Source organism: Erythrolamprus reginae, chromosome 2 (assembly GCF_031021105.1).
Source record: "Erythrolamprus reginae isolate rEryReg1 chromosome 2, rEryReg1.hap1, whole genome shotgun sequence".
In the NCBI taxonomy this organism is placed as follows: domain Eukaryota; kingdom Metazoa; phylum Chordata; class Lepidosauria; order Squamata; family Dipsadidae; genus Erythrolamprus; species Erythrolamprus reginae.
The window spans coordinates 12,358,913-12,491,222 of NC_091951.1; the positions used below are offsets into that span (position 1 = coordinate 12,358,913).

Genomic DNA, 132,310 nt, shown 5'->3' on the forward strand with positions numbered 1-132,310 from the left:
CTCCCTCCTTTTCCCTCCCTCCCTTTCTCCCTCCCTCCTTTTCCCCCTCCCTTTCTCCCTCCCTCCTTTTCCCTCTCCCTCCCTTTCTCCCTCCCTCCTTTTCCCCCTCCCTTTCTCCCTCCCTCCTTTTCCCTCCCTCTCCCTTTCTCTCTCCCTCCTTTTCCCTCCCTCCCTTTCTCCCTCCCTCCTTTTCTCCCTCCTTTTCCCTCCCTCTCCCTTTCTCTCTCCCTCCTTTTCCCTCCCTCCCTTTCTCCCTCCCTCCTTTTCTCCCTCCCTCCTTTTCTCCCTCCCTCCTTTTCCCCCTCCCTTTCTCCCTCCCTCCTTTTCCCTCCCTCTCCCTTTCTCTCTCCCTCCTTTTCCCTCCCTCCCTTTCTCCCTCCCTCCTTTTCTCCCTCCCTCCTTTTCTCCCTCCCTCCTTTTCCCTCTCCCTCCCTTTCTCCCTCCCTCCTTTTCCCCCTCCCTTTCTCCCTCCCTCCTTTTCCCTCCCTCTCCCTTTCTCTCCCTCCTTTTCCCTCCCTCCCTCCCTTTCTCCCTCCCTCCTTTTCTCCCTCCCTCCTTTTCTCCCTCCCTCCTTTTCCCCCTCCCTTTCTCCCTCCCTCCTTTTCCCTCCCTCTCCCTTTCTCTCTCCCTCCTTTTCCCTCCCTCCCTTTCTCCCTCCCTCCTTTTCTCCCTCCCTCCTTTTCTCCCTCCCTCCTTTTCCCTCCCTCCCTTTCTCTCTCCCTCCCTTTCTCCCTCCCTCCTTTTCCCTCCCCCTCCTTTTCTCCCTCCCTCCTTTTCCCTCTCCCTCCCTTTCTCCCTCCCTCCTTTTCCCTCCCTCCCTTTCTCCCTCCCTTCTTTTCCCTCCCTCCCTTTCTCCCTCCCTCCTTTTCTCCCTCCCTCCTTTTCCCTCCCTCCCTTTCTCTCTCCCTCCCTTTCTCTTTCCCTCCTTTTCCCTCCCCCTCCCTTTCTCCCTCCCTCCTTTTCCCTCCCCCTCCTTTTCCTTCTCCCTCCCTTTCTCTCTCTCACACACAATCAAAGACTCACAAATACATGGAGAGAGTTTTGACCAAACTGCTTTGGCTAAAAGGCATCAGAAATAATTCTTAAAATTTGTATGTATATCACATAAAGCCAGAAGGCAGAACTGACCTAAAAGACACAGATGGATCCAAAGTTTCTTTTTCTAACCAGTTATTACTTAGGGAGGCTTTGTGATGGGAGACCAAGAGGAGATCCAGCTGGCATCCCCCAAGGCTCTTTTTCCCTCAATATGACCCCTTTTGAGGTCTAATTTTATGGAGCTTCTCACTCATTTGGCCAAGCCTTTCCCTTCTGCCTGCTTGGGAAACAGAGCATGTTCTCAGTCAGAGGGACCTTCCACCAGCTGGATCTTCTCACCTTCTTGAAGGTTCCTTCTCCCAGATGTTTCTCCTTGAGGACTCCACTCCCAAGAACAGCCTGGCTGTAAGGAAAAGGGGGCCCATCTTCCCCAGCCTGGTTCTTAGGAGGAAGAGGAAGATAGCACATACAAGCATACACACACACACACACACACACAGACCCTACAACCGATGGAGCCTTTGGTCCCTGCTCTAAGTTGGAGACTACACGGAAAGAGGACAAATCACTCACTTGCTGCTGCTCTGTAGCCATCCTGACGTCTCTCTGCAAGGACAAAAATCAGTGAGAGCTCGAAAGAATAAACCATATATGTACATAATATATATTATTATAATTATAACAACAACATGTTAGCAAGAGCACTTTTTGACAGAGCCGCCATATTGCCCCCACAATCCGGGTCCTCATTTTCCCCACCTGGGAAGGATGGACGCAGTGAAGGGCTACCAACGTTTTTACTACCACACTGTGGGCGTGGCTTATGCAGGACACCCGGCATTTTCTTTCTGCATCTTTGATTGCAAGTTGGGTGCTCTGCGGTGGAGCTCCAGTTTTGCTACCCCACTGTGTTCCCCCCCATCTGGGCAGTAGCCCACCCCTGCATGGAAGGCTCAGTCAACCTTCAGCCGGTGATGAGATTTGAACCACTGACCTGCAGATCTAACAGTCAGCTTTAGTGGCCTGCAGTACTGCACTCTACCCACTGTGACACCTTGGTTCTTCTACAGAGAGATCATCCAAACTCTCCCTCCGTAGATGGAAGAACCCCAGGAGATATTTCACAGTCACTTTGTCCCATCAATAAAGACAGAAAGATCTTCAAAATACAAATGTATCTCCTGATTTGCCCCAAGAGAGACCTGCTGCCTCCGAGATGGATGGAGGGGAATTGGGGGAAGCAGCTGGAAGGGGAGGGAGGTTCCCATGGAAATCCTTCTCTGCTGCTCTTTGATCAAAGCCTTTGAGGGGGACAAAGGAACTGGGAGGCCTCTTCCCAACTGAGAAGAACCTCAGACTGCCTGAATCTCAGACTCAGCTGAACCGAGACTGGAGTCCCAGCAAGAGGCTGAGATCTCAGATGCTCCCCAAGAGGGCTGGGACAACAGGACAGAAGGAGGCCCAGAAGGAGCTCCCCAAAGGGAAAGACTTGGGGGGAATCTCACCATCTTCCTTCCATCACCCCTCCCCCACCAAAAAATACTTACTGATGAATACCACGATCCCAGCAATACCAGCAAACACACCCACCACAACCAGAGCAGCGACAACACAGCCGATAATGATGAGCCCAAGGTTGGATTTTGAATCGGTGGGTTCTGAATTGGGATAAAGGGCAATGAAATTTGATTATTTCCTGTACCATGGTGACAATCATCAATAAAAATTGGATTTCAATTTGAGTTTTGGAACTTTGGGAATCTGGTGTATGTTTGGGACACTTCTGAGCATATGCAGAGTTCTTTGAGAGGGGGCTTTTTCCCTTGGGTTTTATGCTGAGCCTCAGAAATTCACATATCATAAAATAATGTGCAAGTTCTTTCTTAGAGCAGCTACACAGAGTGACATTTTGACCTTTATAGCAGGAAACCCTGTTAGTCTCTGATGGGAAAAAGCTCAGACTTGGGAGCCTTTTTTCTGACTCCTGATGTCCATCAGTCCAGCCAAAATCTGCCTTCAGAAAAGGGGCTACCAGACTCCTCCTGATTCTTCTACTTTAGGAATTGTAAACAAAAGCAAATCTATTTCTGGTGCTCAGCGTAATTGCTGCTTTTCTGCTGGGAGGAAGAACCAGGGGAGGCCTAAGAGAGGATCTAAGGGCATTTCATCAGGATCGGCCAAGTATTGTGATGGGATTCTGTAGTTTCCTTTCTATCCCCTGAAGTCAGTTCTATGATCTAGGTCCCTGCAGCTTCACCAACCTCAAACAATGGAAAAAACAATGTATTAAAGCTGAGGTATGTTCACATCTGGACACACCTGGGGCCATATTTCTCTCCCACCCCCCTCCAGGCTGCCCAAGAGCCCGGCCTTTCCCTCCCTGCAGCCTCTCACCCTTCAGCTCCAAGTCCAGACGATCCTGCAGGCCGTCATGCTCCACACGGCACCGATAGCGGCCCCTCTCTTTGGGATCGATCTGGATGCTGATCCAGTAGTGGTAGGTCCCATCCTTGTTGGGGGCCAGAAACCCATGGAAGGTGTCCTGCAGCCAGACCTCCCCATCCCTCGTCCAGGAGGCATCGATCTCCCTGGGGTAGAAGCCGTGGACCCGGCAGACGTGCGTCTCGATCCCATCCTCCACCTCCGTCCTGCTGCTCATCGTCACCACTGGAGGCTCTGCGGAAACACTGGAATTGACTCTGAGCCCCTCCAGAGACTGAAAGGTGGGTGAGAAAATCAGGGGCAGGAAACTCTCCCCCTATTTCCCCCTCCACACCTGAAGCATCTCAAGGGGTTTTGGGAAATGCTCCCAATCTGGAAAACGCTCAACCACAAGAACTCCTGATTTTGAGTCCTTCCCAGGGACTCAGCCTGAAAAACCTCCGGCAGCAAATTGAGGGTCCAAGGAAATTCCTCTCTGTCTGCTTTGACCTCTGGCTGATCTTGGGCTGCTCCCTTCAGGGGAGGGAGAGTGGAGATGGTCTCTTAGGTTCCCTCTCAAAACAGCCACAACACAGACGATTCTCTCTACTTTCTGCATCCTCTTCTGCTCCCCTGAATCTGAGGCTGCTCCAGGCCTCTTTCCAAGGGACACGACCCCAATTTTGAGGGGAAGAGAGATCAAAGGGAATCTCACACTGATCAATTTGGAAAAGAGATTTTGTCTCTGAAAAGGGGGGGGGCAGAGAGAGAATGATGTCAATGGGAAGAGAGAGGGGGTCCTCTTCCCCAAGCAGGGAGGGGCTGTTGGTGATAATCAGTGGGGGGGATTCCCCCATTGATCCTAATCTCATGCAGCTGATCCTGAAGGGATCAAGGACCCCAGCAGGGAAGGGGTAGACTGAGGGGGGAGGTGTGTTCTAGATAGTAAATTAATTTTAAAATTGTAGGAAAAAAATATAATGTGACCTCCCCTGTGGGGTGAGGGGTCCTTCGGAGTGTGGTGGCATACAAATCTAATAAATTATTATTATTATTATTATTATTATTATTATTATTATTATTATTATTATTCCTAAAGTGGGGAGGGGGTTGTTTTGAGAAAGGCTGACTGAGAATTGTGGGAACCTGTTTGAGGCTTAAGAGAAAAACAGAAACTTTGTTCCCCACTGAACCCCCTGGAAACAAAAGAACCCCCCATCCATGGCCCCCTTACCCCAGTTGGGACACGGATAATGCCTTCTTAATGGTAGAAGTGGAGCCCTCTAGTGGTGGGGGTGGGAAGTGCACCATCATGTGCAAGGCAGGGAGGGAGCCCCCTATGGGATGTGGGGAGAAGCAGAGTTAATTGGGGGGGGGGAATTAAGGGTGCCCACCACTCTCGACTACAGTTTGGCTAATGGGGGTTTCACTGAATGGCCCCAAATGGTTCCCTCCTTGTGGGCAGTGAACTGGACACCCTCAAGGGCTTATCCTGCCTGACCCACCCAGACACCTGCCAGGCAGAGGCTGCATTTATTTATTTATTTATTTATTTGTTGGACTTGTATGCCGCCCCTCTCCGAAGACTCGGGGCGGCTCACAACATGTAAAAACAGTCACAACAATCCAATTAATTAAAATTTAACGATTTAAGAAAAGAAACCCCATATGATAACAGACACACACACAAGCATACCATGCATAAATTGACGTGCCCAGGGGAGATGTTTAGTTTCCCCATGCCTGACGACAAAGGTGGGTTTTGAGGAGTTTTCGGAAGGCAGGAAGAGTAGGGGCAGTTCTAATCTCCGGGGGGAGCTGGTTCCAGAGAGCCGGTGCCGCCACAGAGAAGGCTCTTCCCCTGGGACCCGCCAACCGGCATTGTTTGGTTGACGGGACCCGGAGAAGGCCCACTCTGTGGGACCTAATCGGTCGCTGGGATTCGTGCGGCAGGAGGCGGTCTCGGAGATATTCTGGTCCGATGCCATGAAGGGCTTTAAAGGTCATAACCAACACTTTGAATTGTGACCGGAAATTGATCGGCAGCCAATGCAGACTGCGGAGTGTTGGTGAAACATGGGCGTACCTAGGTAAGCCCATGACTGCTCTCGCAGCTGCATTCTGCACGATCTGAAGTTTCCGAACACTTTTCAAAGGTAGCCCCATGTAGAGAGCATTACAGTAGTCGAACCTCGAGGTGATGAGGGCATGAGTGACTGTGAGCAATGAGTCCCGGTCCAGATAGGGCCGCAACTGGTGCACCAGGCGAACCTGGGCAAACGCCCCCCTCGCCACAGCTGAAAGATGGTTTTCTAATGTGAGCTGTGGATCGAGGAGGACGCCCAAGTTGCGGACCCTCTCTGAGGGGGTCAATAATTCCCCCCCCAGGGTGATGGACGGACAGATGGGATTGTCCTTGGGAGGCAGAACCCACAGCCACTCCGTCTTATCCGGGTTGAGTTTGAGTCTGTTGACACCCATCCAGGCCCCGACAGCCTCCAGGCACCGGCACATCACTTCCACCGCTTCGTTGACTGGGCATGGGGTGGAGATGTAAAGCTGGGTATCATCGGCATATTGATGATACCTCACCCCATGTCCTTGGATGATCTCTCCCAGCGGTTTCATGTAGATGTTAAATAGCAAGGGGGAGAGGACCGACCCCTGAGGCACTCCACAAGGGAGAGACCTCGGAGCCGACCTCTGACCCCCCACTAACACCGACTGCGACCGGCCAGAGAGGTAGGAGGAGAACCACTGAAGAACAGTGCCTCCCACCCCCAACCCCTCCAACCGGCGCAGAAGGATACCATGGTCGATGGTATCGAAAGCCGCTGAGAGATCGAGGAGCACCAGGACAGAGGATAAACCCCTGTCCCGGGCCCGCCAGAGATCATCCATCAACGCGACCAAAGCGGTTTCCGTGCTGTAACCGGGCCTGAAGCCTGACTGTCGGGGACCTAGATAATCAGCTTCTTCCAAGGACCGTTGGAGCTGGAGCGCTACCACCTTCTCGACAACCTTCCCCATAAAGGGAAGGTTGGAGACTGGACGATAGTTGTTAAGTACGGCTGGGTCCAGGGAGGGCTTCTTGAGGAGGGGGCGCACAAGCGCTTCTTTATAGAGTGGTGGAAAAACTCCCCTCCCCAAGGAAGCGTTGGTAATCTCCTGGGCCCAGCTCCGTGTCACCTCCCTGCTGGCCGAGACCAACCAGGAGGGACACGGATCCAGTAAGCAGGTGGCAGAACTCACAGCTCCGATGGCCTTGTCCACCTCATCAGGTGTCACCAGATCAAACTCTTCCCAGACAGGTGGACAAGTACGTGCCCCAGTCACCTCGACTGACTCGTTGTCAGTCGACTCTGTTTTACAATTGGAGTCGAGGTCGGCCCGGATCTGAGCGACTTTATCAGCGAAAAACGTGTTAAACTCCTCGGCACTACTCTGCAAGGGCTCCCCAACTCCCCCCTGATTAAGAAGGGAGCGGGTCACCCTAAACAGAGCAGCCGGGCGGGATTCCGCTGATGCAATCAAGGCGGCATGGTACGCGCATCTTGCCGCCTTGAGCGCCACTTTGTAAGTCTTAATAAAAGCTCTTACAAGTGTTCGATCGGATTCTGACCTACTCTTCCTCCATCGCTTCTCTAGACGTCTCTTTTGGCGTTTCAACACCCGGAGCTCCGCATTTCCTGGTCCACTGAATGGCTGCCTGGGAGTGAGAACCAATCAGGGCTTCCCGTGTCCTGGAGAGAGGCTGGAGGGGGGGAGGGGGGATTCCCACCAGGGCAAACAGGCTGTAGACCAGGGACTCAAAGGGGCTGAATGTGTCCAAGAGATCCGGCCATAAAGGAGGAAAGTCCAGTCTCCATTCAGATGCTCACCTGTCCTCAGCAGCGTCTCATTCCCATAGGACAGGTACTTCTTTATCCAGTCAAAACATTCCTTCTCCAGGTAGACCTTCAAATACTGATTCCATCCTGGATCAGCATCCCATTTCCTCTGGGTGATCTGGGCCTGGGGGTCGGGAGCCACCCAAGTGAGGGTCTCCTTGTCGAAGGTGATGAAGGTCCTCCCTTCATAGCCATCCTGATAAAACCCTCCTTTCTTTCCATCACTCCGGAGCTCACAGCCATACATCCTCTGCACTGTGTGCAGGCCTGAAAGACAAGAGAGGAGGATGGTTTCTGGAGTCCTGAAGATAGACAGAGCTGCCCCCCTTCCTGCAGGGACTTTGACAGAGGTAGAGACCCCCATTTCCCCTCTAGAGTCCAAGGGAAAGGAAGCCCCCATCACTAACCTCCCATCCCCCCTCCCTCCCCCTCCCTCCCTGCATTCCCCTCCCCCCAGGACGGAGTCCCTGAACCTTCCCAGGAAAAGGGAATCTGGAAAAGGCAGCAGAGGATCCCAAGGGAGACAAAGGAGGAGGGGGAAAAGAAACAGAGGGACGGAGATCCTTCCATCTTTCTCTCTGCTGTTCCTCTGGGGGGAAAGGAAGGGATCCCAGAGAGGGAACAGGAACCTGGATCTGGGGCTGCAAAGAGGGACTGAGAATCTGGTGGTCTCAAAAGCAACATGAGAAAATTTTATTTTACTGAAAGAGTAGTAGATCCTTGGAACAAACTTCTAGCAGACGTGGTTGATAAATCCACAGTAACTGAATTTAAACATGCCTGGGATAAACATATATCCATCCTAAGATAAAATACAGAAAATAGTATAAGGGCAGACTAGATGGATCATGAGGTCTTTTTCTGCCATCAGACTTCTATGTTTCTATGTTTCTATGTCTCAAAAAGGATCTGATTGATCTACATAAATGCTTGCAGGGATCCCTGTGATCATAAATCTTGGACTATGTTCACAAATAGCACCAAGTCACAAGGGCCGGTTCCCACTTTGGGCTAACCAGAAACAAACCATGGTTTAGTGCAATGTGGGGATGAAGCCTTGAAGGGCCACAAAGGAATATTTTCCTCAGCAACAGCAGCAAGTGGCCCAGTCTGATCTGGACACCTAAAGGGTTATTGACCTTTGAAATGAGCTTGAAGTCCACAGTCTTTGCAAGGCCCTGGAGAAGATATTTAGACAATGAAATGACCAGATTCTTGGATTTAAAAGAAAACTGAATCTTTGAAAAAACCAAAAGGAAATCCTGAAATGTTTCTAGTCCTGTTTGGGCTTGAGAGGGAGGAAGGACGCCAGGAACTCTCAAATCTAAGCAAAAATCACCTGGAAGGACAATTGAACTAAACTGACCAGTGTTTTCCCTCCCTTTCCCCACCCAGGAATGTCGGGGGAGGGGATCCTTTCTCTGCATCTTCTGCTCAGCCAGAGATCTTCCCTTTGGAGGAAGAGGAAGATCCTCGTGAGCTCCAGCCTGATCCTTCCCTCGAGAGGAGATTCCCTGTTCTCCCCAGGGCAAAAATGGACTTTTATTTATTTTTCTTTGATTAGTTTCCTTTTGCTCCTTTACTTTATGTTACCTTCTAGTTTTTATCTTTTGTTCAAAAGGTTTAATGCAAATTATATTTAAATGTTTAAAATGCAAACAAGATATCATTAAAATTGTATTGAGAACCCAAGAGAGGCTGATGTCCCAAAACCTTTACATGAATCAAGGCAGAGCAACCACATCTGGAATACTGGGAGCAGTTGTGGCCCAAAGACCCCCAAAAGGAGAGGAGGGGGCTGGAGAAGGTCCAGAGGAGGCGACTCAGGCGAGGGGAGGGTGGGAGCGGCCCCCCTTTGAGGAAAGGTTGGGACATTTGGGGCTCTTTAGCCTGGAAAGGAGGCTCCCACTAGACCCACAGGTGCTTTCAGCCCCTGCCCCCAAACAAGGTTCCTTGAAGGTGAATCTTGTCCCCCAAAGATGGCAGAAGGGGGGGGGCTGCTGAAGAAGGCCTCCCCCCCTCCAGGGCAGCCCCACCAAGAGGGCAGGGCAGGGGTTCAGCCTGAGGGACCAAGGATGGGAAGCCACGAAGGCTCTGAGAGACTCTGGAAGGGCCCCAAATGGAGGATCCTTTCTTCTCTGTCTTTCCCTCTCAGGATTGGGAGGATCCTGGCCCTGTGCCCCCCCCCAAGAGCCCCCACCCCATTTGGGTCTTCCTGGCCCCTCCTTCCAACTGGAGGATGAGCAGAAGCTCCTGGCATTTGGGGGGCCCTTGTCCCTCCAAATAGGGGGTGAAGGAAAGAGGGATCTGGTCATCCCGGGTGGATCTGCACTTGATCCCTTATTTCTCTGGGGTGGAAACAGAGAGAAGGATGAGGACCTGCTTGACCCAGACTTTAATTAGGATCCACTGACTTTTTTTGGAGGGGGGAGACCTGTGATTCCCTTCCTCCCCCACAGCAGGAGACCCACCAAGGTCAGAGGGAGGGAGGGGAGATTTCAGTCTCTTTTTACCTCAGTTTATATCAATATCAATATTCAGAAAGACAGATGGATAAATTTAAACTAGTTTTCCATTAAGTGCCATTGGCAGAACATGGCAGCTATGGAGGCAAGGACAATCTTATATGGACTTTTAAAAAAGAATAAATATATTAAAAATACTTTTTAAAAGGTGTGGAAGCAGCCTCTCCCTTTGAAGGGACCCCCCAATTCTCAACCCCCCTCTGTTTCCTGGGGAGGGGAATATGGGGCCGGAAGAGCCACCCGACCCCTCACTCACCTTCGCTCTGATTGTAGCGACTCCTCAGGATTGGGAGGATCCTGGCCCTGTGATCCCCCCCCCCAAGAGCCCCCTCCCCATTTGGGTCTTCCTGGCCCCTCCTTCTAACTGGAGGATGAACAGAAGCTCCTGGCATATGGGGCCCCTCATCCCTCCAAAAAGGGGGTGAAGGGATCTAGTCACTCCAGGTGGATCTGCACTTGATCCCTTATTTCTCTGAGGTGGAAACAGAGAGAAGGATGAGGACCTGCTTGCCCCAGAATTTAATTAGGATCCACTGCCTTTTTTTGGAGGGGGGGGAGACCTGTGATTCCCTCCCTCCCCCACAGCAGGAGATCCACCAAGGTCAGACCCTCCAACTTTCATGGGGGGGGGGAGATTTTGGTCTCTTTTTATCTCAGTTTATATCAATATCAACATTCAGAAAGACAGATGGATAAATTTAAACAAGTTTTCCATTAACTGCAATTGGCAGAAAATGTCAGCTATGGAGGCAAGGACAATCTTATATGGATTTTAGAAAAAGAATAAATATATTTAAAAAATACTTTTTAAAAGGTGTGGAAGCAGCCTTTCCCTTCGAAGGGACCCCCCCCCTTTCTCCCCCCTCTGGTTCCTGGGGAGGGGAATATGGGGCCGGAGGAGCCACCCGACCCATCACTCACCTTCGCTCTGATTGTAGCGATTCCTCAGAATCTCCAGGTTTCCTCTGAATATCTCCTCATTGGCACGAGCTCTCTGGGTTTGACTGTCCCAGTATTGGGGATCCTCCTTCCCCACCTTCTCCATCCAGGAGACTCGAGGCTTCGTCCTCCGGCTGTTGCTGTCATAGTGATCAATGGCCTGACCGTCCACAAACCCAACAATGACAAAGTGGGGCAGCCCCTGACTGGGCTCAGAGATGGAGGTGAAGAAATACTTCATGGAGTGGGAGGAGGCACCTAGAAGGGACCCAGAGGGGCAGAGTTAGGGGGCTTCAGTCAAGGACCCTGATGCTCTATGGGGCACAGAAGGCCCCATTCCCAGGTCTGGAAAGAAGGAGGAAGAAGAAGAGAACTGGGCGGGGGGTGTAGGGGGGCGGAGGAGGGAGAAGATAAGATGAAGGGGGAGGGGTGATGGGAGAGAGAAAGAAAATGGGATGGAAAGAGGGAATGACTGATAAACAAAGGAGCATCTTCTGGAGGGCTTGAGGGGTTGGGGGGGAGTGAGGGGAAAGGGAGGGAAAGCAGAGACAAAGAGAGAGCAGGACACCCAAACCTTTTGTGCTCCCCTCCAATTGTTACCCACTTCCATGAAGGCCTCCCTCAACCCCCTCCCCCTTCTGCGTTGCACAGTCTTTGCCCCAAGGAGGCTGCAGAGGCCCCACAGGAAGAAGGGGGGCTCCATCCCCAGAAGCTCAAAAACAGCAGGAAACCCGCTCTGGTCCCCCCAAGAGAAAAAAAACATTCTGACTTCACTGAGGCCCAACATGGATTGTGAATAGGTGCAGATTTTGGGGGCGAGGGTTATAAAATACGGAAGGGGAGGAGGGATTTCGGGTGAGACCAGAGGCCGTGGGATCCTTACAGGAAACCCAAACTGCTTGCCTGGGAATTATGGGGAAACAAAGTGGGGAGCAAAGGGATCAGTAATGATGCCATGTAGCCCCCCTAGATCTTCGTCCTCACCCACCCACCCTGATTGGGAAATTCCCCCTCCCGTCACAGAGTTCAGGCATCCAAACAGGAATTGTCTTTGAACCCAGGACTCAGTGGGTCTCAACCCCATACCTTCGGAACCATCTTCTGCCGCACGAATCCCAGCGGCTGATAAGGTCCCACAGAGTTGGCCTTCTCTGGGTCCCGTCGACTAAACAATGTCATCTGGTGGGTTGCAGGGAAAGAGCCTTCTCTGTCGCGGCCCCGACCCTCTGGAATCAACTCCCCCCAGAGATCAGAACTGCCCCCACCCTCCTTGTCTTTCGCAAATTACGTAAGACCCACCTGTATCGCCAGGCATTAGGGAATTGAGACATCTCCCCCAGGCTTTTATAGTTTTATGTATGGTATGCGTTTGTTGCATGGTTTTTAAATGATGGGGTTTTTAGATGCTTTTTAATATTAGATTTCTTTACATTGTCACACTGTTGTTGTTATTATTGTTGTGAGCCGCCCCGAATCTTCGGAGAGGGGCAGCATACAAATCTAATAAATTATTATTACTATTATTATTACTATTATTATTACTATTATTATTACTATTATTATTACTATTATTATTACTATTATTATTATTATTATTATTATTATTATTACCTTGAGCCATGGAGGCCCAGTGGTTAGAATGAAGCATTGCAGGCTAATTCTGCCCACAGCCAGGAGTTCAATCCTGACCTGCTCAAGGTCCATTCCTTCCTAGTTCGATAAAATGAGGACCCAGATTGTTAGGCTGAGATTTTCAACTGCTTCCAGTGGGCTTGAAAGCATTGTGAAGTGGTATACAGGTAGTCCTCCACTTGCAACAGTTCATTTAGTGACTGTTTGAAGTTACATCATCACTGAAAAAAGTAACTTATGACCATTTTTCACACTTACGACCATTGTAGTAGCCCCACGGTCCCATGATCAAAATTCAGACACTTAACAACTCGTTCATATTTATGACAGTTGTAGGGTCGTCCCGGGGATCATGTGATCCCCTTTTCCAACCTTCTGACAAGCAAACTCAATGAGGAAGCAGATTCACATAAAAACCATGTTACTAGTTAAACAACCGCAAGTGATTTGCTTAACAAATGTAGTAAGAAAAGTCATAAATTGAGGTAAAACACACACATTTCTCACTTAGCAACATAAATTCTGGGCTCAATTATAATTAGTTATGGTTGAAAGTTATTATGTTATACAGTCTGTATAAGTCTAAGTGCTATTGGTGTTGCTATGCCACAGAAAACCTGTGATTATCCCAAGAGAGAATTAAATAAAGAATTCCAGCCACCCACTTAGGGTCCGAAGCCATAATTCCCAGGTGCAAGAAAGGCACCAGATTTGTTCTGAATCTCACTTTCTCTGACACTTTTCCTCTTTTCAAGCTGATCCTGAACTTTGGGAGCACAAAGAAAGGCAGAAATGCCCCTCAGCTAACTTGGGAGGATGGTGAGAATAGGAATAAGAATAAAATAGAATATAGAATGGAATAGAATAGAATAGAATTCTTTATTGGCCAAGTGTGATTGGACGCACAAGGAATCTGTCTCCAATGCAGAAATTCCCTGTAATCTCGACTCTCAAGGCTTAACTCAGAATTTCTCTAACTCAGCCACTTGGACTTCAACTCCCAGAATTCCCATCATCCCACAAACCCCTGGGGCCTCTCCACCCTGCCCTTCTGCCCCCACTGAGGCTGCTGGGGAATTCCTGCTGAGACCCTCCATGTTGTATGTGGATGGGGGGCTCATCTGGGGTCTTAACTTATGCTCATTTTTCACACCTACGACCATTGTAGCCTCCCCATGTTCTTCACGTGATCAAAATTCAAACACTTACGACGACTGCAGTGTCCCGGGGTCATTTGATCTCGGTTTGCAAACCCCTGACAACCAAACTCAATGGGGAAGCAGATTCACTTAATAACCATGTCACTAGTTAACAAGTGCAAGTGATTTGCTTAACAAATGTGGCAAGGAAAGTGGCAAATTGAGGCAAAACTCACACTTTTCTCACCCATAAATTCTGAGCTCAATTGTGTTTGCAAGTCGAGGACTAGCAATATAAGTCTAAGCGCTGGTGCTATTGCTATGCCGCAGAAAATCTGTGACTATCCATCCCAAGAGAGAATAAAGGAATAATTTCAGCCACCCAATTAGGGTCTGAAAACCTAATTCCCAGGTGCTGCCCATTCCCTCCAGTATGGTCTCCCAGTCCTTCCCAGTTCAAAGCAAAGGCCTGGGCCTCCTCCTTCCTGCTCCCTCCCCACAATCCCAGGGGCTGCTCAGAGCTTTTGGGGATCCCCAGATCCACTTCCTGCTCTGGGGAGGTTTCAGAATCCAAATGGATCAGATCGGACCCTCCGTGATCCAGAACCCGCTTCTTCCCCTTGTGGGGCTGAGCAATGAGCAAGGCTGAAGTCTGCCTGAGAGGAGAAACGTGTGAATGTAACTCACAATCCTGAATCCTCCTCAAGTCAGAAATGACAGGTGGGACTGTAACACAGGTTTCCATTGGTTTGGCATCCTGACAATCGTGAATGTGTCTCCAGTCAGGAACGGCTGGTGAGTTTGGGCCTGTCTGTGTCCAAGCAAGCCGCTCATTTCATGGTCCCCACCCAGAGGTGATTCTCTCCTTTTACCTCCAAGCAGCTTATTTCATCCTTAAATTCCTGCCAAACTTTTTTAATGTCTTTTGAAAATTTGCTGTATTGATAATTTCTCAGAGCAAACAGCCAGGAACACCCCACGTTCCCCATTACTAAAGAATAAATAATACATTGTAAACATTTTTTGATTTTGCAAACTGTCCCATGTTGGGAGCTTCTGAAATGGGAGAAGGAAACTCTTGGGGGGCAAATCTCTGCCTGTCCCCCCCAAAAAAACTCTGGGGATATTGGGGTCCATTTTAGGACCAGGTGATGGGGGGGATCAGGAGAAAGTAACAATCAGGAAGGAGGAAGATTATTAAGAACCGCTTCTCTCCAGACTCTTATCCTGCTGTATTCACAGGACGACTTTAACCCGGATCGATCCACTACACCACCATCTGCCAAGACACGGATCCGATTACAGAAACCATCCGGGTCCCCAGCACCAGAAGCCCCAAAGCCCCTCCCAAGGCAGGAAAGGGGATCCAGGCAGAGGGGTTGGGCGAAGGCAGCCAGGAAGTTCGTCATCTGACCTGATCACCTGCAAACGCCGCTTTCCGACAACCTCCACTTTGGGGGAGGGAAAGAACTGCTCTCGGGGCGCCCAGATGGACTTGACTGACCTCTGGAGGGGCCACTTTGTCCGGTTCCCAGAGGGGTCTCCTGGGGGCGGGGGGGGGGCAGAGGCAACGGAATCCCCTCGAGGCTTCAATTCTTTGGGACCGAATCTCAAAGTGGCCAGAGGGGGGAGGGGGAGCGGACCAGAAAGAGGACCGAATCAGGATTCTATTTCTGGGAATCAACTTTTTTAGGAGAGGAAGAAAAAGGGGCCGGAACCCCCGAAGGCCCCAGAGGGACTCACCATCGCAGCTGTCCCGGAGGGCGACCGCCAGCAGCACCAGAAGCCGGAAGGGCGCAGAGCGCAAAGCCATCCTGCCACGATCCTCAACCGCCACTCCGCTCTCCAGAAAAGTCGCAGGCAAACAAAGACTCGCCCCGTGTGACCAGCAACGCAACAATCCAGGAAAAGGCGGTGATTGGGCAAGTTCAGCCAGTAAAAGAAATGTATCTCCATGTCGTCATTGTTGCTAGGCAGACGTCCAGGCGCAACCGGCCAGAGATGAAAGCGAAAGTTCTATCTGGAAATCCCCTTTCAGGGGTTCCGCCTCTAGGGGGGAGGGGCTGGGAAAAGCAAGCGGATTCTCTGGGCCTGTGGGGGGAGGGGCGCAGGCGAGGGGGAGGGGAGACCCAACAGTGGGGGATCAGGTGGAGCTGCCAAAAAGCAACGCAGTCTTGGTGTCAACAGAGGAGCAACAACATCAAAAGAAACAGAGAAAGGATCATCCTGGTTTCTCCTGCACTAGTGAGGCTCCTCTTTGCCTGCTGGTCCAGTTCTGGTCTCCACGATCCAAAAAAGATAATGAGACCCTGGAAAGAGTGCAGAGAGGAGCAACGAAGATGATGAAGGAAGGTTGAACGGGATGGAGAACCATTGAGAGAACTAGGGAGGCCCAGCTTGTCATATAGAAAAAATTGGGGTGGTGGGTGTATGTGTCATAATAACTGTCTCAAAGAGAGAATATGTCTTTCTATGGGACTATGTCAGTGGTATCAAGTACAGTGTATAAATTCCCTATTTCCTTTTACAGTATTTTCTAGTGTAATGAATCTTTTGGAAGCTTCAAACTCTTCTCTTTCCCACAATAAATAAGAGGGCTGCTCGCTCCTTTGCTAGTTCTTCTGGAGACTCCTTGGACAAAAAAATAATAAATTTATTTATTTATTGGACTTGTATGCTGCCCCTCTCCATGGACTCCCTCTTCCGATTATTATTATGATTACCAAATTCAGTAGATTTTACATTTCCTATGCAGTCACCTTTCCACAAAGCATGTACAGAGTGGAAACTAGGTCCTCTCTGTGGAGAAGAAGGGGGGAGTATAGCTTGATAGCTCGAGAATATAAAATATAGAACATAAAAGAATATAAATCTTTGAAAATCTTTCAAAAGGTGGGAGAGTCTCAACAAGGCCCTCAGAATTTCCGGAAACTCAGATGAGCTGGAGAATGGCGCCCCCTGCTGGTTTGCAGCTTTGCAGTTTCTCCTCTCACTTAGAATGCTGGAGGGAGGGGGTGTGGGGGAAGAGGAAAAACCATCCCACCAGTCTCAAATACTGTTGATGCACTGAGCCAATGATGGCTAACCTTTTTTTTTCTTGGGTGCCGAAAGAGCATGTGTGCACGCTATCGCACATGCATGAGTTCCCACACCCATAATTCAATGCCTGGGGAGGGCAAAAATAGCTTCCCCCGCCCCCTGTTGCTGATGCTGTTTTGGCCTTTAAAGCTTTTGGTGGAATGAGATCTCCTCTTCCGGATTCCATCCATCTCCCCATCAGCTCTAGCAGAAGAGGTATAGTGTGGCTACGTTAAGGACTCCCATGTAGTGAGATCCAGGAGATGGGCCTTTTCTAGCCACCTTTGATGTCCTCCCAGAAGTCCTTTAAAATATGGTTGTGTGGATGAACTTGCAATTGGACAATATTACAGTGTCAAATGGTTCCTTCTAGTTGATTAGTACTCACTCAGTCACTCATGCCCTCATCACCTCGAGGTTCGACTACTATAACGCTCTCTACATGGGGCTACTTTTGAAGAGTATTCGGAAACTTCAGATCGTGCAGAATGCAGCTGCGAGAGCAATCATGGGCTTCTCTAAGTATGCCCATGTTACTCCAACACTCCGCAGTCTGCATTGGTGGCCGATCAGTTTCCGGTCACAATTCAAAAGTGTTGGTTATGACCTATAAAGCCCTTCATGGCACCGGACTAGGTTATCTGCGAGACCGCCTTCTGCCGCACGAATCCCAGCGACCAGTTAGGTCCCACAGAGTTATTATTATTACTATTATTTATTAGATTTGTATGCCGCCCCTCTATGTAGACTAAGCAATGCCGTCTGGCGGGACCCAGGGGAAGAGCCTTCTCTGTGGCGGCTCTGACCCTCTGGAATCAGCTCCCCCCGGAGATTAGGACTGTCCCCACCCTCCTTGCCTTTCGTAAACTCCTCAAAACCCATCTCTGTCATCAAGCTTGGGGTAACTGAGACACTTTCCCCTTGCCTATGTAGTTTCTGTGCATAATATGACTGTATGTATGTTTTTATATATTGGGGTTAATTTTTTAGATTTTTATATGTATAATTGTTATCTTAGATTCTAATGATTAGATTTGTCACTATGTATTGTTTTTATCACTGTTGTGAGCCACCCCGAGTCTACGGAGAGGGGCGGCATACAAACCTAATTAATAATCATAATCATAATCATAGTAATAAAATGCTTTGTTCAAAATTGCACATTTTAAAAAATATTAAAATAAGGTTTATATTTTAATATAGAAGATTCTCAAAATAAATATAAAAATTAAACCAGAGTATTTTCTTTTAGGAGTACTGGAGAAAGAACTTGAAAACACAAACATAATTTCATTGTTATTATTGACAGTAGTGAGAGAAGCCAGATTAAATGCTTTAATCAAAGAAAATGATACATCCAACTTTATTTCCACTTGGAAACCACTTCCGGATTTTGTGCTGAAGCTAGAAAAATATGATGCATTAACTTTGAATTTGGTGATTAAAATATTTCTTGTTATTGAAACGGCTAATACATATTAAGTTTGCAAAAGTGAAAGATTGAGGCTGTCAGGTTATTATTTGTATTCCATATTGTTGAAAAGAACAGACAATATTATTCCTTGGGAGGTGATAGACAAGTGGCATTTGCTTTCGTAGCCAATAAGGGATATTATCTCCCAACCCACCTTTATTTTTTTCAGCCAAGAAGGCACCAAGTGCTGCCATCTTCCTTCCACCTTCCAAAGACACCACTGATGAAGAAGGGATGTAGTTGATTTTAATACTACATTTTTCCTTTTTCTGAGTTTTCACTTTGGAGGCAACGTAAATAGAGAACAATGGGAACACGACAGGACTCAACATGCTGGATGGTTTTTCTCCTTCCTTGAGCAGAGGAGCTGCTGAAGCTGCAGAATGTTTTCACAAATTGCTGAACACAGGCTGCAAATGCATGCATGACTTTGTGACACTCCTGGAGGCATTGAGGGACTGGCACTTTGTCAGCTTCAGATGGGCGGAGAGAACCATGGGCCACGTTGCCTTGGATCCCATTGGCAGTCAGCCATTTTGAGTTGACTGTAGGGAGCCTTCCGCCATTTTAGGGACTGCAGGCAGCATTTGTAACTCTGCACAGTCTGTCAACGAGAGATTCTTTAGGCAGGCCCTGCGGTTGCCTCCAAACTCAGGCACCCGGACTTTGGCCTGGAGCGGATAAGAAATTGGGCCCTGAATTTGAGAGAGATGCTTTTCCCTTCACAAAGGGGCTTCTTTGCCCACCTGAAAATTGGAGGCTCCAAGAAATTCATAGAAATCCAATCAATCAATCAATCAATCAATTAATTAATTCAAGCAAAGCAAAGAGGGCTGAGAGAGAGAGAGCAGTCCACCCAGAAAGTTGCTACCAGTTGTATTGTTTTTGCCCTGTCTGTTCAAGGCCTCTCCTCGGGCACATCACAACAACATTCCCTGTTAGACTGACAATGGGATCTAAGGCAACATGGCACATGGTTCTCTCCCCCCCATCTGAAGTTGTGGTGTGAAACAACTGAGGGTGTGTATTTTTGTGTGAAAGTAATGCAGTTAGAAGGGGATTTTTTTTCTCTAACATTACTTACAAGGAGTATTATAGGTAGGAGTAGCTGTGGAATAGCATGAGTAGTAACAGTATTGGGTGGGTGTGGGTGTATCTGTGTGTTGTCTAGGGAACTATGTTGTTAGCTTTTACAGAATAACAGCATTGGAAGAGAACGTGGAGGTCTTCTAGTCCAACACTTTGCTCAGGCAGGAAACCTTCTGCCATTTCTTATGCGTCTCCAGCCCACCAAACTGAGTAAATAGTTAAAAGAACCTGCAACAGGAGCCCAAATTTAAAAAAAACAATATTCAAACAACAATAAAATCTAAGTATTGCCCACAAGATCGTATGCTGCAATGTCCTGCCTGTCAGACTACTTCAGCTTCAACCACAACAACACAAGAGCACACAATAGATTCAAGCTTCATATTAACCACTCCAAACTTGACTGTGAAAAATATGACTTTAGTAATCGGGTTGTTGAAGCGTGGAACTGATTACTGGACTCTGTAGTACCATCCCCTAACCCCCAACATTTTACCCTTAGACTGTCCACGGTTGACCTCTCCAGATTCCTAAGAGGTCAGTAAGGGGCGTCCATAAGTGCACTAGAGTGCCTTCCGTCCCCTGTCCTATAGTCTCTCTTATATCTCGTATTTCTTCTCTACTATATCCTCCGTAACCTTCATTGTGTATTATTGTGTATTGGACAAAATAAATAAATAAAATAAAAATAAAATGGATTAAATGCAAAGCTTGAACAATACAGAACGATTCTAGATGGCAATACACCACTGCCAAACCATATGGTCTACGTATTCCCTTTTCCAGACGAATGTGTATCTTGCTTAATGCTTGCAAATGTATCCCAGGTCTTCCAGAAGACACTTTCTGTTGTGTAGCTGCTGAGAAAGAAAGTTCTCCCATAAAAAAAAAACAGCCTTGACTAAGGAGAGGAAAACACACTTCCTTAAATTTTTCTTCAAAGGAGACCCAGCCTCTCTTCTTAAAAACTCAAAATCCCCCTTTAAAATGCTGCTCATGAAGCCCAGAATCCCAGGCAGCCCCGACTGCACTTAAATTGAAGTCCTATAATATCAGATTTATTTTCTGGTCACAGAGTCAGCAATGTCCCCAAGAACATCAACCAAAATAAAACCTTGCCTTCAAAGTGTGTGTGCGTGTGTTTTTTAAAGAAGAGCACACAAAAGAGTTGTTTATTTGCCATAAAGCAGTCATGGGTTTCACTTTACCATTGGTTCGGAGGAGAGTCTCCTGCCACTGCCGGTTCACTCGGACCGAGGGGAAACGGTACCAACCCACCACCGGTCCAAGGTCGAAGAGCCAGTTCAAGGTTTTCAGCAGGTCCAAGAGTGAAACTCAGACACTCATGAGGTAAACTCTGTTTCCAGCAAAGAGAAGGAAGCCAGGCCAATCTCTTACACAGGCTGCAGCCAACTGTCAAATCACCAGAATGTTTACTCTGTTGCTAGGCAACAACCAATAGGACCTCTGTTCCGCCCTCCTTTTGACAGGACTTTATAGTTTCATTTGAGGCCAGGCTGTTTGGGGTCTCCTCTCTCCCTGGGGGGGGGTGTATCTGCCATTAGACTGGATAGGGGGACCCCTCCCCTCCTTGAAATAAGGCCATCTTCTCCGGCCTTGGAAGTGTCCCTCCAGCAGTTCCCCCTCCTCTCAGCCTTCCGGAAGGCCCTCAAAATATGGCTCTGTGCCCAGGCATTGAGTTCCATGTCACATGAATTTCTGGCTGAGAGATTTTTCCTTGGTGCTCATTCATCTTTTGTGTGTTGAATTTATGGTCTCCTGAAGTGAATCCAGACACAGGTAATTTAGAACGGTACTTTATTCAGCTCAGAGAGAGAGAAGTGACAGCTCAGCAAGGCAAGTGACTTTTGCGAGTACCGATCTGCTTTGCCTGGGAGAAACCGCTTCTTTTATACTTTTGCGGTTCCCGCCAAAGCAAGGGGCAGGCGCGTCTGAGCCAATCAGGAGCGACTTCCTGACTCAGGCTCAGACAGCGCTTTAAACAGGAAGAAACTATTTACAGTTGAAACAAGGTAGCCATTTCGGACACAACACCCCTCCCTCCTTAGTTTGGATACATCCATTAGGAAAGCCATGTGACAAAATCATCCAATCTGCTTGGTCTTCGCGAGGATCGCTCGGACCTGCGCAGTTCAGTTATGTCCTCACTCTCGACGGTGGATGTTGGCTCGCTGTTACTCTCCCGGCGCGGCTGTGGCCTTGCTTGTGCGCCGGTCTGTTGGCTGCTGATTTCGGAGGAGGACGATGGCTCGGCATCGCTGGAGGACTCCCCTCGTCCCGATAAGTCCAATTGCGTGTTAATTAATTCGGGTAGCGTGTTATCGTCTGTTGAGTTGGGAGAGGCCGTGTTAGCGGTTTGTTGTAGAGAATTTTCTGCGCGTTTACGTATGTGGTCAATGTGCCGCTTCCACATTCGACCATCCTCCATTTTCACAACATATGTCTTTGGAGCAGTTTGTTTGACAATAATTCCTTTTTTCCAGTTTACACCCCCATCAAAATTCTTAACAAATACATTTTGTCCCAAATACATTTCTCTTTCAGGTTTTACATACATTTGGTTATTTTCACAGAACCTTGGGTGTAACCTATCTAGTGGTGACCTTAATTTCCTACCCATTAGCAACTCAGCAGGGCTTATGTGCGTGTGCGAGTTTGGGGTGATGTGTTGGGTTAACAGAAATTGGTCCAGATTTTGTTGTACATCTCCAGGGCCTGACCTACGTAAGGCTTCCTTAGCCACTTGAACGTAACATTCTGCCAATTCATTAGCCCAGGGTGAGTAAACTGAGATGAGTGCATGTCTGACTCCTAGGTTGTCTAAGAACAATTCAAACTGTCTGGCTGTTAGTTGTGGCCCATTGTCAGACACTAGGATATCTGGGCAACCATGGGTAGCAAACAGTCTGCTCAATACCTTGATGGTGGCACACGTGGTTATGTTGCTCATTGCAATGATTTCTACCCATTTAGAAAATGCATCGACTACAATTAAGAAGTACTGTGACCCCACTGGCCCTGAAAAATCGATATGAATTCTGGACCATGGTCCTGCAGGTTGCTCCCACTCTGCTGGGGTTGTCTTGGGGGGGTTTGGCCGTGACTCTTGGCATGGGTCACATTTGGCTACCCAGTTCTCAATGTCTGCATCTAAACCTGGCCACCATAAATGTCCCCTGGCTAGGCCTTTCATCCTGACAATCCCAGGATGGCCCACATGTAACATTTTGAGTACCTTTACCCTTAGGGTTTTAGGGATGATCACTCTATCCCCCCACAACAAACAACCTTTTACATATGACAATTCTAAACATTTAGTCTTGAAATCACACAATTCAGGTTTCAACGAGTCATTTTGCCAACCTTTAAGTACACAATTTACTACTTGTTTTAGGAGGGGGTCTTGCTGTGTGTGTGTAGCCACCTCTTTTGCAGTAACTAGCGGTTTGTCATCTAGTTCTATCATCAATACATCTGCAGATGGGGCAGGGTCTACTACTAATTCTGCCATAGGACACCTACTGAGACCATCTGCGTGGTTGATGGTTTTACCCCCTTTATGGATGAGCTCGTATTGGTATTCTGAGAGGAAAAGGGCCCACCTTATTAGTCTTGGGGACATAAATGGGGGTGTAGGCTTGTCGGGGGCTAAAAGTCCCAGTAAGGGCTTGTGGTCTGTAACCAATTCAAAACTCCTCCCAAAAAGGTAGTTATGAAATTTCTTCACCCCTGCTACTAAAGCTAGAGCCTCCTTATCTAGCTGGCTATAGTTCCTTTCGGTATCTGTCATTGTTTTGGAGAAGAAAGCAATTGGAGCCTCTGTATTATTTGGCAAGATGTGAGCCAACACCCCTCCCATGCCGTACGGGGAGGCATCGCACGTAAGCCTGATGGGTAATGAGGTGCTATACTGGACTACCACGCTCTTAGAAGTCAACAGCTGTTTTATTTGGATAAAGGCTTCGTGTTCAGTTTTCCCCCATGTCCAAGGGGCTTCTTTCTGGAGCAAACGGTGTAGAGGCTCTGCTACTGTTGCCTTCTGTTTTAAGAAAACGGAATAGAAGTAAAGAAGGCCTAGGAAGGCTTGCAATTCTGTCTTATTTTGTGGCTCTGGGGCTTCCCTGATGGCTCTCAGTTTCTCGGTTGTGGGGTGGATACCTTCTCCATCAATTTTATACCCTAGGAATTCAACACTGTTTGTCCCCCACACACATTTGTCTGGTTTAATTCTTAGGCCTTTGTCCTGCAACCTCTTAAGTACTTCCCTTATCCTTTTGTTTAGCTGTTCCTGGTTTTCCCCTGCGATTAAGATATCATCAAAGTAGGGAATGGCCCCTTTTATGCCTGCTAATAGGCGTTCCATTATACTTTGAAATATGCCTGGGGCTATGCTCACTCCAAACTGCAGTCTGGTACATTTAAAGGCATCCCTGTGGGTTACAATTGTTTGCGCTTTTGCTGTTTGTTCATCGACTGTTAGCTGCTGGTAAGCCTGGGCGAGGTCAATCTTTGCAAACCTTTTCCCTTCCCCCAGGGAGTGCAGGAGTTGTTGTACAACTGGAATGGGGTGAGAGTGATGTTGGAGAGCCTTATTTAAAGTAGATTTGTAGTCAGCGCAGACTCTTAAGGAGCCATCTGGTTTTAAAGGCGTGACTATGGGTGTCTCCCAGGGACCCTGCTCCACTGGAACCAAAATGCCCTGGCTTATGAGCTTGTCTAGCTGCAGATCCAGTTTGGGAAGGAGCGGGAGGGGTACCCTGCGGGGTTTGAGTCGAATAGGCGGAATCTTTGGGTCAATAGAGAATGAGATGGGGGGCCCTTTGTAAGTCCCCAGAGTGGGGCTAAACACTTCGGGGAACTCTTGTAGGAAATCAGGCATGCTATTCGAGCTAATAGTACAAACTCCAGAAATTTCAATTCCTAAAGGTTCCATCCATGCTAAACCCAGGAGAGAATGCTTAGCCCCTGTAACAACAATCATAGGAAGGGTACACTTAACATCCTTAAACACAATTGGTACATTCAATTTGCCCAACACAGAGATTACCCCCCCTTGAAAATCTCTAATCACCAATGAGGTTTGCAACAGGTCCTCTTTAGATAGGTTAGGCATGTATAATTTGAGCTTCTCCCATGGCATGATGGTGTATTTAGACCCCGTGTCCAGTTCCATGGAGCATGGTTTGTTGTTAAGCAATAATGAAATTACAATTTTGCCCCCATTTTTCGTTGCCGTGTTATTCACGGAAAATCTAGAGTTACCTTTTGAGTAGTCGCGGTTAGCGGCTGAGTAGTTCCTTCGGTTTGAAAAACGGGAAGGTCGGTTTTCTCGCGGCTGGGGCGCCTGGTGTTGGCCTCGTTGATGGCGCGGTGTGGAGAAGGTTTCTTCTGGTGCCGATGCTCTGCAGGCTTCGGCGATGTGGCCTCGTCGGTTGCAGCGGTGGCAAATGGCATCCCGGAAGGGGCATCGTTGGCGCTGGTGGTTTCCCCGGCAGCCGGCACAAAGGGCTGTGTGGTGAGGAGCTCTGTGCTGTCTCGGCTGGTCTTGCAGCAGGAGGCAGTTGTCCTCGTTTTGGGCTGGTGGGCTGAGGTCGTCTGATCCCTCGGCGCGGTGAAAAGCGGAGTCGATCTTGGCGATGACTTCTCGCCGTTCGTTTTCCTTCAGCTCTTTGGCCGCGGCGTCGGCGACCTCTGCAGTTTGAGCTAATTTGATCATGGTTTGTAGCGTTGGTTCGTCTTCGGTGAGGAGTTTGTTCCTCACTGAGGCGTTTTTCATGCCGAAAACTAGGGCATCGGTGAGGCGAGCTTCCGGGTTGTCAAACTTGCATTTGGCAAGCACCGTTCGAAGCCGCGTTGCGAACTGGTTGATCGATTCCGTCTCCGTCTGGGCCATCCTCGAGAATTGGTGCCGGAAAACCATAGCTGGCTTCGTGGGCTTGAAATGGCCCGCGAGCTTGGCTTGTAGGACGTCCCAAGCGACTGTTCTTGCTGGCTGTGGGTCTGTGAGAGTCTGGGCGAGGTTCCGGATCTCTGGGCCGCAGTAGTTTAGAAAAATGGCCCTTCTTCGGTCGGCGTCGGCGTCCTGTATGCCCGCAGCTTCGAGGAAGATCTCGAAGTTGGCCACGTAGTCGTCCCAGGAAGTCTTCTCGGGATCGAAGAGTTCGGGAGCCCGGCCGATTTGTATGTTGCTCATGGTGCAAGCGTGGTTTCTTTCTTCCGTCGTCGCCAGTGAAGTGAATCCAGACACAGGTAATTTAGAACGGTACTTTATTCAGCTCAGAGAGAGAGAAGTGACAGCTCAGCAAGGCAAGTGACTTTTGCGAGTACCGATCTGCTTTGCCTGGGAGAAACCGCTTCTTTTATACTTTTGCGGTTCCCGCCAAAGCAAGGGACAGGCGCGTCTGACCCAATCAGGAGCGACTTCCTGACTCAGGCTCAGACAGCGCTTTAAACAGGAAGAAACTATTTACAGTTGAAACAAGGTAGCCATTTCGGACACAACATCTCCTGTTCTTCTTCTTCTTTTTAAAATATTTTTTATTAAGTTGCAAAGACAGACAAAACATACATTACCTGTAACATTTAGTGGAGCAATAATCGCTCCTCTCAAAGTAGCAGTCATCTTTATATTTATAATAAGGAAAAAAGGAAAAAAAAATAAACTAACTTTATCATTAATTATAAAATACTTGGATATATCAATTGTAAGACAATAAGTAAAAAACACATCTAAAACATTTAAAAATATATAGAAAATTTAAAATTAGGACTTGAAATGAACTATGAAGAAAGAAAAAACGAAGAAATGGTAGAAGAGGAAAGAAGGAGTTTATCTTTATATTGTTAATAATCACTGTCTAATACAATATAACTACTAGGTACAAATGTATTTAATATAGTGTAAAAATAAGGTTATCTCTATTTCTTTGTTTCCCACCAGATCTATACCTTTTGCCAAACCTCATAAAATTCTGATTCTTCTTCATTTTTTATGGTCTCCGGTTCTTCTACTGCTATTTTTATGGTGTGGGCCCAGAGCGCTTGTGTGAGCTGGCCAGTCAGAGGGGTCTAATCATTAAAACATGTCAAAATCTTGCCAATCAGTAGAAGACCCTCATTTTGAATTCTCACAAAATGCTTTAGAGCAGCCCTGTCCTATCTTTTGGCTTGCCTGGGAAGCACTGAATGGAAAGGAATAGTCTTGGATCCTGGACAAATTATATAACATAGTTAACTCATGTAAATAACACACTTGCTCATTATATATTTTTTATTATGTCAAAGGGATTACATTAAAAACTGTCCAGGGCTGAATTTGGCCTATGAGGTGCAGGATGGGCACATCAGAAGTCCATTTTTTACGCTCTCAAACGTGGCCACCTCTTGAAGGCATCTGGGAAGCCCAAAAGGAATTGGGGTGAAAGTCCCAATGCTTTTCACTTGCACAGAAAGAACCTCTATAATATGGGGAGAGCTTTCCCATCAATCTAGGGTCTCCACACTCTTGGGCCATGTTGGGTACCAGAAGACACAGGAACAAAATGGCTGCCTCCTTCCCAAGGGAGCTCACAGGAACAAAATGGCTGCCTCCTTCCCAAAGGAGCACACAGGAACAAAATGGCTGCCTCCTTCCGAAAGGAGCACACAGGAACAAAATGGCTGCCTCCTTCCCAAAGGAGCTCACAGGAACCCTCCCCAGTTCTTGCTCCTTCCAGGTTTTGCTCCTCTTCTTACCACTCAAAGGGAAACTGGCGTCTCTGATCAACAAGGGGGGTAAAATCCCTCCTATCTTCAAAACAGGCAGCAACTCAAGCAGGAGACAAACAAAAATATTTATTTTCAGCAAACAATTTTGGCAAACTTTACAATATATGTACAATACTTAAGGAGGTAGCAGCTTGGTTGTGCAATCCATCTCATGTTCCATTTCTCTATAGCGTGAAAATCCCCAAGTGATTTTCTAGAAAATTTTAGTGTTTGAAAGTTATACTTGGTACAGTATGTATTGATTATTTATCCAACTTTGGAGGATCAAATATATGGTCAAGTTTAATCTTTTAAAAAATTGAAATACATTAAGTACTTTAATGGCACAAATCTCAAAAACACACCCTTCTTTTTAAAAAGAAATAATTTTTTTGAAGATTCTATTGCACATTGTATAAGGGGTTTCAAACTCAATTGTGTCACAGGCCAGATCATGATCCATTGTGACATTTTTTGCATTTGCGGAGTTAGGGTGGGCGTGGCCTGCATGTTACGTATTGGACCAGTTTGATATGCCTGCTTTATACATGCCACCTATTATACAACTATATAGTTATATTTATTTATTTATTTTATTTATTTATTAAATTTGTATGCCGTCCCTCTCCGTAGACTCGGGGCGGCTCACAACAGTAATAGAAAAAACAATCTAATAATTAAAACGAAAAACCCATAATTTAAAAAACATGCATACAACATACCATACATAAACAATATAGGCCTGGGGAAGTTATCTCAGTTCCCCCATGCCTGACGACAGAGGTGGGTTTTAAGGAGTTTACAAAAGGCAAGGAAGGTGGGGGCAGTTCTAATCTCAGGGGGGAGCTGGTTCCAGTGGGTTGGGGCCGCCACAGAGAAGGCTCTTCTATATAATATATTGGGAGATGGGGAAATTCTCCTTTCAATCTGAGCAAATATAATGAAGATTAATAACTTCTCGATCTCTCTTAAAGTAAAAGCAGCAACTCTTCATCCTATTCCTCATCTCATTTAGCTACAAACATTTCTCTAAAATCTGTTAATCAGCAGGAGCTTATTAAACTTCACAAGAAAACAACATACAGTAGTACCTCATGATACGAACTTAATTGGTGCAAGGAGGAGGTTCGTAAGACGAAAGGTTCGTAAGACGAAACATTGTTTCCCATAGGAAACAATGTAAAGTCAATTAATCCGTGCAACCAAAACCCCCCCCGCAAAAAAAACGGCTTTCGGCGACTGCGGGGAAGCCGCGCGGCTGTTTTAAAAGGTGACAGCCGGCCTGGGAGGCTTCCCAGCACCCCCCCGAACCCGGGTTCAGGGTTCGGGGGGGTGCTGGGAAGCCCCCCAGCCCGGCTGTCACCTTTTAACAGAGCAGCGCCGCTTCCCAGCTGTCTCCCGAAGCCGAACGCGGAAGTTCGGCTTTGGCTTTCGGCTTCAGGAGACAGCTGGGAAGCGGCGCGGCTGTTTTAAAAGGTCGCAGCCGGCCTGGGGGGCTTCCCAGCACCCCCCCGAACCCGGGTTGTGGTGGGGACCTTTGGGTTTTTGTCTGGGAGGAAGGCGAAGCATTGGGGTGGGGGGCTGCTTCACCGCGAGGCATCAGGTCAGCAAGAGCGATCTTCTGCCGGCCATGGGCGAATCCCTGCCGCTCGCATTGGGGTGGGGGGGCTGTCAGGACACCCCCCCCACCCCAGCACTCCTCGCCGTTTGCCCATGGCCGGCAGAAGATCGCTCTTGCCTGGCTTCACCGCGAGGCATCAGGTCAGCAAGAGCGATCTTCTGCCGGCCATGGGCGAATCCCCGCCGCTCGCATTGGGGTGGAGGGGCTGTCAGGACACCTCCCCCACCCCAGCACTCCTCGCCGCTCGCCCATGGCCGGCAGAAGATCGCTCTTGCCTGGCTTCACCGCGAGGCATCAGGTCAGCAAGAGCGATCTTCTGCCGGCCATGGGCGAATCCCCGCCGCTCGCATTGGGGTGGAGGGGCTGTCAGGACACCTCCCCCACCCCAGCACTCCTCGCCGCTCGCCCATGGCCGGCAGAAGATCGCTCTTGCCTGGCTTCACCGCGAGGCATCAGGTCAGCAAGAGCGATCTTCTGCCGGCCATTGGCAAATCCCCGCTGCTCGCATTGGGGTGGGGGGGCTGTCAGGACACCCCCCCACCCCAGCACTCCTCGCCGCTCGCCCATGGCCGGCAGAAGATCGCTCTTGCCTGGCTTCACCGCGAGGCATCAGGTCAGCAAGAGCGATCTTCTGCCGGCCATGGGCGAATCCCCGCCGCTCGCATTGGGGTGGAGGGGCTGTCAGGACACCTCCCCCACCCCAGCACTCCTCGCCGCTCGCCCATGGCCGGCAGAAAATCGCTCTTACCTGGCTTCACCGCGAGGCATCAGGTCAGCAAGAGCGATCTTCTGCCGGCCATGGGCGAATCCCCGCCGCTCGCATTGGGATGGGGGGGCTGTCAGGACACCCCCCACCCCAGCACTCCTCGCCGCTTGCCCATGGCCGGCAGAAGATCGCTCTTGCCTGGCTTCACCACGAGGCATCAGGTCAGCAAGAGCGATCTTCTGCCGGCCATGGGCGAATCCCCGCCGCTTGCATTGGGGTGGGGTGGGGGCTGTCAGGACACCCCCACCCCACCCCAGCACTTTGCATCCCGCCGGCTAAGAGCAATCGGGCAGCAGCTTCTGCCGGACACAGGCAATGAGCGGGACAGAGAAGCGGGGAGAATCAGGAGGCTCCTTTGGCGGCTGGAGGCCGCCTGGCTTTGTTGTTTTGGCTGCAGCGGGTGCCAGGCAGCCTCCAGCCACCAAAGGAGCCTCCTGATTCTCCCCGCTTCTCTGTCCCGCTCATTGCCCGTGTCCAGCAGAAGCTGCTGCCCGATTGCTCTTAGCCGGCGGGATGCAAAGTGCTGGGATGGGGGGTGTCCTGACAGCCCCCCCACCCCAATGCTTCACCTCCCGCCGGGCAAGAGCGCTCGGGTTGCAGCTTCTGCTGGATACGGGCGATGGGTGGGACAGAGGGGCGGGGTTAAGCCCACATGGCTGGGCTCCGCGACAGAGACCGTCGGCCAGCTGATCGGGCCGGTGAGGAAACGGAGCCTCCAGGGCCGGGCTCCGCGGTGGCTGCCTGCTGGGCTGGTAAGAGGGGGAACGGAGCCCACATGGCTGGGCTCAGCAATGGAGACCGCCGGCCTTCCCAGGCTGCTGGGAAGCCCCCCGGCTGTTTTAAAAGGTGACAGCCGGGCTGCGGGGCTTCCCAGCAACACCCCAAACCCCAAACCCGGAAGTTCGGCAAAGGTTCGGGGTTCGGGAGGTTGCTGGGAAGCCCCCCAGCCTGGCGGTCACCTTTTAAAACAGCCGGGCGGCTTTCCAGCAGCCTCCCGAACGCCGAACCCGGAAGTTCGGGTTTGGCGTTCGTAACTCGAAAAAAGTTCATAAGAAGAGGCAAATTTTTTCTGAACCCCGAGTTCGTATCACGAGTTGTTCGTAAGACGAGGGGTTCGTATCTTGAGGTACCACTGTACTTGCTTCAAACTACCGTATTTTTCGGTGTATAAGACGCACCGATGTATAAGACGCACCTATATTTTAGAGGAGGAAAACAAGGGAAAAAGTATTGTGAACCAAATGGTGTAGTAATATATTGTTTAATAAAATACCAGTGTAGCAGAATACTTTTTACAAGTTTGTGGACTTCAACTCCCAGAATTCCTCCACCAGTCATGCTACTTTAGGAATCGGAGTTGAAGTCCACAAGCCTTAATCTTGCCAGGATTAAAGACCCTTGCACTTCTAACCCCTAACTCAGGGATCTTCAAAGTTGACAGTTTTAAGACCAGTGGACTTCAACTCCCAGAATTCCTCCACCAGTCATGGGAGAAGGGTCTTGGCTGGAGGATAACACTCCACACACACACACACTCCACACAAACACACACACACAACAGGCCTGTTGCTCTCCCTTGTGCAGTTTAACTGCTGCAATCCTGATCCGGTTGAGGAAAAAGTGAAAATTGTTTTCTACCCCCCCCCCCTCTCCCCTCCCTTCTCCTTCCCTCCGGCTTCCTCCAAAGCCTTTTTGAGCAGACCATCTAAAAGGCCTTGCCTGCTCAAAAGCTCCAGGGTCTGCCTTTCCTATCTCCCTCCCTCCCTTTCCTCTGTCCCCAGTTTGGGTGGCACAATGGGACACCGGGGTGCGGGGGGAGGGTCGCTCTCCAATGCAATCCCTTGGATGTGCAGAGCGCCGAGGGGACCTTCACCTGCTTCTCCTCAGCTGCCTTCATGCGTGCCCACCTCACCTGCCTTGCAGCAACCTCCCAAAGGCCCCCCCGAAGGCAGAAGATCCGGGTGGGGGCTGATGGAGCTGAGCCCGCTCGCGCCAGACGACCAAGGCAGCCCCACAGGCCTCCTCCACCAGCTGGATACACAGAGCGCCGAGGGGACGCCTGACCGCTTCTCCTCAGCTGCCGCTACGTGTCGTGCCTCACTTGTCCGGCGGTGGGTGTTTCTCACAGGGTTCCTGCCGGCACCACCCCCAATTTGGATGGGAGTGGCTAGTCGCCAAGGGCATCCGAAATGGCGGTGCCGGCAGGGACCCCACGAGAAACACCCCCCACCGGGCAAGTGATATGGGACGTGCGTCGGCAGCTGAGGAGAAGAGGGTTTGAGTCCCCTCGGCACTCTGTGTATCCAGCTGCTGGAGAAAGCCAACGGGGGCGGCCTTGATCGGGGCGAGTGGGTGCGGCTCCATCAGCCCCCTCCTCACTGTGTTGTTGGTTGGCCGGCTCAGCTGGGCGAGCGGCTGTGGTAGGGACCGGGACTGGCTAACTCTGGCGGCGCACCCGCCTTGTCCCTGCCTGTTGGAGGCCCAGGCAGCCGCCTGGAAAGAGAGGCTTTGCTGCTGGTTCTACGCCCGGCAACCTGTCGTCCACCCCCAGGGCTGAGCTGCCAGGCGGCCTCGGCAGCATTCGATGCATAAGATGCACCCAATTTTTAAAGGGCTTTTTTGCAGTAAAAAGGTGCATCTTATACACCAAAAAATACAGTATATTACAAGCTATAAGAGGCAGTTTGATCCAATGGTGAAGGCACCAAGTGAGAAAGCAACTGTGAGTTCAAGTCCTGCGTCAGCCATTAAAACCAGCTGGGTGGCCTTGGGCCAGTCACTCCCTCTCAGCAGAGCTCACCTCACAGGGTTGTTGTTGTGGGGAAAATAAGAGGAGGAAGATGTGTTGGAAATGTTCAATACGTTCAGGAGGGTGCAAATAAATAAGAAATATCTACTAAATTCATGTTGAATCCTTTCGACCCTACGATTATAAACACATAAGATTTTCCTCCTCCATTCCTAACTTAAAATAAAAACGGTTAATTATTCAATGATAAAAACAATCAGGAAAGACTCAGAATCCATCCTGGTTCCTGGATGCTGGAAGGCCCTGAAAAGTTCCTCCTGAGAGTCCGGCCTCACTCAGAAGAAGGTCGATCCCCTCTCCTCTTCTCTCTCCTCATGCTGTGACTCTCCACTCGGGCTGCCAAGAGGAGGGAAAAGGGTCAGTCTGAGAGGGATCCAAGAGGAAGGATCACAAGGGATCCGCAAAGATCAGCCCTGTGAAGGAGCAGAGGGAGCAGCCTCAAGAGAGGGATCAGCCGGGTGGGATCTCCAGAGTGAAAAGAGGGGGGAGGGGCTGGGACTGGCTCCTGAGGTGGGTGAGGGATTCCCAGATGGGATCAAGGAAGGGAGAGAAGCCCCCTCTCCACCCATGACTGCAGGGCCCTCAGGAAGACCCTCCCCTTGCAGTGGGCACCCTCCGATCTCCTCTTTGCAGGTCTCTGAGCCTCCTGACCCAAGAAAAGTCAGATCCTGAGAAGAGCCTGGCCCCAGTCTGGCCTTGCAGGAGAAGAGTTTGGGGGAAGGAAGACCCTCTCCCCCCAGAGCCCCACTGCCTCTCCCCCAACTCCCTTCCCTTGCAGAGTTTGAGATGAACAGGAGAGAGGAGGGGGATTTCCCAAACTATGTCTCCCCCTCCCCTCCCTCCCTCTCCCCCCATGCAGCCCCCACAGGGGGAAACTCACCTGGGAGGGGGCTGCTCAATGGCCTGGTTGCTTCCTGCATTGGAGAGAAAGACACAGAGTGAGTCTCTGCCTTGTCTGGATCCTCCGAGGAGAAGAAATCTCTCCCTTCGCCCTTCGACCTCTGCAGCTTCACAAACTTCTCACAGACTTTTCATTCATTCGTTATTCAACTCCTATGCCCCCCATCTCCCCCAGGGGACTCTAGGCAGCTCACAGTGAGATCAAATAAAATGCCATGTGGAACATTTAAAAGAATAAATCAAAACCAGATTCCCCCATCAGATCAGGTTGCCTTTGTCTGACAAGAAGATCACATCCAGTGTTCACGGACCACAAGATGGTCTGGGAGAGGCCCATGTCCACCATGGAGGCCATGAACCTCTGGGCTGCTTCTGAGGCCAAGACCAGGGACGGCAGATTGAGGTCTTCCAGGACCATAATCCTGGGCAACTCCAATAGCTGAGGTGCCCATTCAGCAGGGAGGCTGGTGCAGTAGCAACAACCCCAACTGATCCTCTGAGTCCAGAGCCAAAAACAGGGAGTCACAACCAGAAACATGGGGTGGGAGCATCCTGAGAGCCAAAAGGGATTCTCAGATGACCACTGCACCCCACGTCCCCTGCCCTGGGCTCTCAGTTGGGGCCAAACCCTAAACCCAGGTGGGGGCATCTCAGAGAGAGGGAAACAAACCTCCTTCCAGATTTAGCCATGATAGCAGAAGAGTCTGTAACCATTGAGGATCATGGTCTCACCAGTGGTTTCCCCATTTCCCCTCAAAGAAATGGGGGTCTTCCATCCAAAGACAGCCAGTTCATACTTAAGAGCCTTTGTGATGGGAGACCAAGAGGAGATCCAGCTGGCATCCCCCAAAGCTCCTTTTCCCTCAAAATGCCCCCCTTGGACCCCTAAGTTTATGGAGCTTCCGACTCTCTCTTGGCCAAGCCTTTTGTTTCTGCCTCCTTGGGAAACAGGGCATGTTCTCAGTCAGAGGGACCTTCCACCAGCTCACCTTCTGGAGAGTTCCCCATCCCAGATGTTTCTCCTTGGAGGACTCCACTTCCAAGAACAGCCTGGCTCTAATGACAAGGGGGCCCATCTTTCCCAGCCTGGCTCTTAGGGAGAAGAGGAAGGTAGCACACACACACACACTCTCTCTCTCTCCCCCCCTCTCTCTCACAAACAAACAAACACCCACCCACAAGATCATATGCTGCAACGTCCTGCCTGTCGGCGACTATTTCAGTTTCAACCACAACAACACAAGAGCACACAACAGATTTAAACTTAATATTAACCGCTCCAAACTTGACTGTAAAAAATATGACTTCAGTAACCGAGTTGTCGAAGTGTGGAACTCATTACTGGACTCCATAGTGTCATCCCCAAACCCCCAACACTTTACCCTTAGATTATCCACGGTTGACCTATCCAGATTCCTAAGAGGTCAGTAAGGGGTGAGTACAAGTGCACTAGAGGGCCTTCCGTCCCTGTCCTATTGCTCTCCTATATCTCCTCTACCTTTCTTCTATTCCTATATCTCTTCTTCTATTCTTTCATTGCCATGTTCTATTCCTATAACTTCTCTTCTATTCTTTCTTAGATATATTTTACTATGAGTATCTCCTCTATAACCTTCATCATGTATTTTACTATGTGTATATAGATATATATACCCTCTAAAACCCTCATTGTGTATTGGACAAAATAAATAAATAAAATAAAACACACAGAGCCCTCAAGTGATGGGGCTTCTGGTCCCTGATCTAAGTGGCAGATGAGCCCTGGTGGCGCAGTGGTTAGACTGCAAGCTGCTTCTGCTGACTGCAGTTCACCAGATCAAATCCCACCAGGCTCAAGGTTGACTCAGCCTTCCCTCCTTTCCAGGGGGGGTCAAATGAGGAGCCAGATTGTTGGGGGCAAGAGGCGGATTCTGTAAAGCGCTTAGAGAGGCTGTGAAGCACCGTAAAATAGTATATAAGTCTAAGTGCTGTTAAATGGACAGAGGACAATTCACTCACTTGATGCTGCTCTGTAGCCATCCTGACGTCTCTCTGCAAGGACAAAAATCAGTGAGAGCTCAAAAGGATCCACCAGAGATCATCCAAACTCTCCCTCCGTAGATGGAAGAACCCCAGGAGATATTTCACAGTCGCTTTGTCCCATCAATAAAGACAGAAAGATCTTCAAAATACAAATGTGTCTCCTGATTTGACCCAAGAGAGAGCTGCTGCCTCTGAGATGGATGGAGGGGAATTGGGGGAAGCAGCTGGGAGGGGAGGGAGGTTCCCATGGAAACCCTTCTCTGTTGCTCTTTGATCAAAGCCTTTGAGAGGGACAGAGGAGGTGGGAGGCCTCTTCCCCACTCAGAAGAACCTCAGACTGCCTGAATCTCAGACTCAGCTGAACCGAGACTGGAGTCCCAGCAAGAGGCTGAGATCTCTGATGCTCCCCAAGAGGGCTGGGACAACAGGACAGGAGGGACCCCAGAAGGAGCTCCCCAAAGGGAAAGACTTGGGGGGAAGCTCCCCACCTTCACCCCCAAAAAAGGATACTTACTGAAGAACACCACAATCCCAGCAATCACACACAGCAGGACCAGAGCAGCCACAACAAAGCCGATGATGAGCCAAAGGTTGGATTTTGAATCGGTGGGATCTGAATGGGGAGAAAGAGCAATTAAATTTGATTATTTCCTCTATCAAAGGTGACAATCATCAATTAAAAAATGAATTTCAATTTGAATTTTGAAACTTTGGAAATCTGGTGTACATTTGGGACACTTCTGAGCATCTGCAGAGTTCTTTGAGAGGGGGCTTTTTTCCTTGGGTTTTATGCTGAGCCTCAGGAATCCACATATCGTATCATAAAACAATGTGCAGCTTCTTTCTTAGAGCAGCAACAGTGACCTTTTGACCTTTATAGCAGGAGACCCTGTCACTCTCTGAGTCGGGAGCCTCTGTTCTGACTCCTGATGCATCAGTGTACAAACTCTCTGCATTCCCTGAAGTCAGCTGGAGTTCATCCATTTTAATCAAAATCTGCCTTCAGAAAAGGGGCTACAGACTCCTCCTGATTCTTCTACTTTGGAAATTGTAAACAAAAGCAAATCTGATTCTGATGCTCAGCGTAACTGCTGCTTTTCTGCTGGGAGGAAGAAACAGGGGAGACTTAAGAGAGGGTCTAAGGGCATTTCTTTTGAACCTCAAATCACTGAATAACTGGGATTCCCATAGAAATACCCAAAGCCAGCACACAACAGATTCAAGCTTCATATTAACTGCTCCAAACTTGACTGTAAAAAATATGACTTTAGTAATCGGGTTGTCGAAGCGTGGAACTCCTTACCGGACTCTATAGTATCATCCCCTAACCCCCAACATTTTACCCTTAGACTGTCCACGGTTGACCTCTCCAGATCCCTAAGAGGTCAGTTGAGTGCCTTCCGTCCCCTGTGCTATAGTCTCTCTTATATCTCGTATTTCTTCTCTACTATATCCTCTATAACCTTCAATGTGTGTTATTGTGTATTGGACAAAATAAATAAATAAAATAAAATAAATAAAGTCCATTCTCAGCCGAACCCAAAAATAAGGAAATAGCCTTAATTAACCTGGGATTCAACTGGTAACTGAAATACTTTCCTGGCACACTAAAAAACTCTGGAAGTTGTTTATTGTTTGCACAAGTTGTCCATTTATTTATTTATAGAAACATAGAAACATAGAAGACTGACGGCAGAAAAAGACCTCATGGTCCATCTAGTCTGCCCTTATACTATTTCCTGAATTTTATCTTAGGATGGATATATGTTTATCCCAGGCATGTTTAAATTCAGTTACTGTGGATTTACAAACCACGTCTGCTGGAAGTTTGTTCCAAGGATCTACTACTCTTTCAGTAAAATAATATTTTCTCATGTTGCTTTTGATCTTTCCCCCAACTAACTTCAGATTGTGTCTCCTTGTTCTTGTGTTCACAAAACACTTCCCTCTTGGACCTTATTTAACCCTTTAACATATTTAAATGTTTCAATCATGTCCCCCCTTTTCCTTCTGTCCTCCAGACTATACAGATTGAGTTCATGAAGTCTTTCCTGATACGTTTTATGCTTAAGACCTTCCACCATTCTTGTAGCCCGTCTTTGGACCCGTTCAATTTTGTCAATATCTTTTTGTAGGTGAGGTCTCCAGAACTGAACATTTATTTATTTATTTATTTATTTATTTACTTACTTACTTACTTACTTACTTACTTACTTATTTATGTATTTATTTATTTATTTACTTATTTATTTGTCAAGCAAGTATAGTATTATAGTAGATATTAACATAACATAACATAAGTAGAACTTAGTAATAGAAGGGATAATAAGACAGTAGGACAGGGACATTAGGCACAAAAGTGTACTTATGCACGCCCCTTACAGACCTCTAAGAAAAGGGGAGAGGTCGATTGTAGATAAGGTTGAAGATTTTGGGGTTGGGGGAAGCAACAACAGAGTCAGGTAATGAGTTCCAGGTGGTGATCACTCTATTGCTGAAATCGTATTTTCTGCAGTCAAGTTTGCATCAAAGGGGAAGCCTAAGTATTCAAGCATCCTCAAGCATAAACATCCCATTGCCTCTCCCACCAACCACTGAGTCATAAAGAAATAAAGCTCCACATCCCAGAGACCAGACATGCCAAGCAAAAAGAAACCTCAAGCAAGTGAACCTGAGAGCAACCCATGCTTTAAATGCAATGACCATGATGGTCTTATAAAATGCCAAACTTGCAACTTATCTGCACACCACAACTGCCTCAACGTTACAAAGCAGATAGTCACCCTTCGAAAAGAAAACTCCTCATTTCTTTATATGTGTTCATCCTGCACCCCTAAATTAAATATCCTCAGCAGCTTGTCTGGCGAGATTAACACCTTAAAAGAAACCACTAAAGCCCAACAAGCATTCATAGAAAGCACTGAACCACAACTTGCATCCATGGAAAAAAAATATCCAAGCACTGATTAATGCAAATCCACCCAACCAAATACCATTTACCACTTCACCACCACCTGTTTACGCTGCACCAGGACCACCTCGACCTCAACCACTACACATACGACCAAGACCTACTAAATCTACCACTGATATCCCCACCCTAGTCAAAGGTGCCTTGGAGCGTCAACAAAAAACCCAGAATGCTCTCCTCTTTGGTCTTGAAGAAAACCATGAATCCGACATAACAAAAATAAGAAACATCATCCGCCACCAGCATTCACATTCACAAACAATTGCCCCAGAAGACATTTTAGAAGTTACCAGAAATGGACCAGAGCACAGATATAACAATGGCTCAATAGCCCCCCTTTTCTGCAGAGTGGTATGCAAAAACGAACAAACAAAACAGCAATTCATCAGGGCCGTTAACCTCCTTGCCAGAAATAACATTACTTACAACAAACTCAGATGCAGACCAGATCTTTCTCTCTTTCTTGGAGTCTTGGTGGATAATCAACTAAACATGAGCCAGCAATGTGCAGCAGCGGCCAAAAAAGCCAACACCATCCTAAGCTGCATCAACAGAGGGATACACTCCAAGACCAGGGAAGTATTAATACCACTCTACTACGCGCTGGTCAGATCACATTTGGAGTACTGCACCCAGTTCTGGTCACCACACTTCAAAAGAGACATTGAAACTCTGGAGAAGGTGCAGAAAAGAGCAACCAAAATGATTAGGGGACTTGAAACCAAGACTTACGAAGAGAGATTGCGGGAACTGGGCATGGATAGCCTTGAGAAAAGGAGGGCCAGAGGGGACATGATAGCTGTATACAGGTATATGAGGGGTTGCCACAGAGAAGAGGTGGTCACTCTATTCTCCAGAGCACCAGAGGGCCGAATGAGGAACAACGGCTGGAAGCTGACCAAGGAGAGATTCAACCTAGAAGTAAGGAAGAACTTCCTGACGGTCAGAGCGATCAACCATTGGAACAACCTGCCTGCGGAGGTTGTGAACTCCCCAACTCTGGACACTTTCAAAAGGAGATTGGACTGCCACTTGGCTGGGGTGCTTTAGGATTCCTGCTTAGGCAGGGGGTTGAACTTGATGACCTGCATGGTCCTTTTCAACTCTAACAATAAATAAATAAATAAATAATAAATAAATAAATAAATAAACATATACCCTCTTGTGAACTATGGGTGGAGACACCTTGAACTTGGTGAAACAAACCTATACATAGATTACCACACTGAAAGCATCAAATCCAGAACCCATCCTCCTCCCTAGATTTTCCAAACTAACATCCAACATCAACCATCCTTCATCTTTCAACCTACCATCTCACATCAAACTGACATCTGCCAGACCCCCATCCCACAACAACAAATGGACATCCCTAGCACCTCAAAGAATAGAAAAGTGCGCCCCTTATTTCCTCTAATCACCACAAAACCCATCTCCAACACAAGACCAATCTCAAACGTAAACTATTAAATGCCAGAAGAGTAGTCAAGAAGATGTCTGAATTCCTCCTTCTATTAGAAACATCCAGTTTCGATATAATTTTTATCTGCAAAACATGGCTAAATGCTTCCTACCCAGACGCCATTATCACATTAAAAAACTACCATGTTTTCCGCTCAGACCGTGAATCCAGCAGAGGAGGCGGAGTAGCTATATTCTACAAAAAATCACTGAACCTAAAAAAGTCAAAGTTGCACAGGATCTACAGTGATCCCCCGGTTATTGCGTCCCCGACCATTGCAAACAGGGTAATTTGCGATTTTTGAACCCGGAAGTCAAAACACCATCTGCGCATGCGTGCCCTTTTTTCTATGGGCACGCATGCGTAGATGGCGCCCGGCAGATCAGCTGCTGGGCGGCTTCCCTGGGTCTTCCCCCTCTTGCTGGCGGGAGGGCGAAGCCCCCCCCAGCACCCGCTCGCCCGCCCTTCGCCCTTCGCCCGGGAAGTTCGCCAGGAGTCAGCGGAGAACGGCGCGCCTGTTTTAAAACGATCGGAGCTTTCCAATGAGTCCCGAAGACAAACGTCAAACTTCCGCGTTTGTCTTCGGGACTCATTGGAAAGCCGCGCGGGTGTTTTAAAACGTCGCCGCCGACATGGGGGGCTTGCTAGCACCCCCCCAAACCCGGGTTGGGGATTCGGGGGGGTGCTAGCGAGCCCCCCATGTCGGCGGCGACGTTTTAAAACACCCGCGCCGCCCCCAATCTTCGGCTCCTCGCTAGCGCTGCGGATGTTAAAAACACCATCTGCACATGCGCAGATGGTGTTTTTACTTCCGCAGCGCTACTTCGCGAAAACCCGCTCGTTGCGGAGGGTCCTGGAACGGAACCCTCGCAAACGAGCGGGGGATCACTGTATTGCTCCCTGAAACTATTGTCTGTGATCTATCCCTAAATACCACAATTCACTTCTTACTCTGCAACAGAGCTCCGGGCTGTCTGGGACTCCACCAACTCGTAACTACGGAGTCTACGGAGAGGAGCAGCATACAAATTTAATTAATAATGATAATAATAATAATAATAACAACAACAACAACAACAACAACAACAACAATCACAACAACAACTAAGAATACTAGACTAGATAACTGTCTGGATCTCCTGCAACAGCAAAAGTGCAATATATGGCTTACAAATAAAAGAAATGTAAAATAATGCACTTGGGGAAAAGGAATCCTCAATCTGACTATTGTATTGGCAGTTCTGTGTTAGCAAATACTTCAAAAGAAAAGGATTTAGGCGTAGTGATTTCTGACAGTCTCAAAATGGGTGAACAGTGCAGTCAGGCAGTAGGGAAAGCAAGTAGGATGCTTGGCTGCATAGCTAGAGGTATAACAAGCAGGAAAAGGGAGATTATGATCCCGCTATATAGAATGCTGGTGAGACCACATTTGGAATACTGTGTTCAGTTCTGGAGACCTCACCTACAAAAAGATATTGACAAAATTGAACGGGTCCAAAGACGGGCTACAAGAATGGTGGAAGGTCTTAAGTATAAAACGTATCAGGAAAGACTTAATGAACTCAATCTGTATAGTCTGGAGGACAGAAGGAAAAGGGGGGACATGATCGAAACATTTAAATATCTTAAAGGGTTAAATAAGGTCCAGGAAGGAAGTGTTTTTAATAGGAAAGTGAACACAAGAACAAGGGGACACAATCTGAGGTTAGTTGGGGGAAAGATCAAAAGCAACATGAGAAAATATTATTTTACTGAAAGAGTAGTAGATCCTTGGAACAAACTTCCAGCAGACGTGGTAGTTAAATCCACAGTAACTGAATTTAAACATGCCTGGGATAAACATATATCCATCCTAAGATAAAATACAGAAAATAGTATAAGGGCAGACTAGATGGACCATGGGGTCTTTTTCTGCCGTCAGACTTCTATGTTTCTATGTTTCTAAGAAGCATTTTCCAACAGTGACCACAGCATGATAAACTTCAGTTTCAACCTAAGCCACACTAAGATCCACCCAAATAATGCAACACCCAAATTCAATTACAAAAAAGCGAACTATGAACTCATTGAAGCCCATCTCTCAACATTAAACTGGCAAACTCTATTCTCTGATGCAACACTACTGATGACCTCTACAACACATTCTTGCTCGAAATGAAAATAATTATCAGACCATGTACCACTAACATCTACCACAAACAAGAAAAATAACCTTCCCATCTCGATAAGAAAATTACAAACAAGAAACAAATCTCTCTGGCGGAAAAACAAAAAAGGACAAGTAGCAAAATTCAAAAGCCGATATAAAAGCATATGCAATCAAATAAAAGCAGAATGTCTCAACTACCACAGCAAACAAGAGGAAAACCTCCTATGTAGCAAATCTAATCGAGCCTTCTACAACTTTGTCAACAACAACCGCAAGGACTCTAGTCCTATCCCACCTCTCAAAGGACCCAACAACGAAGAATAGCACGTTGACTCATCCAAAGCTAACTTCCTCAACTCTTTCTTTGGCTCTGTCTTTGTTAACAGCAATGGCTCATCCCCCAATTTCATCAATCGCACCTCAAACTCCCTCAACGACCTAACCCAAGTAGACTTCAGTGAAGACCATGTTGAAAAAGCATTATGTGACCTTAAACCTTCTCTATCAGTCAGACCAGACGATCTATGTGCATACTTCCTGAAAAAGCTCTCTTGTGCTATAGCTGAACCACTAAGCATAATTTTTGAAAAATCCTCCAGAACCAGCACACTTCCCAAGCTATGATCGAAAGCATTGGTCATCCCCATCTTCAAAAAAGGAGACCCCTGACTTGTTGATAACTGCAGACCAATATCACTATGCGGCATCCCTTGCAAAGTCATGGAATCAATTATAAACCAATCAATTACTCTCCACCTAGAAACTAATAATCTGCTCTCTAACAAACAATTTGGATTCATTAAAAATCTATCCTGCAACCTGCAGCTCCTCCACTGCAAAAATATATGGACAACTCATCTAGATTCAAACTTAATATTAACCGCTCCAACCTTGACTGTAAAAAATACGACTTTAGTAATCGAGTTGTCGAAGCATGGAACTCATTACCAGACTCCGCAGTGTCATCCCCTAACCCCCATTTCACCCCTAAACTATTCACTGTTGACCTCTCCAAATTCCTAAGAGGTCAGTAAGGGGCGTGCATAAGTGCACCAGAGTGCCTTCCGTCCCCTGTCCTATTGTCTCCCCTATATCTCATATATCTTTTCTTCTATTCCTATATCCTTTCTCTATTCTTTCATTGATATATTTTATTCCTATATCTTCTCTTCTATTCTTTCTCTGATATATTTTACAACAAGTATATCCTCTATAACCCTCATTGTGTATTGGACAAAATAAATAAATAAAATAAATAAAAATTTCATCAGGATCGGCTGAGTATTGTGATGGGATTCTATAGTTTCCTTTCTATCCCCTGAAGTCAGTTCTATGGTTTGGTCCCTGCAGCTTCACCAACCTCAAACAATGGAAAAACCAATGCATAAAAGCTCAGGTATGTTCACATCTGGACACACCTGGGGTCAGATTTCTCTCCCACCCTCCTCCAGGCTGCCAAAGAGCCCGGCCTTTCCCTCCCTGCAGCCTCTCACCCTTCAGCTCCAAGTCCAGAGGATCCTGCAGGCCGTCGTGCTCCACATGGCACCGATAGCGGCCCCTCTCTTTGGGGTCGATCTGGACGCTGATCCAGTAGTGGTAGGTCCCATCTGCGTTGGGGGCCAGAAACCCACGGAAGGTGTCCTGCAGCCAGACCTCCCATCCCTCGTCCAGGAGGTATCGATCTCCCTGGGGTAGAAGCCGTGGACCCGGCAGACGTGCGTCTCCATCCCATCCTCCACCTCCGTCCTGCTGCTCATCGTCACTACTGGAGGCTCTGCGGAAACACCGGAATTGACTCTGAGCCCCTCCAGAGACTGAAAGGTGGGTGAGAAAATCAGGGGCAGGAAACTCTCCCCCTATTTCCCCCTCCACACCTGAAGCATCTCAAGGGGTTTTGGGAAATGCTCCGAATCTGGAAAACGCTCAACCACAAGAACTCCTGATTTTGAGTCCTTCCCAGGGACTCAGCCTGAAAAACCTCCGGCAGCAAATTGAGGGTCCAAGGAAATTCCTCTCTGTCTGCTTTGAACTCTGGCTGATCTTGGGCTGCTCCCTTCAGGGGAGGGAGAGTGGAGATGGTCTCTTAGGTTCCCTCTCAAAACAGCCACAACACAGAAGATTCTCTCTACTTTCTGCATCCTCTTCTGCTCCCCTGAATCTGAGGCTGCTCCAGGCCTATTTCCAAGGGACACAACCCCAATTTTGAGGGGAAGAGAGATCAAAGGGAATCTCACACTGATCAATTTGGAAAAGAGATTTTGTCTCTGAAAAAAGGGGGGGGGGGGACAACAGAGAGAGATTGAGGCCAATGGAAGAGAGAGAGGGTCCTCCTCAGGCAGGGAGGCGCTGTTGGCAATCATCATCAGTGGATCCCCCATTGATCCTAATCTCATGGAGCTGATCCTGGAGGGATCAAGGGCCCCAGGGGGAAAAGGAGAGACCGAGGGGGGAGGGGTGTTCTAGATGGTAAATTAATAAAAAATCCTAGGGAAAGATTATAATGTGAGTCCCTTATGTGGGGGAAGGGGGTGTTCCTGAACATGGGGAGGGGGTTGTTTTGAGAAAGGCTGACTGAGAATTGTGGGAACCTGTTTGAGGCTTAAAAGAAAGATTGAGAGAAACTTTGCTCCACCCTGACCCCCCCCCCCCGAAAGAAATGAACCCCTCATCCATGGCCCTTTTGCCCAAGTGGGGACACTGATGATGTCTTCTAATGGTAGAAGTGGAGCCCTCTAGTGGTGGGAGTAGGAGGTACACTCGGGTTTAAGGCAGGGAGGGAGCCCCCTATGGGATGTGGGGAGAAGCAGAGTTAATGGGGGGAGAAATGAAGCCTGCCCACCACTCTCAACTACAGTTTGGAGAATGGAGGTTTCACTGAATGGCCCCAAATGGTTCCCTCCTTGTGGGCAGTGAACTGGACACCCTCAAGGGCTTTTCCTGCCTGACCCACCCAGACACCTGCCAGGCAGAGGCTGCATTTCCTGGTCCACTGAATGGCTGCCTGGTAGTGAGAACCAATCAGGGCTTCCCGTGTCCTGGAGAGAGGCTGGAGGGGGGGAGGGGGGATTCCCACCAGGGCAAACAGGCTGTAGACCAGGGACTCAAAGGGGCTGAATGTGTCCAAGAGATCCGGCCATAAAGGAGGAAAGTCCAGTCTCCATTCAGATGCTCACCTGTCCTCAGCAGCGTCTCCTTCCCATAGGACAGGTACTTCTTTATCCAGTCAAAACATTCCTCCTCCAGGTAGGCCTTCAAATACTGATTCAATCCTGGTAAACCATCCCATTTCCTCTGGGTGTTCTGAGCCTGGGGGTCGGGAGCCACCCAAGTGAGGGTCTCCTTGTCGAAGGTGAGGAAGGTCCTCCCGTCATAGCCATACTGCATAAGCCCTCCTTTGCTCCCGTCTCTCCGGAGCTCACAGCCTAACATCCGCTGCCATGTGTGCAGGCCTAAAGGACAGACAGGAGGATGGTTGAAGATAGACAGAGCTGCCCCCCTTCCTGCAGGGACTTTGACAGAGGCACTGACACCCCCATCACTAACCTCCCTTCCCCCCTCCCTCCCCCTCCCTCCCTGCATTCCCCTCCCCCCAGGACGGAGTCCCTGAACCTTCCCAGGAAAAGGGAATCTGGAAAAGGCAGCAGAGGATCCCAAGGGAGACGGAGAGAAGGAGGAGGGGAAAAAGAAACAGAGGGACGGAGATCCTTCCATCTTTCTTTCTGCTGTTCCTCTGGGGGGAAAGGAAGGGATCCCAGAGAGGGAACAGGAGCCTGGATCTGCAGCTGCAAAGAGGGACTGAGATGCTTGTGGTCTCAAAGAGGATCTGTCTGATCTACATAAAAGCTTGCAGGGATCCCTGTGACCATAAATCTTGGTCCATGTTCACAAATAGCAGCAAGTCACAAGGGCCAGTTCCCACTTTGGGCTAACCAGAAACAAACCATGGTTTAGTGCAATGTGGGAATGAAGCCTTGAAGGGCCAGTCTGATCTGGACACCCAAAAAGTAATTGGCCTTTGAAATGAGCTTGAAGTCCACAGTCTTTGCAAGGCCCTGGAGAAGATACTTAGACTTCAAGTGACCAGATTCTTGGATTTAAAACAAATTTGAACATATGAAAAAACCAAAAGGAAATCCTGAAATGTTTCCACTCCTGTTTGGGCTTGAGAGGGAGGAAGGACGCCAGGAACTCTCAACTCTAAGGGAAAAACCACATGGACATGAAGTTGAACTAAACTGACCAGTGTTTTCCCTCCCTTTCCCCACCCAGGAATGTCGGGTGAGGGGATCCTTTCTCTGCATCTTCTGCTCAGACAGAGATCTTCCCTTTGGAGGAAGAGGAAGATCCTCGTGAGCTCCAGCCTGATCCTTCCCTCGAGAGGAGATTCCCTGATCTCCCCCTGGGGAAAACGGACTTTTATTTATTTTTCTTTGATTAGTTTCCTTTTGCTCCTTTACTTTATGTTACCTTCTATTAATTTTTATCTTTTGTTCAAAAGGTTTAATGCAAATTATATTTAAAAGTTCAAAAGGCAAACAAGGTATCATTAAAATTGTATGGAGAATACATGAATCAAGGCAGAGCAACCACATCTGGAATACTGGGAGCAGTTGTGGCCCAAAGACCCCCAAAAGGAGAGGAGGGGGCTGGAGAAGGTCCAGAGGAGGCGACTCAGGCGAGGGGAGGGGGGAAGCAGCCCCCCTTTGAGGAAAGGTTGGGACCTTTGGGGCTCTTTGGCCTGGAAAGGAGGCTCCCACTAGACCCACAGGTGCTTTCAGCCCCTGCCCCCAAACAAGGTTCCTTGACGGTGAATCTTGTGCCCCAAAGATGGCAGAAGGGGGGGCTGCTGAAGAAGGCCTCCCCCCTCCAGGGCAGCCACACCAAGAGGGCAGGGCAGGAGTTCAGCCTGAGGGACCAAGGATGGGAAGCCACGAAGGCTCTGAGAGACTCTGGAAGGGCCCCAAATGGAGGATCCTTTCTTCTCTGTCTTTCCCTCTCAGGATTGGGAGGATCCTGGCCCTGTGCCCCCCCCAAGAGCCCCCACCCCGTGTGGGTCTTCCTGGCCCCTCCTTCCAACTGGAGGATGAACAGAAGCTCCTGGCATATGGGGGCCCCTCATCCCTCCAAAAAGGGGGTGAAGGGATCTAGTCACTCCAGGTGGATCTGCACTGGATCCCTTATTTCTCTGAGGTGGAAACAGAGAGAAGGATGAGGATCTGCTTGCTGTAGAATTTAATTAGGATCCACTGACATTTTTTATGGGGGGGACCTGTGATTCCCTTCGTCCCCCACAGCAGGAGATCCACCAAGGTCAGACCCTCCAACTTTCATGGGGGGGGGAGATTTTGGTCTCTTTATCTCAGTTTATATCAATATCAACATTCAGAAAGACAGATGGATAAATTTAAACATGTTTTTATTAACTGCAATTGGCAGAAAATGTCAGAGGTACCCAGGTGCTCGGTGAGGAATTCAGAGCTCTTTTGGACAGGCATTTAAACTAGGTAAAGGGGACAGAGATGTACCAGATGTGGAGGATTTCTGTCCCCGACCAATGAGGATACATCAGTTTCTGGAAGCTTATGAAAAGGGAGCTGAAAATAAAATAGATGTAGTTGTTGATGATAAGGGGCAAACTAATAATGAAAATAATGTTCTTCGGGTAATGTGCACGAATGCTCGAAGCTTGAGCAACAAGCTCTGTGAGTTAATGGCCATAATATCTAGAGATAATTTGGATCTGGTTGCCATAACTGAGACATGGTTTAAGGATTCCAATGAATGGGAAATATCCATACCAGGATATACACTGTATAGGAAGGATAGAATAGAGAGAAGGGGAGGTGGAGTAGCCATTTATGTTAAAGAAAGTCTAAAAACAATACTAATTCAAAATACATGTAAAGATCTGGAGACCCTCTGGATTTGCATGCAAAATAAAGATGGTTCTGTCATTAGAATTGGGGTGATCTATAGGCCTCCAGGGCAATCTGAGGAACATGACAACAAGATGGTGGATGAGATTACCCTAATGGCAGTAAAGGGAGATATTGTGGTTATGGGTGATTTCAACATGCCTGATGTTGACTGGAATATCCCCAGTGCCCTTACATGCAAAAGTAAGAATATAGTAGAGGCCTTTACAGGAGCAGCTATGGCACAGCTAGTTAAGACACCAACTAGAGGGGAGAATATTCTAGATTTAGTTTTTACAAATGGGAATCGGGTTTCAGAGGTCAAGGTGGGAGAAAATTTAGGTTGCAGCGACCATCTATGTTTGTGGTTTGATGTAAAAACTGATTGTGAGCAATCCTATACTGCAACCAAAGTATTGGATTTCAGAAAAACAAATTTTAATGCAATGGGGGAATATTTAAATAATGAATTAAAGGGGAGGGATAAAATGGCAGGAGCGAGCACCCAGTGGACTGTATTAAAAAAGGCCATCTTAAAAGCCACAAGACTTTATGTAAAGCAAGTAACTAAGGGTAAAAGGAAGAAGAAACCGCTATGGTTTAGCAATGATGTAAGGGCTATAGTCAATGAAAAAAAGGCTGCCTATAGGAGGTATAAAGAGTCTGGAAGTATAGCTGATAGAGAGGTGTATAAAATGAGACAGAAGGAGGCGAAACAGATAATATATGCTGCTAAAGCCTCAAAAGAGGAAGAAATAGCAAAATCTGTAAAGAAGGGGGATAAAACCTTCTTCAGATATATTAGTGATAGGAAGAAGAAAAACTGCAGCATCACAAAGCTTAGTACCGGGAATAATACATGCATTGATGGGAATAAGGAGATCGCTGACCATTTCAATAGCTACTTCTGTTCAGTTTTCTCAAAAGACACCTTACAAAATAATACTATAGAGGGATATAGCATTGCTTCCAGCTGTACGGATTCAGCTCCAGTGATCTTAGAAGCCGATGTCTTAGAAGAACTTGAAAGATTAAAGATAAATAAGGCAATGGGTCCAGATGGCATCCATCCCAGAGTTCTTAAAGAACTCAGATCTGTCATCGCTACCCCCCTGACTGATTTGTTTAACCAATCCCTGTTAACAGGAGATGTTCCTGAGGATTGGAGAATGGCCAGTGTTGTGCCTATCCACAAGAAGGGCAGTAGAGAAGAAGCTGGAAACTACAGGCCAGTTAGCTTGACATCAGTTGTAGTTAAAATGATGGAGACTCTACTCAAAAAGAGGATAAATCAGCATCTAAAAAACAATAACTTATTGGACCCAAATCAGCATGGCTTTACTGAAGGCAAATCGTGTCAGACTAATCTCATTGAGTTCTTTGACTATGTCACAAAGGTGTTGGATCAAGGTGGTGCCGTGGATATTGCCTATCTGGACTTCAGCAAAGCCTTTGATACGGTTCCACATAAAGAGCTGATAGATAAATTAGTGAAGATTGGACTTAATCCCTGGATAGTTCAGTGGATTTCAAGCTGGCTGAAGCATAGACATCAGAGAGTTATTGTTAATGGCGAGTATTCTGAGCAGAGACAGGTTACAAGCGGTGTGCCACAAGGGTCTGTTCTGGGTCCTATTCTTTTTAATATGTTTGTGAGTGACATAGGGGAAGGTTTGGTAGGGAAGGTTTGCCTATTTGCCGATGACTCTAAAGTGTGCAATAGGGTTGATATTCCTGGAGGGGTCTGTAATATGGTAAATGATTTAGCTTTACTAGATAAATGGTCAAAGCAATGGAAACTGCAGTTTAATGTTTCCAAGTGTAAAATAATGCACTTGGGGAAAAGGAATCCTCAATCTGAGTATTGTATTGGCAGTTCTGTGTTAGCAAAAACTTCAGAAGAGAAGGATTTAGGGGTAATGATTTCTGACAGTCTCAAAATGGGTGAACAGTGCAGTCAGGCGGTAGGGAAAGCAAGTAGGATGCTTGGCTGCATAGCTAGAGGTATAACAAGCAGGAAGAGGGAGATTGTGATCCCCTTATATAGAGCGCTTGTGAGACCACATTTGGAGTACTGTGTTCAGTTCTGGAGACCTCACCTACAAAAAGATATTGACAAAATTGAACGGGTCCAAAGACGGGCTACAAGAATGGTGGAAGGTCTGAAGTATAAAACGTATCAGGAAAGACTTAATGAACTCAATCTGTATAGTCTGGAAGACAGAAGGAAAAGGGGGGACATGATCGAAACATTTAAATATGTTAAAGGGTTAAATAGGGTTCAGGAGGGAAGTGTTTTTAACAGGAAAGTGAACACAAGAACAAGGGGACACAATCTGAAGTTAGTTGGGGGAAAGATCAAAGGCAACATGAGAAAGTATTATTTTACTGAAAGAGTAGTAGATCCTTGGAACAAACTTCCAGCAGACGTGGTTGGTAAATCCACAGTAACCGAATTTAAACATGCCTGGGATAAACATATATCCATTGTAAGATAAAATACAGGAAATAGTAAAAGGGCAGACTAGATGGACCATGGGGTCTTTTTCTGCCATCAGTCTTCTATGTTTCTATGTTTCTAACTATGGAGGAAAGGACAATTTATATGGATTTTTTAAAAAGAATAAACATATTTAAAAAGACTATTTTAAAGTTGTGGAAGCAGCCTCTCCCTTTGAAGGGACCCCCCCTTTCCTCCCCCTCTGGTTCCTGGGGAGGGGAATATGGGGCTGGAGGAGCCACCCAATCCATCACTCACCTTCGCTCTGATTGTAGTGACTCCTCAGAGTCTCCAGGTCTGCTCTGAACGTCTCCTCATTGGCACGAGCTCTCTGGGTGTTTCTGTCCCAGTATTGGGGATCCCCCTTCCCCACCTTCTCCATCCAGGGGACTCGAGGCTTCATCCTCCGGCTGTTGCTGTCGTAGTGATCAATGGCCTGACCGTCCACAAACCCCACAGTGACAAAGTAGGGTGGCCCCTGACTGGGCTCCGAGATGGAGGTGAAGAAATACTTCATGGAGTGGGAGGAGGCGCCTGGAAGGGACCCAGAGGGGCAGAGTTAGGGGGCTTCAGTCAAGGACCCTGATGCTCTATGGGGCACAGAAGGCTCGTTTCCAGGTCTGGAAAGAAGAAAGAAGAAGAAGAGAACTGGAGGCAGAGGAGGAAGAAGAGGAGATGAAGGGGGAGATGATGGGAGAGAGAAATAAAGCAGAGGGTGGAAAGAGGGAGTGACCGAGAGGCAAAGGAACATCTTCTGGAGGGTTGGGGGGAGAGAGAGGGGAAAGCAAAGGGAAGCAGAGACAAAGAGAGAGCAGGATCCCCTTTTTGTGATCCCCTCCAATTGTTCCCCGCATCCGGCAAGGCCTCCCTCCACCCCCTCCCTCTTCTGCATTGCTCAGTCTCTGCCCCAAGGAGGCTGCAGGGGGGCACAGGAAGAAGGGGGGCTCCATCTCCAGAAGCTCAAAACACAGCAGGAAACCCCATCTGCCCCCCCCAAGAGAAAAAAAAAACATTCTGACTTCACTGAGGCCCAACATGGATTGTTAGGTGCAGATTGAGGGGGGGATTTTATAAAATGAGGGAGGGGAGGGGGGAATTTGGGTGATACCAGAGGCCGTGGGATCCTTACAGGAAACCCAAACGGCTTGCTTGGGAGATAAGGGGAGGCAAAGGGGGGAGCGAAGGGGGGCAGCAATGATGCAATGTAGCCCCCCTGGATCTTCCCCCTCACCCCCCCTCCGACTGGGAAATTCCCCCTCCCATCCCAGAGTTCAGGCATCTGAACAGGACTTGGCTTTGAACCCAGGACTCAGTGTGGCTCAACCTTATACTTTGAGCCATGGAGGCCTAGTGGTTAGAAGGCAGCATTGCAGGCTAATTCTGCCCACAGCCAGGAGTTCAATCCTGACCTGCTCAAGGTCAATTCCTTCCGAGGTCAGATTGTTAGGCTGACATTTCCAACTGCTTCCATTGGACTTGAAAGCACTGTGAAGTGGTATATAGGTAGTCCTCCACTTCCAACAGTTTATTTAATGCCTATTTGAAGTTACATCATCACTGAAAAAAGTAACTTATGACTATTTTTCACACTTATGACCATTGTAGCATCCCCACGTTCTTCACATGATCAAAATTCAGACACTTGACAACTGGTTCATATTTATGACAGTTGCAGGATCGTCCCGGGGATCATGTGATCCCCTTTTGCAATGTTCTGTCAAGCAAACTCAATGGGGAAGCAGATTCACATAAAAACCATGTTATTACTGTAGTTTAACAACTGCAAGTGATTTGCTTAAAAAACGTGGCAGGGAAAGTCATAAATTGAGGCAAAATGCACAAATTTCTCACTTAGCAACATAAATTCTGGCGTCAGTTATGGTTGCAAGCAGTGTTCCCTCTAATTTTTTGGGGGGGAGGGCAGAAAAGTATAGTGTCTCAGTGGTAGTCCCCTTGGGACTGGGGGGGGCATAGAAGTATGTATGTGTATTGACAAAATTGAACGGATCCAAAGACAGGCTACAAGAATGGTGGAAGGTCTTAGCCATAAAACGTATCAGGAAAGACTTAATGAACTCAATCTGTATAGTCTGGAGGACAGAAGGAAAAGGGGGGACATGATCGAAACATTTAAATATGTTAAAGGGTTAAATAAGGTTCAGGAGGGAAGTGTTTTTAATAGGAAAGTGAACACAAGAACAAGGGGACACAATCTGAAGTTAGTTGGGGGAAAGATCAAAAGCAACATGAGAAAATATTATTTTACTGAATTTAAACATGCCTGGGATAAACATATATCCATTGTAAGATAAAATACAGGAAATAGTATAAGGGCAGACTAGATGGACCATGAGGTCTTTTTCTGCCATCAGTCTTCTATGTTTCTATGTTTCTATCAAATCCCCTCCTTCCTTGGAGGGGACTAAATTCACAAGACATAAACTATTGCAAATTTTACTAACAAGGACCAAAATCAAAATCACATTGTCACTGTTTAATTTCCATTGTCAAAATACAGACACGGAAGAGACTCTAAGGCTGCCCAATGAAGAGTTTTTAATTGGGTTAAAATAATAGATAATAATCTCCACTTTGGGGGAGGGAAAGAACTGCGCTTGGTGACGCCCTGGTAGACTTGATTGACGTCTGGAGAGTCCACCCACGTCCTGTTCCCAGAGGGGCTTTCCTGGAGGGAGGGAACTTTGGGGCCTAATCCCAGAGGGGGAGAAGGAGCGGACTAGAAAGAGGACCGAACCAGGATTCTCCTTTTGGGAAGATACTTTTTTTTTGGGGGGGGGGGGAGGAGAGAGATATTCCCTGGCAGATAAAAAGGGCGACCTCCCCCCCCCCCAAAGGGACTCACCGAAGCAGCTCTCTCGGAGGGCGACCGCCACCAACACCAGGAGCAACAAGGGCGCAGAGCGCAGAGCCATTCTGGCCTCGATCCTCAACCTGCGCCCCGCTCTCCTCAAGTCTCCGTGATCCCAACAGGGGCTCCAGGGGGGTCAACAGCGCAACAATCCGGAGCCCGTTGGCGATTGGGCGAACTCAACCAATAGAAAAAAAGCCACCCCAAGTTCGTCATTGTTGCTAGGCAGATCTCCAGGCGCAAACGGCAAGAGGGGCGGGGAAAGAAAAACGGAAGTTCCGTCGGGAAATCCCCTTCCTGGGAGTCCGCCTCTTGGGGGAGGGGAGGGGCTGCGGGGCGGGGAAAAGCGGGAGGAGCATCTGAGCCGGGGAAGGAAGGGAGACCCCGCACAGCCCCTCCCACCCGGGGATCAGGGGGAGCTGCCCCAAAAGCCCAGGCAGTCTTGGGCTGCATCAAGCGAGGGAGAACATCCAGATCACGAGAAGCCATAATATCGGTTTCTGTTGCATTTGGTGAAGCCACACTTGGAATGCTGGGTGCAACTCTGGTGACCACGATACGAAAAAGAGGCTGAGACCCTAGAAAGTCTGCAGAGAAGAGCAAGAAAGCGGAGAAGGCATCTGTTTGTTTGTTTGTTTGTTTGTTTGTTTGTTTATTTATTTATGTATTAATTAATTAATTAATTAAATAAATAATTAATTAATAGAGTTGAAAGGGACCGTTAGGTCATCGAGTCCAACCCCCTGCCTGAGCAGGAAACCCTACAGCACCCCAGCCAAATGGAAGTCCAATCTACTCTTGAAGGTGTCCAGAGTTGGGGAGTTCACCACCTCCCCTGGCAGGCAGTTCCATTGGTTGATCGCTCTGACCGTCAGGAAGTTCTTCCTTATTTCCAGGTTGAATCTCTCCTTGGTCAGCTTCCAACCATTGTTCCTCGTCCGGCCCTCTGGTGCCCTGGGGAATAAAGAGACCCCCTCCTCACCGTGGCAACCCCTCAAGTATCTGTAAACTGTTATCATGTCCCCTCTACCTTCTTTTTTCTAGGCTGTCCATGCCCAGTTCTCTCAGTCTCTCTTCATAAGTCTTGGTTTCGAGTCCCCTAATCATTTTGGTTGCTCTTTTTTGCACCTTCTCCAGAGTTTCGATGTCTTTTTTGTAGTGAGGTGACCAAAATTGGATGCAGTACTCCAGGTGTGGTCTGACCTGGGCATAGTAGAGTGGTATTAGTACTTCCCTGGTCTTGGAGCGTATTCCTCTGTTGATGCAGCTTAGGATTGAGTTGGCTTTTTTGGCCGCTGCTGCACATTGCTGACTCATGTTTAGTTGATTGTCCACCAAGACTCCAAGATCTCTTTCGCAGTCACTACTGCTGAGTGGGGTATCTCCCAGGCTGTATGTATGTCTAGGGTTCTTTTTGCCGAGGTGGAGGACTCTGCATTTGTCGGTGTTGAACCTCATTTTGTTGGTATGGGCCCACTGTGATAGTCTGTCTAGGTCTTCTTGTACTCTGAGCCTGTCCTCAAGGGTGTTGGCTACCCCCGCCACCTTGTTCTGGAGGCCAAATCCTATAATGGCGAAGAGACTGAGGGAGGGGGGTATTTCCAGCCTCTGGCAGAGGAGGATTGGGGGGGGGAATATGGAAACTGTTTTTTGGTACTTGAGTGGCTTTGGGGGGTGGGTTTGACTTCTCCAAAGCCCCAGAGGACAGGAGGAGGGGAAGCTTCTGAAAGAAAGACCTGAGCTAGAAGTAAGGAGGACAATTAAGCAATGGAACAATTCTTCTCCTGGAGTTGTGGCTGCTCCATCACTGGAGGGTCTCAAGAACAGAGTAGACATTTTGACAGGATGGGATATAAGCTCTCTCGACTTAAGCTGGAGGTTGGACTAGAAGACCTCTGAGGTCCCTCCCAGCCCTATGATTCTATGTTACAGGTTCGAGTGATCTTCAGTCTGGGTGAAAAGGCTCAAAGGCTCTTGTGGCCAGTCAGAGGGGTGTCTAATCAATAAAACATTTCTAACTCTTGATTCAGGAGGAGGGGCTCAAATACGGTTTGAATTTTCACCAAATGCTTTAAAGCATCTCCAAATTTTTGGCTTCCTTGGGCAGCATTGGGTGAAAAAGAATTGTCTTGGGGTGCCTATGAATCATATAATATAGTTTGTTTGTTTATTTATTTATTTGAATTTTTAAATGCCGCCTTTCTCCTTAGACTCAGGACAGCTTACAACATCTTAGCAATAGCACTTTTTAACAGAGCCACCTTATTGCCCCCACAATCCAGGTCCTCATTTTATCCACCTTGGAAGGATGGAAGACTGAGTCAACCTTCAGCCGGTGATGAGATTTGAACTGCTGACCTGCAGATCTAGCAGTCGGCTTGAGTGGCCTGCAGTACAGTACTCCACCCACTGCGCCACCTCGGCTCATTAGTTGATATACACTTCTTTTATTTTTTAATATTGTTTATGATTTAGCTGCCTAACCCTGCATGTGGCTCTCATGTTGCAGGTTGGAGACGTCCAGTTTAAATTCTCCACTTTTTAGGCTCTGAAAGGCGGGAGCTCTTGAGGGCATCTGGGAAGCCCAAACGGAATTGGGGTAAAAGACCCCCCACCCCCTTTTCACCACTCTTTGAATAGAAAACACCCACTATTCGGGTAGTCCTCGACTTACAACAGTTCATTTAGTGGCCATTAAAAGGTACAACAGCAGTGAAAAAAGGACACGGCCACTTTTCACACTTGGGACTGTTTCAGCATCCTCGTGCTCAGGCGATTTCCATTTGGGTGCTTGGCAACTGACTCTGATGTTTGCAGAGCCCTGCAGTCACATGGTCCTCTTTTGCGACCTTCTGACTAGTAAAGTCAAGGGGGAAACCAAATTCATTTCACAACCGTGTTACTGATTTAACAAATGCAGGAAATCACTTAACAACAGCATGTATGCTTGTAAAATGGGGCAAAACGCACATAATACAGATTCACTTAGCAACATAGAATTTTGGGTTCAATTGTGGTTTTAAGTTAAGGACCATCTGTAATATGGGGGACATCTTTCCCATCAATCAGGGGTCTCCCCACTCTTGGGCCACTGCATCAGATGGGGCAGCTGAGGAGCCCAGAGAGGATCTCTCAGAAGCAGGAGAAGCTGCCCTTCTGCAAGGGGACCAGGACGGCTCTGGCCGGGCCTTGAACTCCTGCCTCCCAAAGGGTCCCTGTGAAGAAAAAATCCATTGTGTATAAAGTAATTTAAATTTTATTTTAAGAATATCAGTATTTGCTGTCTGTAGTTTGTCTTTAACAAGATTAGGAGTGCCTGTTTTTCCTTATCTTGTGACTGTCACTTTGGGATCTGTTTTTAACAAGATAAATGTTTGCTGTTTAACAAGATAAATGTTTGCTGTTTACCCAATAAACTATTCATCTCCGGGAGAGGGAGGCAGGATGTGGACCATATTTGGGCAAGGAATTCTGTGTACCCCTATGATAAGTTGAGGAATTCTTTTTTTTTAATTTTTTTAAAAATAGTGTTTATTGAATATATAGACAAAACTATATACAAAGACAATACAAAACAGTATGGACAGGACAAGGTGTTCTTATCATATGTGACTAATTGTTATTTTCATTAAGGTCGAACAAACCACATTTAACATAACAAACAAAAAAAAAACGTAGGACACCCCTTTTCCCTTCCCCCCCCCTCTGCCAACCTGCAGTTATATTTATATTTCATTTTTCCGGTTATACTTTCAGTGGTATCCTGTTTCTTAAAAATTGCTTAATCTATTAGTCTAGTGTTTCCTTTTCTAGGTGTTGCGTTTAAAATTCTAATTGTTATGTTTCTGGTATATTCCTTCATATTGAATAAATAAATAAAAGAATAGAATATCGGCGAGCAATCAAATAAGTTGTTTTGTCTTGTTCTTCTCCTCCTTTCTCTTCATTCCTGGTCTCTTTGTGATTTGTTCTAGTTTCTTTTCGTTTCTGTCTCTCTCTCCCTCTCCTCAATCCAGTTATAGAACTTATCCCATGTGGTTATATTTTCTGTTTCTTTATTATCTTTCAGTTTTTGTGTTAGGGAATCATATTCGGCGCAGTCAAATATTTTTTTGATTATTTCTCTGTCTGATGGTGCCTCCTCCCTTTTCCAGTTTTGAGCTATTGATATTCTGCTTGCTGTTATAATGTGTTGGATTGTATGATAATCTGTTTTCCTTATTTTTATGCCTATTATTCCCAATAGGAAGATCTCTGGCTTGAGAGGTAGGTTTGTGCCCGTAATTTCGAATATCCAATGTTTTATTTTAGACCATAATTTTTTTATCTTTGGACAGCTCCACCAAATATGGAAAAAGGTTCCCGACGGATTTGAACACCTCCAGCAATTTGGTCTGGTTTTGGGAAAGATCTGTGCTAGTCTTGATGGCGACATATGCCACCTATAGAACATTTTTATGATGTTTTCTTTGAATGATACTGACTTCGTAATTTTGTAATTTTTATTCCAGATTGTCTCCCATTGTTCTATATGGATATTGTAGCCAAAATTCTTTGCCCAGCCGGTCATTGGGTCTTTAGATATTTCCGTTTCCATTTCATACATTATTAAGTAACTATATATTCTTGTAATAAAATGTTTATCACTTCCTAATATAAGTTTATCCAGGGGAGTGTTGTGTGCTGCTATTCCTTCTTCTTTAGTGTCTTTTTGCCATTTTGAAAATATTAGCCTATATGGCCACCAGTTCAAGGTTATGTTCTGCTCTGCTAACTCTTCTTTCGTTTTTATATTTCCTTCTGTATTTAATAAGTGGTTATAAGTTATCATATTTTTTAATTCAATAGTGTTCGGGTGAGTAAGAGCTTCCAGACTGGAATACCATCTAGGTATTTTTGTATAATGGTCCTTTTTTAATTTAAGCCATGTTGTTATTAAAACATCTCTGATCATGTGGTTTTTAAAGTAAGTCGGAATCTTTTGGTGCTGATTCCATAGCATATTGTGCCAGCCAGAGAGTAAGTCATGGCCTTCTAGAGCTAATGTTCTCTCTGCTTTAAGCTCTATCCAGTCTTTTATCCATAGCAAATTACAAGATAAATGGTAAATCTTAAAGTCCGGTAATCCTAAACCCCCTTGTTTAGTTCTATCTTGTAGCCATTTTAATCTGATCCTGGGTCTTTTATTGTTCCATATGAATTTAGAAGTGATTTTATTCAATCTGTTGAAGAAATCGTTGTTTAATTTTGTTGGGATTGTTTGAAAGAGGTACAAGAATTTTGGCAGTACTGACATTTTGATTGTCGCTATTCTACCTAGTAATGAAATTTGCAACTTGTCCCAGTCTTTTAATTGTTTCTCAGTTGTCTTTAATAATTTTTCGTAGTTATCTTCTTTAATAGTACTACATTTTTTTGTAAGTAAAATCCCCAAGTATTTAACTATTTTGACTATTTTAATTTTCAAAATTTCTTCCAGATCATTTTCCTGCTCCTTTGTCATATTTTTGGTTATAATTTTGGTTTTTTGCATATTTATTTTTAAACCTGCTACCTCGCCGAAATCCTCCACCTCTTTCATAATAAATTTCCCCGATTCCAGTGGGTTTTCTAGTATCAGGGCCAAATCATCCGCGTATGCCTGTAATTTAAACTCTTGTCTTTTAGTTTTTAATCCTCTTATTTTAGAGTTGGCTCTAATTTGTCTTAGCATGGTTTCTGTAGTGAGAATATATAGTAATGGGGAAAGTGGGCAGCCTTGCCGAACTCCTTTTTCAATCTGAATTCTATCGGTTAAATCTCCGTTTATTGCTATTCTTGTGTGTTGTTTGTGGTAAATTGTCTCGATCATTCTTATAAATTTGGCACCAAATTTCATATGTTTTATTACTTCTATCATAAATCCCCAATTTAGATTGTCGAAAGCCTTCTGGGCGTCTAGGAAAATAAGAGCTAATTGTTTGTCTGAGTGTTTTTCATAAAATTCTAATACGTCTAATATTATCCTCGTATTATTCCTTATATGCCTGCCGGGTAGAAAGCCGTTTTGGTCGGAATGTATCTTATTATTTAAAACTGTTTTTAGTCTGTTTGCCATTAAACACATAAAAATTTTATAATCCACATTTAGCAGGGAGATAGGTCTATAATTTTGGATTCTATGCTTCTCTTCTTCATTTTTAGGAATCAGACTTGTGAATGCCTCCATCCATGAGTTGGGCATTAGGCCTTTTTCTAGGACTTCATTATAGAGTGTTAGTAGGAGGTCTCCTAACTCAGTGGAGAATTCTTTATAGAATTCAGAGATGATGCCATCTGGGCCTGGGGCTTTATTATTTTTCAGATTTTTAATTGTTTCCTCCAATTCATTTATCGTAATTTCTTTGTTTAATCTTTCCCTTTCGTTGTCCGTCAATTCTCCCGGTTCCGATTTTGTTATATACAACTTTTGTTTCTCTGGGGTTTTTATTTCCCTTTTGTATAATTCTATATAATAATCAGTAGCAATTTGTTTTTTCCTTTCTAGAGTGGATTGTCTTTCTCCCCTGTTATCTTCTAACGAATGAATATATCGTTCCTTTTCTTCTTTTTTTAGTTTGTGGGCAAGCCATCTGCCCGGCTTGTTTGCATTTTCGAAGTAGTCTAATTTAGCTCTTTTTAGTTTCCCTGCTAACTCCTCCTGAGCCATTAGATTAATTTGGTGGGTTAATTTATCCTTTTCCTCTGTAAGTTTCTCATTCGAGAGATCTTGTTGTAATTCTATTTCTAATTGTTTAATTCTAACTAGATAATCTTTAATCTTTTGATTTTTAATTTTCTTTACTCTAGAGGAGTATGATATAGTGATTCCTCTTAGATATGCCTTTAAGGTGTCCCATAGATTTTGTACAGAAGTATCATCATTCCAGTTATCTTTAAGAAATAGAATTAGTTCTTTTTTAACCTGGTCAGTGTAATTTTTTTCTTTAAGTAATAATTGGTTCAAAGACCACTTTTGAAAGTTTTTCCTTGGTTCTTTTATCATGATTGTGATTGGGTGGTGATCTGCCCAAATATTGGGACCAATCTCCACTTGTTCTATATATTTATACATGTTCAGGTCACCCCAGGCCATATCTATTCTTGACCAGGATTGGTGTGGGTTTGAAAAAAAGGTGTATTCACTATTCCCCTGGTGTCTTTCTCTCCATAGATCCAAAAGATTAAATTCTCTTGTTAGTTCAAAAAATTTGTTAGGTAGGATTTTCCTATCCTGAATTTTTTTTGTGGATGTTTTATAGTCTTTTTTTTTTATCAGTGATCGCGTTTAAGTCTCCTAATATACACACATTCTTCGCTTCTAATTGTATTAATTGATCCTTTATTTTTTGGTAAAATTCTGATTGGTTTGAATTTGGGGCATATATCACCATCAAGACTACAAGACTTTGACCAATTTTGATTTTCAAGTTGAGTATTCTTCCGTCGGGATCAGCAAAAATTACTCTGGTTGTAGCCTCTCTTTTACATACACTGCTATGCCTCTTTTCTTTGTTTCTGCTAGTGCCATAAACAGTTTCCCTAATTTTTTATTCTTAAGTAGGTTTTGATCTTGCGATCTAATGTGCGTTTCTTGTAAGCAGATTATGTCTGCTTCTTCCTTCTTCAATTTAATCATCGTTTGTTTTCTTTTTATAATTGAGTTTAGTCCGTTTATATTAACTGAGAAAATTTTTAATAATTTCATATTTATTTATAAAGGATACGGGGAATGAGAGAGAGAGAGAAAAAGAAAGAGGGAGGGAGTAGAAAAAATTTGCTTGCTCGCCGAGGGACTTCCCTGTTATGTGTTATTTATCTAAATGTATGGTCTATTATGGTTGATATTGTGTATTTTCCTTTCTACTTCCTCTTTGCTGTTGCTCTTGTTATTACTCTGTTTTCTTCTCTAAAACTAAGATCCTTCTCGCTTTCTGCACTTTGTTGTCCTTGCTCGTTTTCTTCTGGTCTGGTCTGAGGGGCTCCTTCAGGGCCAAGTGTGTTTTCTCCTTCTAGATTTTGTATAATAAAATTGTCTGCTTTTTCGAAAGAATCGATCTTGTATTTTCTTCCTTTCCAAGTCACCAACAAGCCTTCTGGGACTAGCCATCTATATGAGATTCCCCTTCTCATCAGTTTAGCGGTCAAGAAGTGAAACTCCCTTCGTCCCTCTCTAATTCTCTTGGGTACCTGTTTTAGTATAGTTATTTCTCTGTCGTTAAACAGAATTTGCTCGTTTCTTGTGTTTCTATAGATCGCATCCCTTGCGGGTTTTTTTGTGAAACGGATATGTACCTCTCTTGGGACTTTGTTTTTTTTGGCATAGTTTGTCTGGATCCTGAAGACCTCGTCTATATGATTTTTTACTTCTTCGTCTATCTGCAGATTTTCTGATAGGATTTTTACCATTTTGGAAGTCAGATCTTCGTCCGCTTGCTCGGGGACGTTTTGAAAACAAAGATAATAGGAGGCTTTCTCCATCTCTAGAACCGCCACGGCCCCTTCCAGCTCCTTATTTTCCGCCCTTAATCTTCCCTCGACAAGAACAATGTTTTTGTCTGTTTTTATTATGTTTTCTTCCATGTTTCTGATTTTCAACTCATGGTTGTTGACCGTTTCCTGGATTGATCCCATTTTTGCCTCTAGGCCTTCGATTTTGTCAGCCATCTTCTCAAAATTTTTGTTGGTTTCTTCTTGGTTTTTAACCATCGTTTCTTGTGTTGCAATGGAGGTCTCTTGGCTTCTAGCCATAAATTCTTGGATCAAATCCAGAGAGGCTTGGATTGACTGTAATGTCGGTAATTGATTTTGTTTTTCTGTCAAGGCCATCTCTGTAGTCTGTTTCAAGTTGAGGGTGTTCGGGCTTCCTGTAATGTTTGTTTTCTTGGCTGTTTTGGTAAAGGTGGTTGACATGTTTGGAGGGAAATTGCTTATAAAATTGATAATACAAGGTTTGTTGTTAAATAATGCCGTTTTCTAACAGTGTTTAGTTGATAGTTAGTCTGCTTCTTTTCTCTTAAGCGGGTTTACAAATTTAAGCCACTTCTTCTTTTGCCCTCAGACCATCTACCTAAACTTTCTTTTTTTTATTTCATCGTAAATTGTCTAAAATGTTTAAATATCTTACTGCTAAAAACCTAAATCTGGTACCCCAGTTTCTTATTGAATTTACTAAATGGATGATTTTATGTGTAGTGTGTCTTAACACTGTTTAAATGTTTTGGTTCAATCAATAAATAAGTCTTCCTCTGCTTTCCACTAGACCACAATTCCCAGTCACTTCTATCTTTTCAAGTCTTTTCGTTATACAACGTATATTATAAACAGGTTAATTACATAAAAACAGTTAATTAAATTTCAGCTGAAGTACCAAATATTATAGATTGTAAAAGACTTATATAACACTTTGTATGGCCCTTTTTAACGTTAAAGATAGTTTTGTAGGGTTAGAAATTCTACTTGTGCTAATATATTTAGTATACTTATGTTAATATATTTAATAGACTTATATAATTGATCTTCAATAAATATTAAATATTAAATACTATGTTTTAAATATTAACTCTTAAATATCAACCATTAAATGCTAAACATAAAATTCTACCAAGTACCAATACAATTCATTGAGTCTCTCAGGTCTCTTAAATCTGTTTAGTCTACCAATAATTAATAATCAATATTAAATAGTTAATAGTAATCACGGTTAAATAACAGTTAATGGTATGGGGATAAGGTTCAGAAGCTTTATACTCTACAATATTTGAAATATATTTAAACTATGAAATAGATACGTGCAAAATAGATAGATTATTTAAAATGTACTATGAAATAAGTAAGCAAGTTTTTGTATGCAGGTTTTGATAGTAATTAAGGGGTAGGAACAACAAAAGGGAGAAAAAGGATGATAGGAGAGGAGGAAAAGAAAAGTTACTAACTAAAAAACTAGTTTGGAGTAAAGGTTACAAACTAAAGAGCTAGCTTAAAGTAATCTAAGGTAATTTAAAATAGTTTACAAAAGTCCACTTTCCGGGTTGCGTTAAGGTGTTAGCCTTCCTTTTTCCGTGTCGTCGTCTCGCTTTGTTCTTCGGCGTCTGGTGTCGGCTCTCGTTCCCTCTGCGTCACTTCTAACTTCTTTCGCTGCACAACAAGTTTACCACCCCCCGATTGCTCTCCCAGCCTCAAACGAGGCAGAATGACATCTCAAGTAAATCGGCAAATCGGCAAACCGGCAAATCTTCTTCTGCTTTGTCCACACCGCTCCTTTCTCCTTTCTCCTTCTGTCTCACGCTGTCTCACGCTGCCACTCGTCCACCTCTCCGCTGCTCCGCTGCTCCGCCGCTCCGCCGCAATGTCTCTTTCTTTCGTTTTCTGTTCTCCTTCCACCACGCCTTTCTCCTCTCCTGTGTAGCTTTGTTTCGCCGCTCTTTCTTCCAAGCCTACGTTGCAAACAATACTCCTCCATTCTGCTCTTCGGCTTGTTGAATCAGTTCTCAGTTGTCAGCAAAACGCACAGAAGTCAAGTCTGGCCGTATCTTCTCACTCCTCCTCACTTCCTTCACTTCCGCTCCTCCGCCATCCACTTCCTTCCCCACACTCCGACTTACTTTGCTTTCTTAAACTTATGCTCCGCACACAACGATTGCCGCTATACCGCACTCCAGGAGACACACAGCTCTTGATGCAAAGGTAAACTCAACACCTGATTTAACTATTAGAAATTAAATTAAATTCTCGCTGAATAAACCGCCTGTAGTTTCGACTCCCTGGTGGTAATCTGCCGCGGGCCTTTCGGCCTTTGGGATGAGGTAAACCACAACTTTTTTTTTCGCCCACTCACGGGGATTTGTCTCTATTTCCAGGGGGGTTTTGCGAGACCCCCTTCTCTAGGACTTCCCCTTTCTTTAGCACCCTTGACCGTGAGAGACTATCTCCGTTATCACGGCTAATGAGCGAAAACTTCGACTACAAACCTGGAGCCCCAAGTTTGCACGTCGCACCGGCCCAGCCCCGCCCCGGAAGTCTCAAGTTGAGGAATTCTATGTACCTTTGTGATTTGTAAAAACCGATATAACCTGCTCTTTAGCTTCTGTACAAGTGTCTCTTCCCTTGGGAAGAGTACCCGCTTTGCAAACCGTTTTTGGTATACCCAGAGAGAATAAACATTTCTGTTCTCTTTGTCCAAATGTCTCGTGTGAACTTTTTCATAAAATTTCAGCGCACACCTGGATGAGGCTCAGAGACCAGGAGGATTTGAGGGAAAAGCAGCCTTTGTTCCTGCCATCAATAAGCCAAGACCAAAAGCAGCCATTTTACATATGATCAGCTGGTGATGCTGGAGAAACAGACACAGAAACAAAATGGCCGCCTCCTCCCCAAAGGAGCAGAGAGGAGTTCCCCTCCCCCACCCAGTTGTTGCCTTGGTTCCAACTCTTCTCCCCCCTCAGAGTGAAATGGAGTCTCTGAGCAACAGAGGGGAAAATCCTTGTTATTCCCAACTTCCAATAAGACTCAGCAGCTCAGGTGAGTAGAAGCAGCAACTCAGGTGAGTAGAAATGAAACAAAAATCATTTATTTTCAGCAAACAATTGTGGTCTTCTTACAGTGTGTGTGAAATGGTTATTGGGGAAGCAGCCAGGCCCAACTCTGGATCTCCTGCTCCATTTTTCTTAGAATTAACCTTTTTACTTTATTTCAAAGATTAAAATCCCAAATAGAAAATTAAAAAGATTAAACAGAGACAGAACAAAACTAAACTGAAACATTGAAAAAAACAATTTTAAAGAGAGAAAATGACATATTATGCCTCCCAGTTGAAGCCTGAGTAATCTGTTGCAACAATAACAGCTTCCTCCTTTGCAAAAGAGGCCCAGAATTTATAATCTTGTCCATCTATTTGCAACCTGACCTGGCATAGGTTACATATGTGAAAGACAAAATAGTTAATAGATCGGAAAACAGCAAAGTTAAAATTTAAAGCACTCTGCTGATAGTCTCTTATTATAATTTATTCATAGAAAGTCTACACAATTTCTTATTGGCCACAAATCACTTTGATCATTATATCTGAATCCAGGTCAAATAATCTGTGTCTAATTTTAAATAGTAAAACCTTCCCTTAGGTTTTCAATTAAGAACTTTATCAACAATTATATCTCATTTCCAAAGTTCAGAAGTCTCTGTTCTAAATATCTTATTCATGTTGAATAATGTCAGAGTTCTTGTCAATTTTTTCTGAAAAACCAAATACTTGTTCACATCTGAGAGTGACAAATGGAATTCCAATTCCTCACACTGGAAATCAGGTACAATTTATTTCCTGCTTTTGGATACCACATTGATTTTGCAAATCCTTTCTTCACCTATCAATTTTTTTCTTTATATTGTCACATAAAACTGTAAATTGGAGAGCATTCTTCTTTCTTTTTTTTTAAAAAACTATTTTTATTAGATTTTTAAGAACCATACAAACACATAAAAGACATTAACAAATCATTCAAATAACTTCATTTAGATTTCAGTAGCATCAGTGTATCAATTTCACTACATTATTATCCAACTATCTTATCAATAATCTTTTCCCTTTAATATTTACCTTTTATATTAGTTATTTATTTTGTATTAGTATTTACAAGCACTGATTATTAATTACTGGTTATTTATATATATACATATATATTATTATTCTTTTCAAGCCATATATACAATTTTTCCCACACGGTATAGAATTCTTTCCTTTGATCATTCTACAATTCTATAGTAAGCCTGCTCATTTCTGCACAGTCCAACATTGTCTTTATTACTATTATCTCTGTAAGGGGGGGGATGGGGGCGTTTCATCCTTCCATGTTTGTGCAAGTGCTAATCTTGCAGCAGTTAATATATGTATTATAAAATAATAACTCATTTTTGTACGTTGCCCTCTCATGATCCCCAGAAGATAGGTTTCTGGCTTTAATTCTAATTCATATTTTGTCATTTCCTTTATCCAATTACTGATCATATTCCAAAATTTCCTAATGACTGGACACGTCCACCATAAGTGGCAAGATGTTCCATGATCAGTTTTACACTTCCAGCATTTTGGATTTACATTCAGATAGATTTTGGCTAATCGTGCCGGGGCCTAATGCCACTGGTAGAACATTTTACATAAATTTTCTTTATTCGCTACTAATAAAGTCAATTTATAATGTTCTTTTCATATTTTTTCCCAATCTTCTAATTGGATCATGCAGCCAAAATTTTTCATCCAGGCTAACATATTCTCTTTCACTGTTTCCTCAATGTTATCATAATATAAAAGATAATTATACATTTTTGTTATAAATTTAATATCTGGTTCAATCAGTATTTTATCTATTAAATTATATTTCTTAGCTATACCAAATTTTACCAGGTCTGATATATATATCTACTTTGTATTTGATAATATGTTATCCAATTCATACTTTTCCCTTCCTCTTCTAATTTTTGACTGATCTTTAAGCGTCCAGTTGAGTCTAACAAATCATCATATGTTATCTTTTTTGTTATATCTACTGTGTTGGGATGTCAGCGTCTCAATTGTTGAAAGCCTTATTTTTCTTAATATGTATAATATTGTTGCTCTGTAGCATATGATTGAAATTGTGTGTGTTTTGTATCCTTTTCCACCCCCATAAGTGGGCATTCTTCTTTCAATTATCTCCCAAAATAATTTATCTTCTTTCAAAGACATGAAAAACACTCTTAGAGCCGCCCCGAGTTTTCGGAGAGGGGCGGCATACAAATCTAATCAATTGAATTGAATTGAATTTCTCTTCAAAGGTAAGAGAAGCAGATAAGCAACAGCTTCCACAGGGAAATTTTCTTTTTACTCCTGTGGTAGAATTAAATAAAGGGGGGGGGGGGTGGATTTTCCCATAAAAAAAAATTAAGGGAGAAATATTGAGGGTCTTTTAAAAAAACATTAGAAAGAGCCAGATTACAATATAATACCATGTAAAGATAAATGTAACATCCACCACAAATTCCTTACAGTTAAAAAGAATAATTTTGAATTTAATGAGCAAAAAAAATGTTCTAAAAGTCAAATTAGGCATTATAAAATAGGTCAAAAGTCAAATAATTATGAATTGGGTGATTGTAAAAGTTCAAGAAGTGCAGTTCAAACCCAGATGTGCTTATGAAAGCTGAGCAGCTGGAGGCAAAGGATGGCAAGAGATTAGACCTTCTGATCACTCAATAATAAGAATTGCAGGCATCCAGCCCCCTCTCTTCTCTGTCTGTGCATGATTGTCCGAAGATCATCTTGGGTCATTTCTAGCCTCCCCTTTAAAAAACAAGGAGCAAAGCCCCCAAATAACCAGCTTTGGTGGCAAAATCAGCTGTTTGTCGGCAGCAGGAAAAAACGATCTCTGTTCAGCACTTGATGATGGAGGAAGGTTCGTGTTCCATTTTTCTAAACTCTGAAAATACATAAATGGCACTTACACACAAAAAAATAAGGGACAGAAAAAAAAAAACCCTCCCCTTTCAATCCAAGCAACATCTTATCACTCTCCCTTAAAGTAAAGCCAGCTACTCTTCATCCTGTTCCTCACCCCAGTTCACTATGAACCCTTCTCTAAAACCTGTCAATCAGCAGAAGCCCATTCTTGATCAGAAATTACAACACAAGTCTAGAAGCTATATTAAAAATGCTATTACGATCCCTACAAAGCAGTTTGGGCCACTCTAGGAGGTCAGGCCAGAGCACAGGACCTTCTGTGGCCGTGGCTTGGTGGGCGTAGAAAGGGAAGGATACTGCAAAACCTCCATTCTCACCTGACTCTGAGACCAGCCAGGGATGGTATTTGCCGGTTCTCCAAACTACTCAAAATGTTTGCGACCGGTTCTCCAGAACCTGTCAGAAGTTGCTGAATTTCATCACTGGCCCATAACTCTGGAAGCAAGCAGAGGTCCTCCCAGAGTCTGAAAACTTCCAGGCGGGAGTAAAGCCAGTGGAAGGAGGTGCCCTTACTCACTGAGGGGAGCAGTGGAGTCCCCCCAATCCCTTTCTGGTCCGAAAACAGCCAGGTGGGGCGGGAGTCTTGCTAGGAGACTCGTTTTATGCCAGGACCCAGCAGAGCCGGATTGAATTTCTGCATGGGAAATGGGGAAACCTGGGATGCTGTAGCTGGAGGGTCAGGATGGGCTGCTCTGTGGAAGACTTGCTGGATGCCTGGGACGGAAGGAGACTGCCTGTCCAGGTGGGCATGAAGAGTGTATGGAGAGTGGACTGTGCTGAAGAACGAAGCTGGAAAACCAACTAGGCTAAATAAAGGTATTTAAAAGAAAAGGGAAATATATATAAATAGGAATGTTGGGGTTTTTTGTTTGTTTGTCTGTCTCTCTTCCTCTCTGTCACTTGTGAACCGAATCAGATGGACATTTCTCCCAACACCCTGAGGACACTCAAATCTCCTCTTTGCAGGTCTCTGAGACTCCTGATCCCAGACAGTCTGAGCTGAGAGGGGCCCCAGTCTGGCCTTGCAGAATAAGAATTTGGGGGCTGGGAGGCCTCTCCCCAGAGCCCATGTGAATCTCCCTCAAATTCCTCACTTTGTAACGTCTGAGTAGATTTCCCAAAGTGTCTTCACCATTAGTTGTTCCTGGGACCTCAAAGCCCTGAACCTCCATTCCTTCCCCAACTCCATACAGCCCCCATTGGGGTCACTCACCTGCGAGGGGGCTGCTAAATGGCCTGGTTCCTCCCTGCATTGGAGAGAGAGACACAGAGTGAGAGGACAGAAAGGGAATGGACACAGGAACAGGAATGCTTTGTCCTGATCCTCTTCTCTCTCCTCACCATGAAACCTCTGCAGCCTCATGAATCTCTCAGAGGAGACCAGCCTGTTCATTTATTTCATGATTTAACTTCTATGACATCCATCTCTCCAAGGTGACTCCAGGAAGCTTGCAATAAAATTCAACAAATGCTATATAAAATATTTTAAACATTACGTTACAACATAGATTCCCCCACCAGATCACATTGCCATTGCTCTGAAAACAAGATCATATCTGCTGTGTGACCATTGTCCCGAGTTGGGCCCAAGATGATCTGGAAAAGGCCCATGTCCACCATGATGAACATGAACTTCTGGGCCGCTTCCGAGACCAAACCCAGAGATGGCAGATTGAAGACTCCTAGGACCAGAATCCTGGGGCAATTCCAGGCCAACCCTGAGATGGTCTCCAGCACTCAGGCAGGGAGGTGGCCATGCATCAAGGAGGCTGGTACAGTGGCAACAAGCCCAACTGATCTCTTGAGCTTAGATTCAGAAACAGGGAATCACAACCAGAAACCTGGGGATCAAGGCCCTTAAAGGCCAAAAGAGACTCTCAGAGGACCACTGCCATCCCACCTGCCCTTGGCCATTGAGACCGGCTGGTGCCAAACCCTCAACCCAGCTGGATGCATCTCTGAGAGGAGACTCTCCCCACTTCCAGAATCAGCCAGGTCTCAGCTATGCCACCTGAAGAGTCTCTAACCATTGGGGATCACGGCATTGCTGGTGGTTTTCCTATTTCCCACCAAGGAATGAAGGGCTCTTTCCCTCAAAGGGGCCCAGGCTCCACCATGCAGACTGTGGGCTGCCTTCCCTGCCTGGATGAAAGGGCCTGGAAATCCAACAGGGAGAGTTCCCCTTCTCCTCCGCAGGAACAAACCAGTGCAAGGAAAGTGGATTCTGCAAGTTCCTCCTACTTGGAAACCAGAGCAGCTTCTCCCTCAGAGCAAACTTTTCACCCAGGTGGATCTTCTCATCCTCTGGGGGGTTTCTTGTCCTGGATCTTCACTCCCAATATCAGCCTGGCTCTTATGGAAAGGGGGCCTCCTTCCCCAGCTTAGTTCTTAGGAGGAAATAGCACAACTATGCAGTTTCATGAGTTGCTTTTGTGTTTAAACACACACACACAATCCTCAAGTGATGGGGCCTATGAGGCCTGTTCTAAGTTGGAGATTACATGGAAGGAGGACAATTCACTCACTTGGGACTGCATTATAGTCTTCTTGACGTCTGTCTGCAAGGAGAAAAATCAATTAAAGGTCAAAAAAATCCACCAGAGATCATTCAATCTCTCCCTCAGTAAGAGGAAGAACCCCAGGAGATATTTGACAGTCGCTTTGTCCCATCAATAAAGACAGATCTTCAAAATACAAATGTGTCTCCTGATTTGCCCCAAGAGAGACCTGCTGCCTCTGAGATGGATGGAGGGGAATTGGGGGAAGCAGCTGGGAGGGGAGGAGGGTTCCCATGGAAATCCTTCTCTGCTGCTCTTTGATCAAAGCCTTTGAGGGGGACAGAGGAACTGGGAGGCCTCTTCCCAACTCAGAAGAACCTCAGACTGCTTGAATCTCAGACTCAGCTGAACCGAGATTGGAGTCCCAGCAAGAGGCTGAGATCTCAGATGCTCCCCAAGAGGGCTGGGACAACAGGACAGAAGGAGGCCCAGAAGGAGCTCCCCAAAGGGAAAGGCATAGGGGGGTGGGTTTCTCCCCATCTTCCTTCCATCATCCCCCCCAAAAGATACTTACTGATGAATACCACGATCCCAACAATCACACCCACTACAACCAGAGCAGCCACAACAAAGCCGATGATGAGCCCAAGGTTGGATTTTGAAACGGTGGGTTCTGAATTGGGAGAAAGAGCAATTAAATTTGAATATTTCTTGTATGATGGTAACAATCATCAATTTAAAAATTAGATTTCAATTTGAATTTTGAAACTTTGGAAATCCGGTGTATGTTTGGGACACATCTGAGCATCTGCAGAGTTCTTTGAGAGGGGGCTTTTTTCCTTGGGTTTTATGCTGAGCCTCAGGAATTCACATATCGTATCATAAAATAATGTGCAGCTTCTTTCTTAGAGCAGCAACACAAAGTGACCTTTTGACCTTTAAAGCAGGAGACCCTGTTAGTCTCTGATGGGAAAAAACTCAGAATTGGGAGCCTCTTTTCTGACTCCTGATGTCCATCAGTCCAGCCAAAATTTGCCTTCAGAAAAGGGGCTACCAGACTCCTCCTGATTCTTACACTTTAGGAATTGTGTACAAAAGGAAATCTATTTCTGGTGCTCAATGTAACTGCTGCTTTTCTGCTGGGAGGAAGAACCAGGGGAGGCCTAAGAGAGGATCTAAGGGCATTTCATCAGGATCAGCCAAGTATTGTGATGGGGTTGCCGATCGGTTTCCGGTCACAATTCAAAGTGTTGGTTATGACCTATAAAGCCCTTCATGGCATCAGACCAGAATACAGTGGTACCTCGAGATACGAGTTTAATTCGTTCCGGACCTGGGCTCTTAAGTCGAGCAGCTCTTATCTCGAACGACTTTTCCCCATAGGAATTAATGTAAATAATTTTAATTGGTTCCAGCCCTCAAAAAACTCACAAAGTTAGTCTAAATTATGCAGAAAGACATGTTTTTAATGAAGAAATGTACATGTACATATAAATGAATAATGAAGTTTCTTTCACTTAACTTGTAAACTTTCTTAAACTTTTAAATTTACATATGTTCAACTTCTCTACCACCCAATCCTGTAGGACAGAGGTCCCCAACCCTTTTTGCACCAGGGACCGGCTTTAAGCGATCAAGAGAGGAATGGGTGAATGAATGGACGGAGGGTGGGAAGGAAGGAAGGAAAGAGGGAAGGGACAGGAACAGAGGAAGGAAGCAAGGAAACTTATGAAAGGGGAGAGTAAGAGAGGAATGAGTGAAGGGAGGGAGGGAGGGAAGAAGGTGGGAAGGAGAAAGAAAAGAAGAAATAGAGGAAGGGAAGGTAAAAGAGAAAGAAAAAGAGCAAGAAAGAAAGAAAGAAAGAAAGGGGAAGGGACAGGAACAGAGGAAGGAAGCAAGGAAACTTATGAAAGGGGAGAGTAAGAGAGGAATGAGTGAAGGGAGGGAGGGAGGGAAGAAGGTGGGAAGGAGAAAGAAAAGAAGAAATAGAGGAAGGGAAGGTAAAAGAGAGAAAGAAAAAGAGCAAGAAAGAAAGCTGCAAGCACCCCCCCCGAGCCCCCCAGGCCGGCTGCAACCTTTTAAAACACGCGCGCCGCTTCGCAGCTGTCTCCTGAAGCCGAACGCGGAAGTTAGCGTTTGGCTTCAGGAGACAGCTCCTTGGCGCTTGTATCTCGAATTTGGGCTTGTAAGTAGAACAAAAATATCTCTCCCCTCCCAGCTCTTATCTCGAGTTGCTCTTAAGTAGAGCAGCTCTTATGTCGGGGTTCCACTGTATCTCCAGGACCGCCTTCTGCTGCACGAATACCAGCAACCAGTTAGGTCACACAGAGTCGGTCTTCTCCGGGTCCCGTCGAATAAACAATGTGGCAGCCCCAACCCTCTGGAACCAACTCCCCCCAGATATCAGAGTTGCCCCCACCCTCCTTGCCTTTCATAAGCTCCTCAAAACCCACCTCTGTTGTCAGTCATGGGGGAATTGAAATTTTCCCTTCCCCCTAGGCTTTACATTTTTGTATGTATGATTGGTTCTCTAAATTGGGGGTTTTTTACATTATTTTTAATATTAGATTTGTTTACATTGTCTTTTTATTGTTGTTAGCCGCCCCGAGTCTGCAGAGAGGGGCGGCATACAAATCAAATCAATCAATCAATCAATAAATTCTGTAGTTTCCTTTATAGCACCTGAAGTCATTTCTAGGGTCTGGTCCCTGCAGCTTCACCAACCTCAAACAATGGAAAAACCAATGGATTAAAACTCAGGCATGTTCACATCATGACACACCTGGGATCAGATTTCTCTCCCACCCCCCTCCAGGCTGCCAAAGAGCCCAGCCTTTCCCTCCCTGCAGCCTCTCACCCTTCAGCTCCAAGTCCAGAGGATCCTGCAGGCCGTCGTGCTCCACGTGGCACCGATAGCGGCCACTCTCTTTGGGGTCGATCTGGATGCTGATCCAGTAGTGGTAGGTCCCATCCGCGTTGGGGGTCAGAAACCCACGGAAGGTGTCCTGCAGCCAGACCTCCCCATCCCTCGTCCAGGAGGCATCGATCTCCCTGGGGTAGAAGCCGTGGACCCGGCAGACGTGGGTCTCCATCCCATCCTTCACCTCCGTCCTGCTGCTCATCGTCACCACTGGAGGCTCTGCAGAAACACCGGAATTGACTCTGAGCCCCTCCAGAGACTGAAAGGTGGGTGAGAAAATCAGGGGCAGGAAACTCTCCCCCTATTTCCCCCTCCACACCTGAAGCATCTCAAGGGGTTTTGGGAAATGCTCCGAATCTGGAAAACGCTCAACCACAAGAACTCCTGATTTTGAGTCCTTCCCAGGGACTCAGCCTGAAAAACCTCCGGCAGCAAATTGAGGGTCCAAGGAAATTCCTCTCTGTCTGCTTTGACCTCTGGCTGATCTTGGGCTGCTCCCTTCAGGGGAGGGAGAGTGGAGATGGTCTCTTAGGTTCCCTCTCAAAACAGCCACAACACAGAAGATTCTCTCTACTTTCTGCATCCTCTTCTGCTCCCCTGAATCTGAGGCTGCTCCAGGCCTCTTTCCAAGGGACACAACCACTGCCTTGTGTAAGTTGCGCGCGCACACTTGCACCCCCCCCAAATACACCCCCCCGCACACCCTTTTCCAAGGGCGTGCAAGCAACCGGGTGTTGGAGTTGGGGGCAGGGAGCGACAAAAGTGCGGAGGCGCCGTGCACACTCCCCATCCCCCTACCAGCCCGCAGTAGACATGGGTGGAAGGAAAGGAAGCCGCGGCCGCCCCCACCTCCCCATGGTGTCTCTGGCCCCCTCGCGCCCCTGGCCTCTCACCGCTGCCCCCTGCCTGCCCGATCCGCCCCCTCTCCGGCTTTCTCCGCCTCCCGCCTTGGGGCGCGACTTCTCCCGCGGAGGTGGCGGCTGCGACTTCTCCTCATCATCCACGCTCCCAACCAGGGGGCTGCAAGAGGATTTTCTCCGCGTGCTTCAGGAATGCCTGCCCCGCCCCTCTCGCAGCCCCTTCACTGAGAGAGTGTGTGTGTGTGAACTCTTGAACCATTTCCAATAGCCCTCACCTGTTATTAGAAATGGTCCAAGAGTTCACATACACACACACACACAAGGGGGGAGGAGAGAGGGATGGAAAAAGAGAAGATAGTAATAATAGTAATAGATTTTGGTTTTGTTTTATTATTAATTTCTTTTAATACATACATACATACTTCTATGCTGCCCAGTCCCAAAAGGACAGCCGCTCAGACACTACTATTCCACCCACACCGAAAAAAAATTAGAGGGAACATTGCACACAACCCCAATTTTAAGGGGAAGAGAGATCAAACGGAATCTCACACATCAATTTGGAAAAGAGATTTTGTCTCTGAAAAGTGTGTGTGTGTGTGGGGGGGGAACGACAGAGAGAAATTGAGGCCAATGGAAGAGAGAGAGGGTCCTCTTCCCCAGGCAGGGAGGGGCTGTTGGTGATGATAAGTGTGTGTGGGGGATTCCCCTATTGATCCTAATCTCATGCAGCTGATCCTGGAGGGATCAAGGGCCCCAGGGGGGAAGGGAGAGACCGAGGGGGGGAGGGGTGTTCTAGATGGTAAATTAATAAAAAATCCTAGGGAAAGATTATAATGTGAGTCCCCCTGTGGGGGGAGGGGGTGTTTCTGAAGGTGGGGAGGGGGTTAAGAGGAAAGGCTGACTGACAGCCACTGTTTGAGGCTGCATTGCCTGGTCCACTGAATGGCTGCCTGGTAGTGAGAACCAATCAGAGCTTCCCGTGTCCTGGAGAGAGGCTGGAAGGGGGGGAGGGGATTCCCACCATGGAGAAAACAGGCTGCAGACCAGGGACTCGAAGGGGCTGAATGGGTCCAAAAGATCCGGCCATAAAGGAGGAAAGTCCAGTCTCTGTTCAGATGCTCACCTGTCCTCAGCAGCGTCTCATTCCCATAGGACAGGTGCTTCTCCAGCCACTCAATGCAGATTTCCTCCAGGTAGAATTTCTGTCTCTGATTGAATCCTGGATCAGCGTCCAAATTCCTCTGGGTGATCTGGGCCTGGGGGTCGGGAGCCACCCAAGTGAGGGTCTCCTTGTCGAAGGTGATGTAGGTCCTCCCTTCGTAGCCATACTGCTGAAACCCTCCTTTGCTCCCGTCTCCCCGGAGCTCACAGCCATACATCCACTGCCATGTGTGAAGGCCTGAAAGACAAGAGAGGAGGATGGTTTCCGTAGTCCTGAAGATAGACAGAGCTTCCCCCCTTCCTGCAGGGACTTTGACAGAGGCACTGACACCCCCATTTCCTCCCCAGAGTCCAAGGGAAAGAAAGCCCCCATCACTAACCTCCCTTCCCCCCTCCCTCCCCCTCCCTCCCTGCATTCCCCTCCCCCCAGGACGGAGTCCCTGAACCTTCCCAGGAAAAGGGAATCTGGAAAAGGCAGCAGAGGATCCCAAGGGAGACGGAGAGAAGGAGGAGGGGGGAAAGAAACAGAGGGACGGAGATCCTTCCAACTTTCTCTCTGCTGTTCCTCTGGGGGGAAAGGAAGGGATCCCAGAGAGGGAACAGGAGCCTGGATCTGCGGCTGCAAAGAGGGACTGAGAATCTGGTGGTCTCAAAGAGGATCTGGTTGATCTACATAAAAGCTTGCAGGGATCCCTGTGACCATAAATCTTGGTCCATGTTCACAAATAGCATCAAGTCACAAGGGCTGGTTCCCACTTTGGTCTAACCAGAAACAAACCATGGTTTAGTGCAATGTGGGAATGAAGCCTTGAAGGGCCACAAATGAATATTTTCCTCAGCAACAGCAGCAAGTGGCCCAGTCTGATCTGGACACCTGAAGGGTTATTGGCCTTTGAAATGAGCTTGAAGTTCACAGTCTTTGCAAGGCCCTGGAGAAGATACTTAGACTTCAAGTGACCAGATTCATGGATTTAGAAGAAAACTGAATGTTTGAAAAAACCAAAAGGAAATCCTGAAATGTTTCTCCTCCTGTTTGGGCTTGAGAGGGAGGAAGGACGCCAGGAACTCTCAAATCTAAGGGAAAAACCACCTGGAAGGACAGTTGAACTAAAGTGACCAGTGTTTTCCCTCCCTTTCCCCACCCAGGAATGTCGGGTGAGGGGATCCTTTCTCTGCATCTTCTGCTCAGCCAGAGATCTTCCCTTTGGAGGAAGAGGAAGATCCTCGTGAGCTCCAGCCTGATCCTTCCCTCGAGAGGAGATTCCCTGATCTCCCCATGGGGAAAATGGACTTTTATTTATTTTTCTTTGAATAGTTTCCTTTTCCTCCTTTACTTTATGTTACCTCCTATTAGTTTGTATCTTTTGTTCAAAAGGTTTAATGCAAATTATCTTAAAAGGTTTAAGAGGCAAACAAGGTATCATTAAAGTTGTATGGAGAACCCAAGAGAGGCTGATGTCCCAAAGCCTTTACATGAATCAAGGCAGAGCAACCACATCTGGAATACTGGGAGCAGTTGTGGCCCAAAGACCCCCAAAAGGAGAGGAGGGAGCTGGAGAAGGTCCAGAGGAGGCGACTCAGGCGAGGGGAGGGGGGAAGCAGCCCCCCTTTGAGGAAAGGTGGGGACATTTGGGGCTCTTTAGCCTGGAAAGGAGGCTCCCACTAGACCCACAGGTGCTTTCAGCCCCTGCCCCCAAACAAGGTTCCTTGAAGGTGAATCTTCTCCCCCAAAGATGGCAGAAGGGGGGGGCTACTGAAGAAGGCCTCCCCCCCTCCAGGGCAGCCCCACCAAGAGGGCAGGGCAGGAGTTCAGCCTGAGGGACCAAGGATGGGAAGCCACGAAGGCTCTGAGAGACTCTGGAAGGGCCCCAAATGGAGGATCCTCTCTTCTCTGTCTTTCCCTCAGGATTGGGAGGATCCTGGCCCTGTGCCCCCCCAAGAGCCCCCACCCCATTTGGGTCTTCCTGGCCCCTCCTTCCAACTGGAGGGTGAGCAGAAGCTCCTGGCATTTGGGGACCTCTTGTCCCTCCAAATAGGGGGTGAAGGAAAGAGGGATCTGGTCATCCCAGGTGGATCTGCACTTGATCCCTTATTTCTCCAGTGGAAACAGAGAGAAGGAGGAGGACCTGCTTGCCCCAGAATTTAATTAGGATCCACTGCCTTTTTTTGGAGGGGGGAGACCTGTGATTCCCTCCCTCCCCCACAGCAGGAGACCCACCAAGGTCAGACCCTCCAACTTTCATGGGGGGGGGGGGAGATTTTGGTCTCTTTTTATCTCATTTTATATCAATATCAACATTCAGAAAGACAGAGGGATAAATTTAAATAAGTTTTCATTAATTGCAATTGGCAGAACATGTCAGCTATGGACGCAAGGACAATCTTACATGGATTTTAGAAAAAGAATAAATATATTAAAAAGACTTTTTAAAAGGTGTGGAAGGAGCCTTTCCCTTTGAAGGGAGCCCCCCCTTTCCCCCCCTCTGGTTTCTGGGGAGGGGAATATGGGGCCAGAGGAGCCACCCGACCCATCACTCACCTTCGCTCTGATTGTAGCGATTCCTCGCTGTCTCCAGGTTTGCTCTGAATATCTCCTCAGAGCCACGGAAATTCCAGGTGTTTCTGTCCCAGTATTGGGGATCCTCCTTCTCCACCTTCTCCATCCAGGAGACTCGAGGCTCCCCTTTCCTACTGTTGCTGTCGTAGTAGCTGAAGAGTTGATCATCCACATAACCCAGAGAGACAAAGTGGGGCAGACCTTGACTGGGCTCCGAGATGCCAGTGAAGAAATACTTCATGGAGTGGGAGGAGGCGCCTGGAAGGGACCCAGAGGGGCAGAGTTAGGGGGCTTCAGTCAAGGACCCTGATGCTCTATGGGGCACAGAAGGCCCCATTCCCAGGTCTGGAAAGAAGGAAGAAGAAGAAGAGAAAATGAAGGGGGAGATGATGGGAGAGAGAAAGAAGAGGGTGGAAATTGAGAGCAACTGAGAGACACAGGAGCATCTTCTGGAGGGTCTGAAGGGTTGGAGGGGAGAGGGAGGTTGAGGGGGCAGAGAGGTCGAGGGGGCAGAGAGGTCGAGGGGGCAGAGAGGTTGAGGGGCAGAGAGGTTGAGGGGGCAGAGAGGTTGAGGGGCAGAGAGGTGGAGGGGGCAGAGAGGTTGAGGGGGCAGAGAGGTTGGGGGGCAGAGAGGTTGGGGGGGCAGAGAGGTGGAGGGGGCAGAGAGGTGGAGGGGGCAGAGAGGTTGAGGGGGCAGAGAGGTTGAGGGGGCAGAGAGGTGGAGGGGGCAGAGAGGTTGAGGGGGCAGAGAGGTTGGGGGGGCAGAGAGGTGGAGGGGGCAGAGAGGTTGAGGGGGCAGAGAGGTTGGGGGGGCAGAGAGGTGGAGGGGGCAGAGAGGTGGAGGGGGCAGAGAGGTTGAGGGGGCAGAGAGGTTGAGGGGGCAGAGAGGTGGAGGGGGCAGAGAGGTTGAGGGGGCAGAGAGGTTGGGGGGGCAGAGAGGTGGAGGGGGCAGAGAGGTTGAGGGGGCAGAGAGGTTGGGGGGGCAGAGAGGTGGAGGGGGCAGAGAGGTGGAGGGGGCAGAGAGGTTGAGGGGGCAGAGAGGTTGAGGGGGCAGAGAGGTTGGGGGCAGAGAGGTTGGGGGCAGAGAGGTTGGGGGGGGCAGAGAGGAAAGGAAGGGAAAGCAGAGACAGAGTGAGCAGGATCCCCAAATATTATGTGCTCCCCTCCAATTGTTCCCCACTTCCAGCAAGGCCTCCCTCCACCCCCTCCCCCTTCTGCATTGCTCAGTCTCTGCCCCATGGAGGCTGCAGGGGCCCCACAGGAAGAAGGGGGGCTCCATCCCCATCTGGTCCCCCCAAGAGATATAAAAAAACAATCTGACTTCACTGAGGCCCAAAGTGGATTGTGAATAGGGGCAGATTTGAGGGGGGAGGGGATTTTATAAAATAGGGGGAGGGAGGGGGGAATTGGGGTGAGACCGGAGGCCGTGGGATCCTTACAGGAAACCCAAACTCTTTGCCTATGAGTTATGGGGAGGGAAAGGGGGGAGCAAAGGGAGCATTTTCCCCCTCACCCCCACCCCCCGATTGGGAAATCCCCCCTCCCGTCCCAGAGTTCAGGCATCCGAACAGGACTTGGCTTTGAACCCAGGACTCAGTGGGGCTCAACCCCACACCTTCAGCCATGGGGGCCCAGTGGTTAGAATGCAGCATTGCAGGCTAATTCTGCCCACAGCCAGGAGTTCAATCCTGACCTGCTCAAGGTCGATTCCTTCCGGTAAAATGAGGACTCAGATTGTTGGGGCAAAAGGCTTAAAAACACCATGAAGTGGACTACAGGTCGTCCTCTACTTCCAAAAGTTCACTTAGTGACTGTTTAATGTTATGACATCAGTGAAAAAAGTAACTGATGGTGATTTTTCACACTTACGACCACTGTAGCATCCCCGTGTTCTTCATGTGATCAATTATATTTATCACGGTGACAGTGTCCTGGGGATCATGTGATCTCCTTTTGCAACTTCTGACAACCACTCAATGGAGAAGCAGATTCACTTAAAAACCATGTTACTAGTTTAACAACTACAATGATTTCCTTAACAAATGTCATAAATTGAGGCAAAACGCACAAATTTCTCACTTAGCAACATAAATTCTGGGGTCAGTTATGGTTGCAAGTCGGGGACTAGATATATAAATCTAAGTGCTGGTGCTCTTGCTGTGCCACAGAAAACCTGTGATGATCCCAAGAGAGAATAAATAAAGAATTCCAGCCACCCAATTAGGGTCTGAAGCCATAATTCCCAGGTGCAAGAAAGGCACCAGATTTGTTCTGAATCTCAATTTCTCTGACACTTTTCCTCTTTTGAAGCTGATCCTGAACTTTGTCAGCCAACTTGGGAGGACGGTGTGTATAGGAATAAGAATAAAATAGGATATAAAATGGAACAGAATAGAATTCTTTATTGGACACACAAGGAATTTGTCTCTGGTGCAGAAGCTGTTAGTGATCTCAATTATCCACCAGCGACTTTCAAGTCTTAACTGAGAGTTTCTCTAACTCAGCCACTTGGGCTTCAGTGCGGACTACAACTCCCAGAATTCCCCTCACCCCAGAAACACCTGTGAAATCTCCAAGGCCCCTTTGTTGGTGTCTATTCTGAAAGCTCTTCAAGGCAAAAATTCTTCCAGAGCACCAAAGATTTTAAAGATCACTTTCAGGATCATTAACGGGACTTATTTGGGCAGAACGTGCGTCTACACAGGAAATAAACAGTCCCTCTGCCCATTCCCTCCAGTATGGTCTCCCAGTCCTTCCCAGTTCAAGGCAAAGGCCTGGGCCTCCTCCTTCCTGCTCCTCCCCACAATCCCAGGGGCTGCTCAGAACCTTTGGGGATCCCCAGATCCACTTCCAGCTCTGGGGAGATTTCAGAATCCAAATGGATCAGATTGGACTCTCCGTGATCCAGAACCTGCTTCTTCCCCTTGTGGGGCTGAGCAATGAGCAAGGCTGAAGTCTGCCTGAGAGGAGAAACGTGTGAATGTAACTCACAACCCTGAATCCTCCTCAAGTCAGAAATGACAGGTGTGACTGTAACACAGGTTTGCATAGGTTTGGCATCCTCACAATCGTGAATGTGCCTCCAGTCAGGAACGGCTGATGAGTTTGGGCCTGTCTGTGTCCAAGCAAGCGGCTCATTTCATGGTCACCACCCAGAGGTCTTCTCTCCTTTTACCTCCAAGCAGCTTATTTCATCCTTAAATTCCTGCCAATATTTTTTAATGTCTTTTGAAAAGTTGCTATATTGATAAATTCTCAGCGCAAACAGCCAGGAACACCCCACGTTCCCCATTATGAAAGAATAAATAATATATTGTAAACATTTTTTGATTTTGCAAACTGTCCCATGTTGGGAGCTTCAGAAATGAGAGAAGGAACCACTTGGGAGGCAAATCTCTGCCTGTACCCCCCAAAAAGCTCTAGGGATATTGGGGGTCATTTTAGGACCAAGTGATGGGGGGGATCAGGAGAAAGTAACAATCAGGAAGGAGGAAGATGGATGACCCCCAAAGCCCTATCTTTAAAAAACGACAATTACTTAAAATTATTAAGTCAGATTAAAAAAGATTTAGAAATATGGAGTAATTTACAATTATCATTTGTAGGAAGAATCTCCACAGTTAAAATGAATATTCTTCCAAAAATACTATTCCTTTTTCAAGTGATTCCGATAAATCCAGGAGCGAAATTCTTTGACGAATTGAATAAGATAATAAGAAAATTTATTTGGCAAGGTAAAAAATCAAGAATAAAGCAAAATTCATTAGAAGACCGTAAGGAGAGAGGGGGCCTGGGGCTTCCAAATTGGAAACTATATTATCACGCCACGGCTCTGACATGGATAAAAGAATGGCTTACACTAGAAAATCAAAGATTGCTTAACCTAGAAGGCCACGACTTGATGGTCGGGTGGCATGCATTTGTTTGGTATGATAAGTTAAGAACCCACTCATATTTTAAAAATAATGTTATTAGAAAGGCATTGATAGAAGTGTGGAATGAAATAAAGAAAAATCATTTTTTAGTAATGCCAGAATGGGTTTCACCCCTTGAAGCCATAGTACACCCAAATCTTAAAGGAAAAGGTAAGATTTGGAAATATAGTGATTTGTTAAATAATCAATTAAAATTAAGAACAAAACAAGAGTTATACGAGTTAGGTATAGACTTAGATTGGTGGCATTATATGCAGATTAGTTCTAGATATCAAATAGACGTAAAGACTTACATTTTCAAGTGAAATAGAAGGAACTGATACCTTTCCTTTGGAATATTTACCCTTGGATTAACCTAACTGGATTACTTGCTGATTGTTTTTGGATTACTTTGGATTACTTGCTGATTGCCTTTTTCTTGGGATTATTTTTTTGAAAACTTTTTCACATCTGTCTGGACATATGAACTTCTGACTTCTAACCTGACTCCATTTTGAGATCTATTTTTTTGCCTTTGTCTTGGATTTGGAAAAGAACACAGACTCCATTTTAACCACAAGAAAATTATTAATTTGACTTTCTTCTTGAGACCTGCAATCGGGATTAAGTACAATTGTATTTTCTGACATCTGGATTCATATTCTTCATTTATAATTTCTTGATTTATAAGAAGACTATAACTAAATACATTGTGTTTTTTTCTTTGATTAATTAATCCTTTTTTGATCCCCTTCTGATTTTTTCTTTTTTTATTTCTATCTGTAAAAGAAGTTTGAACTGAAGACTATGCATTGTTAGTAAACCTTGGTTCCCTGCTCTATTCTAATTATTTGAATTGAAATATTCCCCCCCCCCTTTTTTCCTTTTTTCTCTCTCCTTTTACTGCTTTATTAAGTCTTTTCTCCTTTCCTTCTTTTTCTTTATCTCCCTAGAATCTCCCTTTTTAAAATAGTTATTATTCTTTCTTTGCTGTTATTTACTTTGTTTTCTTACTAGACCACTTATTTTTAATCTTTATTTGTTTCTTATTTCTAAAGGTTTTACTTTTGTTTTCTGTGTTATTATATTTTTAAATTTTTTTTTCTTAGTCTTTATAATAATAACAGCAATAGTAATAACAACATATATTGGATTTTGAATTTTGAATTTTTTATTTTTCTTTTGACAACTGAATAGTTATAATTTAAGGGTAATTGTTAATAAAACAGATTGAATAGATTTGGAATTTACAGAAATTTTCTCCCTTTCACCACATACAAATTTAGATTGATTTAAATTAATTCGAATTTTAAACAGTGGATTCAAATTTGACAATGTCAACTTCTTCAACGGTTGTTAAAACGGTTAAAAAACAAACCACAGCAACAATCTCTTCTCCACAAGTGTCCCCGCGTCCTTCCCCGACGCACCAGGCGTCAGCTATGTCTTCCAAGGATAAAGAAAAAGACAAAACAACGCAGCCCAATTTTGCAACATTACAAGAAACTTTAAACAATATGCAGGACTTTATCTTTAAATCTCTAGAGAATGCTACCCAACAAAGAGAGGTTATAAAAGAGGATGCAACACAACAAAGGGAAGCTATAAAAGCAGACTTGGCAGAATTTAAAAAGGAGATGGCCCAACTGAAAGCTGATATGGGCGAGGTGAAAGACCAGATAAAGGTGATCCAACAAACACTACAAGAAAGCGATGATCGAGTGAAAAAGGTTGAAGAGAAATCCGATAAAAATGCAAAAAGAATTGATTATCTTGAAGGGAGAGCTGATGCAAGACACAGAAGACATGATGAATCAATTATTCAGCTGGAGATGCAACGTGCTTCGTATGGACTACGATTTCAGAACATGAAAGAGGAAAAAGATGAAGATTTAAAAATGACTATGGCGGAAACGATTGGAGGAATACTCCAGGAGGATCCTGCTGCGCTAGCGAAAGAAATCGATGAAGTTTACAGGACTTCGAATAGTTACATCCGTTGCCACAATCTCCCAAGAGAGATTCATATCAAATTCACCAGGAAAACTTTGCGAGATGACATACTTCATTGGGCAAGAAACTCCAAACTCCAACATCAAGGAGTGGAAATAAAAATATTAAAACAAGTTCCAAGAAGTGTCAGAGAGAGCAGAAGAGATTACCAGTTTCTTACCAGAATTTTGATCAAAGAAAATATAACCTATCGTTGGTTAATCCCACAAGGTCTTTCTCTGACATGGCGTTCTACAAGATACAAGCTGGAAAATGTAGAACAAGCTAGGTATTTCTTTGAAAATAGTGGCATTAGCCATATGGACTTTTCAGACAAACAACAAGAGGCTCAACAACAACCAGCACAACAGCAACCAGGGGAGATACTAGCAATTCAACAAGAAGAACTTTTGGGGGCCACTGCTCAAGTAATAGAGCAGGACCAAGGTGCTATAAGAAGAGTTCAGCCTCAGCGAGAAACCAAAAAACCTACTAAATGACAACAACTAAAGATCTAAAGATCTTTTCGGTAAATGTTAATGGACTTAATGAACCAAGGAAAAGGAAACAAATCTTTTCTAAAATCAGAAATCAAAATGCTCAAATTGCAATATTACAAGAAGTACATATCAAAAAAGATAACCAAAAATTATTGTTGAATCCCAAAATTGGAAAAATGTATGCTGCATTAGCAGATCAAAAAAAAAGAGGTGTGGTGATGTATGTAGAGAATTCTATAAATTCCAAACAAATATATAAGGATAATGATGGTAGAATACTGATTGTACAAGTTGATATTGAACCTAGACCTATAGTGGTTGTTTCTATTTATGCTCCCAATGAAGACCAAATGACATTTTATAAAAATTTACATCAAATAATAATAGATTTAGCTATTGAGAATGTATTAATAATAGGTGATTTTAATGCTATTGTGAATAGGCAATTAGACCATTCAGGGGGAGGGAGTCATAATAAAAGGAAAAAAACAAAAAGAAATCTATTACCGAGTACTTTCCAAAAAATGAAAACAGAATTATTGTTAAATGATATATGGAGGGAAAGACACCCCCATAAAAGACAATTTACGTTTTATTCTAATCCTCACAAAATCTGGACAAGAATAGACATGGTATGGACACCAAAAATGCTTGCAGAACAAATAAGGGAAGTAGAGATAGATGTTAATACATGGGCTGACCACAACCCAATAGTGGTTTATATAAGAAGGAACAACAAACAGAATATTTGGCGGATGAATAGAAATATACTAAATGATAAGAAATATAAGGATTGGATCGAAAAGGAATTAAAAATATTTCTTGAAATTAATAAAACCCCAGACACCACTCCACAGAATATATGGGATACACTCAAAGCTTATATAAGAGGGTTAACAATATCTTATACAGCAAAATACAATAAGGAAAATAAATTAAAGTACGCACAATTAATAAATGAATTAAAACAATTGGAATTTGCATCGCAGCAACACACCAAGAACAGAGACTTTAAAACAGAAATAAATGTAATTAAACATAAAATTAGAATTATAGAACAAAATCAAATAACTGAAAAAATTAAAAGAGCAAAACAACATTATTTTGAACATGCAAATAAACCAGGCAGATGGTTAGCATATAAACTTAGAAAGCAGAGTCAATCCAAATTGATAAAAAAATTAGAACACAAAGATGGTACAATAAAATATGATACAGAAGGAAAGGCGGATATTGTTTATAATTTTTATAAAGATCTTTATGCCAAAGACAATGTTAGTGAAGATGAGGTTTTTAATTACCTACAGGCTTCAAAATTACCACAAATAACAGAAGATCAACAGACTATGTTGGATGGTCCAATAACAATGGAAGAACTCCTAACTATAATTAAAAAACAGAAAAACAATAAGGCCACTGGTCCAGATGCTATACCGGCAGAATGGTATAAGATAGACAATGAAATAGTAAGAAATTATATGTTAGAAACTTTTAATTTATGTAGACTTGAGGGTAAAATTCCGAAATCTTGGTCAGAATCGTTGACAACTTTAATACACAAATCCGGCACTGACCCAGTAAAAATCAAAAATTATAGACCCATATCTTTATTAAATGTAGATTATAAAATATTTATTGCCATTTATGCAGATAGACTTAAAAGAATTATAAATGGAATAATACATCAAGACCAAAATGGATTTTTACCAGGGCGACAAATTAAAAATAATCTTAGAACAGTAATAAACACATTAGAATACTATGAACAACACCCAGATAAGACAGCATCCTTAATGTTCTTAGATGCTCAAAAGGCCTTTGACAACGTTAACTGGACATTTATAAAAATGCAATTAAACAAAATGAGATTTGGCTCAAAATTTGTTAATTTAATAGATACTATATACTCAAAACAAACGACTAAGATAATACTAAATAATAATCAATTACAAGCACTTGATATAAATAAGGGAGTTCGTCAAGGATGTCCTATATCACCATTGTTATTTATTATGACACTTGAAACTTTATTAATTAAAATAAGAGCGGATTCCGAAATAAAAGGTTTAACTATAGGAGACGAAACTTACAAACTCCAAGCTTTTGCAGATGACTTAACGTTTATAATTGAAGAACCGATAACAACTGTTCCTTCTTTATTGCAAACTATTGAACAATACGGAAAGGTAGCAGGTTTAAAGATAAATAAAAGCAAAACTTCTTTCTTAACTAAAAATATGAATAAAATACAAGAAACTAAATTAGAAAATATTTCGGGAATAAAAACCGTAAAGAAAGTAAAATATTTAGGAATAAATTTAACAGCGAAAACAATAACATTAAAAAATGATAATTACATAAAATTATTATCAGAAATTAAAAAAGATTTAGAAACATGGAATAACCTGAAAATATCATTTTTAGGAAGAATTGCCACAATCAAGATGAATATTCTGCCTAAGGTTTTATTTCTCTTTCAGGTAATTCCAATAAACCCAGGGGGAACTTTTTTTAAAACTTTGACAAACTTAGTTAAAAAATTTATATGGCAAGGGAAAAAAGCAAGGATAAAAATAAACTGTTTGGAAGACATTAAAGAAAGAGGAGGATTTGGTCTTCCAAACTGGAAATTATATTACCAGGCCGCCGCCTTAACATGGATTAAAGATTGGATAACCTTAGAGAATAAAAGAATATTAAATTTAGAAGGACATGATCTTATGCTGGGTTGGCATGCATTTATATGGTATGACAAGGAAAAAAATCACTCATATTTTAAAAGACACACATTAAGGAAGTATTTACTAGAGGTTTGGAAGGACATAAAGAAAAATCACTTCTTAAATGTTCCAGAATGGATAGCCCCCCTAGAAGCAATAACACATCCAAAATCTATAAAAGACACGAAAATATTTTATAGATATAAAGACTTATTAAATGATCAGATGAAGCTAAAGCCTAGGAATAAACTACAAGAAGAAGGGATAATAATAGATTGGTGGCATTATGCCCAGATTCGATCCAGATACCAGAAGGATATAACTCTTTACACTTTTAATAAAAGTAAGAATTTGCTAAGTCATTTAATTATTAATAATTCAGTAAAAATGATAGGGAAAATATATAAATTTCTTATTGCTCACAAAAATATAGAGTTGACTCTAAAAGATACCATGATAAGATGGTGCAGAAATATAGGTAAGGAAATAGATATAGATACTTGGGAAAAAGTTTGGATTAATAATTGGAAAATGACCAAGTCAGTTTCATTAAAAGAAAACCAAATTAAAATGTTTTATAGATGGCACCTTCCACCAAACAGGATAGCAAAAATGTTTCCTAAAACATCCCCACTGTGTTGGAAATGCAAGAAAGATATAGGAACTTATTACCATCAATGGTGGACATGTGGTAAAGCTAAAATTTATTGGAAGATGATTGAGAAGATATTAAAAGAAATATTAAAATATGACATAGATAACACCCCGGAATTTTACTTATTAGGAATTACTAATCAGACTTATAAGAAGGAAACTCTTTACTTAATAATACACATATTAACTGCGGCTAGAATAATATATGCGCAAAACTGGAAGGGGGAGGAAATCCCCAAGAAAGAAGAAGTTATAGCTAAAATATTAGATTGCGCCGAAATGGATATGATGACAAGACGATTAAACGATCAAGAAGATACAAAATTTTATGAAACATGGAACAACATATATAAATGGTTAGATAAGAAAAAATAAGAGATAGATCTGTTTTTATTTAGGTAATAACAATATTAGATGTATTTGTTGATGACTTTGATATAGTAGTTTACTCACAAGCGATATATTAAAAATTTTGTTTTACGTATGTTTAGTAATTGAGATTTGTTTGAATGTTTGATTAGATGAATATATTACACATAAATAACATATTAAGCATTTTTACTTATACCGTACTAATATTGCATTTAAGATTTGAAAATTTTTTACTAAATTTTTTAACATTTAACAAATGTTTGATTATGTATTCTTTTTTCTATTTGAATGTATACTTTCAAAAGAAGCGGGGAAATACATCCCCATTTTATGTTTAATGTTTGTATGTCTGTATGTCTGTTTTAAGAAAAATAATAAAAAAATTGAAAAAAAAAAAAAAGACTTACATTTTCAAAAAAGAAAATAATGTACTGGGCAAATTATTATTCCAAAATCAAACAAAGACAATTGGTAATGTTTATAAATATTTACTAAATTATAGAACGATAGGTTGGATATTGAAAGATAATATGATCAGTTGGTGCAAAAATTTTGGCAAAGAGATTGATTTAGATACTTGGGAAAAGATATGGACCTATAATTGGAAAATAACAAAATCAATCTCTTTCAAAGAAAATCAAATTAAGATGTTCTATAGATGGCACCTTCCACCATATAGAATCTCTAAAATGTTTCCTTCGGTATCGCCCATTTGTTGGAAATGCAAAAAAGAAGTTGGTACATATTACCATACATGGTGGACCTGTCCGGAGACAAAAATATTTTGGAATAAAGTAGAGAATTGGATAAATGAAATAACAAAGGAGAAGATTAAAAAATCTCCTGAATTTTTTTTATTGGGTATTTCAAATATAAAGTATAAAAAAGATATTTACTATTTAATAATACATATATTGACTGCGGCACGAATAACATTCGCGCAGAAATGGAAAGAAAAGACGATACCGAAAGACTCTGAGGTGTTTAAAAAAATTATAGTGTGCAGAACTAGATATGATGACTAAAAGGTTGAACAATCAAATTGAAACAGAATTTTATAAAATTTGGGATAAAGTATATGATTGGTGGAATGTTAAAAATAGTATTAAAAATTAAACATATAAGAATAAATGATTACTTAAAAATTATAAGATAGAATTATATAGTTTATATAGTTCATATTATAACCAATTCAGAAGTGTTTATATTATTAATTTTTTTTATTTTTCTTGCATTATTAATAATTTGCTTATTGTTTTTTTTGATATATATATACATATAAGTATATTATTATTATTTTTTGTACAAAAAATATATAGAGAGAAACTCAATCAATAATCTTAATTTTAAAAATCTATAAGTAAATTTAATGATAAAGTAATTTTCAAGTGTGGTTTTTCTGCTTAGATCTTGTAACAGTTAGAGTTTTTTATATTTTGTATTAGTTAGACTTCTAAGATAAGCGGAGCAATAGTAGCTCCTTAAATGTTTAATGTTGTATGTCTTTGTTTGTTTTATTTTGAAAATAATAAAAAATATTTAAAAAAAAAAAAAGAAGCCCTTCTCTCCAGACTCTTATCCTGCTGTATTCACAGGAAGACTTTAACCCAGATCGATCCACTACAACAGCATCTGCCAAGACACGGATCCCATTAGAGAAACCAGCTGGGTCTTCCCAGCACCAGAAGCCCCAAAGAGCCCCAAAGCCCCTCCCAAGGCAGGAAAGGGGATCCAGGCGGAGGGGTTGGGTGAAGGCAGCCAGGAGGTTCTTCATCTGATCTGATCACCTGCAAACGCCGCTTTCCGACAACCTCCACTTTGGGGGGGGGGGAGAACTGCTCTTGGGGCGCCCAGATGGACTTGACTGACCTCTGGAGGGGCCACTTTGTCCTGTTCCCAGAGGGGTCTCCTGGGGGCGAGTGGGGGCAGAGGCAACGGAATCCCCTCGAGGCCTCAACTCTTTGGGACCGAATCTCAAAGTGGCCAGAGGGATGGGAGGGGGAGCGGACCAGAAAGAGGACCGAATCAGGATTCTATTTCTGGGAATCAACTTTTTTTAGGGGGGGGAGGGGCCGGAACCCCCGAAGGCCCCAGAGGGACTCACCGTCGCAGCTGTCCCGGAGGGCGAGGGCCAGCAGCACCAGAAGCCAGAAGACCGCAGAGCGCAGAGCCATCCTGCCCCGATCCTCAACCTCCACTCCGCTCTCCGGAAAAGTCGCAGGCAAACAAAGACTCGCCCCTTGTGACCAGCAACGCAACAATCCAGGAAAAGGCGGCGATTGGGCAAGTTCAGCCAGTAGAAAAAATGTATCTCCGTGTCGTCATTGTTGCTAGGCAGATGTCCAGGCGCAACCGGCCAGAGGCGAAAGCGAAAGTTCTATCTGGAAATCCCCTTCCAGGGGTTCCGCCTCTTGGGGGGAGGGGCAGAACTGGGGAGGGGCTGGGAAAAGCGAGCGGATTCTCTGGGCCTGTGGGGGGAGGGGCGCAGGCGTGGGGGAGGGGAGACCCAACAGTGGGGGATCAGGTGGAGCTGCCAAAGAGCAACGCAGTCTTGGTGTCTACAGAGGAGCAACAACATCAAAAGAAGCCGAGAAAGGATCATCCTGGTTTCTCCTGCACTAGTGAGGCTCCTCTTTGCCTGCTGGTCCAGTTCTGGTCTCCACGATCCAAAAAAGACGCTGAGACCCTGGAAAGAGTGCAGAGAGGAGCCACAAAGATGATGAAGGAAGGTTGAATGGGATGGAGAACCCTTGAGAGAACTAGGGAGGCCCAGTCTGTCCAACAGAAAAAATTGGGGTGGTGGGTGTATGTGTCATAATAACTGTCTCCCAGCACTCGAGGGTCTTCCCCAGAGAAGAAGGGATGGACCTCTTCTCCAAAGCACAAGGCAGCAGGACACGAAGCAACGGGTGGACGCTTGTGAAAGAAAGATCCAACCCAGAAGGAAGGAGAAATTTCCTAACAGTGAGAACAGTCAATCAGTGGAGTAACTGACATCCAGGAATTGTGAGAGCTCCCTCACTGGAAGTTTTCCAAAACAGACTGGAGAACTGTTAGACTGGGATGGTATTAGGTCTCCTGCCTGGATCTGAGGGTTGGACTAGGTGACCTCTGAAGTCCTTTCCAGTCCTGTGAGTCTGTGTTTTACCTCAGACACCCCTAATGATCTTCTCTCTGGCTAAAAATACTCAAAGGCTTTTTTGTGGCATCTTCAAAGAGAAAATATGTCTTTCTATGGGAATATGTCAGAGGTATCAAATACAGTGTATAAATTCCCTATTTCCTTTTATTTTCTAGTGTAATGAATCTTTTGGAAGCTTCAAACTCTTCTCTTTTCCCACCATAAACTAAGGTGGCTGCTCTCTCCTTTGCCGGTTCTTCTGGAGACTCCTTGGACAAAAAAATAATAAATTTATTTATTTATTTATTTATTGGACTTGTATGCCGCCCCTCTCCCTGGACTCCCTCTTCCGATCACACTTATTATTATGATTACCAAATTCAGTTGATTTTACATTTCCTATGCAGTCACCTTTCCACAAAGCATGTACAGAGTGGAAACTAGGTCCTCTCTGTGGAGAAGAAGGGGGGAGTATAGCTTGATAGCTCGAGAATATAAAATATAGAACATAAAAGAATATAAATCTTTGAAAATCTTTCAAAAAGTGGGAGAGTCTCAACAAGGCCCTAAGAATTTCCGGAAACTCAGATGAGCTGGAGAATGGCGCCCCCTGCTGGTTTGCAGCTTTGCAGTTTCTCCTCTCACTTAGAATGCTGGAGGGAGGGGGTGTGGGGGAAGAGGAAAAACCATCCCACTAGTCTCAAATACTGTTGAAGCACTGAGCCAGTGATGGCTAACCTTTTTTTCCCTTGGGTGCCGAAAGAGCATGTGTGCACGCTATCACACATGCATGAGTGCCCACACCCATAATTCAATGCCTGGAGGGGGGCAAAAACAGCTTCCCCCGCCCCCTGTTGCTGATGCTGTTTTGGCCTTTAAAGCTTTGGGTGGAATGAGATCTCCTCTTCCAGATTCCATCCATCTCCCCATCCGCTCTAGCAGAAGAGGTATGGTGTGGCTACGTTAAGGACTCCCATGTAGTGAGATCCAGGAGATGGGCCTTTTCTAGCCACCTTTGATGTCCTCCCAGAAGTCCTTTAAAATATGGTTGTGTGGATGAGCTTGAGGAGTTCAAGGAACTGGTGAACTTGCAATTGGACAACATTACAGTGTCAAATGGTTCCTTCTAGTTGATTAGTACTCACTCAGTCACTCATGCCCTCATCACCTTGAGGTTCGACTACTGTAACACTCTCTACATGGGGCTACCTTTGAAGAGTATTTGGAAACTTCAGATCGTGCAGAAAGCAGCTGCGAGAGCAATCATGGGCTTCCCCAAATATGCCCATGTCACACCAACACTCTGCAGTCTGCATTGGTTGCCGATCAGTTTCCGGTCACAATTCAAAGTGTTGGTTATGACCTATAAAGCCCTTCAAGGCAAGACTGCCTTCTGCTGCACGAATCCCAGCGACCAGTTAGGTCCCACAGAGTTGTTGTTGTTGTTATTATTATTATTATTAATTTATTTATTAGATTTGTATGCCGCCCCTCTCCGTAGACTAAACAATGCCGTCTGGCGGGACCCAGGGGAAGAGCCTTCTCTGTGGCGGCTCCGAACCTCTGGAATCAGCTCCCCCCAGAGATTAGGACTGCCCCCACCCTCCTTGCCTTTCGTAAACTCCTCAAAACCCACCTCTGTCGTCAAGCGTGGGGGAACTGAGACACTTTCCCCTTGCCTATGTAGTTTCTGTGCATAATATGACTGTATGTATGTTTTTATATACAGTATTGGGGTTTCTTTTTTATATACAGTATTGGGGTTTCTTTTTTAGACGATTAGATTTGTCACTATGTATTGTTTTTATCACTGTTGTGAGCCGCCCCGAGTCTTCGGAGAGGGGCGGCATACAAATCTAAGTAATAAATAAAATAAAATAAATAAATATAGAAGATTCTCAAAATAAATATAAAAAGTAAACCAGAGTATTTTCTTTTAGGAGTACTGGAGAAAGAACTTGAAAAGACCAATATAACTTCATTGTTATTATTGACAGTAGTGAGAGTAGCCAGATTAAGTGCTTTAATCAAAGAAAATGAAACATCCAACTTTATTTCCACTTGGAAACCACTTCCGGATTTTGTGCTGAAGCTAGAAAAATATGATACATTGACTTTGAATTTTGCTGATCAGAAATATTTCTTGTTATAGAAATGGCTAATACATATTAAGTTTGCAAAAGTAAAAGATTGAGGCTGTAAGGTTATTATTTGTATTCAATGTTATTGAAAAGAACAGACAATATTATTCCTTGGGAGGTGATGGACAAGTGGCATTTGCTTTTGTGGCCAATAAGGGATATTATCTCCCAACCCACATTTATTTTTTTCAGCCAAGAAGGCACCAAGTGCTGCCATCTTCCTTCCACCTTCCAAAGACCACCACTGATTAAGAAGGGATGTAGTTGATTTTAATACTACATTTTTCCTTTTCCTGAGTTTTCACTTTGGAGGCAACGTAAATAGAGAACAAGGGGAACACGACAGGACTCAACATGCTGGATGGTTTTTCTCCTTCCTTGAGCAGAGGAGCTGCTGAAGCTGCACAATGTTTTCACAAATTGCTGAACACAGGCTGCAAATGCATGCATGACTTTGTGACACTCCTGGAGGCATTGAGGGACTGGCACTTTGTCAGCTTCAGATGGGGGGAGAGAACCATGGGCCACGTTGCCTTGGATCCCATTGGCAGTCAGCCATTTTAAGTCGACTGTAGGAGCCTTCCGCCATTTTAGGGACTGCAGGCAGCATTTGCAACTCTGCACCGTCTGTCAACGAGAGATTCTTTAGACAGGCCCTGCGGTTGCCTCCAAACTCAGGCACCCGGACTTTGGCCTGGAGCGGATAAGAAATTGGGCCCTGAATTTGAGAGAGATGCTTTTCCCTTCACAAAGGGGCTTCTTTGCCCCCCTGAAAATTGGAGGCTACAAGAAATTCATAGAAATCCAATCAGTCAATCAATCAATCAATTCAGGCAAGGCAAAGAGGGCTGAGAGAGAGAGAGAGAGAGAGAGAGAGAGCAATCTGCCCAGAAAGTTGCTACCAGGTGTATTGTTTCTGTCCTGTCTGTTCAAGGCCTCTCCTCGGGCACATCACAACAACATTGCCTGTTAGACTGACAATGGGATCTAAGGCAACATGGCACATGGTTCTCTCCCCCCATCTGAAGTTGTGGTGTGAAACAACTGAGGGTGTGTATTTTTGTGTGAAAGTAATGCAGTTTTTTCCCCTCTAACATTATTTACAAGGAGTATTATAGGTAGGAGTAGCTGTGGAAAAGCATGAGTAGTAATAGTAGTGTGTGTGTGTGTGTGTATCTGTGTGTTGTCTAGCGAACTATGTTGTTAGCTTTTATAGAATAACAGCATTGGAAGAGAACGTGGAGGTCCTCTAGTCTAGTCCAACCCTTTGCTCAGGCAGGAAACCTTATGCCATTTCTTATGCGTCTCCAGTCCATCAAACTGAGTAAATGGTTAAAAGAACCTGCAACAGGAGCCCAAATTTTTTTAAAACAATATTCAAAGAACAATAAAATCTAAGTATTTCCCACAAGATCGTATGCTGCAATGTCCTGCCTGTCAAAAACTACTTCAGCTTCAACCACAACAACACAAGAGCCCACAACAGATTCAAGCTTCATATTAACCGCGCCAAACTTGACTGTAAAAAGTATGACTTTAGTAATCAGGTTGTCGAAGTGTGGAACTCATTACCGGACTCTGTAGTACCATCCCCTAACCCCCAACATTTTACCCTTAGACTGTCCACGGTTGACTTCTCCAGATTCCTAAGAGGTCAGTAAGGGGCGTCCATAAGTGCACTAGAGTGCCTTCCATCCCCTGTCCTATAGTCTCTCTTATATCTCGTATTTCTTCTCTACTATATCCTCTATAACCTTCATTGTGTATTATTGTGTATTGGACAAAATAAATAAAATAAAAATAAAATGGATTAAATGCGAAGCTTGAACAATACAGAACAACGATTCTAGATGGCAATACACAACTGGCAAACCATATGGTCTACGTATTCCCTTTTCCAGATAAATGTGTATCTTGCTTAATGCTTGCAAATGTATTCCAGGTCTTCCAGAAGACACTTTCTGTTGTGTAGCTGCTGAGAAAGAAAGTTCTCCCATTAAAAAAAAAAATAGCCTTAAATGGAAAAGGCCCTATTAGAGACGTTAAATGAGGCTCTAGATAGAGGTAAAATCCCAACTTCATGGACAGAAGCAAACCTAGCGTTAATCCCAAAAAAAGACACAGACCATACAGATATATCTAATTACCGCCCGATTTCTCTCTTAAATGCCGATTACAAAATCTTCACCTCCATTTTAGCGAGTAGAATCAAAGGATTTCTAAATTATTTTATACATTCAGATCAAAACGGTTTTCTCCCCGGGAGACAGCTAAAGAACAACATTAGAATCGTGCTAGACACGCTGGAGTATTATGAAGCTCATAATGAGAAACAAGTGGCGTTAATATTTCTTGATGCCCAGAAGGCTTTCGACAACGTGTCTTGGAAATTTATGATTAAACAGCTTGAATATATGGAATTTGGCCCCAAATTTATCAATGCAATAAAAGCTATTTACTCTGTCCAATCAGCTTATATTATTCTTAATGGAGATACATCAACAAAAATCTCTCTATACAAAGGCACAAGACAAGGATGTCCACTGTCCCCTTTATTATTCATTTTAACCCTTGAAGTATTAACGAGAATTATTAGAGACAAGGAAGATATAAGGGGATTAAACTGTAAGAAAGAAACCTATAAGCTTCAAGCTTTCGCAGATGACCTGGTATTCATCTTAGAAGATCCCTTAGACTCAGGTCCCAAATTATTAGAAGTTCTGGAAGATTATGGTACAGTGGCAGGCCTTAAAATAAACAAAACCAAAACCCAAATTCTAACTAAAAACATGCGACAAGCACAGAAAGATATTTTATCAGCCAAAATGGATATTCAAATTGTCACAAAAATTAAATATCTCGGCATCAATTTGACAAACAGAGTGTCTAGCTTAAAATCAAATAACTATGATATATTATTGGACAAAATACAAGCAGACCTGTCAAAATGGAGGAATTTACAACTTTCCCTACTTGGGAGAATTGCAGCCATAAAAATGAACACTCTGCCCAAAATTTTGTTTTTATTTCAAACAATCCCTATACAATTAAAACAGGAATTTTTCAATAATTTGACCAAATTAACTAACAATTTCATCTGGCAAAATAAACGTCCCCGAATCCGACTAAAATATTTACAAGGAAAGAAAGAAGAAGGTGGACTGGCTCTCCCAATTTGGAAGGATTACTATATCGCTGCATCTCTAGCTTGGACGAGAGACTGGATGAGTCTAACAAATACTAGACTTCTTAAGTTAGAAGGACACGACCTCCATTCAGGGTGGCACTATTATCTCTGGGACGAAAAGCCGACAACCCACAAATACTTCTCTAACCACTTGATTAGGAAATCGCTTATTGGCACTTGGAAAAAAATCAAAACTAAACTATACAAAGGAATTCCCATGTGGTACGCCCCTCTAGAAGCCTATGTACACCCTAATTTACATAAGAGAAATAACATAATAAGGTATAAAGACATTCTAAACCCAAATGGGACAATTAAAACAAGGCTAGAACTTGAAAATCTGGGCCAAAAAGTGGAATGGTGGGAATACCTTCAGATTCAAACTAAATTTAACAAAGACAAAAAAAATTCCGGGATAAGAAAAAAATGCTCTGCTAGATAAGCTATGTATAGGCCCCCAAGATAAGATAATCAAAAACTTTTACTGCTATCTAAATTACAATGATTTGGACAACTTCAACACAAAAACTAATGTTAAGAAATGGAATCTCGACCTCAAAAATGAGATTAAAGAGGAGGAATGGCAAACACTCTGGACTAGGAACTATAAATTGACTATTGCCACCTCTTATAAAGAAAACTTGGTCAAAATGTTTTACCGATGGCATATTACTCCAATTAAGTTAACCAAATTAAACAACAAACTCTCACCAAATTGTTGGAAATGTCAACAGAATTGGGTACCTATTTCCACCTATGGTGGCAATGCAATAAAGCCAAAATATATTGGAATAAGATTGGAATTTGGATCGAAGAAATATTAAAATTATCACTTGACAAAACCCCTGAATGTTTTTTATTGGGTATAATCAGACAAAATCTAGCGAAACCCCAAGCACACTTAATCATTCACTTAACTACGGCAGCAAGACCTAACCTATGCGCAGTGGTGGAAGAATGAAGAGCTACCCCCAAATGAAGTAATAATTAGAAAAATAATGTACTGCGCAGAAATGTCGAAACTGACTCTACTAGTTAGAAATGAACCGCTGGCTACGTTCAATAATTGTTGGGACCCTTTCTATAAATGGCTAGGAAGCAAAAGCGAGACCAATAGGCTTTAAGATTGTAATACTAAAAACAAATTTGAACTGCTACAAAATCTGGTATAAAGTAATCTATTATCTAATATTATAGCATGAGACTTTATATGTATTTTAAATATGTAACTTTACTATTATTTGTTAACTTCTCAACATTATGTTTATTTCAATGCTGGCATTTAACACTTTGGATAAACTATTCGAAACATGGTAATGAGCAAATATAACTTGGTCTAATTTTCGTTTTCAATACAACTCCCCTGCTTATTCGCCGATACTGTTATCTGTTTTGTTTTTGTTTGTTTGTTTGTTTTTTCTTTCCCCCCCCTTGTTCATGTATTGTATGTGATATGCTCTGCAATGTACCATACGTTGTATATATGATGTATATGTTTATATTTTAATAATAAAATTTAAAAAAAAATAGCCTTGACTAAGGAGAGAAAAACACACTTCCTTAAATATTTTTTTAAAGGAGACCCAGCCTCTCTTCTTAAAAACTCAAAATCCCCCTTTAAAATGCTACTCATGAAGCCCAGAATCCCAGGCAGCCCCGACTGCACTTAAATTGAAGTCCTATAATATCAGATTTATAGCAATGTCCCCAAGAACATCAACCAAAATAAGACCTTGCCTTCAAAGTGTGTGTGTGTGTGTGTGTGTGTTTTAAAGAAGAGCACACAAAAGAGTTGTTTATTTGCCATAAAGCAGTCATGGGTTTCACTTTACCATTGGTTCGGAGGAGAGTCTCCTGCCACTGCCGGTTCACTCGGACCGAGGGGAACCGGTACCAACCCACCACCGGTCCAAGGTCGAAGAGCCAGTTCAAGGTCTTCAGCAGGTCCAAGAGTGAAACTCAGAGACTCCTGAGGTAAACTCTGTTTCCAGCAAAGAGAAGGAAGCCAGGCCAATCTCTTACACAGGCTGCAGCCAACTGTCAAGTCACCAGAATGTTTACTCTGTTGCTAGGCAACGGCCAATAGCACCTCTCTTCTGCCCTCCTCCTTAATCGAGCTTTAAGATGTTTGAGAAACTGTCACCTAGAAGTAAGGAGGAATTTGTAGAGGAAGAATGAGGTTAGGTGCTCTGACTTCCCCCAACTGTAAAATGGGCATAATCATCACTCTTATGTTATACTTAATAGTGACATGAGAAGTCTGAGAACTTAGTGTCCATCTAAGTGAGGCTTAGCAGTGCTGATTATGCCCATTTTACAGGTGAGACGTCAGAGAACATGACCTCATTCTAAGTGATGCTTAATATCTAGTATAATATTTATGCTTCCATCTAAAAAGAGAAAGCAATCAGAATTGTTCAGGCTGTAATTAACTTATTTACAATTGTAATTAATTTGCAATTAATTGATTTAATTAATTTGCGATTATAATTTAATCAATGTGCGATTAATTAATTCAATTAATTTGCAATTATTAAACCCACTGATTTGGCAGCAAACTCCCCTGAACTACGGAAGGCTTAGTCGGAAGGAGGCGTGCACAGGTATTGCCTTGCAAAGGACAATTCGGAAAAAAAGCAGCAGCGGTTGGAAGGGAAAAAGCTGCAGGAAACACCCAGAGCGAATGCAAGACTCTTGGTCTCTTGTTCGGGGACTCGGCAACTCCTCCCACAGAGAACACGTGATGCCCTAATGGGAACCAATGGGATACGCCGACCGAGAGTTGCCTTTTCTGAGAAATCAAGTGGTAAAAAAGAAGCGCCGTTCTCGCAGTGACCACGGGAGGCGCTGCCGCACTATTAAAGCTTCCCACAGACAGGGCGGGGGTGGAGCGAAGGTTGAGTGACGGTTTGGCTGTTGAAAGGGTCCTTTGAGGTAGATTTCTTTCCCTTGTTTAGAGGCCAACGGTTAAGTGTCGGAATTCCTCAGCCGGGAGCTGTGCTGGCAGGTTGGGCTGAGAGAGAGACGAACGGGATCAAAGTCTCCCGATATTTTCCATGCCTAAAGGAGACCGCTGAAGGTCCGGGGACAAATGGCGGCCTCCCATTTGTCCCCGGACCTTCAGCGGTCTCCTCTCTCCCTCTGACGCCGCCCGCCTTCCTCCCTTCCCAGGCACTCGGCGCTTCCTTCGCAACAAGGGAGGAAGCGACGTCTTGGCGGCCTTCACGTCTTCGCTCTCGGGTGGGACCAGACAGGAGTAACGGCTGACAGGACGCAAGGGGGGGGGGGGAGAACAGATGGGCCGGAGAACGGGCAGGGGAGGGAGAGGGCGGAGGGGAGGGGAAGGAAGGAGGGGAGAACTAGGGAGGAGAAGGAGTGGAGAGCAAAGGAGGGGAGGGGAGGAAGAGGAGGAGGGAATTGGGGAGAGAAAAGGAGGAGGGGAGGGGAAGGAAGAAGTGGAGAGGAGAACTAGGGAGAAGGGGGAGAGGAAGAGTGGAGACAAAAGGAGAAGGGGAGGAGAGAGTGGAGAGGAGGAGGGAGACTAGAGGGGAGGAGGGGGAAGGAAGGAGGGCAGACAAGAGCAGGAGAGATGAGAAGTGGAGAGGAGGAGGGAGAGTAGAGAGGAGGAGGGGATGGAGGGGAGATTATTTACTGGACCATCTTCTGCCTCACACATTCCAGAAGGAGTGGAGAGCAAAGGAGGGGAGGAAGAGGAGGAGGGAATTGGGGAGAGAAAAGGTGGAGGGGGGGAGGAAGAAGTGGAGAGGAAAACTAGGGAGAAGGAGGGGGAGAGGAAGAGTGGAGACAAAAGGAGAAGTGGAGAGGAGGAGGGAGAGTAGAGAGGAGGAGGAGATGGAGGGGAGATTATTTACAGGACCATCTTGTGCCTCACACATCCCAGCGACTGATTAGATTGCAGAGTCGGCCTTTTCCAGGTCCTGCCAGCCGAGCAATGTCCACTGGTGGGACTGTAGGGAAGGGCCTTCTTGGTGGCTGCTCTGGTCCTCTGGAATCAACTCCCCCCAGAGATTTGCACTGCCCCCATCCTCCTGGCATTTCAAAAGGCTTTAAAACCTTGGCTTTGCCCATTGAGCAGCAACACTGTGCTCCAGCTAGTAGGATGAATGATAAATGGATGGATGTTTTTTTTAATATTGAGGCTTTAAACTTTGTACGTACTGTACTTGGTTTTATTGTTGAGAGGCCGGCTTATAAATCTAAATAAACAAACAAATAAATGGAGGAGGAAATAGGGAGAGGAGATGAGAAGCTGAGAGCAGGAGGGAGACTAGAGAGGAGAGGAGCAGAGATGGGGAAGAGGGGAGAGAAGAGGGGAAGGGGAGGAGGAAAATGGATGGAGAAGAGGAGAGATGCAGGGAGAGGAGGAGGACGAGAGAGGAAGAAAGGAGGGGGAAGGAGTGGAGAGTAGAGTGGAGAGCAAAGGAGGGGAGAAGCAGAGAGGAGGGAAGAGAAGGAATAAGGGAAGTGGAGAGGAGGAGGAAAAAAGGGGAGAGGAGGGCCAGGAGGAGGGGAAAGCTATTGCAGCAGAAAATAAAAAAATAGAATGGGTTTTTAGGCTTCAATTTGGAAAAGGAAGTTAATCTGGTAGGGCAGAGTGACCAAAAGTGTGGCCCACACACAGTCCATGGACTCATCCCTTATGGGCCCTAGAGAGACTGGGTGAGTTTTAGGAGGGGGGGAGGGATTACAGGACTTTTCAGAAGGAGAAGAGGGCTTGTCCAACTGCTTCCTGTTTTGGGAAGTTGGAAATAACATGGGATTTTACCCTCCTTGTTGCTCAGAGACTCCAATTTTTCTGAGACTCTCCAGGGACATTTAAGAGGTGTGGACTTCATCTCCCAGAATTCCCCACTTAACATCCAGTAACCAGAAACTCAAACTCTCCGTTAAATGGAGGGAGTGGAGGCAATATTGACTGCTGCGGAGGAAGAGAAATTATTTCTCTCTTTTGCATTACTTTTATCTATAGATGCTGGGGATTCCACAATGGTTGTAGTGTGAAAAAATGGTCACAAGTCCCTTTTTTCAGTGCCGTTGTAACTTTGAACGGTCCCTAAGTGAACTGTTGTAAGTCAAGGACTTCCTGTACAAGAAGAAACGGCTTCAAAACAAGAATGTGTGGCTGCCTTTGACACTTGTGCCTGCCAGTGCCTTCCTCTTGAACACAGGCAGTCCTCGACTTACGGCCACCATTGAGCCCAAAACACAGGAGCCCCCCCCCCTCCAGGTTCTCCCTCCTTCCAAGTTTTTTCTTAGTTTCTCCCTTTCCTCCCACTCAAAATGGAATTGGAATCGGGGTCTCTGATCAACAAAGAAGAGTAAAATGCTTTCTAATTTCAACCTCCTCAGACATGCAACTCAGGTAAGAATAGAAGAAATCATTTATTTTCAGAAAACAATTTTGGCAAAATTACAATATATGCGGAGGTAGCAACCTGACAGTGCAATTGATCTCACGTTCCATTTTTCTAAATCATGAAAATCCATAATCTATAAAAAATAAGTGTCAAACGCTACACTCTGCTTACTGATTATTTGTCAAATTGGGTGTTGGCCTATAACTGTCAATTAACTCTACAATAATCGCTTAAAAGTGCATCAACTATTTTAGTGACAAAAATCTCAGAAATAGTAATAGTTTCATGGGAGATTACATTAAACAGATAAAACACAAGTAAAAAAGAAATAAACATCCACCTTTATCTCCCACAATCATAATGAAATTAACAACTTAGAAATCTCTCTTAAAGTAAAACCAAGAAACTCTTCATCCTCTTCCTCACCCCATTCACTATAAATGCATCTCTAAAATCTCATCTTTAACCTCTAATCTTTCTCCACTAAGAATAATCAGCAGAGGCCTACAGTACCTGTTATAAACGATTATCTACAAAATCCAATTTGAAATCTTTTGATCCAACAATTAGTAACACATAATATAGTCTTCTCTCCTCTGCTCCTCAATCATAATTATTAAAGGTTACTGATTCAATGATAAAAGCAATGATGAAAGACCCCAAAATCTGTCCTGGTTCCAGCATGCAGGAAGGGTCACCTAAGAGTCTGGTCCAATTCAGGAGAAGGCAGATCCATCTTCCTTCCTCTCTCTTTATGCTGGGAGTGTCCACTACGAAGAGGAGGGAGAAAGTATCCAAGGGTTAGTTGGATCCAGACAGTCACAGAGCCTGAGAGCTGCCAGAGGATCAGAGTTTGGGGGCAGGAAGACCCCTCCCCTGAGCCCCCTCCCCCAAATCCCTTCCCTTCCAGTGTTTGAGGTGAATAGGAGAGAGAAGAGGGACTTCCAAAATATCTTCACCCTCACTTGGTCCTTGGACTCCAAAGCCCTTTCCCCCTCCCCCCACGCCCCCCACCACTCCACTCACCTGCAAGGGGGGGCGCTGCTAAATGGTCTGGTTGCTCCCTGGATTGGAGAGAAAGACACAGAATGAATCAATGACTTTTCCTTTGAGCAGGACAAATCTCTCTCTTCACCATTAAACTTCTTCAGCTTCACAAACTTCTCAGAGGATGTAAAACTTTTTATTAATTAATTGAGCTTCCAGCCCAAATATCTCATTAAGGTGAGTCTAGGCAGCTCACAGTAAAATTCAATAAACTGCCATGTAGAACATTTAAATCAATAAATAAAAACCAGATTCCCCCATCAGATCATGTTCCCTTTGGTCTGAGAACAAGATCATGTCCCGTGTGTGATTGTGGTCTCGAATCAGACCCAGGACGATATGGGAGAGACCCACAGACACCAGGGAGGCCATGAACTCCTGGGCTGCTTCCGAGGCCAAACCCAGGGATGGCCGGTTGAAGTCTCCCAGGAGAATCATAATCCTGGGCAACTCCATGCCAACCCTGAGATGGTCCCCAGCAGCTGAGCCAGGGAGGTGGCCATGCATCAGAGAGGCTGGTACAGTAGTAACAAGCCCGACTGATCCTGTGAGCCCAAAGTCAGAAACAAGGGGTCACAACCAGAAACCTGGGAAGCAAAAGTATAGTCTGGGAAAGGTGGCACATGATTGAAACATTTAAATATGTGAAAGGGTTAAATAGGGTTCTGGAGGGAAGTGTTTTTAATAGGAAAGTGAACACAAGAACAAGGGGGCACAATCTGAGGTTCGTTGGGGGAAAGATCAGAAGCAACGTGAGAAAATATTATTTTACTGAAAGAGTAGTAGATACTTGGAACAATCTTCAAGCAGATGTGGTTGGTAAATCCACAATAACGGAATTTAAACATGCCTGGGATAAACATATATCCATCCTAAGATAAAATACAGGAAACAGTATAAGGGCAGACTAGATGGACCATGAGGTCTTTTTCTGCTGTCAATCTTCTATGTTTCTATGTTTCAAAAACCCAAGGGCCAAAAGAGATTCTCAGACGACCACTGTACCCCACTTCCTCTGCCCTGGACTCTCAGTTGGGACCAAACATTAAACCCAGATGAGGACATCTCTGAGAGAAGGACACCCCTCCCCCTCCAGAGTCAGCCAGGTCTCAGCTATGCCACCAGAAGAATCTCTAACCACTAGGGATTGTGTCATTGCCAGTAGTTTCCCTATTTCCCCTCAAAGACTTGAGGGCTTTTTCCTCCAATGGGGGTCAAGGCTCCACCATGCAGACTCTGGGTTCCTTGAGTTTTCCTGCCTGAATCCAACAGGGAGAGTTTCCCTTCTCCTCTGCAGAATGAGCCAAAGAGAAGAGAGAGGATTTTGTGACACCCAGCCAGCTTTCATGTCTAAGGCAGGACTCGAACTGATGCCCTGATCTGGTGCCCTCACCACTAAGCCAAAGGGGCTCCAATTATTCTTATTGTTCCTCCAGAAACAGATCCAGAGGGCACTCAGGGAGGATGAATGGGGTGGGGGGCCTTTCCCTCTTTCCATCCCCCCATCCCCCCAAAGTCTTGCAAAGAGACCGAATGGCTGAGGCAGCAGCAGGAGTCCCTCCCTCCCACTTACCCAGGTCTGAACTGCTGGATTCTTTGTCACTTGCTGAAAAAGAAGGAAAGAAAAAGAGGGTGAGAAAGTCTCTCTCTTGGCTTGTAGGTGGAGAAGCTCAGCTCTTTCTGACCCCAGCCCCCTCCCTCCTATTCCCTCTCCCTCCCTTTCTCCCTCCCTTTCTTTCTCTCTTTTTTAAATTTTTTTTAATTGGTTTATTTACTAAATTAACGACAAACAAAAAATACTTAAAAGAAAACGTGCCCAACACCAATAAAAACCCCACCACCATTTAGGGGGTTAAATTATTTACAATAAGTTTCAATTTCTTCCTTAGCTCCGGTTTACATTTCTGTACATACAAAAAGTGATTGGAATTTATTTTTCACATTGTCGTCATAAATTCTACTTAAGATATAATTTTTCACCTTATTCCATCGTGCCATCAGCTTCTCCAATTTATTTTAATCAAAGTTATTTAATCTTATTTCCATAATTTCGAAGTGGATGTGGTCCACCATGAGAAGAGGAAAGGTAATTGGACAGGGGACGTTAGGCACATAAGTACACTTATGTACGCCCCTTACTGGCCTCTTAGGAACCTGGAGAGGTCAATCGTGGAGAGTCTAAGGGAGAAATGTTGGGGGTTGGGAGTAGACACTATAGAGTCCAGTAATGAGTTCCACGCGTCGACGACTCGATTGTTAAAGTCATATTTTTTACAGTCAAGTTTGGAGCGGTTAATATTAAGTTTGAATGTGTTGCATGCTCTTGTGTTGTTGCGGTTGAAGGTGAAGTAGTCGTTGACCGGAAGGACATTGCAGCACATGATCTTGTGGGCAATACTTGAATCGTGTTTTAGGTGTCGCAATTCTAAGCTTTCTAGACCTAGATAGTTAGTCTGTTTTTGTAAGGTATTCTGTTTCGAGTGGAGGGTGAAGGGCTCATCTGGTGAAATATCTTTGGACGTTTTTGATAGTGTTGATGTCTGAAATGTGGTGTGGGTTCCAGACAGATGAGCTGTATTCGAGGATGGGTCTGGCATAAGTTTTGTAGGCTCTAGTCAGTAGTGTGAGATTGCCAGAGCAGAAGCTACGTAGGATCAGGTTAACAACTCTGGAAGCCTTTTTCACGTCATCGGCAAAAAGCACACAGTTGCTTGTGATATTATCGCAGAGGTCATTGATGTACAGTATAGGATGAAAAGGGTAGGACCTAGTATGCTGCCTTGGGGAATGCCACTTTTGACAGGGACGGGGGTTGAAATGGCGCTTCCAATTTTGACAACTTGTTGCCTGTTTGACAGGAATGCAGTAATCCAGTTGTGTAGGAGTCCTGAGATGCCATAGGATTTGAGTTTTAGGAGAAGTTTGTCGTGAACCACTGAGTCGAAGGCTTTGCAGAAGTCAATATAAATTGCATCGATGGATTTTCCTTGATCAAGGTGGGTGGTCCAGATATTTTTGCAGTGAAGTAGTTGTAGGTTGCAGGATAGTTTGTTACGGAATCCAAATTGTTTGTTTGAGAGTAGGTTATTAGATTCTAAGTGTCGAGTGATTGATCGGTTTATAATTGATTCCATGATTTTACAAGGGACGCAGCATAGTGATATTGGTCTGTAGTTGTCAACTAGTGATGGGTCTCCTTTTTTGAAAATGGGGATGACTACTGCTTTTTACCACAGTTTGGGAAGGGTGCTGGTCCTGAAGGATTTTTGGAAGATAATGCTTAGGGGTTCAGCTATGGCAGAAGAAAGTTTTCTTAGGAAGTATGCACAAAGACCATCTGGACCGACAGATAGGGAAGGTTTGAGAACACGGATTGCTTTTTCACCGTAGTCTATAGTGAAGATGGTTTGGGTTAGGTTTTTTAATGAGTTTGGAGTGCGAGTTGCAAAGAAGGGGGATGAGCCGTTACTGTTAACAAAAACAGAGCCAAAAAAGGAGTTGAAGAGGTTAGCTTTGGATGGGTCATCAAGGTATTCTTTGTTATTGGGTCCTACGAGAGGTGGAATAGGTCTGGAGTCGTTGAGTTTGTTGTTGACGAAGTTGTAGAAGGCAGGATTCGATTTGGTGTGTAGGAGGTTTTCCTCTTGTTTACTGTGATAGTTGAGACATTCTGCTTTTATTTGTTGGCATATGGTTCTGTAGCGGCTTTTAAAGTTGGTTACTGGGCCTTTTTTGTTTCTACGCCAGAGGGATCTTTTTTTGGTTTGTAGTTTCTTGATCGAGACAGGTACGTTATTTTTTCGTTTTCTTCTGGGAGAGGTGAGTGGTACATGTAGATCTATAAGTCTATTAATTTGGTATAAGAACGCATTGTAGAGGTCGTCAATGGTGCTGCAGTTAGAGAATAAGGATTGCCAATTAATGAGTGAGAGATTGGCGTCTATGAGTTCGTAGTTGGCTTTCCTGAAATTGTACTTAGGTGGTGCGTTGTTCAGTTGAGTGATATGATGGTGTAGGTTTAGGTTGAAGTTGATCATGCTATGGTCGCTGTTGGAAAAGGGTTCTCTGATATGCAGTCCATAAATAGCACTTTTGCTATTACAGAATATGAAATCGAGACAGTTGTTGAGTCTGGTATTGTTTGATACTAATTGTTCCAGTCCCAGGCTCGTGACAGCGTTATAAATGGCGGTATGTATAGGTTCGGTGGAGCATTCATTTAGTGTCCAGTTGATGTGTGGTAGGTTGAGGTTACCTAGGAAGATAATAGGATAGGGGCAGGAGGTTGCCCATGTTAGTAGGGAGGTTAATTTTGTTGCATGGGTAGTGTCATAGTTTGAGCTCTGTAGCACAGTAAAAAGCGGAGAGTAGTGTTGAAGGAAAGATCGCAGATTAAGGTTTCAGGAAGGAGTAAATCGTGTGCAACTTGAATGTTTTTTAGATGAGTGAGCTTTTATAGAATATGGCTACACCACCTCCTCTGCGGGATTCGCGGTCGGACCGGAAGACCAGGTAGTTATTTTGAGTGATGATGGAGTCAGGATAGGAACTATTCAGCCATGTTTCGCAAACAAAGATTATGTCAAATAAGTTGGTGTCGAGTAGAAGGAGGAATTCAGATAACTTGTTGATTAAACTTCTTGCATTGATTAGTTTGCATTTGAGATTGTATTTGTGTTCAGGAAAGAGATTGGGTTGGGTTGAGTTGAAGTTGGATTGAGGCGAGGTAGTAAGGAGCGCGTTTTCCTATTCATTGCTGGAGGTGCTGGGGAGGTCCGGTTGTTGATGAGGAATGGTGGGTGGAGAAGTGTGGGACGGTTGAGGAGGGGCAGAGGGTTTGGAGATGAAGGGAGGGTTGTGGGTTTTGGTTCTGATGCAATCCGAGCGTACCAGTACCAATTCTGGATTGTCCATTTATTTCTATTTTTCCACCCTAATACCACTACTGCTTGAGTGCTTTCCAAAGCTGCTGTTTTGATTTCTTTAAATTCTCGCAATTCCCCATATTTAACTAGTATTGCTAATTCTTTTGTAATTATCCAATTAATGTTTAGCATATTGTTAATTTCATTCTGTACTTCCTTCCAAAATTTTTGAACTTCAACACATTCCCAGAGCATATGCATAAAAACTCCTTTTATTTGGCAACCATGCCAGCAATTTCCTTTCCCTTTCCTCTGGAAGTGTGCTAGTTTTACTGGCGTGAAATACCATTTATGTAAAATTTTCCTTCTCATCTCTCTAATTCTTGTATTCTTTATCTTATGTATATTTTCTACTACTTCTTCCATCTCACTTTCTTTAATCCGTAATTCATTTTGCCAAAATCTTGTTAGGCCTTTAATCACTTCCTCTTCCACTTGTAGTAACATGCTATAAATCTTACTAGCCTGTCCTTTTGAATCATTAATCTTTTCTTTCCATATTTTCTCTAGACCGTTTTCTTCTCTCAAAAATGCTTCTTTATTCTCACTTTTATTTAAATATTTCCATATTGCATTAATCTGCAACCATTTTTGTTGGCCCAACCACCATTCGAAGCGAGTTCTATTAACTCTTCCGTCTGTCTCATATAATTATTCTATTCTCATTATACCTTTATCATTTAATTCCTTTATAACTCTACCTAGGTTAACATCATTATTTATATTCAAAACATGCAATGTTGATAATTTTGAATTCCTATTTGCTAATTTCCCTTGCCATTTCGACCAAATATCTAAGGCTGCTTTCAAGGGATCGGCTAAGCTATTGATTTCTATTTTACTCCATTTTTTAAATAAAATCTCTTTATTTTTAATATTATTAATCTCCCTTTCAAGTTTCACCCACTTCTTTTCTGTCAATAATTGTAATTCCATTAATCTTTCTATTTGAAATGCTTCTCTATATAATTCTAAACTCGGGCACCCCCATCCTCCATCTTTTTCTCTGGCAATCAGCCATCGTTTCCTTGTTCTAGGTTTTTTGTTTCCTTCAATCCAAAAATTCATTTTGTTATCCCATTCCCTTAATTTTACTCCTGGGAAGGTACCTGGTAAAACTTGGAATGAATACATCATTTTTGGAATAATCATCATTTTAAGAGCTCTTATTTTTGCCATTTTTCTCAAACTCTTATCTTTCCACTTTTTAATTTGCTTTTGCATTTTTTCCATATTAAATTGTAATTTACCTCAGCAATTTTATTTGGGTTTTTGAATAACCAAATTCCTAAATATTTCATTTTTTTACAAACTAATTTCAATCGTGAAATTTTTTGTATCTCGATTTGCTCTTTAGGACCTGTATTTAAACAAATTATTTCTGATTTCTCAATATTAATTGGTCTTTAAATTCCTGAAGTAAAACCATTATTTTTTTCATCATTTCAATGGGGGTTTCAGACAGATGTATCCAAAGTTTCTTTTTGTAACCAGTTCTTACTTAGAGAGCCTTTGGGATGGGAGACCAAGAGGAGATCCAGCTGGCATCCCCCAAAGCTCCTTTTCCCTCAATATGACCCCTTTTGAGGCCTACTTTTATAGAGCTTCCGACTCTCTTTTGGCCAAGCCTGTCCCTTCTGCCTACTTGGGAAACAGAGTATGTTCTCAGTCAGAGGGACCTTCCACCAGCTGGATCTTCTCACCTTCTTGAAGGTTCCTTCTCCCAGATGTTTCTCCTCGAGGGCTCCCAAAAACAGCCTGGCTGTAATGAAAAGGAAGCCCATCTTCCCCAGCCAGGTTCTTAGGAGGAAGAGGAAGACAGCACATACAAGCATACACACACACACACACACACACACAGACCCCTCAACCGATGGAGCCTTTGGTCCCTGCTCTAAGTTGGAGACTACATTGAAAGAGGACAAATCACTCACTTGATGCTGCTTTGTAGCCATCCTGACGTCTCTCTGCAAGGACAAAAATCAGTGAGAGCTCGAAAGAATAAACCATATATGTACATACCGTAATATATATTATAATTATAACAACAACATGTTAGCAATAGCACTTTTTGACAGAGCCACCATATTGCCCCCATAATCCGGGTCCTCATTTTCCCCACCTGGGAAGTATGGACGCAGTGAAGGGCTACCAACATTTTTACTACCACACTGTGGGCGTGGCTTATGCAGGACACCCGGCATTTTCTTTCTGCATCTTTGATTGCAAATTGGGTGCTCTGGGGTGGAGCGCCAGCTTTGCTACCCCACTACGTTTCCCCCCCCCCCATCCAGGCAGTAGCCCATCCCTGCATGGAAGGCTGAGTCAACCTTCAGCCGGTGATGAGATCTAGCAGTCAGCTTTAGTGGCCTGCAGTACTGCACTCTACCCACTGCGACACCTTGGATCTTCTACGGAGAGATCATCCAAACTCTCCCTCCATAGGAGATATTTCACAGTTCCTTTGTTCCATCAATAAAGACAGAAAGATCTTCAAAATACAAACGTATCTCCTGATTTGCCCCAAGAGAGACCTGCTGCCTCCGAGATGGATGGAGGGGAATTGGGGGAAGCAGCTGGGAGGGGAGGGAGGTTCCCATGGAAATCCTTCTCTGCTGCTCTTTGATCAAAGCCTTTGAGGGGGACAGAGGAACTGGGAGGCCTCTTCCCAACTCAGAAGAACCTCAGACTGCCTGAATCTCAGACTCAGCTGAACCGAGACTGGAGTCCCAGCAAGAGGCTGAGATCTCAGATGCTCCCCAAGAGGGCTGGGACAACAGGACAGAAGGAAGCCCAGAAGGAGCTCCCCAAAGGGAAAGACATGGGGGGTGTTTCTCCCCATCTTCTTTCCATCACACCCCCACACCGAAAAATACTTACTGATGATGAATAGCACGATCCCAGCAATCCCAGCAATCACACCCACAACAAACAGAGCAGCCACAACAAAGCCGATGATGAGCCAAAGGTTGGGTTTTGAATCGGTGGGTTCTGAATTGGCAGATAGAGCAATTTAATTTGATCATTTCCTGTATCATGGTGACAATCATCAATAAAAAAATTGAATTTCAATTTGAATTTTAAAACTTTGGAAATCTGGTGTATGTTTGGGACACATCTGAGCATATGCAGAGTTCTTTGAGAGTGGGCTTTTTTCCTTGGGTTTTATGCTGAGCCTCAGGAATTCACATATCATAAAATAAGGTGCAACCTCTTTCTTAGAGAAGCAACACAGAGTGACCTTTTGACCTTTAAAGCAGGAAACCCTGTCAGTCTCTGATGGGAAAAAGCTCAGACTTGGGAGCCTCTTTTCTGACTCCTGATGTCCATCAGTCCAGCCAAAATCTGTCTTCAGAAAAGGGGCTACCAGACTCCTCCTGGTTCTTCTACTTTAGGAATTGTAAACAGAAGTAAATCTATTTCTGATGCTCAGTGTAACTGCTGCTTTTCTGCTGGGAGGAAGAACCAGGGGAGGCCTAAGAGAGGATCTAAGGGCATTTCATCAGGATCGGCCAAGTATTGTGATGGGATTCTGTAGTTTCCTTTCTATCCCCTGAAGTCAGTTCTAGGGTCTGGTCCCTGCAGCTTCACCAACCTCAAACACTGGAAAAACCAATGGATTAAAGCTCAGGTATGTTCACATCTGGACACACCTGGGGTCAGATTTCTCTCCCACCCCCCTCCAGGCTGCCCAAGAGCCCGGCCTTTCCCTCCCTGCAGCCTCTCACCCTTCAGCTCCAAGTCCAGAGGATCCTGCAGGCCGTCGTGCTCCACGTGGCACCGATAGCGGCCCCTCTCTTTGGGGTCGATCTGGATGCTGATCCAGTAGTGGTAGGTCCCATCCACGTTGGGGGTCAGAAATCCATGGAAGGTGTCCTGCAGCCAGACCTCCCCGTCCCTCGTCCAGGAGGCATCGATCTCCCTGGGGTAGAAGCCGTAGATCCGGCAGACGTGCGTCTCCATCCCATCCTCCACCTCCGTCCTGCTGCTCATCGTCACCACTGGAGGCTCTGCGGAAACACCGGAATTGACTCTGAGCCCCTCCAGAGACTGAAAGGTGGGTGAGAAAATCAGGGGCAGGAAACTCTCCCCCTATTTCCCCCTCCACACCTGAAGCATCTCAAGGGGTTTTGGGAAATGCTCCGAATCTGGAAAACGCTCAACCACAAGAACTCCTGATTTTGAGTCCTTCCCAGGGACTCAGCCTGAAAAACCTCCGGCAGCAAATTGAGGGTCCAAGGAAATTCCTCTCTGTCTGCTTTGACCTCTGGCTGATCTTGGGCTGCTCCCTTCAGGGGAGGGAGAGTGGAGATGGTCTCTTAGGTTCCCTCTCAAAACAGCCACAACACAGAAGATTCTCTCTACTTTCTGCATCCTCTTCTGCTCCCCTGAATCTGAGGCTGCTCCAGGCCTCTTTCCAAGGGACACAACCCCAATTTTGAGAGGAAGAGAGATCAAAGGGAATCTCACACTGATCAATTTGGAAAAGAGATTTTGTCTCTGAAAAGGGGGGGGGGCAGAGAGAGATTGAGGTCAATGGGAAGAGAGAGGGGGTCCTCTTCCCCAAGCAGGGAGAGGCTGTTGGTGATAATCAGTGAGGGGGGGGATTCCCCCATTGATCCTAATCTCATGCAGCTAATTCTGGATGGATCAAGGACCCCAGGGGGAAAAGGAGGGACTGAGGGGGGAGGGGTGTTCTAGATGGCAAATTAATTTAAAAAATAGGAAAAGATTATAATGTGAGTCCCCCTGTGGGGTGAGGGGGGTTCCTGAAGGTGGGGAGGGGGTTGTTTTGAGAAAGGCTGACTGAGAATTATGGGAACCTGTTTGAAGCTTAAAAGAAAGATTGACAGAAACTTTGCTCCCCCTTGATCCCCCCACCCAAGAAAATAAATAACCCTTCATCCATGGCCCTTTTTGCCCAAGTGGTGACACTGATATTGTCTTCTTAATGATAGAAGGGGAGCCCTCTAGTGGTGTGGGTGGGAGATGCACCATCAGGTACAAGGCAGGGAGGGAGCCCCCTATGGGATGTGGGGAGTTAATGGGAGGAAATGAAGGCTGCCCACCACTCTTGACTACAGTTTGGCTAATGGGGGTTTCACTGAATGGCCCCAAATGGTTCCCTCCTTGTGGGCAGTGAACTGGACACCCTCAAGGGCTTTTCCTGCCTGACCCACCCAGACACCTGCCAGGCAGAGGCTGCATTTCCTGGTCCACCAGGGAGAAAACAGGCTGCAAACCAGGGACTCAAAGGGCTGAATGTGTCCAAGAGATCCGGCCATAAAGGAGGAAAGTCCAGTCTCCATTCAGATGCTCACCTGTCCTCTGCAGCGTCTCATTCCCATAGGACAGGAACTTCTTTATCCAGTCAAAACATTCCTCCTCCAGGTAGGCCTTGAAATACTGATTCCTTACTGTTAAACCATCCCATTCCCTCTGGGTGATCTGGGCCTGGGGGTCAGGAGCCACCCAAGTGAGGGTCTCCTTGTCGAAGGTGATGAAGGTCCTCCCGTCATAGCCATACTGCCAAAACCCTCCTTTGCTCCCGTCTCTCCGGAGCTCACAGCCATGCATCAGCTGCCATGTGTGAAGGCCTGAAAGACAAGAGAGGAGGATGGTTTCCGGAGTCCTGAAGATAGACAGAGCTGCCCCCCTTCCTGCAGGGACTTTGACAGAGGCACTGACACCCCCATTGCCTCCCCAGAGTCCAAGGAAAGGAAGCCCCCACCACTAACCTCCCTTCCCCCCTCCCTCCATTCCCCTCCCCCCCAGGACGGAGTCCCTGAACCTTCCCAGGAAAAGGGAATCTGGAAAAGGCAGCAGAGGATCCCAAGGGAGACGGAGAGAAGGAGGAGGGGGAAAAGAAACAGAGGGACGGAGATCCTTCCATCTTTCTCTCTGCTGTTCCTCTGGGGGGAAAGAAAGGGATCCCAGAGAGGGAACAGGAGCCTGGATCTGCGGCTGCAAAGAGGGACTGAGAATCTGGTGGTCTCCAAGAGGATCTGGTTGATCTACATAAAGGCTTGCAGGGATCCCTGTGACCATAAATCTTGGTCCATGTTCACAAATAGCATCAAGTCACAAGGGCCAGTTCCCACTTTGGTCTAACCAGAAACAAACCATGGTTTAGTGCAATGTGGGGATGAAGCCTTGAAGGGCCACAAAGGAATATTTTCCTCAGCAACAGAAGCAAGTGGCCCAGTCTGATCTGGACACTTGAAGGGTTATTGGCCTTTGAAATGAGCTTGAAGTCCACAGTCTTTGCAAGGCCCTGGAGAAGATACTTAGACTTCAAGTGACCAGATTCTTGGATTTAAAACTGAATCTTTGAAAAAACCAAAAGTAAATCCTGAAATGTTTCCACTCCTGTTTGGGCTTGAGAGGGAGGAAGGACGCCAAAAGAGACGTCTAGAGAAGCGATGGAGGAAGAGTAGGTCTGAATCTGATCGAACACTGGTAAGAGCTTTTATTAAGACTTACAAAGTGGCGCTCAAGGCGGCAAGATGCGCGTACCATGCCGCCTTGATTGCATCAGCGGAATCCCGCCCGGCCGCTCTGTTTAGGGTGACCCGCTCCCTTCTTAACCAGGGGGGAGTTGGGGAGCCCTTGCAGAGTAGTGCCGAGGAGTTTAACACGTTTTTCGCTGATAAAGTCGCTCAGATCCGGGCCGACCTCGACTCCAATTGTAAAACAGAGTCGACTGACAACGAGTCAGTCGAGGTGACTGGGGCACGTACTTGTCCACCTGTCTGGGAAGAGTTTGATCTGGTGACACCTGATGAAGTGGACAAGGCCATTGGAGCTGTGAGTTCCGCCACCTGTTTACTGGATCCGTGTCCCTCCTGGTTGGTCTCGGCCAGCAGGGAGGTGACACGGAGCTGGGCCCAGGAGATTACCAACGCTTCCTTGGGGAGGGGAGTTTTTCCATCACTCTATAAAGAAGCGCTTGTGCGCCCCCTCCTCAAGAAGCCCTCCCTGGACCCAGCAGTACTTAACAACTATCGTCCAGTCTCCAATCGTCCTTCATGGGGAAGGTTGTCGAAAAGGTGGTGGCACTCCAGCTCCAGCGGTCCTTGGAAGAAGCCGATTATCTAGGTCCCCAGCAGTCGGGCTTCAGGCCCGGTTACAGCACGGAAACCGCTTTGGTCGCGTTGATGGATGATCTCTGGCGGGCCCGGGACAGGGGTTTATCCTCTGTCCTGGTGCTCCTCGATCTCTCAGCGGCTTTCGATACCATCGACCATGGTATCCTTTTGCACCGGTTGGAGGGGTTGGGGGTGGGAGGCACTGTGCTTCAGTGGTTCTCCTCCTACCTCTCTGGCCGGTCGCAGTCGGTGTTAGTGGGGGGTCAGAGGTCGACTCCGAGGTCTCTCCCTTGTGGAGTACCCCAGGGGTCGGTCCTCTCCCCCTTGCTATTCAACATCTACATGAAACCGCTGGGTGAGATCATCCAAGGACATGGGGTGAGGTATCATCAATATGCCGATGATACCCAGCTTTACATCTCCACCCCATGCCCAGTCAACGAAGCGGTGGAAGTGATGTGCTGGTGCCTGGAGGCTGTTGGGGCCTGGATGGGTGTCAACAGACTCAAGCTCAACCCGGATAAGACGGAGTGGCTGTGGGTTTTGCCTCCCAAGGACAATTCCATCTGTCCGTCCATTACCCTGGGGGGGGAATCATTGACCCCCTCAGAGAGGGTCCGCAACTTGGGCGTCCTCCTCGATCCACAGCTCACATTAGAGAACCACCTTTCAGCTGTGGCGAGGGGGGCGTTTGCCCAGGTTCGCCTGGTGCACCAGTTGCGGCCCTATCTGGACCGGGACTCATTACTCACAGTCACTCATGCCCTCATCACCTCGAGGTTCGACTACTGTAATGCTCTCTACATGGGGCTACCTTTGAAAAGTGTTCGGAAACTTCAGATCGTGCAGAATGCAGCTGCGAGAGCAGTCATGGGCTTACCCAGGTATGCCCATGTTTCACCATCACTCCGCAGTCTGCATTGGCTGCCGATCAGTTTCCGGTCACAATTCAAAGTGTTGGTTATGACCTTTAAAGCCCTTTATGGCACTGGACCAGAATATCTCCGAGACCGCCTTCTGCCGCACGAATCCCAGCGACCGATTCGGTCCCACAGAGTGGGCCTCCTCCGGGTCCCGTCAACTAAACAATGCCGGTTGGCGGGCCCCAGGGGGAGAGCCTTCTCTGTGGCGGCACCGGCCCTCTGGAACCAACTCCCCCCGGAGATCAGAACTGCCCCTACTCTTCCTGCCTTCCGTAAACTCCTCAAAACCCACCTTTGCCGTCAGGCATGGGGAAACTAAACATCTCCCCCTGGGCACATTGAAGTTATATATGGTATGCCTGTATGTGTGTATGTTAGTATAGGGGATTTTCTTAAACTTATAATATTTTAATTAATTGGATTGTATTGGATTGTTTTTCACTTGTTGTGAGCCGCCCCGAGTCTTCGGAGAGGGGCGGCATACAAATCCAATTAATTAATTAATAAATAAATAAATAAATAAATAAATAAATAAATAAATAAATAAATAAATAAATAAATAAATAAATAAATAAATAAATAAATAAATAAATAAATAAATAAATAAATAAATAAATAAATAAATAAATAAATAAATAAATAAATAAATAAATAAATAAATAAATAAATGGACGCCAGGAACTCTCAAATCTAAGGGAAAAACCACCTGGACGGACACTCGAACTAAACTGACCAGTGTTTTCCCTCCCTTTCCACACCCAGGAATGTCGGGTGAGGGGATCCTTTCTCTGCATCTTCTGCTCAGCCAGAGATCTTCCCTTTGGAGGAAGAGGGAGATCCTTGTGAGCTCCATCCTGATCCTTCCCTCGAGAGGAGATTCCCTGATCTCCCCATGGGGAAAATGGACTTTTATTTCTTTTTCTTTGATTAGTTTCCTTTTGCTCCTTTACTTTATGTTCACTTCTTTTAGTTTTTATCTTTTGTTCAAAAGGTTTAATGCAAATTATATTAAAAAGTTTGAAAGGCAAACAAGGTATCATTAAAATTGTATGGAGAACCCAAGAGAGGCTGATGTCCCAAAGCCTTTACATGAATCAAGGCAGAGCAACCACATCTGGAATACTGGGAGCAGTTGTGGCCCAAAGCCCCCCAAAAGGAGAGGAGGGAGCTGGAGAAGGTCCAGAGGAGGCGACTCAGGCGAGGGGAGGGGGAAAGCAGCCTCCCTTTGAGGAAGGGTTGGGACCTTTGGGGCTCTTTAGCCTGGAAAGGAGGCTCCCACTAGACCCACAGGTGCTTTCAGCCCCTGCCCCCAAACAAGGTTCCTTGAAGGTGAATCTTGTCCCCTAAAGGTGGCAGAAGGGGGAGGGGCTGCTGAAGAAGGCCTCCCCCCTCCAGGGCAGCCCCACCAAGAGGGCAGGGCAGGAGTTCAGCCTGAGGGACCAAGGATGGGAAGCCACGAAGGCTCTGAGAGACCCTGGAAGGGCCCCAAATGGAGGATCCTTTCTTCTCTGTCTTTCCCTCTCAGGATTGGGAGGATCCTGGCCCTGTGACTCCCCCCCAAGAGCCCCCACCCCATTTGGGTCTTCCTGGCCCCTCCTTCCAACTGGAGGATGAGCAGAAGCTCCTGGCATTTGGGGGGCCCTTGTCCCTCCAAATAGGGGGTGAAGGAAAGAGGGATCGGGTCATCCCAGGTGGATCTGCACTTGATCCCTTATTTCTCTGGGGTGGAAACAGAGAGAAGGATGAGGACCTGCTTGCCCCAGAATTTAATTAGGATCCACTGCCTTTTTTTTGGAGGGGGGAGACCTGTGATTCCCTTCCTCCCCCACAGCAGGAGACCCACCAAGGTCAGACCCTCCAACTTTCATGGGGGGTGGGGAGATTTGAGTCTCTTTTTATCTCAGTTTATATCAATATCAACATTCAGAAAGACAGAGGGATAAATTTAAACAAGTTTTCATTAACTGCAATTGGCAGAACATGTCAGCTATGGAGACAAGGACAATCTTATATGGATTTAAAAAAGAATAAATATATTTTAAAAAGACTTTTTAAAAGGTGTGGGAGCAGCCTCTCCCTTTGAAGGGACCCCCCCCTTTCTCCCCCCCTCTGGTTCCTGGGGAGGGGAATATGGGGCCGGAGGAGCCACCCGACCCATCACTCACCTTCGCTCTGGTTGTAGCGACTCCTCAGAATCTCCAGGTTTCCTCTGAAATCCTCCTCATGGCCACGAGCTCTCTGGGTTTGACTGTCCAGAATTGGGGATCCTCCTTCCCCAGCTTCTCCATCCAGGAGACTCGAGGCTGCTCCCTCCGGCTGTTGCTGTCGTAGTGAACAAAGACCTGACCATCCACAAACCCCGGAGAGACAAAGTGGGGCAGCCCCTGACTGGGCTCCGAGATGCCAGTGTAGAAATACTTCAGGGAGTGAGAGGAGGTGCCTGGAAGGGACCCAGAGGGGCAGAGTTAGGGGGCTTCAGTCAAGGACCCTGATGCTCTATGGGGCACAGAAGGCCCCATTCCCAGGTCTGGAAAGAAGGAGGAAGAAGAAGAGAAAATGAAGGGGGAGATGATGGGAGAGAGAAAGAAGAGGGTGGAAAGTGAGAGAGGTCGAGGGGGCAGAGACGTTGGGGGGGCAGAGACGTTGGGGGGGCAGAGAGGTTGGGGGGCAGAGAGATTGAGGGGGCAGAGAGGTTGGGGGGCAGAGAGATTGAGGGGGCAGAGAGGTTGGGGGCAGAGAGGTTGAGGGGGCAGAGAGATTGAGGGGGCAGAGAGGTTGGGGGGCAGAGAGGTTGGGGGGCAGAGAGGTTGGGGGGCAGAGAGCATGAGGGGGCAGAGAGGTTGAGGGGGCAGAGAGATTGAGGGAGGGGGCAGAGAGGTTGGGGGGCAGAGAGGTTGAGGGGGCAGAGAGGTTGAGGGGGCAGAGAGATTGAGGGGGCAGAGACGTTGGGGGGGCAGAGAGGTTGGGGGGGCAGAGAGGTTGGGGGGCAGAGAGGTTGGGGGGTAGAGAGGTTGAGGGGGCAGAGAGGTTGGAGCAGAGAGGTTGGGGGGGCAGAGAGGTTGGGGGGCAGAGAGATTGAGGGGGCAGAGAGGTTGGGGGGCAGAGAGATTGAGGGGGCAGAGAGGTTGGGGGGCAGAGAGGTTGAGGGGGCAGAGAGATTGAGGGGGCAGAGAGGTTGGGGGGCAGAGAGGTTGGGGGGCAGAGAGGTTGGGGCAGAGAGCATGAGGGGGCAGAGAGGTTGAGGGGGCAGAGAGATTGAGGGGCAGAGAGGTTGGGGGGGCAGAGAGGTTGAGGGGGCAGAGAGGTTGAGGGGGCAGAGAGATTGAGGGGGCAGAGACGTTGGGGGGGCAGAGAGGTTGGGGGGGCAGAGAGGTTGGGGGGCAGAGAGGTTGGGGGGTAGAGAGGTTGAGGGGGCAGAGAGGTTGGAGCAGAGAGGTTGGGGGGGCAGAGAGGTTGGGGGGCAGAGAGGTTGGGGGGTAGAGAGGTTGGGGGGGCAGAGAGGTTGGGGGGCAGAGAGGTTGGGGGGTAGAGAGGTTGGGGGGCAGAGAGGTTGGGGGGCAGAGAGGTTGGGGGGCAGAGAGCATGAGGGGGCAGAGAGGTTGAGGGGGCAGAGAGATTGAGGGGGCAGAGAGGTTGGGGGGCAGAGAGGTTGAGGGGGCAGAGAGGTTGAGGGGGCAGAGAGATTGAGGGGGCAGAGACGTTGGGGGGCAGAGAGGTTGGGGGGGCAGAGAGGTTGAGGGGGCAGAGAGGTTGGGGGGCAGAGAGGTTGAGGGGGCAGAGAGGTTGGAGCAGAGAGGTTGGGGGGCAGAGAGATTGAGGGGGCAGAGAGGTTGGGGGGGCAGAGAGGTTGGGGGGGCAGAGAGGTTGGGGGGGCAGAGAGGTTGGGGGGGCAGAGAGGTTGGGGGGGCAGAGAGGTTGGGGGGGCAGAGAGGTTGGGGGGCAGAGAGGTTGGGGGGGCAGAGAGGTTGGGGGGGCAGAGAGGTTGGGGGGCAGAGAGGTTGGGGGGGCAGAGAGGTTGGGGGGGCAGAGAGGTTGGGGGCAGAGAGGTTGGGGGGCAGAGAGGTTGAGGGGGCAGAGAGGTTGGAGCAGAGAGGTGGGGGGCAGAGAGATTGAGGGGGCAGAGAGGTTGGGGGGGCAGAGAGGTTGGGGGGGCAGAGAGGTTGGGGGGGCAGAGAGGTTGGGGGGGCAGAGAGGTTGGGGGGGCAGAGAGGTTGGGGGGGCAGAGAGGTTGGGGGGGCAGAGAGGTTGGGGGGGCAGAGAGGTTGGGGGGGCAGAGAGGTTGGGGGGGCAGAGAGGTTGGGGGGGCAGAGAGGTTGGGGGGGCAGAGAGGTTGAGGGGGCAGAGAGGTTGGGGGGCAGAGAGGTTGAGGGGGCAGAGAGATTGAGGGGGCAGAGAGGTTGGGGGGAAGAGAGGCTGGGGGCAGAGAGGTTGGGGGGCAGAGAGGTTGAGGGGGCAGAGAGGTTGAGGGGGCAGAGAGATTGAGGGGGCAGAGAGGTTGGAGCAGAGAGGTTGGGGGGAAAAAGGTTGGGGGGCAGAGAGGTTGGGGGGCAGAGAGGTTGAGGGGGCAGAGAGGTTGGAGCAGAGAGGTTGGGGGCAGAGAGATTGAGGGGGCAGAGAGGTGGGGGGGCAGAGAGATTGAGGGGGCAGAGAGGTTGGGGGCAGAGAGGTTTGGGGGCAGAGAGATTGAGGGGGCAGAGAGGTTGGGGGGCAGAGAGGTTGAGGGGGCAGAGAGATTGAGGGGGAAGAGAGGTTGTGGGGGAGAGAGGTTGGGGGCAGAGAGGTTGGGGGGCAGAGAGGTTGGGGGGCAGAGAGGTTGGGGGGCAGAGAGGTTGAGGGGGCAGAGAGGTTGGGGGGCAGAGAGGTTGGGGGGCAGAGAGATTGAGGGGGCAGAGAGGTGGGGGGCAGAGAGATTGAGGGGGCAGAGAGGTTGGGGGCAGAGAGGTTTGGGGGCAGAGAGATTGAGGGGGCAGAGAGGTTGGGGGGCAGAGAGGTTGAGGGGGCAGAGAGATTGAGGGGGCAGAGAGGTTGGGGGGCAGAGAGGTTGGGGGGCAGAGAGGTTGGGGGGCAGAGAGGTTGAGGGGGCAGAGAGGTTGAGGGGGCAGAGAGGTTGAGGGGGCAGAGAGATTGAGGGGGCAGAGAGGTTGGGGGGCAGAGAGGTTGGGGGGCAGAGAGGTTGAGGGGGCAGAGAGGTTGGGGGGCAGAGAGGTTGAGGGGGCAGAGAGGTTGGAGCAGAGAGGTTGGGGGGCAGAGAGGTTGGGGGGCAGAGAGGTTGAGGGGGCAGAGAGGTTGGAGCAGAGAGGTTGAGGGGCAGAGAGATTGAGGGGGCAGAGAGGTGGGGGGGCAGAGAGGTTGTGGGGGCAGAGAGGTTTGGGGGCAGAGAGGTTGAGGGGGCAGAGAGATTGAGGGGGCAGAGAGATTGAGGGGGCAGAGAGGTTGGGGGGGCAGAAAGGTTGGGGGGCTGAGAGGTTGAGGGGGCAGAGAGATTGAGGGGGCAGAGAGATTGAGGGGGCAGAGAGGTTGGGGGGCAGAGAGGTTGGGGGGCAGAGAGGTTGAGGGGGCAGAGAGGTTGGAGCAGAGAGGTTGGGGGGCAGAGAGATTGAGGGGCAGAGACGTTGGGGGGCAGAGAGGTTGGGGGGGCAGAGAGGTTGGGGGGGGCAGAGAGGTTGGGGGGGCAGAGAGGTTGGGGGACAGAGAGATTGAGGGGGCAGAGAGGTTGGGGGGCAGAGAGGTTGGGGGGCAGAGAGGTTGAGGGGGCAGAGAGATTGAGGGGGCAGAGAGGTTGGGGGGCAGAGAGGTTGGGGGCAGAGAGGTTGGGGGGCAGAGAGGTTGAGGGGGCAGAGAGGTTGAGGGGGCAGAGAGGTTGGAGCAGAGAGGTTGAGGGGGCAGGGAGGTTGAGGGGGCAGAGAGGTTGGGGGCAGAGAGGTTGAGGGGGCAGAGAGGTTGAGGGGGCAGAGAGATTGAGGGGGCAGAGAGGTTGGAGCAGAGGTTGGGGGGCAGAGAGGTTGGGGGGCAGAGAGGTTGGGGGGCAGAGAGGTTGAGGGGGCAGAGAGGTTGGAGCAGAGAGGTTGGGGGGCAGAGAGATTGAGGGGGCAGAGAGGTGGGGGGGCAGAGAGATTGAGGGGGCAGAGAGGTTGGGGGGCAGAGAGGTTTGGGGGCAGAGAGATTGAGGGGGCAGAGAGGTTGGGGGGCAGAGAGGTTGAGGGGGCAGAGAGATTGAAAGGGCAGAGAGGTTGGGGGGCAGAGAGGTTGGGGGGGAGAGAGGTTGGGGGGCAGAGAGGTTGAGGGGGCAGAGAGGTTGAGGGGGCAGAGATATTGAGGGGGCAGAGAGGTTGGGGCAGAGAGGTTGGGGGCAGAGAGGTTGGGGGGCAGAGAGGTTGGGGGGCAGAGAGGTTGGGGGGCAGAGAGGTTGAGGGGGCAGAGAGGTTGGAGCAGAGAGGTTGAGGGGCAGAGAGATTGAGGGGGCAGAGAGGTGGGGGGCAGAGAGGTTTGGGGGCAGAGAGGTTTGGGGGCAGAGAGGTTGAGGGGGCAGAGAGATTGAGGGGGCAGAGAGGTTGGGGGGGCAGAAAGGTTGGGGGGCTGAGAGGTTGGGGGGCAGAGAGGTTGAGGGGCAGAGAGGTTGGGGGGCAGAGAGGTTCAGGGGGGCAGAGCGGTTGAGGGGGCAGAGCGGTTGAGGGGGCAGAGAGGTGGGGGGCAGGGAGGTTGGGGGCAGAGAGGTTGAGAGGGCAGGGAGGTGGGGGGGCAGAGAGGTTGGGGGGCAGAGAGGTTGGGGGGCAGAGAGGTTGAGAGGGCAGAGAGGTTGGAGCAGAGAGGTTGGGGGGCAGAGAGATTGAGGGAGCAGAGAGGTGGGGGGCAGAGAGATTGAGGGGGCAGAGAGGTTGGGGGGCAGAGAGGTTTGGGGGCAGAGAGATTGAGGGGGCAGAGAGGTTGGGGGGCAGAGAGGTTGAGGGGGCAGAGAGATTGAGGGGGCAGAGAGGTTGGGGGGCAGAGAGGTTGAGGGGGCAGAGAGGTTGAGGGGGCAGAGAGATTGAGGGGGCAGAGAGGTTGGGGGGCAGAGAGGTTGGGGGGCAGAGAGGTTGGGGGGCAGAGAGGTTGAGGGGGCAGAGAGGTTGGAGCAGAGAGGTTGGGGGCAGAGAGATTGAGGGGGCAGAGAGGTAGGGGGGCAGAGAGGTTGGGGGGGCAGAGAGGTTTGGGGGCAGAGAGGTTGAGGGGGCAGAGAGATTGAGGGGGCAGAGAGGTTGGGGGGGCAGAGAGATTGAGGGGGCAGAGAGGTTGGGGGGGCAGAGAGGTTGGGGCAGAGAGGTTGGGGGGCAGAGAGGTTGGGGGGGTAGAGAGGTTGCGGGGTCAGAGAGGTTGGGGGGCAGAGACGTTGAGGGGGCAGAGAGGCGGGGGCAGAGAGGTTGGGGGGCAGAGAGGTTGGGGGGTAGAGAGGTTCAGGGGGGCAGAGCGGTTGACGGGGCAGAGCGGTTGAGGGGGCAGATAGGTTGGGGGGCAGAGAGGTTGGGGGGGTAGAGAGGTTGGGGGGCACAGAGGTTGAGGGGGCAGAGAGGCGGGGGGCAGAGAGGTTGGGGGCCAAAGAGGTTGGGGGCCAGAGAGGTTGGGGGGCTGAGAGGTTGGGGGGCAGAGAGGTTGAGGGGGCAGAGAGGGGGGGCAGGGAGGTTGGGGGCAGAGAGATTGAGAGGGCAGGGAGGTGGGGGGCAGAGAGGTTGGGGGGGCAGAGAGGTTGGGGGGCAGAGAGATTGAGGGGGCAGAGAGGTTGGGCGGCAGAGAGGTTGGAGGGGCAGAGAGATTGAGAGGGCAGGGAGGTGGGGGGGCAGAGAGATTGAGGGGGCAGAGAGGTTTGGGGGCAGAGAGGTTGAGGGGGCAGAGAGGTTGGGGGGGCAGATAGGTTGGGGGCAGAGAGGTTGGGGGGGCAGAGAGGCTGGGGGGGGAGAGGCTGGGGGGCAGAGAGGTTGGGGGCAGAGAGGTTGGGGGGCAGAGAGGTTGGGGGGGCAGAGAGGTTGGGGGGACAAAGAGGTGGGGGGGCAGGGAGGTTGGGGGCAGAGAGGTTGAGAGGACAGGGAGGTGGGGGGCAGAGAGGTTGGGGGGCAGAGAGGTTGGGGGCAGAGAGATTGAGGGGGCAGAGAGGTTTGGGGGCAGAGAGGTTGAGGGGGCAGAGAGATTGAGGGGGCAGAGAGGTTGGGGGGGCAGATAGGTTGGGGGCAGAGAGGTTGGGGGGGCAGAGAGGCTGGGGGGGAGAGGCTGGGGGGCAGAGAGGTTGGGGGCAGAGAGGTTGGGGGGCAGAGAGGTTGGGGGGGCAGAGAGGTTGGGGGGACAAAGAGGTGGGGGGGCAGGGAGGTTGGGGGCAGAGAGGTCGAGAGGACAGGGAGGTGGGGGGGCAGAGAGGTTGGGGGGGCAGAGAGATTGAGGGGGCAGAGAGGTTGGGCGGAAGAGAGGTTGGAGGGCAGAGAGGTTGAGGGGGCAGAGAGATTGAGGGGGCAGAGAGGTTTGGGGGCAGAGAGATTGGGGCAGAGAGATTGAGGGGGCAGAGAGATTGGGGGGCAGAGAGGTTGGGGTGCAGAGAGGTTGGGGGGCAGAGAGGTTGAGGGGGCAGAGAGATTGAGGGGGCAGAGAGGTTGGGGGGCAGAGAGGTTGGGGGGCAGAGAGATTGAGGGGGCAGAGAGATTGGGGGGGCAGAGAGGTTTGGGGGCAGAGAGGTTGAGGGGGCAGAGAGATTGAGGGGGCAGAGAGGTTGGGAGGCAGAGAGTTTGGGGGGGCAGAGAGATTGAGGGGGCAGAGAGGTGGGGGGGCAGAGAGGTTGGGGGGGCAGAGAGGTTTGGGGGCAGAGAGGTTGAGGGGGCAGACAGATTGAGGGGGCAGAGAGGTTGAGGGGGCAGAGAGGTTGGAGCAGAGAGGTTGGGGGCAGAGAGATTGAGGGAGCAGAGAGGTGGGGGGCAGAGAGATTGAGGGGGCAGAGAGGTTGGGGGGTAGAGAGGTTTGGGGGCAGAGAGATTGAGAGGGCAGGGAGGTGGGGGGGCAGAGAGATTGAGGGGGCAGAGAGGTTTGGGGGCAGAGAGGTTGAGGGGCAGAGAGGTTGGGGGGGCAGATAGGTTGGGGGCAGAGAGGTTGGGGGGGAGAGGCTGGGGGCAGAGAGGTTGGGGGCAGAGAGGTTGGGGGGCAGAGAGGTTGGGGGGGCAGAGAGGTTGGGGGGACAAAGAGGTGGGGGGGCAGGGAGGTTGGGGGCAGAGAGGTTGAGAGGACAGGGAGGTGGCGGGCAGAGAGGTTGGGGGGGCAGAGAGGTTGGGGGCAGAGAGATTGAGGGGGCAGAGAGGTTTGGGGGCAGAGAGGTTGAGGGGCAGAGAGATTGAGGGGGCAGAGAGGTTGGGGGGGCAGATAGGTTGGGGGCAGAGAGGTTGGGGGGCAGAGAGGCTGGGGGGGAGAGGCTGGGGGGCAGAGAGGTTGGGGGCAGAGAGGTTGGGGGCAGAGAGGTTGGGGGGGAAGAGAGGTTGGGGGGACAAAGAGGTGGGGGGGCAGGGAGGTTGGGGGCAGAGAGGTTGAGAGGACAGGGAGGTGGGGGGGCAGAGAGGTTGGGGGGGCAGAGAGATTGAGGGGGCAGAGAGGTTGGGCGGAAGAGAGGTTGGAGGGGCAGAGAGGTTGAGGGGGCAGAGAGATTGAGGGGGCAGAGAGGTTGGGGGCAGAGAGATTGGGGCAGAGACATTGAGGGGGCAGAGAGATTGGGGGGCAGAGAGGTTGGGGTGCAGAGAGGTTGGGGGGCAGAGAGGTTGAGGGGGCAGAGAGATTGAGGGGGCAGAGAGGTTGGGGGGCAGAGAGGTTGGGGGGCAGAGAGATTGAGGGGGCAGAGAGATTGGGGGGGCAGAGAGGTTTGGGGGCAGAGAGGTTGAGGGGCAGAGAGATTGAGGGGGCAGAGAGGTTGGGAGGCAGAGAGGTTGGGGGGGCAGAGAGATTGAGGGGGCAGAGAGGTTTGGGGGCAGAGAGGTTGAGGGGGCAGACAGATTGAGGGGGCAGAGAGGTTGGGGGGGCAGATAGGTTGGGGGCAGAGAGGTTGGGGGGCAGAGAGGCTGGGGGGGCAGAGAGGCTGGTGGGGCAGAGAGGTTGGGGGCAGAGAGGTTGGGGGGTAGAGAGGTTGCGGGGTCAGAGAGGTTGGGGGGGCAGAGAGGTTGAGGGGGCAGAGAGGCGGGGGGCAGAGAGTTTGAGGGGGCAGAGAGGTTGAGGGGCAGAGAGATTGAGGGGGCAGAGAGGTTGGGGGCAGAGAGGTTGGGGGGCAGAGAGATTGAGGGGGCAGAGAGGTTGGGGGGCAGAGAGGTTGAGGGGGTAGAGAGATTGAGGGGGCAGAGAGGTTGGGGGGCAGAGAGTTGGGGGGCAGAGAGGTTGGGGGGCAGAGAGGTTGGGGGGCAGAGAGGTTGAGGGGCAGAGAGGTTGAGGGGGCAGAGATATTGCGGGGGCAGAGAGGTTGGGGGGCAGAGAGGTTGGGGGGCAGAGAGATTGGGGGGCAGAGAGGTTGAGGGGGCAGAGAGGTTGGAGCAGAGAGGTTGGGGGGCAGAGAGATTGAGGGAGCAGAGAGGTGGGGGCAGAGAGATTGAGGGGGCAGAGAGGTTGGGGGGTAGAGAGGTTTGGGGCAGAGAGATTGAGGGGGCAGAGAGGTTGGGGGCAGAGAGGTTGAGGGGGCAGAGAGATTGAGGGGCAGAGAGGTTGGGGGGCAGAGAGGTTGGGGGGCAGAGAGGTTGAGGGGGCAGAGAGGTTGAGGGGGCAGAGAGATTGAGGGGGCAGAGAGGTTGGGGGGCAGAGAGATTGGGGAGCAGAGAGGTTGGGGGGCAGAGAGGTTGGGGGGCAGAGAGGTTGAGGGGGCAGAGAGGTTGGAGCAGAGAGGTTGGGGGGCAGAGAGATTGAGGGGCAGAGAGGTTGGGGGGCAGAGAGGTTGGGAGGCAGAGAGATTGAGCGGGCAGAGGGGTTGGGCGGCAGAGAGGTTGGGGGGCAGAGAGATTGGGGAGCAGAGAGGTTGGGGGGCAGAGGGGTTGGGGGCAGAGAGGTTGAGGGGGCAGAGAGGTTGGAGCAGAGAGGTTGGGGGGCAGAGAGATTGAGGGGCAGAGAGGTGGGGGGGCAGAGAGGTTGGGGGGCAGAGAGGTTTGGGGGCAGAGAGGTTGAGGGGGCAGAGAGATTGAGGGGGCAGAGAGGTTGGGGGGCAGATAGGTTGGGGGGCAGAGAGGTTGAGGGGGCAGAGAGATTGAGGGGGCAGAGAGGCTGGGGGGGGCAGAGAGGTTGGGGGGGCAGACAAGTTGGGGGGACAAAGAGGTGGGGGGGCAGGGAGGTTGGGGGCAGAGAGGTTGAGAGGGCAGGGAGGTGCGGGGGCAGAGAGGTTGGGGGGCAGAGAGATTGGAGGGGCAGAGAGGTTGAGGGGCAGAGAGATTGAGGGGGCAGAGTGATTGAGGGGGCAGAGAGGTTGGGGGCAGAGAGATTGAGGGGGCAGAGATGTTGGGGGGCAGAGAGGTTGGGGGGCAGAGAGGTTGGGGGGCAGAGAGGTTGGGGGGCAGAGAGGTTGAGGGGGCATAGCGGTTGGGGGGCAGAGAGATTGAGGGGGCAGAGAGATTGAGGGGGCAGAGAGGTTGGGGGGGGTAGAGAGGTTTGGGGGCAGAGAGGTTGAGGGGGCAGAGAGGTTGGGAGGCAGAGAGGTTGGGGGGGCAGAGAGATTGAGGGGGCAGAGAGGTGGGGGGCAGAGAGGTTGGGGGGGCAGAGAGGTTTGGGGGCAGAGAGGTTGAGGGGGCAGAGAGATTGAGGGGGCAGAGAGGTTGGGGGGGCAGATAGGTTGGGGGCAGAGAGGTTGGGGAGGCAGAGAGGCTGGGGGGGCAGGGAGGCTGGGGGGGCAGAGAGGTTGGGGGCAGAGAGCTTGGGGGGCAAAGAGGTTGGGGGGCTGAGAGGTTGGGGGGCAGAGAGGTGCGGGGGCAGGGAGGTTGGGGCAGAGAGGTTGAGAGGGCAGGGAGGTGGGGGGGCAGAGAGGTTGGGGGGCAGAGAGGTTGGGGGCAGAGAGGTTGGGGAGGCAAAGAGGTGGGGGGCAGAGAGGTTGGGGGGTAGAGAGGTTGGGGGGACAAAGAGGGTGGGGGGGCAGGGAGGTTGGGGGCAGAGAGGTTGAGAGGGCAGAGAGGTTGGGGGGGCAGAGAGGTTGGGGGGCAGAGAGGTTGGGGGGCAGAGAGGTTGGGGGGGCAGAGAGGTTGGGGGGACAAAGAGGTGGGGGGACAGAGAGGTGGGGGGGCAGAGAGGTTGGGGGGCAGAGAGGTTGGGGGGCAGAGAGATTGAGGGGGCAGAGAGGTTGAGGGGGCAGAGAGGTTGAGGGGGCAGAGAGGTTGGGGGGCAGAGAGGTTGGGGGGCAGAGAGGTTGGGGGGCAGAGAGGTTGAGGGGGCAGAGAGATTGAGGGGGCAGAGAGATTGAGGGGGCAGAGAGGTTGGGGGGCAGAGAGGTTGGGGGGCAGAGAGGTTGGGGGGCAGAGAGGTTGGGGGCAGAGAGGTTGAGGGGGAAGAGAGGTTGAGGGGCAGAGAGATTGAGGGGGCAGAGAGGTTGGGGGCAGAGAGGTTGAGGGGGAGAGAGATTGAGGGGGCAGAGAGGTTGGGGGGCAGAGAGGTTGGGGGGCAGAGAGGTTGGGAGGCAGAGAGGTTGAGGGGGCAGAGAGGTTGAGGGGGCAGAGAGATTGAGGGGGCAGAGAGGTTGGGGGGCAGAGAGATTGGGGGGCAGAGAGGTTGAGGGGGCAGAAAGGTTGGAGCAGAGAGGTTGGGGGGCAGAGAGGTTGAGAGGGCAGAGAGGTTGGGAAGGCAGAGAGGTTGGGGGGCAGAGAGATTGAGGGGGCAGAGAGGTTGGGGGGCAGAGAGATTGAGGGGGAAAGAGAGGTTGAGGGGGCAGAGAGATTGAGGGGGCAGAGAGGTTGGGGGGCAGAGAGGTTGGGGGGAAGAGAGGTTGGGGGGCAGAGAGGTTGAGGGGGCAGAGAGATTGAGGGGGCAGAGAGATTGAGGGGGCAGAGAGGTTGGGGGGCAGAGAGGTTGGGGGGCAGAGAGGTTGGGGGGCAGAGAGGTTGAGGGGGAAGAGAGGTTGAGGGGGCAGAGAGATTGAGGGGGCAGAGAGGTTGGGGGGCAGAGAGGTTGAGGGGGAGAGAGATTGAGGGGGCAGAGAGGTTGGGGGCAGAGAGGTTGGGGGGCAGAGAGGTTGGGAGGCAGAGAGGTTGAGGGGGCAGAGAGGTTGAGGGGGCAGAGAGATTGAGCGGGCAGAGAGGTTGGGGGCAGAGAGATTGGGGGGCAGAGAGGTTGAGGGGGCAGAAAGGTTGGAGCAGAGAGGTTGGGGGGCAGAGAGGTTGAGAGGGCAGAGAGGTTGGGAAGGCAGAGAGGTTGGGGGGCAGAGAGGTTGGGGGGGCAAAGAGGTGGGGGGCAGAGAGGTTGGGGGGGCAGAGAGGTTGGGGGGACAAAGAGGTGGGGGGGCAGGGAGGTTGGGGGCAGAGAGGTTGAGAGGGCAGAGAGGTTGGGGGGGCAGAGAGGTTGGGGGGCAGAGAGGTTGGGGGGCAGAGAGGTTGGGGGGCAGAGAGATTGAGGGGGCAGAGAGATTGAGGGGGCAGAGAGGTTGGGGGGCAGAGAGGTTGAGGGGGCAGAGAGGTTGGGGGCAGAGAGATTGAGGGGCAGAGAGGTTGAGGGGGAGAGAGATTGAGGGGGCAGAGAGGTTGGGGGGCAGAGAGGTTGGGGGGCAGAGAGGTTGCGGGGCAGAGAGGTTGAGGGGGCAGAGAGGTTGAGGGGGCAGAGAGATTGAGGGGGCAGAGAGGTTGGGGGGCAGAGAGGTTGGGGGCAGAGAGGTTGGGGGGCAGAGAGGTTGAGGGGGCAGAGTGGTTGAGGGGGCAGAGAGATTGAGGGGGCAGAGAGGTTGGGGGGCAGAGAGGTTGAGGGGGCAGAGAGATTGAGGGGCAGAGAGGTTGGGGGGCAGAGAGGTTGGGAGGCAGAGAGGTTGGGAGGCAGAGAGGTTGAGGGGGCAGAGAGGTTGGGGGGCAGAGAGGTTGGGGGGCAGAGAGGTTGGGGGGCAGAGAGGTTGGGGGGCAGAGAGGTTGAGGGGGCAGAGAGGTTGGAGCAGAGGTTGGGGGGCAGAGAGATTGAGGGAGCAGAGAGGTGGGGGGGCAGAGAGATTGAGGGGGCAGAGAGGTTGGGGGGTAGAGAGGTTTGGGGGCCAGAGAGATTGAGGGGGCAGAGAGGTTGGGGGCAGAGAGGTTGAGGGGGCAGAGAGATTGAGGGGCAGAGAGGTTGGGGGGCAGAGAGGTTGGGGGGCAGAGAGGTTGAGGGGGCAGAGAGGTTGAGGGGGCAGAGAGATTGAGGGGGCAGAGAGGTTGGGGGCAGAGAGATTGGGGGGCAGAGAGGTTGGGGGGCAGAGAGGTTGGGGGGCAGAGAGGTTGAGGGGGCAGAGAGGTTGGAGCAGAGAGGTTGGGGGGCAGAGATATTGAGGGGGCAGAGAGGTTGGGGGGGCAGAGAGGTTTGGGGGCAGAGGTTGAGGGGGCAGAGAGATTGAGGGGCAGAGAGGTTTGGGGGGCAGATAGGTTGGGGGCAGAGAGGTTGGGGGGCAGAGAGGCTGGGGAGGCAGAGAGGTTGGGGCAGAGAGGTTGGGGGGGTAGAGAGGTTGCGGGGTCAGAGAGGTTGGGGGGGCAGAGACGTTGAGGGGGCAGAGAGGCGGGGGCAGAGAGGTTGGGGGGCAGAGAGGTTGGGGGGCAGAGAGGTTGGGGGGGCAGAGAGGTTGGGGGGCTGAGAGGTTGGGGGCAGAGAGGTTGAGGGGGCAGAGAGGTTGGGGGTAGAGAGGTTCAGGGGGACAGAGCGGTTGAGGGGGCAGAGAGGTTGGGGGGCAGAGAGGTTGGGGGGGTAGAGAGGTTGGGGGGCAGAGAGGTTGAGGGGGCAGAGAGGCGGGGGGCAGAGAGGTTGGGGGCAGGAGGTTGGGGGGCAGAGAGGTTGGGGGGGTAGAGAGGTTGGGGGGCAGAGAGGTTGAGGGGGCAGAGAGGCGGGGGGCAGAGAGGTTGGGGGCAGAGAGGTTGGGGGGCAAAGAGTTTGGGGGGGCAGAGAGGTTGGGGGGCTGAGTGGTTGGGGGGCAGAGAGGTTGAGGGGGCAGAGAGGTTGGGGGGGCAGAGAGGTTCAGGGGGGCAGAGCGGTTGAGGGGGCAGAGAGGTGGGGGGCAGGGAGGTTCGGGGCAGAGAGATTGAGAGGGCAGGGAGGTGGGGGGGCAGAGAGGTTGGGGGGGCAGAGAGGTTGGGGGGGCAGAGAGGTTGGGGGGCAGAGAGGTTGGGGGGCAGAGAGGTTGGGGGGCAGAGAGATTGAGGGGGCAGAGAGATTGAGGGGGCAGAGAGGTTGGGGGGCAGAGAGATTGAGGGGGCAGAGAGGTTGGGGGGCAGAGAGATTGAGGGGGCAGAGAGGTTGGGGGGCAGAGAGGTTGGGGGGCAGAGAGGTTGGGGGGCAGAGAGGTTGAGGGGGGCAGAGAGATTGAGGGGGCAGAGAGATTGAGGGGGCAGAGAGGTTGGGGGGCAGAGAGGTTGGGGGGCAGAGAGGTTGGGGGGCAGAGAGGTTGGGGGGCAGAGAGGTTGGGGGGCAGAGAGGTTGGGGAGGCAGAGAGGTTGAGGGGCAGAGAGGTTGAGGGGGCAGAGAGATTGAGGGGGCAGAGAGGTTGGGGGGCAGAGAGGTTGGGGGCAGAGAGGTTGAGGGGGCAGAGAGGTTGGAGCAGAGATGTTGGGGGGACAAAGAGGTGGGGGGGCAGGGAGGTTGGGGGCAGAGAGGTTGAGAGGGCAGAGAGGTTGGGGGGGCAGAGAGGTTGGGGGGCAGAGAGGTTGGGGGGCAGAGAGGTTGGGGGGCAGAGAGATTGAGGGGGCAGAGAGATTGAGGGGGCAGAGAGGTTGGGGGGCAGAGAGATTGAGGGGGCAGAGAGGTTGGGGGCAGAGAGATTGAGGGGGCAGAGAGGTTGAGGGGGAGAGAGATTGAGGGGGCAGAGAGGTTGGGGGCAGAGAGGTTGCGGGGCAGAGAGGTTGGGGGGCAGAGAGGTTGGGGGGCAGAGAGGTTGGGGGGCAGAGAGGTTGAGGGGGCAGAGAGATTGCGGGGGGCAGAGAGGTTGGGGGGCAGAGAGGTTGGGGGGCAGAGAGATTGGGGGGCAGAGAGATTGAGGGGGCAGAGAGGTTGGAGCAGAGAGGTTGGGGGGCAGAGAGATTGAGGGAGCAGAGAGGTGGGGGGCAGAGAGATTGAGGGGGCAGAGAGGTTGGGGGGTAGAGAGGTTTGGGGGCAGAGAGATTGAGGGGGCAGAGAGGTTGGGGGGCAGAGAGGTTGAGGGGGCAGAGAGATTGAGGGGCAGAGAGGTTGGGGGGCAGAGAGGTTGGGGGGCAGAGAGGTTGAGGGGGCAGAGAGGTTGAGGGGGCAGAGAGATTGAGGGGGCAGAGAGGTTGGGGGGCAGAGAGATTGGGGAGCAGAGAGGTTGGGGGGCAGAGAGGTTGGGGGGGCAGAGAGGTTGAGGGGGCAGAGAGGTTGGAGCAGAGAGGTTGGGGGGCAGAGAGATTGAGGGGGCAGAGAGGTTGGGGGGGCAGAGAGGTTGGGAGGCAGAGAGATTGAGCGGGCAGAGGGTTGGGCGGCAGAGAGGTTGGGGGGCAGAGAGATTGGGGAGCAGAGAGGTTGGGGGGCAGAGGGGGTTGGGGGGGCAGAGAGGTTGAGGGGGCAGAGAGGTTGGAGCAGAGAGGTTGGGGGGCAGAGAGATTGAGGGGGCAGAGAGGTGGGGGGGCAGAGAGGTTGGGGGGCAGAGAGGTTTGGGGGCAGAGAGGTTGAGGAGGCAGAGAGATTGAGGGGGCAGAGAGATTGGGGGGCAGATAGGTTGGGGGCAGAGAGGTTGAGGGGGCAG

At 47.3% G+C, this 132,310-nt stretch overlaps 2 protein-coding genes and 2 pseudogenes across 5 annotated transcripts; all 4 read right to left on the reverse strand.

Annotated features, from left to right (window-relative positions):
- Positions 1–1,339: 1,339 nt before the first annotated feature.
- On the reverse strand, positions 1,340–15,436 carry LOC139159144 (major histocompatibility complex class I-related gene protein-like). The gene is made up of 9 exons (XM_070736498.1): positions 15,328–15,436; positions 10,796–11,071; positions 7,341–7,616; positions 4,694–4,796; positions 4,070–4,175; positions 3,433–3,754; positions 2,629–2,696; positions 1,612–1,644; positions 1,340–1,441 (listed from the first exon to the last, which is right to left on the reverse strand). The coding sequence occupies exons 1-9, from the start codon at positions 15,395–15,397 to the stop codon at positions 1,340–1,342; spliced, it is 1,356 nt and encodes a 451-aa protein (XP_070592599.1). The 5' UTR covers positions 15,398–15,436.
- A 16,894-nt stretch (positions 15,437–32,330) lies between these two features.
- On the reverse strand, positions 32,331–53,095 carry LOC139159722 (major histocompatibility complex class I-related gene protein-like; annotated as a pseudogene).
- Positions 53,096–65,410: 12,315 nt separating this feature from the next.
- On the reverse strand, positions 65,411–89,860 carry LOC139159736 (major histocompatibility complex class I-related gene protein-like). 4 transcript variants are annotated; one of them, XR_011557831.1, is made up of 9 exons: positions 89,738–89,860; positions 77,464–77,739; positions 74,887–75,162; positions 72,838–73,119; positions 70,555–70,653; positions 70,008–70,040; positions 68,696–68,729; positions 68,000–68,288; positions 65,411–67,441 (listed from the first exon to the last, which is right to left on the reverse strand). XR_011557831.1 is itself a non-coding variant. In XM_070737095.1 (8 exons), the coding sequence occupies exons 1-7, from the start codon at positions 89,805–89,807 to the stop codon at positions 68,710–68,712; spliced, it is 1,056 nt and encodes a 351-aa protein (XP_070593196.1). In that variant the 5' UTR covers positions 89,808–89,860; the 3' UTR covers positions 65,411–67,441; positions 68,696–68,709. The 4 variants fall into 4 exon arrangements, 1 of the variants encoding a protein (XP_070593196.1); XR_011557832.1 differs by having other exon boundaries at positions 67,800–68,288; XR_011557830.1 differs by lacking the exon at positions 68,000–68,288 and adding an exon at positions 68,824–68,930.
- Positions 89,861–101,466: 11,606 nt separating this feature from the next.
- On the reverse strand, positions 101,467–117,899 carry LOC139159145 (major histocompatibility complex class I-related gene protein-like; annotated as a pseudogene).
- Positions 117,900–132,310: the final 14,411 nt, after the last annotated feature.

What these genes read in the sequence shown, in the direction of transcription:
- LOC139159736 (XM_070737095.1), bottom strand. Translation starts at nt 89,807, where the DNA reads ATGGCTCTGCGCTCTGCGGTCTTCTGGCTTCTGGTGCTGCTGGCCCTC. An exon ending in CCTCCGGGACAGCTGCGACG is followed by an intron (nt 77,740 to 89,737) that starts GTGAGTCCCTCT and finishes GGTCCCTTCCAG; the next exon opens with GCGCCTCCTCCCACTCCATG. An exon ending in AGACTATAATGCAGTCCCAA is followed by an intron (nt 68,730 to 70,007) that starts GTGAGTGAATTG and finishes TCTCCAATGCAG; the next exon opens with GGAGGAACCAGGCCATTTAG.
- LOC139159144 (XM_070736498.1), bottom strand. Translation starts at nt 15,397, where the DNA reads ATGGCTTTGCGCTCTGCGCCCTTCCGGCTTCTGGTGCTGCTGGCGGTC. An exon ending in CCTCCGGGACAGCTGCGATG is followed by an intron (nt 11,072 to 15,327) that starts GTGAGTCCCTCT and finishes GGTCCCTTCTAG; the next exon opens with GTGCCTCCTCCCACTCCATG. An exon ending in TTGTCGCTGCTCTGGTTGTG is followed by an intron (nt 1,645 to 2,628) that starts GTGGGTGTGTTT and finishes TTGTCCTTGCAG; the next exon opens with AGAGACGTCAGGATGGCTAC.